At 42.2% G+C, this 144179-nt stretch overlaps 8 protein-coding genes and 1 long non-coding RNA gene across 21 annotated transcripts in view; 5 read left to right on the top strand and 4 right to left on the bottom strand.

Annotated features, from left to right (window-relative positions):
- Positions 1-5084: 5084 nt before the first annotated feature.
- Positions 5085-7086, bottom strand: tnf-alpha (tumour necrosis factor alpha-like; the record flags this gene model as incomplete). Its single annotated transcript, NM_001124357.1, is given in 4 exon segments — positions 5085-6023; positions 6420-6479; positions 6617-6665; positions 6755-7086. Coding segments are annotated over 4 exon segments (741 nt in total). The 5' UTR covers positions 6947-7086.
- A 13300-nt stretch (positions 7087-20386) lies between these two features.
- On the bottom strand, positions 20387-25513 carry lt-b2 (lymphotoxin beta 2; the record flags this gene model as incomplete). Its single annotated transcript, NM_001124425.1, is given in 5 exon segments — positions 20387-20941; positions 24616-24648; positions 24857-24892; positions 25207-25249; positions 25363-25513. Coding segments are annotated over 5 exon segments (612 nt in total). The 5' UTR covers positions 25486-25513.
- Positions 25514-30107: 4594 nt separating this feature from the next.
- Positions 30108-45145, bottom strand: LOC110488281. 7 transcript variants are annotated; one of them, XR_005036520.1, is made up of 8 exons: positions 44976-45145; positions 43538-43631; positions 43346-43447; positions 35046-35185; positions 34568-34638; positions 33735-33869; positions 33184-33216; positions 30108-31432 (listed from the first exon to the last, which is right to left on the bottom strand). It is a non-coding gene; the product is annotated as an uncharacterized LOC110488281 (long non-coding RNA). The 7 variants fall into 7 exon arrangements; XR_002468380.2 differs by lacking the exon at positions 30108-31432 and adding an exon at positions 32874-33070; XR_002468381.2 differs by having other exon boundaries at positions 33184-33869.
- A 2154-nt stretch (positions 45146-47299) lies between these two features.
- LOC110488264 (large proline-rich protein BAG6) lies at positions 47300-63186 on the top strand. 4 transcript variants are annotated; one of them, XM_021560421.2, is made up of 26 exons: positions 47300-47475; positions 48070-48302; positions 50376-50469; positions 50560-50677; positions 51064-51281; positions 51421-51492; positions 51630-51752; positions 51981-52159; positions 52447-52576; positions 52800-53000; positions 56254-56485; positions 56787-56843; positions 57287-57648; positions 57916-57988; positions 58160-58464; positions 58686-58977; positions 59163-59332; positions 59531-59584; positions 59735-59837; positions 59953-60077; positions 60267-60404; positions 60625-60672; positions 60778-60978; positions 61326-61433; positions 61719-61865; positions 62500-63186. In XM_021560421.2, exons 2-26 carry the CDS (start codon positions 48076-48078, stop codon positions 62593-62595), a joined length of 3873 nt encoding a protein of 1290 aa, XP_021416096.2. In that variant the 5' UTR covers positions 47300-47475; positions 48070-48075; the 3' UTR covers positions 62596-63186. The 4 variants fall into 4 exon arrangements, with proteins under 4 accessions (XP_021416096.2, XP_036802698.1, XP_021416104.2 ...); XM_036946803.1 differs by having other exon boundaries at positions 47304-47451; XM_021560429.2 differs by lacking the exon at positions 47300-47475 and having other exon boundaries at positions 56254-56353.
- Positions 63187-65540: 2354 nt separating this feature from the next.
- On the bottom strand, positions 65541-68722 carry LOC110488257 (tetraspanin-13). Its single transcript, XM_021560410.2, has 6 exons — positions 68509-68722; positions 67639-67806; positions 67132-67212; positions 66762-66875; positions 66532-66645; positions 65541-65757 (listed from the first exon to the last, which is right to left on the bottom strand). Exons 1-6 carry the CDS (start codon positions 68569-68571, stop codon positions 65683-65685), a joined length of 615 nt encoding a protein of 204 aa, XP_021416085.1. The 5' UTR covers positions 68572-68722; the 3' UTR covers positions 65541-65682.
- A 1121-nt stretch (positions 68723-69843) lies between these two features.
- On the top strand, positions 69844-77032 carry ankmy2a (ankyrin repeat and MYND domain containing 2a). The gene is made up of 10 exons (XM_021560399.2): positions 69844-70087; positions 70499-70563; positions 70919-71057; positions 71185-71283; positions 73308-73468; positions 73819-74033; positions 74344-74479; positions 75443-75571; positions 75757-75886; positions 76134-77032. The coding sequence occupies exons 1-10, from the start codon at positions 70021-70023 to the stop codon at positions 76286-76288; spliced, it is 1296 nt and encodes a 431-aa protein (XP_021416074.2). The 5' UTR covers positions 69844-70020; the 3' UTR covers positions 76289-77032.
- Positions 77033-80581: 3549 nt separating this feature from the next.
- On the top strand, positions 80582-83194 carry LOC110488240 (sclerostin domain-containing protein 1). The gene is made up of 2 exons (XM_021560389.2): positions 80582-80929; positions 82153-83194. Exons 1-2 carry the CDS (start codon positions 80680-80682, stop codon positions 82599-82601), a joined length of 699 nt encoding a protein of 232 aa, XP_021416064.2. The 5' UTR covers positions 80582-80679; the 3' UTR covers positions 82602-83194.
- A 684-nt stretch (positions 83195-83878) lies between these two features.
- crppa (CDP-L-ribitol pyrophosphorylase A) lies at positions 83879-116397 on the top strand. Of its 2 annotated transcripts, none has more exons than XM_021560368.2 (10): positions 83879-84303; positions 84794-85070; positions 85840-85989; positions 92596-92700; positions 93028-93073; positions 93758-93855; positions 96880-96957; positions 97164-97256; positions 99653-99790; positions 115185-116397. In XM_021560368.2, the coding sequence occupies exons 1-10, from the start codon at positions 84095-84097 to the stop codon at positions 115287-115289; spliced, it is 1299 nt and encodes a 432-aa protein (XP_021416043.2). In that variant the 5' UTR covers positions 83879-84094; the 3' UTR covers positions 115290-116397. The 2 variants fall into 2 exon arrangements, with proteins under 2 accessions (XP_021416043.2, XP_021416051.2); XM_021560376.2 differs by having other exon boundaries at positions 115144-116397.
- Positions 116398-134980: 18583 nt separating this feature from the next.
- The window catches only part of meox2a (mesenchyme homeobox 2a), a 13380-nt gene continuing 4181 nt past the window's right edge, over positions 134981-144179 (top strand). The window contains exons 1-3 of one of the 3 annotated variants that reach the window (XM_036946779.1): positions 134981-135282; positions 139015-139189; positions 139332-139897. In XM_036946779.1, coding sequence (XP_036802674.1) covers positions 139351-139897 — 547 coding nt within the window. In that variant the 5' untranslated portion in view covers positions 134981-135282; positions 139015-139189; positions 139332-139350. Of the gene's footprint in view, positions 135283-138527; positions 139898-144179 lie in introns of those variants that run through there. The other 2 variants (XM_021560355.2, XM_036946785.1) reach the window with 2 other exon arrangements.

Here is a 144179-nt window from a genome sequence, read left to right as displayed (position 1 = left end):
CCGTCCCTAAGTCACGCGTCGAGCTGCAGCGCTTTCTCGGCTTCGCGAACTTCTATCGTCGTTTCATCCGTAATTTCGGTCAGGTGGCAGCTCCTCTCACAGCCCTTACTTCTGTCAAGACGTGCTTTAAGTGGTCCGTTTCCGCCCAGGGAGCTTTTGATCTCCTCAAGAATCGTTTTACATCCGCTCCTATCCTTGTTACACCTGACGTCTCTAGACAGTTCGTTGTCGAGGTTGACGCGTCAGAGGTGGGCGTGGGAGCCATTCTTTCTCAGCGCTCCCTCTCTGACGACAAAGTCCACCCATGCGCGTATTTTTCTCATCGCCTGTCGCCGTCGGAACGTAACTATGATGTGGGTAACCGCGAACTGCTCGCCATCCGGTTAGCCCTAGGCGAATGGCGACAGTGGTTGGAGGGGGCGACCGTTCCTTTTGTCGTTTGGACTGACCATAGGAACCTTGAGTACATCCGTTCTGCCAAACGACTTAATGCGCGTCAGGCGCGTTGGGCGCTGTTTTTCGCTCGTTTCGAGTTCGTGATTTCTTATCGTCCGGGCTCTAAGAACACCAAGCCTGATGCTTTGTCTCGTCTCTTCAGTTCTTCAGTAGCCTCCACTGACCCCGAGGGGATTCTCCCTGAGGGGCGTGTTGTCGGGTTGACTGTCTGGGGAATTGAGAGGCAGGTAAAGCAAGCGCTCACTCACACTCCGTCGCCGCGCGCTTGTCCTAGGAACCTTCTTTTCGTTCCCGTTCCTACTCATCTGGCCGTTCTTCAGTGGGCTCACTCTGCCAAGTTAGCCGGCCACCCTGGCGTTCGGGGTACGCTTGCTTCCATTCGCCAGCGTTTTTGGTGGCCCACCCGGGAGCATGACACGCGTCGTTTCGTGGCTGCTTGTTCGGTCTGCGCGCAGACTAAGTCCGGTAACTCTCCTCCTGCCGGCCGTCTCAGGCCGCTTCCTATTCCCTCTCGACCGTGGTCTCACATCGCCTTAGATTTTGTCACCGGACTGCCTTCGTCAGCGGGGAAGACTGTTATTCTTACGGTTGTCGATAGGTTCTCTAAGGCGGCTCATTTCATTCCCCTTGCTAAGCTTCCTTCTGCTAAAGAGACGGCACAAATCATCATCGAGAATGTTTTCAGAATTCATGGCCTTCCGTCAGACGTCGTTTCGGACAGAGGTCCGCAATTCACGTCTCAATTTTGGAGGGAGTTTTGCCGTTTGATTGGGGCTTCCGTCAGTCTCTCTTCCGGCTTTCACCCCCAGTCTAACGGTCAAGCAGAACGGGCCAATCAGACTATTGGTCGCATCTTACGCAGTCTTTCTTTTCGCAACCCTGCGTCTTGGTCAGAACAGCTCCCCTGGGCAGAATACGCCCACAACTCGCTTCCTTCGTCTGCGACCGGGCTATCTCCTTTTCAGAGTAGCCTCGGGTACCAGCCTCCGCTGTTCTCATCTCAGTTCGCCGAGTCCAGCGTCCCCTCGGCTCAGGCTTTTGTCCAACGTTGCGAGCGCACCTGGAAGAGGGTCAGGTCTGCACTTTGCCGTTATAGGACGCAGACTGTGAGGGCTGCTAATAAGCGTAGAACTAAGAGTCCTAGATATTGTCGCGGTCAGAGAGTTTGGCTCTCCACTCAGAACCTTCCCCTTAAGACGGCTTCTCGCAAGTTGACCCCGCGGTTCATTGGTCCGTTCCGTATTTCTCGGGTCATTAATCCTGTCGCAGTTCGACTTCTTCTTCCGCGATACCTTCGTCGCGTCCACCCGGTCTTCCATGTCTCCTGCATCAAGCCCGTCCTTCGCGCCCCCGCTCGTCTCCCCCCCCCCCCCCCCCCATCCTTGTCGAGGGCGCACCCATCTACAGGGTCCGTAGAATTTTGGACATGCGTCCTCGGGGCCGTGGTCACCAGTACCTCGTAGATTGGGAGGGGTACGGTCCTGAGGAGAGGAGTTGGGTTCCCTCTCGGGACGTGCTGGACCGTGCGCTGATCGAGGATTTCCTCCGTTGCCGCCAGGTTTCCTCCTCGAGTGCGCCAGGAGGCGCTCGGTGAGTGGGGGGGTACTGTCATGTACTGTCATGTTGTGTCTTGTCTCTGTCCTTTCCCTTCACCCTGTCTCCCTCTGCTGGTCGTTGTTAGGTTACCTTTTCTCCCCCTCTTTCCCCCAGCTGTGCCTTGTCTCCTCCTAACCACCTCGTCACCCCTTTTCCCACCTGTTCCCTTTTTCCCTCTGATTAGGTCCCTATATCTCTCTCTGTTTCTGCTCCTGTCTTTGTCGGATTCTTGTTTGTTGTGTTTCATGCCTGAACCAGACTGTCGTCATGTTTGCTGTAACCTTGTCTTGTCCTGTCGGAATCTGCCGGTCCGTCTGAGCCTACCTATGTTTGGTAATTAAAGAAGCTCTGTTTAAGTTAATTCGCTTTTGGGTCCTCATTCACGCACCGTAACAGAAACTCCATCAGGTTCTGCAAAAGACCTGAGACTGGGACGGAGATTTGTCTTCCAACAAGACAATGATCCAAAACATAAAGCAAAATCTACAATGGAATGGTTCAAAAATAAACAACAGGTGTTAGAATGGCCAAGTCAAAGTCCAGACCTGAATCCAATCGAGAATCTGTGGAAAGAACTGAAAACTGCTGTTCACAAATGCTCTCCATCCAACCTCACTGAGCTCGAGCTGTTTTGCAAGGAGGAATGGGAAAAAATGTCAGTCTCTCGATGTGCAAAACTGATAGAGACATACCCCAAGGGACTTACAGCTGTAATCGCAGCAAAAGGTGGCGCTACAAAGTATTAACTTAAGGGGGCTGAATAATTTTGCACGCCCAATTTTTCAGTTTTTGATTTGTTAAAAAAGTTTGAAATATCCAATAAATGTCGTTCCACTTCATGATTGTGTCCCACTTGTTGTTGATTCTTCACAAAAAAATACAGTTTTATATCTTTATGTTTGAAGCTTGAAATGTGGCAAAAGGTCGCAAAGTTCAAGGGGGCCGAATACTTTCGCAAGGCACTGTATATGCTTCCAAACTTGATTGGTAAGATTGTGATTCCTATTTCATTACTATGTCACCCACCTGGCAGGTAATTTGTCATGGCATAGATATTTATGGAATATACATGTATGTCTGACAGATTTTGGTAATTTAATGGATCATTTTACATGTGACGGCTCACATGATGAAAGAATGTTTCGAAGTTGTGAAGAGTATGACAATTTCACTGAGAATCAACTCATCGGGATTGATCAGCAAGCCATGTGCATGTAGTTATTGTGCAAATTGTAGACAATTGTACTTACTCTGTTGCACACGTGTGCCAAAACACATGCAATTTGCTTAAATGAATAAGAAATTCAAATCTGGTGTAAACAAGAAACTAACTGTTCAGAGATTTGAACTTAATGTTTTGAAAAAAAGAATTCTCGTTTGAGAATTGAGCCAAAGCGATTGAGAAAAATTGCAATCTAGAATGAAAAGTAATTTCAGTCCCATTACTAAGAGCCTCTGTGTCAATCATACAATATGCTTCCACTTCATAATTTATTGACCGATTAACCAATGGGTATTGGTGTCATTTCTTATCAAAAGGCAATATGAACTCAAAGATTGAGATCGCAATATGAGCTGAAAGTGAAAGGCAGACACACATGTTACACAACAGCCAGCTGCAAAGGGTCATTGGATATGGCAATCTCATCTTGGGACAATAGTTGTATTATTTCATTTTTTTTTAACCTTTATTTAACTAGGCAGTTAAGTTAAGAAAAAATTATTATTTACAATGAGGCCCTACCCCGGCCAAACTCGGACGACGCTGGGCCAATTGTGCGCTGCCCAATGGGACTCCCAATCTACATCTTTCTTTCTTTCTCTCTGAGGAGGAGGACCTGAGCCCTAGGACCATGCCTCAGGACTACCTGGCTTGATGACTCCTTGCTGTCCCCAGTCCACCTGGCCGTGCTGCTGCTCCAGTTTCAGCTGTTCTGCCTAAAGCTATGGAACCCTGACCTGTTCACCAGACGTGCTACCTGTCCCAGACCTGCTGTTTTCAACTCTTTAGAGACAGCGGTTGAGAAACTTTGAATGATTGGCTATGAAAAGCCAACTGACTTTTACTCCTGAGGTGCTGACCTGTTGCACCCTCGACAACCACTGTGATTATTATTATTTGACCCTGCTGGTCATCTATGAACATTTGAACATCTTGGCCATGTTCTGTTATAATCTCCACCTGGCACAGCCAGAAGAGAACTGGCCACTCCTCGTTGCCTGGTTCCTCTCTAGGTTTCTTCCTAGGTTCTGGCCTTTCTAGGGAGTTTTTCCTAGCTACCGTGCTTCTACACCTGCATTGCTTGCTGTTTGGGGTTTTAGGCTGGGTTTCTGTACAGCACTTTGAGATATCAGCTGATGTAAGAAGGGCTTTATAAATCAATTTGATTTGATTTGATTTTGAATGTGATACAGACAGGATGTTTGTGGGACAAACACATTTTCTCATGCACATACAGTATTTCAGCTCAGATGTTTACAGCCCCATCCACCCACACACCTGACTGACTGAAAACCTATGATGCTTTCGAGGAGGAGGAAGAAAGTCAGTAGGGGAATCCCCAGGCATGGCATATGTGGGCCATCTCACCTGACACAGCAGGAGAAAAAAACACAAAAGGGAATTCCCCTTGTTTTCATCTGAAGTTATTGGGGAGGCACTTTGTTTCACAGTTTCTGGTGCAAAGCTGCTCAAGAACAGATGTAGGGCTTTAATTCAATCTGCATTGCAGAAGTTCAGCGTTACAGAGTGATTGAAATTTAACAGAGTGATTGGAATGTTCCCCCTTTAGCGGAGACTGCATTTACTGTAAACGCTGCAGATGTCGGGTCAGTCTGAAATGACCTTTACATGTCTATCGCAGAGTCTGTAACGCTTCAAATGTATAGAATGAATAGAGCCCTTAGTGTTCATTTACTGCTAAATTCAAAACCTATTTACCCTCAACCACATAAGACAGTTAGATATGTCCAGACCCCGCCCCCCCCCCCCCCATGCCCCTCCAAACTGTACAATTAAATATAATCAAACTTTGAGAAGATTTGGAATTTATTAGTTGATTCAAGCACTCTGAATATGTGACAAATAAAATACAACACAATCACATTTAAATAAACATTAGTACATCAGTACATTAAATAAAATAACTTAATATTGTAGTACTGTATTCTGATAGGCCTAGTATAGGCTACTGCTAGACTTATGTGAATCAAGATAACTTATACTACAGTACTCCACAGTAGCCTATTGTATTTTCAAATAAATAGTAAATATCCTGTTTTTTAAGTTAATATAAATAACCCGAAGTCATAATATTATTTGGTGCAAAATCTACAATAGAGAGAATGGACAATCATGTGTGGACAAACAATAATCATTTCTCAAACTGTTGCAGTTTACAAAAATAACCATTAAGATTAGACCAATCTCCTTTGAGATGGCTCAGTTACCATAAAATTGCAACACTAAAATAAGAGTTTTAACATAAAACTGTTTTAACAAATATTCATCTCTGGCCTGCCTCTCTCTCATCACAGTGCAAACACACCAAAGAAGTTCTTGCCCTGCTCAGGCTCCACGTCGGTCAGTCGATTGGTCTCAGTCCACAGTTTGTCCCCTTCATTCAGCTGAAACACCGCACCAAGGTAAACTGCATTGTACCAGCCTTCGCCAATTTTGGACTCAGCATCACCGTAGTTTTGTTGACAAACTGACCTTACCCCGCTAAGAAGATTAGCATTAACCCCGATGGAGTCCGAATAGCGCCAAATAATGTGACTCAGAGGAGTGGTATGCTCGCCCGGGCTATTGCACTTGACCCTAAACGAAGCCTGGCTGTAAACGAAGAAGAGCCCAGTGTGTGGGATGAGGATTTGGTTCCCCTGTAGCTCGAACCCGCCCTGGGAAAAAGCCTGGCCGTCATCCTTTCTCCACTGCACGGTGTCAGCGGAAAGATTAGGATTGTATTCACCTGGCAGTAGAAGGAAGAAAGGTTCATTGTTACAACTTTGAGGCCCCAGGATCCAACTGGTAGCTATTTCTTCTTACAAAGCTCTTATCAATTTGCTCTGGTGGCAACAAGAGACAAGCTAATGATTAAGCAACTTCTTTGCTTCCTTGTGTTATGGTTTCGTTTTTGTCAATGGGAATGTTTGAAAATAAATCCCAGGGCTTCTCCAATAGAAACACTTACTAGCCCACTAGACACCGTTTTAAACATTAAACCTTATTTTTGAATGGGGATGTTTAAAAAGAATCCCCTAGCTTCTACAATGGAAAGACACTAAGACATGCTAGCCCACGAGACATTTGCTAACCTTCAACAGACACAGTCAAGGCTGGCTGCAAAAGGCTATAGGTCACTCACCCTCTAAATGGATGGCTGCTTTTGCATTGCCGGCAATCTGCTTCAATGTATGGTGGGTATCTGAGGGAGAGAAACATATTAGCCATAAATAACACAAGCAAAAGCCATGACGTCGCCTACAACCGTAACCTTTGATTAAAGCAATTATAGTGAGAAGCAATTCAATGAAAAGGGGCATCTGTCAATCAAATAATCACCTTTTGCACCAATGAGTATCTCCAGTTGAGGCTCCATTTCATCCTGCATCTGTGAAATCAACAAAGAGGATGTTAGTTGGTTGCACGGTCCTCTACTTCAGAAATGTGGTAAATATTGGCCCCATTAGAGTGCCTTACCGTTGACGGTCTTCCATGCTGACACCAAGCAAAGAGTAGGGCTGCTGCCGCACATAGAACTGCTATTAAGAGGACCCCACACAGCCTCCATAGCCAACCTCTGGAGGCCTTTCCCTCAGCAACAGCTGTCACCGTTGTGTTGTACACAGGGCCCCTCTCCATGTCTTCAGGTGTCATCGCATACCCCTCCATACTGCTGTTGAACAAGGTTCAAACTCTTGGCTCTTGGTGGCAGTGAAAAAGTCTAGCGACTGAATATTTGCCCGAATATCTCCTAAATATCTTTTTTTGATTTGACAGAGTTGTAGCTTGATAGGTGTCCTGTGTTTTGCTCGTTTGTTAGAATGGACTTCTGCCAGAAGCCCTGTCGTTTTTATGCTCGGCCTGCTACTAGCACAAAAGGGGAAACTCCAGTGATGTCACCCAGTGAGTGGAGACATAGCAGAGTAGCAGCAGCAAACTGGCTGTGGAGAGATGGTTATGGTTCAAAGGAAAATAAAATCCACAGACCAGCTCCACCAAACTGGGATTCCAATGGGTAGGTGTGGTTGCAGGATGGGGTTAAGGCAAAACAGGACGTGCAACTTGAACGTGAATTACTTGTGCAACGATGTAGTTTTTTCTATTTGGTAACCAGAATGTACGGCAACTTCTCAGCTATATACTGAAACTGCATTTGCATAAAACAAGGAATTCTCAATAAGTCACCCGTATAATTATGTAATTACACAATGCGTTTGAATAAACTCCATGGTATCTTTGCTACTTAATGTAAAGTGTAGCAAAGCCACTTACAGTATCTTGACTTGAACTTTAGTTTGTGATTTCTATTCAGTCTCATTCACCAGCTGTTTGTAATACTATATGTCTAGTAATTGTCATACATTTCAAATAGTAAACAATTATGATATTTATTGATTACATAGAACTTGTTGCACTGAAGTTGTTAATAACTGGATGTAAATGAAATGCTTCTACAGCTACACAATCACAATACATTTGAGGGTATACAAGGATAGGCTCAGGAGAAACAATAAAGACTCACGCAAAACTTGTAAACATCCCTCTTTTTGTTTCGGAACTGGTTTCGTACATAACCCTTTCCAAACCCATAAACAGGTTTTTGACTTCTCTTTATTGACCCAATCTGGCTTCCTTATTTCGCTGCCCTCCCTGACTGGTTGAGCGAGTTCGGAGCAGAACGCGGATTATTTGTGGGATTTCCATCACCCATACACTACCTGATCTGAGTTTTGTTTGCATATTGTTTCATCTAATTTCTGTTTCTGTTAAATCAGTTATCAATTAGTGATGAAACAAGCACTATATACCTTCAAAACATGGTTAAAACGATAATTTTGATATCATATTTGGAACGTATTTGCATCCATAGCTCTGTCTAAGAATGTGAAAGTGGTTATACTTAAGTTTGAATTCTCTGTTGTTTCTTGCTTTCTTCTTTATTCATGTTTTATTGTTGTTGTAAGGGGTATTGAGGCTTTTGTTAAATGCACTTTAAATAAACTGTGATTTGATGATTTACATTTCGCCAGTCCCAGTCCTTGGCTGTCTACCAAAACAAGTAGCTGGGGTGACCAGACCGAGCCGCAGACTGCAGCTTCAATGTAGTGTATCAGGGCAATGTATCACCGCTGATAAAGGTAGCTTGGAGTATTGTCCCGTAACACTGTTTCACATGCACTGTGCCACTGTTTCCTTACGTATTCTTATGTGCAAATACAAGCAATATAGGTATGACCGTCAGGGAAGTATGGAGTATTTCACAATGTTTTATGTATAGTCATTCAGTCGTTATACTGATAAATCTCTCAGATTGATTGATTTATTCCTACGTTAGTGTGTAGCAATTTTTCCAAGACTATTACTACCTGCAAAATACACGCCAACCGCAAGATCTTGGAAAGAGCAGGGAAGCAATAGGTAAAACTTCAGCGGTGAGCTGAAATATAATACAGGAACCTCTCATACTGAATTCTATTGAGGATAGAAAGACCTTTTCATTGTGAGGAACTTAAGTATTGTGATAAAGGGAGGAAACATCTACCTGAGACTTCATATCGCAATGCCCTTCTTTCTGATGTGCCCTTGAGCATGAAATTGAACCCCAATTGCTCTGAATAAGCATGACTGAAATGTAAAAAGCCTTCCATCACCCTTTAAGTAATGATACATCTGGCCCTATATTGGATTCACCTATCTGTAACTGATAAGGTTCAAACCTGGGTCTCCCACCAGAACAGTGCATTAGCCTTACTAGTCTGGGCATTGGCTTGGGGTCACAGGGTTCAAGTCTCAGGCAAGTTTAGGTCTCATTAGGGCTCATCCTCCTGTTGACCTTATTCACAGAACCAACGGGATATTTCATGTCCAGCCAAGTTACCTCAGGGATTACTTCTAAAAACAGAGAAGCAGGCTTTTTCTAGGTTTTTGAACCAGGTACCTGTTTATGTTCTAAGAAGGTAGCGACACACCCTTAGAGGTGTAAGGTGGGTGATTCATTCTCCCATTGCCTGAAAGAGCAATTGGGTCATTGTTGGTATTACCTGTATATGACCTGAGGCTGTACATGACCTTTTACCTAGTTAATGTCTCCTTGCTGCCGCCCACAGGATAGTGTCCACTCCAGGCATATAGAGGTTTTCCTGTCCAGTGATCAATAGGTCTGTAAATTTGATGAATAGCTTATGTCACTGTTTGTCTCATGGACATCACCATTTCTTGTGCATTTGTAACTTGACATGGATTCATATACTAGAAATAGAGTATTGCTGACAGAAAATATATATTTCACTTCTGATCTTAATTTGAGATTGAACCTGAAGTTCTATTTGTGTGATCTCTCTCCCAGTTCCTACGCTCTTTGCCACCTGCTTCCACCTTCCTGATCAAGCAATTAGAAAAAAAAAATCCTAATTCTGAAAACATTTTTGTAGTCAAATGCAGATCATCTCATGAGGTAAGGAGAAAGAAAATAAATTGTGACCCACACACTCAAATATTCCAACATACTGTATAATGTGACCTTGTTGTATACACAAACAGTCAAGCACCCTGGCTAGCAGTTAGCACAGTACATTAAGTCGTTGTAGTGGATGATAGTGTCAGTGACTTGCAATCAAGGTAGGCAGGGTAGGTAGGGTAGGCAGGGTTGGCAGTTCTTTCTCTGTGATAATCTAATGAAAAAAAAAAAAGCTGCTATGAAAAGCACCCCAAAAAAATACAATGATATCAACAACAACAAAAATATATCTAATGTTTTTTCTCAATGATTCGGGTGGTTGTTATGCTCAAAATCTCAAAATGTGCTACAACTACATAAAAACATCAGGAAAGATGCTAGATTGTGCATGCCTTCCTTCCCATCCATTGAATTCCATTCAAATCGTTGACGAGCGCGGACGTTCTTGACTCCAGTCACTGTTGATGGACAGGCTCAGCATAGGCCTCGCTGGGTTTTTTTTCACCCCTTTTTCTCCCCAATTTCGTGATATCCAATTGGTTGTTCCAGTCTTGACCCATCGCTGCAACTCCTGTACGGGCTCGGGAGAGGCGAAGGTCGAGAGCCGTGCGTCCTCCGAAACACGATCTTGCCAAGCCGCACTTCTGGACACCCGGAAGCCAGCCGCACCAATGTGTCGGAGGAAACACCGTACAGCTGGCGACCATAGTCAGCGTGCATGCACCCAGCCCGCCACAAGGAGTAACTAGAGCGTGACGGGACAAGGACATCCCGGCAGGCCAAACCCTCTCTTAACCCGGACGACGCTGGGCCACTCATGGGGCACAATAGCCTATGTCACTCTGGTTGTTGGAGCCATCTTTTGTTTGGTGGACTTGGCCTTAATAAAGGTTTACTTGTGAGTAAATGTGGCTTTGATAATAGTGGCCTACCCAGCCACTGACCTCACCGCACGCCACTATACTGTGTCTCATGGTTCTCACATGATTGAAGGCTCATCATCTGTATTTTTCACGTAGTTCATTCATAGGATCTGTCTGTAGATAAATGAATGTTAGGTACTCGGAATGTAACTGTACTTAAGGATGAACTGGCTGAGAAAAGCAGGAAGTAGGTCCTGAAAACAGGAGATGAAATTAAAAATGCTCAGGAGGGAAACCACAACAGTAAGGAAGTGATAATCAACTATTGCTTTGATTCTTACGACAGAAGAAGCAAATATCCCTGTATTGCAGATCAGCAAGGACATCCCTTTATTTCATCACCAAAGCTGATTGAAAGGATTTCATCAAACAGGAGGGATGGAGGTAGATTTAGTTCATTTCAGACGATGGTGAGTATCCTCTTGCGCTTTAGAACATGGATGAAATGAGAGCTTTCCTAAAGGGAACATTTTGAATGTTGCCAGAACGCCCTGTAGAAAATGTTTGCATAAAGACCAGTAAGGGACTTAAAGACCAGTGTAGTGGCAGTAGTCCAGACGGGAGATGGCAAGTGCCTGGATTAGGACCTGCGCCGCTTCCTGCATGAGGTAGGGTCATACTCTACAGATGTTGTAGAGAATGAACTTGCAGGAGCGAGTCACTGCTTTGATGTTTGCAGAGAACGGCAGGGTTGTCCAGGGTCACGCCAAGGTTCTTTGCACTCTGTGAGAGGGACTCTGTGAATGTCCTCAGGACGTCCCTTGTTACCCGGGGTTACCGTATAGTCCAGGACAGGATTAAAATCTACACCGTTTCTAAGTGGCATACAGTAGAATAAACTGTACAAATGCCAAATCACTCTATACATGTACATTTGCCATTTTAATCATTTAGCAGACGCTCTTATCCCGAGCAATTTACAGTTAGTGTATTCATCTTCAAATACAGTAGCTAGTGGGAGAACCACATATCTCAGTCATAGTAAGTACATTTTTCCTCAGTGAAGTATCATTCAGCAAAGTCATTGATTGGAGGCAGGAAAAAGTCAAGTGGAAGTGTTACTGTAGTTCTGGGGGGGGGGGGGGGGGATTATTTAAGAGACTCTTTGAAGATGTAGGGTTTCAGTGGTTTTTGGAAGATGGGCAGGGATTCTGCTGTCCTAGCTTGAGGGGGAAACTGGTTCCACCATTGGGGTGCAAAGACAGAGAAGTGTTTGACTGGGCTGAGCTACCCTCCCGTAGGCCAAGAGACCAGAGGTGACAGAATGGAGTACTCAGGTTGGGGTGTAGGGTTTGAGCACAGCCTGAAAGTAGGGAGGGGCAGTTCCACTTGCTGCTCCGTAGGCAAGTACCGTGGTCTTGAAGTGGACGTGAGCTTCGACTGGAAGCCAGTGAAGTGTACGGATGAATGGGCTGACATGGGAGAACTTGGGAAGGTTGAACACCTGTGGAATTCTGGATAAGTTGCAGTAGTGTGATGGCACAAGTGATGAGCCCAGCCAATGGCAAGTGCCTGGATTAGTTCCTGCTCCGCTTCCTGTGTGAGGTAGCGTCATACTCTATGGATGTTGTAGAGAATGAACTTGCAGGAGCAAGTCACTGCTTTCATGTTTGCAGAGAACGACAGGGTTGTCCAGGGTCACGCCAAGGTTCTTTGCACTCTGAGGGAGAGACCGTGAAGTTGTCAACCGTGATGGAGAGGACCTGTAGCGGCCAGACCTTCCACCGGAGGAAGAGCAACTCCGTCTTGATGAGGTTGAGCTTGAGGTGGCGGGCCGACATCCAGGCTGAGATATCTGCCAGGCACGCAGAGATGTGTCTCTACACTTGGTTGTCAGAAGTGGGAGAAAAATAGTTGAGTGTCATCTGCATAGCAATGATAGGAGACAGTACGGTGCGTGGGTAAAATCACTGGGAAAGCCAAGCCAGAAAGAATTAACATATTACAACCTACGTGTTGTGATAATTGTGTTGTTTGCTCTGTAACCTGTTAGTTTATATACCTTGGGACCGTGATGTACAGTGCACTCAGAAAATATTCAGACACCTTGACTTTTTGCACGTGTTACAACCTTAATCTAAAATGGATTAAATCGTTTTACCCCCGTCATCAATCTACACACAATACCCCATAATGACAAAGCAAAAACAGGTTTTTCGAAAATGTTGCTAATTTATTACAAATAAAAAACTTATACTCAGTACTTTGTTGAAGCACCTTAGGCAGAGATAACTGCCTCGAGTCTTCTTGGGTATGACGCTACAAGCTTGGCACACCTGTATTTGGGGAGTTTCTCCCAATCTTCTCTGCAGATCCTCTCAAACTCTGTCAGGTTCGATGGGGAGGGTCGCTGCACAGCTATTTTCAGGTCTCTCCAGAGATGTTCGATCGGATTCAAGCCCCGGCTCTGGCTGGGCCACACAAGGACATTCAGAGACTTGTCCCGAAGCCACTCCTGCGTTGTCTTGGCTGTGTGCTTAGGGTCATTGTCCTGTTGGAAGGTGAACCTTCACCCCAGTCTGAGGTCCTGAGCGCACTGGAGCAGGTTTTCTTCAAGGATCTCTCTGTACTTGGCTCCGTTCATCTTACTCTTGATCCTGACTAGTCTCCCAGTCCCTGCCGCTGAAAAACATCCCCACAGCATGTTGCTGCCAATATCATAGTTCACCGTAGGGATGGTACGAGATAGTTAAATCCTGGTTTCATCAGACCAGAGAATCTTATTTCTCATGGTCTAAGAGTCCTTTGAGTGCCTTTTGGCAATTCCAAACGCCATGTGCCTTATACTGAGGAGTGGCTTCCATCTGGCCACACAAGGCCTGATTGGTGGAGTGCTGCAGAAATGGTTGTCCTTCTGAAGGTTCTCACATCTCCAAAAAGCAAGTCTGGAGCTCTGTCAGAGTGACCAAAGGCTCTTCTCCCGATTGCTCAGTTTGGCCGGGCGACCAGCTATAGGAAGAGTCTTGGTGGTTCCAAACTTCTTCCATTTAAGAATGATGAAGACACTGTGCTCTTGGGGACGTTCAAGGCTGCAAACGTTTTTTGGTACCCTCCCCTGTGCCTCGACACAATCCTGTCTCGGTGCTCTACAGACAATTCCTTCAACCTCATGTCAACTGTGGGACCTTATATAGACAGGTGTGTGCCTTTCCAAATCATGTTCAATCAATTAAATTTACCACAGGTGGACTCCAATCAAGTTGTAGAAACATCTCAAGGATGATCAATGGAAACAGGATGCACCAGAGCTCAATTTCGAGTCTCATAGCAAAGGGTCTGAATACTTATATAAATAAGGTATCTGTTTTTATTTTTATAAATATGCAAAAATGTCCAAAAACCTGTTTTCGCTTTGTCATTCTGGGGTGTTATGCATAGATTGATGAGGAAAGCAATTCATGTAATACATTTTAGACTAATGGGGAAATATGGAAGGGGTCTGAATACTTTCCGAATACACTATATAGGCCTAAGGACACGAAAATAAGAAGAAACAGTGGCAGAATAAATTCAACCGCACCTTTGTTTTAATCACAAAACCGGAGAACAACTTCTGTCTGGTGAAGTCCAGAAAGCATATGATGTGGCTGTCCATGGTCTGATGTCCTAACCGACTTGCCAAAACTATAGTTTGTTAACTAACAAGAAATTTGTGGCGTGGTTGAAAAACAAGTTTTAATGACTCCAACCTAAGTGTATGAGTAGACCTTACAGTGAAATGCTTACTTACAAGCCCCTAACCAACAATGCAGTTATAAAAAATACGGATAAGAATAAGAAAAAAAAGTAAGAAGTAATTAAAGAGCAGCAGTAAAATAACAATAGCGAGACTATATACAGGGGGGGGGGGGGGGGGTACCTGTACAGGATCAATGTGCGGTGGCACCGGTTAGTTGAGGTAATATGTACATACAGTGCCTTGCGAAAGTATTCGGCCCCCTTGAACTTTGCGACCTTTTGCCACATTTCAGGCTTCAAACATAAAGATATAAAACTGTATTTTTTTGTGAAGAATCAACAAGTGGGACACAATCATGAAGTGGAATGACATTTATTGGATATTTCAAACTTTTTTAACAAATCAAAAACTGAAAAATTGGGCGTGCAAAATTATATAAAATTATTCCCCTTAAGTTAATACTTTGTAGCGCCACCTTTTGCTGCGATTACAGCTGTAAGTCCCTTGGGGTATGTCTCTATCAGTTTTGCACATCGAGAGACTGAATTTTTTTCCCATTCCTCCTTGCAAAACAGCTCAAGCTCAGTGAGGTTGGATGGAGAGCATTTTGTGAACAGCAGTTTTCAGTTCTTTCCACAGATTCTCGATTGGATTCAGGTCTGGACTTTGACTTGGCCATTCTAACACCTGGATATGTTTATTTTTGAACCATTCCATTGTAGATTTTGCTTTATGTTTTGGATCATTGTCTTGTTGGAAGACAAATCTCCGTCCCAGTCTCAGGTCTTTTGCAGACTCCATCAGGTTTTCTTCCAGAATGGTCCTGTATTTGGCTCCATCCATCTTCCCATCAATTTTAACCATCTTCCCTGTCCCTGCTGAAGAAAAGCAGGCCCAAACCATGATGCTGCCACCACCATGTTTGACAGTGGGGATGGTGTGTTCAGGGTGATGAGCTGTGTTGCTTTTACGCCAAACATAACGTTTTGCATTGTTGCCAAAAAGGTGGCTTGTGGTAAACTTTAAACGACACTTTTTATGGATATCTTTAAGAAATGGCTTTCTTCTTGCCACTCTTCCATAAAGGCCAGATTTGTGCAATATACGACTGATTGTTGTCCTATGGACAGAGTCTCCCACCTCAGCTGTAGATCTCTGCAGTTCATCCAGAGTGATCATGGGCCTCTTGGCTGCATCTCTGATCAGTCTTCTCCTTGTATGAGCTGAAAGTTTAGAGGGACGGCCAGGTCTTGGTAGATTTGCAGTGGTCTGATACTCCTTCCATTTCAATATTATCGCTTGCACAGTGCTCCTTGGGATGTTTAAAGCTTGGGAAATCTTTTTGTATCCAAATCCGGCTTTAAACTTCTTCACCACAGTATCTCGGACCTGCCTGGTGTGTTCCTTGTTCTTCATGATGCTCTCTGCGCTTTTAACGGACCTCTGAGACTATCACAGTGCAGGTGCATTTATACAGAGACTTGATTACACACAGGTGGATTGTATTTATCATCATTAGTCATTTAGGTCAACATTGGATCATTCAGAGATCCTCACTGAACTTCTGGAGAGAGTTTGCTGCACTGAAAGGAAAGAGGCTGAATAATTTTGCTCGCCCAATTTTTCAGTTTTTGATTTGTTAAAAAAGTTTTAAATATCCAATAAATGTCGTTCCACTTCATGATTGTGTCCCACTTGTTGTTGATTCTTCACAAAAAAATACAGTTTTATATCTTTATGTTTGAAGCCTGAAATGTGGCAAAAGGTCGCAAAGTTCAAGGGGGCAGAATACTTTCGCAAGGCACTGTATATAGTTGAAGTCGGAAGTTTAGATACACTTAGGTTGGAGTCATTAAAACTCGTTTTTCAACCACTCCACCAATTTCTTGTCAACAAACTATAGTTTTGGCAAGTCGGTTAGGACATCTCCTTTGTGCATGACACAAGTCATTTTTCCAACAATTGTTTACAGACAGATTATTTCACTTACAATTCACTGTATCACAATTCCAGTGGGTCAGAAGTTTACATACACTAAATTGACTGTGCCTTTAAATAGCTTGGAAAATTCCAGAAAATTATGTCATGGTTTTAGAAGCTTCTGATAGGCTAATTGACATAATTTGAGTCAAGTGGATGAGTACCTGTGGATGTATTTCAAAACCTACCTTCAAACTCAGTGCCTCTTTGCTTGACATCATGGGAAAATCAAAAGAAATCAGCCAAGACCGCAGAAAAAAAATTGTAGACCTCCACAAGTCTGGTTCATCCTTGGGAGCAATTTCCAAATTCCTGAAGGTACCACGTTCATCTGTACAAACAATAGTACGCAAGTATAAACACCATGAGACAACGCAGCCGTCATACCGCTCAGGAAGGAGACGCTTTCTGTCTCCTAGAGATGAATGTACTTTGGTGCGAAAATTGCAAATCAATCCCAGAACAACAGCAAAGGACCTTGTGAAGATGCTGGAGGAAACAGGTACAAAATAATCTATATCCACAGTAAAAAATAGTCTTATATCGACATAACCTGAAAGGCCGCTCAGCAAGGAAGAAGCCCCTGATAAAAAAAACACCATAAAAAAGCCAGACTATGTTTTGCAACTGCACATGGGGACAAATATCGTACTTTTTGGAGAAATGTCCTCTGGTCTGATGAAACAAAAATAGAACTGTTTGGCCATAATGACCATCGTTATGTTTGGAGGAAAAAGGGGGAGGCTTGCAAGCCGACGAACACCATCCCAACCGTGAAGTATGGGGGTGGTAGCATCATGTTGGGGTGCTTTGCTGCAGGAGGGACTGGTGCACTTCACAAAATAGATGGCATCATGAGGACAGAAAATGATGTGGATATATTGAAGCAACATCTCAAGACAGCAGGAAATAAAAGCTGAAATAAATCATTCACTCTACTATTATTCTGACATTTCACATTCTTAATATAAAGTGATGATTCTAATTGACATAAGACAGGGAATTATTTACTAGGATTAAATGTCAGGAATTGTGAAAAACTGAGTTTAAATGTGTTTGGCTAAGGTATATGTAAACTTCCGACTTCAACTGTAGGTTGAGTTATTAAAGTGATGATAACAACAGAGAGAAGCAGCGGTGTAAAAGAGCGGGGCAATGCAAATAGTCGGGGTAGCCATTTGATTAGATGTTCAGGAGTCTTATGGCTTGGGGGTAGAAGCTGTTTAGAAGCCTCTTGGACCTAGACTTGGCGCACCGGTACTGCTTGCCGTGCGGTAGCAGAGAGAACAGTCTATGACTAGGGTGGCTGGAGTCTTTGAAAATGTTTAGGGCCTTCCTCTAACACCACCTGGTGTAGAGGTCCTGGATGGCAGGGAGCTTGGCCCCAGTGATGTACTGGGTCTTTCGCACTCTGTAGTGCCTTGCGGTCAGAGGCCGAGCAGTTGCCATACCAGGCAGTGATGCAACCAGTAAGGATGCTCTCGATGGTGCAGCTGTCGAACCTTTTGAGGATCTAAGGGCCCATGCCAAATCTTTTCAATCTTCTGAGGGGGAATAGGTTTTGTCATGCCCTCTTCACAACTGTCTTGGTGTGCTTGGACCATGTTAGTTTGTTGGTGATGTGGACACCAAGGAACTTGAAGCTCTCAACCTGCTCCACTACAGCCCCGTCGATGAGAATGGGGGTGCTCGGTCCTCTTTTTCCTGTAGTCCGCAATCATCTCCTTTGTCTTGATCACGTTGAGGGAGAGGTTGTTGTCCTGGCACCACACTGCAAGGTGACCTCCTCCCTATAGGCTGTCTCGTCGTTGTCGGTGATGAGGCCTACCACTGTTGTGTCATCGTCAAACTTAATGATGGTGTTGGAGTCGTGCCTGGCCGTGCAGTCATGAGTGAACAGGGAGTACAGGAGGGGGCCGAGCACGCACCCCTGAGGGGCCCTTGTGTTGAGGATCAGTGTGGCAGATGTGTTGTTACCTACCCTTACCACCTGGGGGAGGCCCATCAGGAAGTCCAGAATCCAGTTGCAGAGGGAGGTGTTTAGTCCCAGGGGCCTTCGCTTGTTGATGAGCTTTGAGGGCACTATGGTGTTGAACGCTGAGCTGTCGTCAATGAATAGCAACCTCACATAGGTGTTCCTTTTGTCCAGGTGGTAAAGGGCAGTGTGGAGTGCAATAGAGATTGCATCATCTGTGGATCTGTTGGGGCGGTATGCAAATTGGAGTAGGCCTAGGGTTTCTCGGATAATGGTGTTGATGTGAGCCATGACCAGTCTTTCCAAGCAGGGTAGCTTAGTGGTTAGAGCGTTGGACTAGTAACTGGAAGGTTGCAAGTTCAAACCCCCGAGCTGACAAGGTACAAATCTGTCATTCTGCCCCTGAACAGGCAGTTAACCCACTGTTCCTAGGCCGTCATTGAAAAAATAAGAATTTGTTCATGACTGACTTGCCTAGTTAAATAAAGGTCAAATAAAAAATACATAAAAAGCACTTGGCTACAGATGTGAGTGCTACGGGCCGGTAGTCATTTAGGCAGGTTACCTTAGTGTTCTTGGGCACAGGCACTATGGTTGTCTACTTAAAACATGTTGGTATTACAGACTCAGACAGGGAGAGGTTGAAAATGTCAGTGAAGACACTTGCCAGTTGGTCAGCGCATGCTCGCAGTACACATAATGGTAATCCGTCTGGCCCTGAGGCCTTGTGTGTGTGTTTGTGCAAGTAGAAAAAACATGTTGACACCCTACTTGTAGAGAAACGCCAATGGTATCCTTCTCTCTTTCATGTTGACGAAACAGTGTCACTCTCCCCATAGCTACATATTGACAGATCCTCTCCACGTCACTTGGTAGGAGCAGCCTGCCAGGTATTATGCAATCCTATAGTGTGCAGAGCCTGAGACGCCCAGCCCAGGCAGGGTTAAAGGAGGTTGAATACATTAGCGGATATGTGAATAAGTGTGTACAATTGCAGATCTCTGTGGAGAGACGACTAGAAGAATAGGAACTATGACTAATCTGAAACTGACAACTTTGTGGCTTCCTGTTTTGAGGGTTTTCAATTGCTAGTTCCTGTTTGATTCTCTTTGTACAATGAGCATCTAAAGTGTCAGTGCATTCCCACTGGGCACAGACTTCAGTTCAATGTTTAGTTTTTATTTACATTTGGTTGAGTTGTCAACTATCCTGAATTCAACGTGAAATCAACAAAACATTTCACCTTGTCATTTTATTTAGGTTAAAAGTTGGGTGATTTTTTTTTCTCCAAATCCAATCAGTTTTGTACTTTGATTAAACATCATCACATTGATTCAACCATGTTTATGCCCAGTTGGTTAGCTTTCGGCCAGTGATAACTCAGTACTGACGTGTGTTTCTGTTACATCAGTTTTCTAATGCTAATAGGTACAGGTATTTTCAGACCTAGTTTGCATGTCTCTGAATAAGCTGAGTCTGTGATAGTAGCAGAATCCATCACAAGAGTGACAGAGAAGGACATCTGCCTTTTCTCTGTAGTGCGGTAGCGCCACCATGTGGTAAGTGCTACCTCCCGTTTGGCTCAGTTGGTAGAGCATGGCGCTTGCATTAACAGGGTTGTGGGTTCAATTCGCACGGGGGACCAGTGGAGGAGAATGGGAGTTGAATGCTAAATTACATCAATGCTAAATTACATCAATATAAACAATGGATGTGAATAGTGGCATACTTAAACTGTAAGTAATTTTGGCATTTGATCTAGTAGAATTCACTCATCTTTCCAACTCTCGTGTTTGACAACAGCTGATTAGATCAATTGACGCGCTGTACCAAAATGAATAAACGGTGGGAGTCAAAGCAAGTCGCCCATTAGATGACGCATTCGGAGTACTATTTTAGAATTATTCTTTATTTATTTTTGCATACTATTTAGTACAGTTGTATGGGTATTCAGACACGACCACTGTATCCATATCAAATATATTTACCATCTATAATATCTAGCATCGACTAATTCACATCATGATAGATACCATTAATATCACAAGAAATCACACACACACACATACACACACAAATAGATAGTTTGACAAAGTATTCTGTTATCTCATTATGTAATCAAATCTGTTCAGCAAAACATACAATGCATAACAGTTACAGTTTCCACAAAATAAATTCAGTTTAGTAACTACCACACACTTTTTTAAAACTATGTTTTAACAGCTTTTTTTGGTTCAATCTTGAACTAAGTCTCAATACAAATGTCTGTTGGCTCAATATGGGGGGAGCTGATATGCCCCCCAGTGGGTATTCTCTACCCCATACCTAAAACTATTATTCTTGGATGTTATCTCAAGGCTGAGACTGTTACCTTGTTGGAGCTTAACCATCCTGGACATGAATACAGTTCCCTCTTTCTCTCCGTGATACACGGCTTCACTCAGTCTCCTTCGTTGGGTCTTATTCTGAATGCCATTTTTGAACAGAGTCACCTTCCTCTTCTCCTCTCCCCCGGTGTGCCTAGTGAAGGTGACTTGGACATAGATGTAGTAGAAGCCTTCAGATGTGATGTAGACAGAGTTGTCGCGGAGGACGAGGGAACAAGAGCCACAGACGGTGGCATCATGGTCATTCTCCCAAGATAATGTTCCTTCTCATGAGACAGAAGGAAAGAAAAGAAAAGAGAATAAAATAAAATATTAAAACGCTTTACATCATATCAATGGGTATGCATATCAACGTATGCGGACGCCTGCTCGTCGAACATCTCATTCCTAAATCATGGGCATTAATATGGAGTTGGTCCCCCCCTTTGCTGCTATAACAGCCTCCACTCTTCTGGGAAGGCTTTCCACTAGATGCTGGAACATTACTGCGGGGACTTGCTTCCAGTCAGCCACAAGAGCATTAGTGAGGTCTGGCACTGATGTTTGGCGATTAGACCTGGCTTGCAGTCGGCGTTTCAATTCATCCCAAAGGTGTTCGATGGGGTTGAGGTCAGGGCTCTGTGCATGCCAATCAAGTTCTTCCACACCAATCTCGACAAACCATTTCTGTATGGACCTCGCTTTGTGTACGTGGGCATTGTCATACTGAAACAGGCAGTTTGGAACTTGGAAGTGAGTGTTGCAACCAAGGACAGACAATTTTTACGCGCTACACGCTTCAGCACTCAGTGGTCCCGTTCTGTGAGCTTGTGAGGCCTACCACTTCGCGGCTGAACCGTTGTTGCTCCTAGACGTTTCCACTTCACAATAACAGCACTTACAGTTGATCGAGGCAGCTCTAGAAGGGCAGAAATGGAACTGACTTGTTGAAAAGGTGGCATCCTATGACGGTGCCATGTTGAAAGACACTGAGCTCTTCAGTAAGGCCATTCTACTGTCAATGTTTGACTATGGGAATTGCATGGCTGTGTGCTCTATTTTATACACCTGTCAGCAACGGTGTGGCTGAAATAGCCGAATCCATTCATTTTAAGGGGTGTCCATATACTTTTGAATATGTAGTGTATGTTTGTGCATATATTTTAACAGACAGGTGGCAAAATATTGAATAACTACACTTTCAATACCCCTTTAAAAACTCTGTATACAGTGCCTGCGGAAAGTACTCAGACCCCCTTGACTTTTCCACATTTTGTTACGTTACAGCCTTATTCTAAAATATATTTTTTTCCCCCTCAGCAAGATACACACAATACCCCATAATGACAAAGCAAAAACAGATATCTACAAACAGATACCTTATTTACATAAGTATTCAGACCCTTTGCTATGAGATTCAAAATTGAGCTCAGGTGTATCCTGATCCATTGATCATCCTTGAGATGTTTCTACAACTTGATTGGAGTCCACCTGTGGTAAATTAAATTGAATGGACATGATTTGGAAAGGCACACACCTGTCTATATAAGGTCCCACAGTTGAAAGTGCATGTCAGAGCAAAAACCAAGCCATGAGGTCAAACGAATTGTCCATAGCGCTCCGAGACAGGATTGTGTTGAGGCACATATCTGGGGAAGGGTACCAATGATTTTCTGCAGCATTGAAGGTCCAAAAGAACACTGTGGCTTCCCATCATACTTAAATGGAAGAAGTTTGGAACCACCAAGACTCTTCCTAGAGCTGGTCGCCCAGCCAAACTGAGCAATCAGAGGAGAAGGGCCTTGATCAGGGAGGTGACCAAGAACCCATTGGTCACTCTGACAGAGCTCTAGAGTTCCTCTGAGGAGATGGGAGAACCTTCCAGAAGGACAACCATCTCTGCAGCACTCCACCACATGACAGCCCGCTTGGAGTTTTCCAAAAGGCACCTAAAGATTCTCAGACCATGAGAAACAAGATTCTCTGGTCTGATGAAACCAAGATTGAACTCTTTGGCCTGAATTCCAAGCGTCACGTCTGGAGGAAACCTGGCACCATCCCTACGGTGAAGCATGGTGGTGGCAGCATCATGCTGTGGGGATGTGTTTCAGTGGCAGGAACTGGGAGACTAGTCAGGATCGAGGGAAAGATGAACGGTGCAAAGTACACAGAGATCCTTGATGAAAACCTGCTCCAGAGTGCTCAGGACCTCAGACTGGGGTGAAGGTTCACCTTCCAACAGGACAACGACCCTAAGCACACAACCAAGACAACGCAGGAGTGGCTTCGGGACAAGTCTCTGAATGTCCAGCCAGAGCCTGGACTTAAACCAGATCAAACATCTCTGGAGAGACCTGAAGATATCTGCAGCAATGCTCCCCATCCAACCTGACAGAGCTTGAGAGGAACTGCAGAGAAGAATGGGAGAAACTCCCCAAATACAGGTGTGCCAAGCTTATAGCGTCATACCCAAGAAGACTTGATGCTGTAATCACTGCCAAAGGTGCTTCAACAAAGTACTGAGTAAAGGGTACTGAATACTTATCTAAATGTGATGTTATTATTATTTCCCCAAATTTTTTTTGCTTTGTCATTATGGAGTATTGTGTGTTGATTGATGAGGGAATAAAACAATTGAATACATTTTTGAATAATGCTGTAACATAATAAAATGTGGAAAAACATCAAGGGGTCTGAATACTTTCCGAAGGCACTGTACGCTGCAAAATTATAATGTATTTTCACAGAGAGTAATTGTATCATTGTCTTGGGCTTAGTGCGTTGCCCGCATCTAAACAGTTACAGTAGATGGGTTGATTGCGGGTCTTGAACACCACTTCACAAAGGAGCAGACGGGGGGGGGGGGTTAATACACCTACCCTCACAATAGCTCAATGTTTAATGAATAGATTTTATATTTGCATAATGTTTTCAATACATATATATAATTTTCTGATGAATAAAGATACATAACATCTTGTTGATAAGAGACATACAGTTACGTTGGACTGTGTCGTAATATGTTCTGCTCATGGTTAGTAAGCATGTTATATATCTTGGCCCTTCCAGCCCTGCGGGAGGGCAGCTCCCGCTCAGCCCAGTCCAAGCTCTTCCCTGTCCTGGCACCCCAATGGTGGACCCAGCTTCCCCCTGAAGCTAGGACATCCTGCCCATCTTCTGAAAACATCTGAAACCCTACCTCTTCAAACAGTATCTTAAATAATCCTCCTCCAAACAGACAAATAATGGCGCAGTACAACAGTGATATGCAGAACGGCATCTCGGAACACACAACCCGTCGATCCCAGAGATGGGCTATTGCAGCAAACGACAACACCGGGTTCCACTCCTGTTAGCTAAAAACAAGAAGAAGTTGCTCCAGTGGGCACGCGATCACCACTTGACAATGAGGAGTGGAAAAACATTTTCTGGAACGTGAGAGCGAGTTCAGTTTAATTGAGTGGCCTGCGCATTCCCCAGACCTCAACCCAATAGAGCCGTGATCTCCGTGATGAGATGGAACGGGCTGTTGGCAGCATGAATGTACCACCATCCAATCTACAGCCACTGCGTGACAGACACCATTGCGTCAGCATGGACCAACATATCTGTGGAACGTTTCCGACACACCCCGAATAAGTCAGGCTGTTCTGGAGGCAAAGGGGGATCCGATCCGGTACTACATGGTGTACCTAATAAACTGACCGTTGAGTGTATAGAAATATTAGTTGTATCACAACCATTGTGTCAAATGTGTTAGATCAGTTGTACAACCTGAGTGTGTACAGGGCCCTAGTCTTGTTTAGTGTAACTGACAAGTTCAGACAGGCAGCAGAAGATCCAATGTTAACTCATGCATTCCATGAATTTAGGATGCAAAAAGGAAACTGCAACAAGCATGGAATGTTAGGCCCAAAAGTCCTTACCTATAAACTAGGAAAGGAAGTGTTTAGCTTACCCATGGTCAGCTGGATATAAGAGGGACGGGGAGCTGGAAAGCAACAAAAAAAAGCCCATTAATTTTCCTGTTTTGATCCATCTTGTAACATTTACGTGTTACTCTCTGCTTGTGCAATCTTATAATGTCATCTTTCTCCAGAAAATGCATCAATGATCTGAGTTATATTGCACACAGTGCAATGTTTAAACACTAGACATTCAGTGATAATCAGAAATGGAAATATCAATGCTTTACTTACCCTTTGATGAATTCAATTGAGCCAAAAAACTGCCATCTGCAAAAGATAAATAATATTTAAAGTCATTGTCCTATATATATATATATATATATATATATATATATAATTATTTTTATCCCAGCCCCTGTCCCCACCGGATTCTTTTTGACTTTTGATAGGCCGTCATTGTAAATAAGAATTTCATCTTAACGGACTTGCCTATTTAAATAAAGGTTAAATGAAAATAAATATACTGTTGTCGAATGTCTAATATGGGATAGGAATGATATTACAGTGCCTTGGTCAATATTATGACTTACAGAACAGAAAAAAACTATTAACGTCAGTATGTGTAACCCAGTACAACTTACTTATAGGGGGCTGGTTTTCCTCCTTTGATTCAGGTAAATGACTCTTGGAGAGAGAAATTACATAGTGACACCTTGAAATCATCATCAGTCTACCCTTATGTATCATCATCATCACCATATCAGAGTCTAGCTATCACTGATGATAATTGGACATACCTTGTCAGATGAGTTTATTTGCACTGTTGTGAGAACTGCGACCATAATCCCCATAGCGACTGTGAGAAACCCGCACCACACATGTAGCAGCAGGTATCTGGAGGTGTGCTGTTGGCTCTTCATCCTCTGGGAAACACACACGTACCACAAACCACTGAGAGCCGTCCCAATTCACTCCCTACCACTTCCCATCGGCCCTAATCCTTATCTAATCCAACGTTCGCAGATCTGAAGGGTCTAGAATAGATATAAAGCAGGCGGGTTGTAGATCTTCCACCATAGGCTACTGCTTGAGTCCGAGCACCTCAACATTAGGCTCCCTTCTGAATAACATTTTGTTTAGATTATACCCCACTCTGGGATTTCACCTACATAGATTATTCCCCTCTTGAACCCTATGTGCAGTGAGGTTTGCTACTTATATTGGCTCAAACAATAACATGTGATAAATGAACTCACTACCAGAGAAATACACTAAAATAATTTGTAGTAAACATGCAGAGAGTGGTATGTACTGTGTGACTGTGACAAGACATTACGGCTGTCACGCAGTGTACTCTGGTATGCTCAGTTGGCCATGAATGCATCAGTCACAGTGACTAAGAATAGTCAAGATAATAATAATAATTTTTTGGGGGTGCTTATATTTGTCCTGTTACACACTTGTACAAGATACAAGTAATTGTGAAGGTATGCATAGTGAGTGAGAGAATGATCTGTCAATGATCAATGTGACCGCATTACCTGTCATATGGTATAGGACATGAGACTGGGTCCATCATATTGCCTATCACAGTCTCATTATTGAAAATGCCACTAAATAGTCATACAACAACCACCGTTTTTGGACCAAATATGACTGTGGAGCCATTAGACTATTACTGTGTGATGATAAAATCGTTATCACCAAGTGATTTTACATTTGGTCACATTTTCCTCATCCAAACATCCTATAATTAAGTCTAAGATTAGGAATTTCACATAATGAGAAAGTATTGCAAATACAATGGTCCACTGTCCACAATTCTGTGTTACCACAATTTACATATACATCGTTAATAAATAAGTAGCTTTGATATGAATAAAATGAAACACATTGACCAGGATCTCAACTCACCTAGTGTGTCTTGTATTGTCCTTGTACAAACAAATCTGTCTGCTGCATACCATGCTGCATTTCAGAGACATGTTCTTTAGACAGGGTTTCCCCCCTTCCACAGGAGTTGAGGTTTGATGCGATGGACTTTTTTTTCTTCACTGTGAGTTGTGGTTGGAAAGAAAGGAGGGAGTGAAAGCAAAGCATCATGGACTAAAACAACCACCTCAAAGTCTAGGTTGACTGTGGTCACATTGAATTAGCAACTGATGATGTCATATTCTTCTATGAAAATGTATTTTAGCCTGGTCCAAGATCTGTTTATGGTTCTGCCTACTCCATTGTCAAGCCAGGCAGAAGTTGCCAAAGAGCAGTAACAGATTGTCACAAAGGCTATGATTTATTTGATTTCCCCACTGTGTTGAGAACGTGTTTTTTTTTTATGTCAACAAAAAAATGAATTTAAACAATCAATAAAAGCAGGTATTTGATCCATTATTTTATGTAATACTGTAGATAGTGTTGTAAAGTAACTTTCTGACAGCACCCTTTTTGATAGCAACAAAACCTGTCATCCATATTGGCCAATTGTAGAAGTGCTCAGAAAGTGACTTTTTAGACCTGAATGCGAAAACATTAAATAGATAAAAGGTGAATGTTATTATTAAAAGGTGAATTTATTAAATAGATAAAAGTTGACATATTTTTTTTATACCCCACCATACCATGAGGCATCCATGTCTTCATCACTGGAAACGACAAATGGTTGAGACTGATATCATTTAAAAGCTTACAAACAGGGCTGTCAGCCTATTCAATCATTTCTTGTCATTTTCTAACCGTATATGTCAATTATCTAAAAACGTGTAAACTCAGATTTTTTATTCATATTCAGATAGATTATGTAAAATAGGGTCTAAACTACAACCTGAGGTTCTTGTGTTGTGCCCACCATCGGTTGAGACACAACATGCTCTTGAATACAGGGTGGGTGTCATGTTTTGGCTGATAAATGTACTAAAATGGGAATAAAATTACATTTTCAACTTTCAAATGGTGCAAAAAGATAGTCGAAAGTCCACACATCAGAGAATTAAAATTGTATTTGTCACATGCGCCGAATACAACTGTTGTAGAACTTACAGTGAAATGCTTAATTACAAGCCCTTAACCAACATTGCAGTTAAGAAAAATACCTAAAAATGTTTTTATAAAAGTAACAAATAATTAAAGAGCAGCAGTAAAATAACAATAGAGAGGCTATATACAGGGGGTACCGGTACAGAGTCAATGTGCGGGAGAACCGGTTAGTCGAGGTAATATGTACATGTAGGTAGAGTTATTAAAGTAGATAGTAACAGAGAGTAGCAGCAGTGTAAAAAGGGGGGGGGGGGGCAATGCAACCATTTGATTAGATGTTCAGGAGTCTTTTTGGCCTATGACTAGGGTGGCTGGAGTCTTTGACAATTTTTAGGGCCTTCCTCTGACACTGCCTGGTATAGAGGTCCTGGATGGCAGGAAGCTTTTCCCCAGTGATGTACTGGGCCGTACACACTACCCTCTGTAGTGCCTTACAGTCGGAGGCCGAGCAGTTGCCAGACCAGGCAGTGATGCTCTTGATGGTGCAGCTGTAGAACCTTGAGGATCTGAGGATCCATGCCAAATCTTTTCAGACTCCTGAGGGGGAATAGGTTTTGTCGTGCCCTCTTCACGACTGTATTGTTGTGCTTGGACCACGTTAGTTTGTTGGTGATGTGGACACCAAGGAACTTGAAGCTCTCAACCTGCCCCACTACAGCTCCATAAATGAGAATGGTGGCGTGCTTGGTTCTCCTTTTTCTTGTAGTCCACAATCATCTCCTTTGTCTTGAATGGGAATATGTTTTTTAAATGATACTGTCAATCTTCCATAGGAAACCTATTGAAATCATAGAACATATAATATATATAATATAATAAAAATGTAAGTTTACATTCAACAGGTGGACCAGTGACTATCTTTGTAGTAGTAATTAGAAGTAAAAATGTCAATTCAATTAAAATGTCAATGGTGTACCAGCTAAATTGCAGTTGTCTGAAGGGATATGTCCATTCTATGAATAATATTTCTATGATTGAAATGACACCCACCCTGTATTCAAGAGCATGTTGTGTCTCAACGGATGGCGAGCGCAACACAAGAACCTCAAACGTTTTGAGTTTGAATGCAGAAACTCAGATTTTTTTCCCCCATAAATTGTAGTTTAGACCCTATTTTACATGATCTATATTTTCCGGTGATGAAGACATGGATGTTTCATGGTATGGTGACATACATGCATGAACATTTTTGTTGAAATCAAAAGGGATGCTGTCAAAAAGTGACTGAATTAAAATGGATTTACCCCAAGAAAAATACTTTGAAGCACTACTGTTTTTTGCAGTGGGCTAAATCAGGGTCACAGAGTGTTCTTGGTAGTCTTAAACAAATCTACTTTGAAACCAAAGCATACACCTCACACACATTGGTTATGGTCTTTAAAAAGAAAAAGACACCTGCACCATGTCAGATCTGGTTTAAATGTATTCAATTTTGAGTTTGCATCCCAATATTACACTTTCTATACATCACAGAAGAGTGAAAAATAACAAAACCATTTGACATGGAAACATCAGGTTTTCAGCAGTTTTTTTATTTTTATAATGTTGATCACTTTACCATTTCAAAATGTTAACACTTTTACTCCACTACATTCCTAAAGAAAATATGTACTTTTTACACCCATACATTTTCCCTGACACCCAAAAGTACATTTCGGATGCGGAACAGGAAAGGAACGATTGGAGCAATTACAGAGCGATTTCAATGACAACAGAAACTATATTTGAATTCAACATTTTTAAAATTTGCATTAAGATACTGAATTCAAATGCAATATTTTTACATTTGTAATGCACACATTTAATCATAGAATTAATCAATTTAACTTGTATTTCATGATATGAAAAAGTAATTGAATGAATATTGCATTCAGATTTAAAATTATATTACAACTTAATTGAATATTCAAATTCAATATTTATATATTCTGTTTCAATGTGGTGGATATTGCATTCATTGTCTGCATATCACGTTTGCAAACTATCAAATTTACCATAGCTTCACATATTCAACATGTCAAATGCATTTAGAATCAGTTTTAAAATTCAGTTCTCTTTCACATTTACTTGAGTCATTTTCTATTAAGGTATCTTTACTTTTATTCAAGTATGACAGTACAGACAAAGAGAAGGTGACAGAACCACTATCATCCCTGTGGCAAGGAACTATAGGCTAGTAAGGCTACAGATGAGTCAGGCACAACATTGACAGATGTGGGTGGCATGTGATTTCCCACACATATTTATAGGTCAGTGTCAGTGGGTTCCACAGGTACAAAAACATGACAGGGAGTTTTCTTCATGGTTTCATAAACCAGCTGGCAGCCACAGTGACTCAATCTGACTTTACATACATAGGGCATGGAAATAGCCAGGGTCATGCCCTGATCTGTTTCACCGGTCCTTGTGCTGGTCTCCACCCCCTCCAGATGTCGCCCATCTTCCCCATTATCCCCTGGGTACTTATACCTGTGTTCTCTGTTTGTCTGCTGCCAGGTCGTCTTGTTTGTCAAGTGAACCAGCGTTTTGTTTCTCAGCTCCTGCTTTTCCCCAGTCTCTTTTCTCACCCTCCTGGTTTTGACCATTGCCTGTCCTGACTCTGAGCCCGTCTGCCTGCCCCTTACCCTGAGCCTGCCTGCCGTCCTGTACCTTGGCTCCCACTCTGGATTATCGACCCGTGCCTGCCTTGACCTGTCATTAAACATGGTTACTTCACACAGTCTGCACTTAGGTCTTACTTTGGTTCCTGATACATAGGGTATGCAAATAGCCATAGGGTATGGAAATGCAGATGTGTGAAGTTGAACACTGTTGATTTCATAAACAGGACTGAAAGTAACTTTTAGAAAGTGGAGAGAGCGAAAGTGAGAGTGAGAGAAGGAGAGAGCGTTTGTTGGTAGATTTCTATGTAACTTTCCTGCTCTTGGTTTCTTGCTCCATGGGGCATCCCCAATCAACCTGTGCTTTTCTTGACATGCCACAGACGGTTTAGGTGCTTACCCAATGCAGGCAAAGTTCTCAGACAAGGCCTTCAATCATGTTAGCCTTTAAGTCTTTTCCCCATCTTCCTGAAATGCAGAAGTTCAGGCACTGCTGTTGTTGAAAGCAGAAACCTTCTGGCATCAATCTAATCAGGTTCTGTTCAGTTTCTATTCTGTTTCTGTTCTGTTTTAGATCATTGATCAGTTTCTGTCCAGTTTTAGATCATTGATCAGTTTCTGTCTAGTTTTAGATCATTGATGTCAATCTGTACAGCATCGTAGAATGTGTTCGGCTCAATATTGGTATATACACCAGCGGTCACCATTCCTGGTCAGGGAGAACTAAAGGGTGTTTCTGCCCAGCATTACCATCTGATTAGTGTTTCACTAGTGAACTGCTCATCAATATAATTAGTGAACTGCTCAACAACAATCAGCTGTGTTAGAGGTGGGCTGGAAGAACCATTGTTTGACAGTACTGAAATATTATGCAGGGGAGTTTGACTGCCTATTCTTGGGCTTAACAAGATATGTTTTCATATACTGTAAATGGCATTGGTATTTGAGAAACTATACTGAAATGAAGAGGAACACACTGGGAATAGAATCTCAGCCGTACTGTGACTATATTAACTTATTGAAACAAGTCCTACTGAGACTGAAATATGTCCTGCTGAGATTGAGGCTGTCCTATTATGGACATCGTACAGGTGAGAGAAAGGTAAGAATCTCAAGTCATTCTGACAGAGACAGGAAGTAAATTCTTACTCTGTACTTTCTGTCGGTCAACAAGTTGTTTCATGCCAAAGTGCATCTGGGAAGTCAAGTGTCTTCATGTTGGTGCGTCACAAGTCTTTGAAAGTGCGTAAATCAGAGAGGGGGAGGGAGAGAGACAAGGATTTCATCATGGTTTCAGGATATTTTCTGACATTCATATTAGCCCCGGGCATAGTTGAAACACAGAGGTACTTGAATGGTGACATTGTTAGCTACATGTTGACTTTGTCTAATTCAGCCATCGATTGTCTCCCGTCACTGGTAGCAACCCCTGGTACGTCAATCATTTCTAACCAGGGCCCTTATTCATAAAGCTTCTCAGAGTAGAAGTGCTGATAGGATCAGGTTCCCTCTCTATGTAATCTTATTCATTATCTGAAAGGCGAAACTGATCCTAGATCAGCACTCCTGCTCTGCTTTATGAATACGAGTCCAGAGCTACAGCATAGGATTCAAATGGTTACATAAGCAAAAGGACACCACTGTTGTTTGACCTTTCCTTGAGGCTACAAGTAAAAACCCACATCACCTGATGTCAAATATATTGACTGGACATTGTGCTTTGTTACTGATGACAGTGCAGATGAAAGTCTCGCTATTTTACATCAATCAATGGCGTTGACATAATGTTGAGAAACTATTAACTCAAAGAATTCTCTATTTCAATGCCCTCTTATATAGGAAAAGGTTTATTACCAATGTAGTGTATACTGTAGGTGTTTTTATAGGACCAGACATGGGAGTCTGGTCTCAAATGTTATTGTATTTAAGCCATAGAAATGACATGTACAATGTATCCAATGCACCCCAAATCCCTAGTCTACCCCTTCATATACCCATATTTTCTTGATTTCGAACTGCAAGTCAAAGAAATAACCGTACAAGAAATAAAAGGACAGGTGAAAGCAAATTTCACAGTTTCTGCTTTCAGTCACCCTGTGTATTATTACATTAGAGCTAATGAAGAAGAGAACTGTGGATGACCACTCTAGTTGTGAACGACAGTGTGCTCTGAGCCTCTGCTCTGTCAGCAGCATCATGGGAATTTCCCCTGCATTGTAAGTGTAACTACGTGGGAGGCTACTCCCCCGGTAAACTAGCCCTGGATTATTTTCTAAATTGATGAATGGTATTTAGATAGAGGGCAGCGGAGGGGAGGACTGCTCATAATAATGGCTGGAATGGAGTCAATGGTGTTTCATACCATTCCATTGACTCCATTCCAGACATTATTATGAGCCATCCTCCACTCAGCAGCCTCCACTGATGGAGTTAGGCAAAAAGAGTGGAACAATGCAGTTCAGTGAACCATGACAGTTAAGTCATCCCTCACAAAAAGAGAAATGCGTGAAATTGAAATATTTGCCTGGAAATAGGCCCTTCTTCGAAAACTTGATAACTGTGTGCCATGTCACTGCAAGTTTAAATGAGCGATGGAAAATGCTGAGACGTCTACGCCTGGGTCATTAGTGCTATTCTAAACATTCTGAGACTTTGGAATAGACTTGGAGTAGCTGTTCTTTTTTTTCTGTTTATTTGTTTTTACTATTACACATGGGACATGAGAGGAGAGTTCTTCATTTGAATTAGTTCCACGTTTCTGAGTTAGATCAAAGTTAGAGTGGGCAATACGCTAATAATAAACTCTCAAAAGGAAACCTATTTCGATGCATAGCATGATCTTGATGGAAGACTCCAACACATAGCAGGCAGCCTGTAATAGATTGTGGCGATGGATGAGCAAATGTAATCTAATAACCACAAAATGGAAGAGCAGTAGTGATAAGTGCATAAACATAAAAGTGAATGAATAATTTAGATTCTTACCTCAGTGCTACGCCTTGTTTAAATGACAAAGCTCTGAAAGAAACATACACACACACACACACATATATAAATAAAACAGTTCAATGAGACATATGCTATTTTAGATATTAGAAAATATATATTTCTCTGGTGGTCCAAGTCCATTTGTTCTATAGTGAGGTTAGATTATGTACCAAAACCACAAACCTTTCTCTTGAGGGAGATGGACAAATCTGTCCATGTTTTTACAAGCCGTTTGGGTCCGAAACGCCTTCACCACTTTATTATCCAATAAGGCACTGTCACTATTTTCATTGAGGACCACAGTGCAAACATGCAAATATTCTTTGCATCTCTAAGCACATTAACCCTTTGGGCAGCTATACCATGTCCTTGTTATACAATTTAAAACACATCAAATGTAATATGTACATTGTATGCATGCAATAATTAATTAAACAGCAATGTGATGTATTAATAATAGTATGTATCTCAATTCTTAGATTCTCAGCTTTGCTTCGATTCCTGCTATTCCATCACAGTATGGAATCATTGATGACTCCTTTGCTGACCGTAAAGAATGAATCTGTTGAGGGTGTTGTGTGTCTCTAGTGGATCCAAGTGACGCTCCATCTCCTGCAGCAGGATACACTGGTTGCAGTTCAGCCACTCTCCACTCCACACTAGAGTTTGCAGCTCAGGCCTGCCTGTGTCAAACCAACAGGGAATTAATTATTCAATGGGCTAACATAATTTTGCTCAAGTTTTGTTCACACATACAGTGAGCTCCAAAAGTATTGGGACAGTGGAATTTTTTGTTGTTGTTTTGGCTGTGTATGAAGTGCAGACTGCCAGCTTTAATTTGAGGGCATTTTGATTCATATCGGGTTAACCGTTTAGAAAGTACAGCACTTTTTGAGTGAGTGAGAAAGTTTGTTAAGCCTCTATCATACACCCCCCAAAAACGCTAACCTCTCCTGACATTGTAATGGTGAGAGGTTATCATGTTTTGGGGGTATGATATTTGCGTGTCTAACTTTGGGACCAAATACTAAACTTTTGCACTACTTCAATACACATAAGTGAATTTGTCCCAATACTTTTGGTCCCCTAAAATGGGGGAACGATGTACAAAATGTGCTGTAATTTCTAAACGGTTCACACGATATGGATCAAAATACCCTCAAATTAAAGCTGACAGTCTGCACTCACTTTAACTTCAGTCATTGTATCATTTAAAATCCAAAGTGCTGGAGTACAGAGACAAAACAACTAAACAACTGTCACTGTCCCAATGCTTTTTCTATGGGCCGAGATACTCATTGGCCCATTCAAAGTCTGAGATAAGAAAAGAAAACTCAAATTAAAAGTTACACCTAAGTTAGTGGGAGTGGTTGTGAGTTACCCTGTGATGTCAAATAATCTTTTCCAGACTGAATAGTATAGGTCCAGTTTTTCATAACGCAACGACCACCCCTAAAATGGAAAGATATGTGCATTATCACACAGACAGCTTCTACTGTAATTTTGTAAACAACACTGACGTTCTCCTATACTTTGAAAATGTTAGTCAGGGTAGAATACTCCACAAGCATTGCAACGCCATATACGGTGTAATTAAGCCTGTTGAACTGTGTACAACTGGGTCAAATCTGGGTCAGAAACAGACCAAGGACGTGTTCCAAATAATCCCTCTCTTCTACCATTTCTCATTACTGTTAAAAGAAACTCCCTTTAGCCCATGCATATCCAAATCCAATGCTTTTATATTCCTGGGGAGTAGTGAACAAGTGCACACTTCAGGAAGGAGAGATTATTGGGACATTCCCCAAGTGGGCTTCTCTGCCAGTATGATTGTGTGTCAGCTATCCCTGGTCTCTTACACGCGCATGGCTCCGGTCAACAGTAGTGCCTTTTCAGAGGTCTCATTCAGGTGAAACACAGTGCTGTCCATCTGTCTGAACATCTGCACATCCGACTCCTTCACACCAGCCGCTGCAATGAAGTACCATTTGCCAAGATACTGTGAGTGAGAGAGCGAGAGAGCGAGAGAGCGAGAGAGAGAGAAAGGAAGGAAGAAAAGAGAGAAGGGCAGAATTATAGGAAAGAAAACATCTATTTTAAGACATTACTGACAAAAAAATGACCACCAGAGTGAGAAAACAGTGGGTGGGGAAAGTGTACGATGACAAGGGAAAGGCCAAGGCGATAAATGTGAAATAATTCAAAAACTACATCTGAAACTGAGAAACCATTTGTTGAGGTGCTGTCCATATCCAGCCATTACAGAAAAAAGAAATTAATTGTGAAATCATGTGGATTTTCTGTAAACCATATACTGTATGCTTGTAAGACTCCAATTACAACACTTTCAAGTCAAACCACATATGGTGGGAAGTCTGTACAGCAAACTGCATTTTGTATGATGTTTGCAGGGCTCACTTGTAAAAGTGACTCATTGTCTGTTTTTACTCAAAGTTGACTCCTTGTACAGTGGGGCAAAAAAAGTATTTAGTCAGCCACCAATTGTGCAAGTTCTCCCACTTAAAAAGATGAGAGGCTTGTAATTTTCATCATAGGTACACTTCAACTATGACAGACAAAATGAGAAAAAAAATGAGAAAAAAAAATCCAGAAAATCACATTGTAGGATTTTTAATGAATTTATTTGCAAATTATGGTGGAAAATAAGTATTTGGTCAATAACCAAAGTTTCTCAATACTTTGTTATATACCCTTCGTTGGCAATGACAGAGGTCAAACGTTTTCTGTAAGTCTTCACAAGGTTTTCACACACTGTTGCTGGTATTTTGGCCCATTCCTCCATGCAGATCTCCTCTAGAGCAGTGATGTTTTTGGGCTGTTGCTGGGCAACACGGACTTTCAACTCCCTCCAAAGATTTTCTATGGGGTTGAGATCTGGAGACTGGCTATGCCACTCCAGGACCTTGAAATGCTTCTTACGAAGCCACTGCTTCGTTGCCCGGGCGGTGTGTTTGGGATCATTGTCATGCTGAAAGACCCAGCCACGTTTCATCTTCAATGCCCTTGCTGATGGAAGGAGGTTTTCACTCAAATCTCACGATACATGGCCCCATTCATTCTTTCCTTTACACGGATCAGTCGTCCTGGTCCCTTTGCAGAAAAACAGCCCCAAAGCATGATGTTTCCACCCCCATGCTTCACAGTAGATATGGTGTTCTTTGGATGCAACTCAGCATTCTTTGTCCTCAAAACACGACGAGTTGAGTTTTTACCAAATAGTTCTATTTTGGTTTCATCTGACCATATGACATTCTCCCAATCTTCTTCTGGATCATCCAAATGCTCTCTAGCAAACTTCAGACGGGCCTGGACATGTACTGGCTTAAGCAGGGGGACACGTCTGGCACTGCAAGATTTGAGTCCCTGACGGCGTAGTGCGTTACTGATGGTAGGCTTTGTTACTTTGGTCCCAGCTCTCTGCAGGTCATTCACTAGGTCCCCCCATGTGGTTCTGGGATTTTTGCTCACCGTTCTCGTGATCATTTTGACCCCACGGGGTGAGATCTTGCGTGGAGCCCCAGATCGAGGGAGATTATCAGTGGTCTTGTATGTCTTCCATTTCCTAATAATTGCTCCCACAGTTGATTTCTTCAAACCAAGCTGCTTACCTATTGCAGATTTAGTCTTCCCAGCCCGGTGCAGGTCTACAATTTTGTTTCTGGTGTCCTTTGACAGCTCTTTGGTCTTGGCCATAGTGGAGTTTGGAGTGTGACTGTTTAAGGTTGTGGACAGGTGTCTTTTATACTGATAACAAGTTCAAACAGGTTCCATTAATACAGGTAACGAGTGGAGGACAGAGGAGCATCTTAAAGAAGAAGTTACAGGTCTGTGAGAGCCAGAAATCTTGCTTGTTTGTAGGTGACCAAATACTTATTTTCCACCATAATTTGCAAATAAATTCATAAAAAAATCCTACAATGTGATTTTCTGGATTTTTTTTCTCATTTTGTCTGTCATAGTTGAAGTGTACCTATGAAAAAAATTACAGGCCTCTCATCTTTTTAAGTGGGAGAACTTGCACAATTGGTGGCTGACTAAATACTTTTTTGCCCCACTGTATGTGTGTGTAACCCAATGACTCCCTTTAAAGATTAAGGTTAAATATAATAAAACTTAATTAGCAGTCACATATTTTTTGTAAATAAATTAAAGACCAAAATAATATTTTGAGAGTCATCGTGAAGGGCTCATGAGGTTTTGATATATCATCGCTTGTGCATAGTAACCTAATTAATAGGTCAATAGTACTAAAAACAGATATTGCATCTGCATCTCTCTCTTACCTGTCGGGTATTGAGACTGCTTGTAGATAGGAAGACTGGTTGGGAGCAGGGGGTGAAGAGCTGACCCAACTACCCATTCACAAAGAGCAAGAATGAATACACTTCCTTGGCCTCTAACATACCTGAACTACTTCAAATCAACTTGTGGCCTAAAAGAAACCTGGTAATTGAGTGCTTTTTCTAGGCTTGATCTTTCTGTGTCCGGACTGAGCTTTAAACGTTTTAGGATTGTGGTAATCATAAACCACTTTTTTGTTAGCACAACTTTCCACCATCCCACATAGTCCAAAGGCCCACATACCAAAACGGTTTTGTACCATGGTTTATGAAGCGGGACCGAATAATGTCAATATTATTACCTTTTTTATTATTACCTTTTACCCAATTTTAGGAAATAGGCCTGCTTCTACACCTATTCTCCTCACCCTCCATCATCCCCCATGTTGGTGGATGGGTTTCAATATGACTGTCATTTCTGCAGTCTACACTGGTAATGCACATCCCACAGGTTCTTGTTTTGTAAGACAGTATCACAGCGCTAGAGTAACTACCAAGCAGTGTCAATGTAATGAATTATCCTTGTTGTAAGCATTAGGGCCAGGAGTTTTCCTGAATATGTGAGCCTGAACAGGAAAAACCCCTGGCACAATACCACACGCAAACTCAACTTTTTGAGTGTTTCATGGGTAGACCTTCATAGGATGTCCTTGTTTTCTGATTTGTGAATGACAATATTGTGCATATTCATTTGACTCGTGTTAACGTTTTGAGGAGAACAAAGAGAACACTGCTTCCAATTGGTATAGTCGGATCAACTTTTCAGGGGTTGTTTGTCTCTTAATGGAATATGCCTGACATTATTTAATTATCTCTCTCTATACATACCAGCAACGTCACACCGATAAAGTTCCAAATTTAATGCTGAAAAGCACATCTGATCATTAGGCACAAACTGGTTGAATCAACATTGTTTCAACGTAACTTGTCAATGTAATCGTGACGTGGAACCTATGTGGAAAATACATTAGATATGAAAAAAAGTAATCAAGCTTAAACGGTTGTTTTGAGGGTGAAATTTCAACCACCGGATGATGTTATCATGGTCACTGTAGTGTTATGCTTTATGAGAAGAATCTTGAGGTGAATATCCCTTTGGTTGACTTTAATGAAACAATAAGTAACGTAACACAGGAGACTGTCTTCAATGTTACGACGGATGCACGCGGACCGACTTGCCCAATCACCTTTAATATGACGTCATGACCTGTGCCATGCACTATAATAAAATAGTTCCAATACAACACATCACCCTTTCAAGACATATGTTTCTAAAATGTCAACACAACACAATGTTTATAGTTCATCACTCTGTAATTAACTTGCCTCAACATATGAATTCATAAACAAACTTTTCTGTCTTTAAAGTTCAACAACTCATGAAACATCAACTCATTTTCTGTCTTTAACATTCCATAAAAACAGTTGTTGTTTCTTCAACACTAACTATATATTACCCTACGGTGAGCTGGGTGGACTGCCAGTCACATTCATAGCTGCAGTGGGGTTCTTCTGTCACATTATGCAGGCTGTGCGTTATGCTCTCCATATCTGTCTGGTGGTAAGTCCTGTGTACAGGAGTCTTTGGTTCTGTGACAGGAGGTGGGCATCTGGAATAGGTAAGTGCAACTCCGTGTCACACTCTGGGTGTTCCTCTCCACCCTTTTGACAAGTCTCTGAAGCACTGCGGAGAGGTTTCAGGTGGCGTGGATTCCTGCGCAGCACTCCCGTATCTGTCGGGACCATGTATGACCTGGGTGTGTCACACTGTTGGAAGCACTGAAGCAGTCGAATTGACAATTGTTTAATATTCCAACAGGGGCAGGCAAAAGACAGGTCAAGGCAGGCAGGGGCCAGTAAACCAGAGGTGGGGCAACGGTACTGGACAGCAGGCAGGCACAGGGTAGGCAGAGGTCAACAATGCAGAGGTGGGACAAAGGTACAGGTCGGCAGGCAGGCTCAGGGGCAGGCAGAGTGGTCAGACAGGCTGGCTCAGAGTCAAGACAGGCAAGGGTCAAAACCAGGAGGGCGAGAAAAAGAGACTGGGAAAAGCAGGAGCTGACAACAAAAACACACTGATTGACTTGACAAACAAGACAAACTGGCAACAGACAAACAGAGAACACAGGTATAAATACACAGGGGATAATGGGGAAGATGGGCGACACCTGGAGGGGGAGTGGAGACAAGCACAAAGACAGGTGAAACAGATCAGGGTGTGACAGTGCTGGAGTTCTGGAAGGGTTCTGACTTTATACCTGTTGTTGTAGACACGCATGAAGCTCTGCTTTGCTCTATAGGTCGACACGTCTCACCTGCTGGAGGTCTGGCCACGCTGGTTGTAGGTTAACCTCCAGGGTGGGGACTGTGGTGCGGAGCTGTGCTGGGCTGTGGTGTTGCTCTGTAGGTCATGAGCGCTAGGAATGGGTCAGCCTGTTTCAGGATCCCTTTGGCTGTCTGCACTGCTCTCTCTGCTTCACCATTTGCTTGGGCTTGGTGGTTGGTGGTAATGTGTTTGAAATCCTAGTCCTCAGAGAATTGCATGAAAGCTCTAGCTGAGAACTGTGGAGCAATGTCTGTAATTATAATATTTGGGCATCCTAAACAGGCGAAGATGTTCTTCAGTTTAGCTCTTGTAGTTTCTCCTGACACGTCTTTGAGGTAAGATATTTCTAGATACATCTAGAAAAATACTCCACAACTACCAAGTAGTTTTGCTTGTTGAGCTCACATATGTCAGCTGCTACTCTTTCCCATGGGCGACGGGAGTGGAGTGGTGATCAGAGGCTCCCTCCTCTGAGTAGGTTTGAACTCGTGGCAGTCTTTGCATGTACTGACTATTTCCTGACCATTTCCAGTTTTTACTTATTCAAGGCCACCACACACTACCTCTAGCTCGCTCCCGGCACTTCACAATGCCCTGATGGCTGTTGAGTATGTGCTTTAACATTTCAGTTCCCATATTTTGTGGTACTACTATTCTATCTCCATACAACATTAGTCCTTGTGTCATTGAGAGGTTCTGTCGGGGGGTGTAGTAGGCTTGCACCTTGTCTGGCACTTTGGCTGCATACTTAGGCCATCCTGTTGTCACATAGTGTTTCACCATCTGCAGCTCTGCATCTTGTTACTTCTTGACGACGTCCAGCTTGTTGGTTGAGATAGGCCATGCTGTATGAACTGCATCCTTATGAACTGCATCCTTATAGGCCTCGATTTCACTGGTCAGCCCTGCGATATCTTGTGTAACGGCTGACTGGGGATGTCTGGAAAGGGTGTATGCTGTTACTTTAACTTTAAATGTCTTATGTAGGTTAATCATAATAGGTGTTTATGTTCACGATAGCATGCATAAAATAGCATTCACAATTGCAGTAATAATCAGTGTAACATCTCAAACGGAATTGATCACTTGCCCCATGTCTTTTTTAATGTAATCTAAACTGCAATCCCAGGTCATTTGGTTCTGCTATTAGATGAAACACAGTGATAACACAATCTGTTGTATAAATAAACAACATTTCTGACATTGTATTCCCATTTGAACTTTGCTGTGCTTTTAAAACCTGCTAGATGGTTAGGGGACCTGCATGGTTCTGGTACCGACCGACCTTTTCGCTTATAAATTGATCTGTGGATACCGTAGATCGAAAATGGCTTCCACTGAGCAACAGCCCTGGTTCACACCAACACATTAGTATTACTGAGCCTCTGCTCATCAACTCCTGGCTGAACACCACATCACAGCAACTGAGCCACGGACAAAGCACATGCCTGCAATCATTACATGCAACCAACATCCTAGCGCAGCAGGAGAAAATGATTTCATCACAGTAACGCATTCAGAGATTGAATTATTTTACATCAATGGCTATAAATCGAAGGCTTTAAACAAAAAAAACTATTTTCGGTCATATATGGAGAATATTAATATGTTATGAAAGGTAAGTTCCTAACGAGTTCAGGAAGCCGAGCTAAAGCTCTGTGAGACGTTCACAGTGATTGGGGCAGATGTTTTGATCAAGAGAGACCTTCAGAAAACATGCCCATTTTCTCTAACACTAAACATACAAATATGCATTTCACAGTTAAAAGGAAGGTGAAATCTTAGTAATTTTATTATGCTATATTTATAAAGCATATAAGTCATTTCAAGCTATATTCATGCAGTTTTGTTGAGTAAGAAATACATCAAAAAATATTTTATTTTTATCATATTTGTACTGTGTACTTGAGCTTGTGTTCTCAAAAGTGACGACACCTCAACAACTTATGATATTTTTTTTACCAGAAAGGTGGAATTTTAACCTTTTTTTTGATTATACAGTATTACTAGTTATTGTTTATGGCCCAGTCATGATGAATAATTACTTTTGGGGGTTAAGTCATGGGTGACAACTAAACCAATAATCTGACATCGTTTTCAAAATGGAATTAGGCTGTGCTCTTCAAATGGTTGAAAGCATAGTGATAACATATTGGAAATTCAACTAACCTTTGGCTGTCTTTTTGAGTGAGTGAATATAGGTCGTAATCTCATTGATCAACATCTCAACCAAATATTACCCAAGTTGAATTTTCTTTTATTTATCCATTATTTCACTAGGTAAGTTGACTGAGAACACATTCTCATTTACATCAACGACCTGGGGAATAGTTACAGGGGAGAGGAGGGGGATGAATGAGCCAATTGTAAACTGGGGATTATTAGGTGCCCGTGATGGTTTGAGGGCCAGATTGGGAATTTAGCCAGGACGCCAGGGTTAACATCCCTAATCTTACGATAAGTGCCATGGGATCTTTAATGACCTCAGAGAGCCAGAACAACCGTTTAACATCCCATCCGAAAGACAGCACCCTACACAGGGCAGTGTCCCCAATCTCTGCCCTGGGGCATTGGGATATTTTTTAGAGTGTGCCTCCTACTGGCCTCCCAACACCAGCAGCATCTGGTCTCCCATCCAGGGACCGACTAGGACCAACCCTGCTTAGCTTCAGAAGCAAGCCAGCAAGGTGGTATGCTGCTGGCTATACCACGTGGTGTGCCCAGTGGGTAGGCTAAATGTGGTGTGCCCAGTGGGTAGGCTAAATGCTTAAATAATGATGCCCATACCATCATACGATGACAAAATCATACAAAAGTATTCACTGAAAGCCATGAGGTCATCTTTTTCCATGTTAGAAGAGGAAAATGACACATCTTGTAAAATTATACAACAATATCACTAGAGGCTGCTGAGGGGAGGACGGCTCATAATAATGGCTGGAATGTAGTGAATGGAATGGCATCAAACACATGGAAAACATGTGTTTGATGTGTCGATACCATTCCATTGATTCCATTCCAACCTTTACTATGAGCACGTCCACCCCAATTAAGGTGCCAAGGGCCGCCGGTGAACCATATATTATATTCTGTTGCTCATTGATTACGGTGTATTTAGAGGACACTGGTGCTTCATCAATCTATCTGGTGATGTGCAAAGCAGCCAAACGGCTTACAGCAATTACATGATGGATACTCAAGTTCTGATGGTGTGCAGTTGTATAATAGGCTTACATCTGTGCATTACTGGCCTTGAAAGTCATGGAATAAGGGAATAGGAGAGTTATTCTATAGATCACATATAGACAAAGATATCTGACTGTTTGCTGCGTTTCTGTTCTGTGTTGACAGATGCTTCGCTGCAGCTGTGTGCTGCTCCAGATAAAACTGTCTGGACTAATTTCATGTTTATTAGCATGTGGCCGTTTTGTATTGATTCCAGGAAACTCCACAGACACACAGCATTACTCACTGTACTGTCAGGGTCCTCTCATCCTGCAGAACTCGGCCCTGGTAGATCAGCCTGTTTGTCCACTGAAGTGGCAATGTGCTCCTTGAACTCTTTCACTGTCAACTGAGAAAAAGACACCGGTGTGAGGATTAGGCCTATATCCAGTATATGTAAGGCTACTGTAAAAGCGCTCCGTTGGATATGAGAACCTACCTGTCCGCCTATAGTGTAACTTCGACTCTGGGAGTCCAAAGTTTTGACAGTCACCTCTATATCAGCACCTGGTTCCTCCATGGTTATGTTTACCCTGTGTGTCAAGTAACAGAGGCAATAGAATAGAGTATCAAATCAATGCTGTCATGGATAGCATTATGTAAGGGTTAATCAATGAGGGGCTAAGCGCTAGCAGAACTAATCTTCCACAGAGTTGGGCATAGAGTCCTGAGCTGCGAACTGACCAAATTCACATAGAAATGTGAGTTATAGATCTGTTGTTCTCATTGAAAGCAAGTGTATGTGGTAATAATAATTTACTATTGTTATATAAATATTCATACACATAGCTCATATAAACAAAGACATTCCGTCGTAAGAACACATACACCCAGCCATAAGACTGACCCCCTCTTCCTTATATAAACACACATCTCATCTCCCTCTAACTGGCCGGTCCCAAGAGCAAAGAACTTTTGCTGTGCACCAATGGGGCCCGCTCTGGCTAGAGCAAGGCCCGCCTCCAACCCTCGGACCAGTCAAGAAGACCGAAACGACAAGACTCCACCTACTTTATTCTATGTATAAAAATGTATGTAACCATTGTATAGGCCTCTTTTTCACCTGGCTCCTTGCCGAGTTATGTGAACTAGGTCCGTGCACGTAAAACTGCGGGACAAGATATCTCTGACTCATTAAAACTGTCTTTCGTTACAACTGAAATCCACTCTGTCCAGCGTCCGTGATTTGGTCTCAACTCTCCAGTATTTGAACACTAACACTATATTGCTGTAGTAGTTGCCTTGGCAACCAAACCAACAGAGTTACTAGTTAAGCTAACCAAGCCATCAGGCCGAAATTGCTAGTATGAAAATTCGAATTCAATAATGTTTTCAATTCGACATTTGCTATCAAAAATCAGCTCAAAAACGTAGAAAATGTAAGAACGAACTATAAGCCATTGAATTCTACCATGCTGATGTACCCGTGCATTATATAAAATGCTCTTGAAGCCAATCATAAACGAATATAAGACAATATCCTTGTTATAATGTGGCTAATATAACTTTAATTGGGTAGTTAGCTAGCTACTGCCTAAACAAAGATACTATGTGGTCTAACGTTAACGTTCATGGAAGCTGCCACAGCTATCTAGCGAAAATAGCTAGCTAGCTGAATGGCTAACATCCATGCCTTGAAGCAAACACGGTCAAACAACAACTTTTCATGTCAGCGTTCTCTTGATAGAAATCAATTTTAATTGTAGATGGAACTTATACAATAGTAATGGTCCAATCAATTTCACACGAATATTGACAAAATACGACAGTGAAACTTGTAGCTAGGTATCTCACAGCTACGTTAGCTTTTAGCTAACGTTACCATTAGCTGTATGAAGTTAGCGAACTATCTACCGACCACCTAGCTAGTTACTTACTTAATTACTTTATCGCTCCTATCTGTGAAGTTAAATCTTCCGATTTCACCAGTGTTTACCGATTATTCAGTGTGGCATTTAAAGCTAACTAGTTCCTCCTATGATGATAGCAACTGCGGTTCAAGTAACGTGACATACGATTAGCTACCAGAACAGCTGTGACGTTTCAAACATACAGTAACAAATGGGACGTGCTCATCAAGTCAGTTCAACTTGTTTAGTTTATATCTGCTAAATGGATCTGCTAGCCAGATAGATTATATCCCCAGTACAGTAACAGTAGTAGATGAAGGTAAAGTGTGGATGTTTTTGTTAAACCAGGCCTGTATGAAATTAGGGGAAACCAAGAGGTCCAAGACCTCATTAACAAAGTGAGACATGATTTCCTCTTTCTTTACAAGGCATCCCATCAAAGTGAACAGGGCTTCCAGTTCCAACAAAGGCCTGAGACCGCTGGGATTATCAATTCACAGCTATGTAGTGATTGAGAGAGGAAGAAGAGCCTGAGTGGGGCTTGGAACAGCAATTATATATTCATATTACTGGAAGTTGACAGTATAATAAAAGGGAAACAGAGGAAGAAGAGCCCGAGTGGGGCGTGAACCAGCAATCCTATGTTCATATTACTGGAAGGTGACAGTATAATAAAAGGGAAACAAAGTGCTCCTTTTTACCTTTGTTTGAGTCTTGTTTGTTGTTTGAGAAATGCAAGATACGTATGGGGTTGAAAAGCAGAAAGATGTGCCTGTCCTAAACAAAATACTATGCAAACAAAAATAGAATCTGTAATATTTTGTTTAACCTTTATTTAACTAGGCAAGTCAGTTAAGAACAAATTCTTATTTTCAATGACGGCCTAGGAACAGTGGGTTAACTGCCTGTTCAGGGGCAGAACGACAGATTTGTACCTTGTCAGCTCGGGGGTTTGAACTTGCAACCTTCCGGTCCAACGCTCTAACCACTAGGCTACCCTGCCGCCCCTGGATGACTACCAGGAACTAGTTTAGAGAACTGAAATTGGGACTTGAACAGTGGCTCCTACAGCACAGGTGGGCATCTAATAGACACTGCCACAAAAACCAGCTCTGTGCAGAACCATACATTTAAAAACATCCTTGTGCATCCAGAGATCAGAGCTGCAATAGGGCAGGCCACAAAAAGCCTGGGCCTCTGGGCAGAGGCAGTTCAACATACACAGGGGGTCAAAACCTGGGGTGTATTCATTAAACATGTTCTTTTTCAAAACGTTATACAACAAACGTTTATTCGAAACAAAAAACGAGTTTCTATTGGACAGATTCTGGTATGTCCCGTCCCGTTTCGTTTGCTTCCGTTGTGTTCTTCAACGGTAAACCGTTTCCGTTGCAAGACGTAATGAATACACCCCTACTGCTCAGGGAAATCGGAAAAGACATGAATGAAGTCACTTTGGACTTGGACTGAAATGCACCCTTCCATTTGTTTGTTTTCCTCTGGATTTGGAGAGTAGCCTAGCCAGGAGCCCAACCTGATGTAACGTTAATGGATTCCAGTCTACTTGGAGAGTGAACTGATCAGAACATAGATATAGCCTAAACATAAGGTGGATGTAATATGGTAAACTACCTTGGTGGGTCTGTGACTGGAACCCGCTCCTCCTGTCTTTCTTCCTCGGACTCTTCGGTGTCGTAATCTCTTCTCCTCCTCCTCGGTGGCAGTGGCGGATTTAGGGCGGCATCATGCCGGGGGCGGCATGGGACGCATGCAAAATCTTTATATATATATATTCCGAATGGTGACATTTGCGTGATCGGTTTTCTATCGCTCATTTGCACGTAATGTCAACGATCTGTCCCCGTGTGGGATTGTTGGTCAATTAACCTTGTCGGAGTAGGCGACCTGATTCTAGTTTGTGAGCTACCCAGGCTACTGCGTGTTTTTTGTTAGCAATAGGGTAATAGTGTAATAATACTATTCTTTTTTATTCGTATTTATTTTATTTATATTTGTCACTTTTTAATCTAGCTTTAAATAGTTAGGAAGTTAATTAACTAAAGAGACATTTTGCAGAAAGCCACCTTTTCAGACTCATAACCCAGTTTACATTTCCAAATAATTTGATGTTATTCAGAAAAGCAGGGGGGAAACACTTGAAAAGGAGTGCAGTGCATCTACTCAAAATGTTTCAGGTCTTCCTTGGCTTGTATCCTTTCACCTGCACCAAAGTGGCTGTTTGACAACAACACCAAAAAATTGTCAGAGGAGGGTGCAACCAATTAGCCACCAATCACCCCATTAAAAGGTATAAAAAATCTTACCAATCACACCATTCATTTGGTGTATGTGTTACCTTTGAATAGTGATTCTGTACCACACGTACTGTGCGCAACCGTTTCAATGGTGAGTTTAACAGAGACTGAGTGAGTATGTTCACCATAGAAGCCAACCACAAAACCTTTCCTGGGAGTTATTAGTGTCAAAGTCCTGGGTTTCGTGGGTAATTGTCTTTGAGCTTTTGATCGTGAGTGTACCGTGTAATTACAGACAAGGAAAGTTATTCTACAACTTCATTATGGCATTGGCAAGTATAGTTCTTATAAAAGCATGCTTTAATTATATATTGGAGAGCTGTTTAGACCCTGATTTTTCAGAGTTTCATAGTCTGAGCTAGCTAATATAGTTAGTATCACCTAAAGAATGTTAGTTACTGTAGCTAGCTAGAAAAATATTAGCTAGCTATCCTCATCACGTTGTAGCTACATGTCATTCTTTGTTACCATTCTAGTCTGTTCCCACTCAATGACTTCTTCCATCACTCAAGGTATGTATAAGGGCACAAGCGAGACCCAAATGCTGACACAGGAGGCAGATGGTAGCGCTCCGATATTTATTATAACAAAGGGAGTAGGCAAAAACTGGAATATCAATGCGCTCACACTCAATACAGTTATCTCACACCTGGCTCCTGTTATCTAACAAAATACCGTTTGTCCTCGCAACACTACGTTCTGAATGTGCCCCCACAACTCATTGCACAGTTCCTGTCTTCATGTTATTCTGTATTTTTCCATCATGAGAAAGGCCCATGGCCCTGAAACTGTAACAATGTCTCAAGTCAGCTATGTTGCATCCAGTGGGGAGAACTGAGGTCAACCTACCTCCGCCCCATCTCCTACTTCTGAGTGGAAGACCATCCCAAGCAGTAGCCTGCCTAGCTCACAAACTAGAATCAGGGCGCCTATGCCTAAATCCGCCACTGCCACCGAGGAGGAGGAGAAGAGATTCCGACACTGACGAGTCCGAGGAAGAAAGACAGGAGGCGCGGGTTCCAGTCACAGACCCACCAAGGTAGTCTACCATAGTCTATCCACCTTATGTTTAGGCTATATCTATGTTCTGATCAGTTCACTCTCCAAGGAGACTGGAATCCATTAACCGTTACATCAGGTTGGGCTCCTGGCTAGGCTACTCTGTGCTGTAGGAGCCACTGTTCAAGTCCCAATTTCAGTTCTCTAAACTAGTTCCTGGTAGTCATCCACCATATTACATACTAGAAAATGCTCCAGTGGTTAGTCTCTTGATTATAGTTTCTGTTCAATTAGGAGAAGAAGCCAGTATTATTAACATGCACACAGCAACAGGCTCTTCTCCCAGAAGTGTACCATGCCTATTTTGGCTTTAGCCAAAACATGCAAACTCAGACAGCATTTATTTCATCAGCAGATTCTATTTTTGTTTGCATAGTATACCTTTTTTTTGTATAGGACGGGCACATCTTTCTGCTTTTCAACCCCTACTTATCTTGTATTTATCAAACAACAAACGAGACTCAAACAAAGGTAAAAAGGAGCACTTTGTTTCCCTTTTATTATACTGTCAACTTCCAGTAATATGAATATATATATATATATATAATTGCTGTTCCAAGCCCCACTCAGGCTCTTCTTCCTCAATCACTACATAGCTGTGAATTGATAATCCCAGCGGTCTCAGGCCTTTGTTGGAACTGGAAGCCCTGTTCACTTTGATGGGATGCCTTGTAAAGAAAGAGGAAATCATGTCTCACTTTGTTAATGAGGTCTTGGACCTCTTGGTTTCCCCTAATTTCATACAGGCCTGGTTTAACAAAAACATCCACACTTTACCTTCATCTACTACTGTTACTGTACTGGGGATATTATCTATCTGGCTAGCAGATCCATTTAGCAGATATAAGCTAAACAAGTTGAACTGACTTGATGAGCACGTCCCATTTGTTACTGTATGTTTGAAACGTCACAGCTGTTCTGGTAGCTAATCATATGTTACGTTACTTGAACCGCAGTTGCTATCATCATAGGAGGAACTAGTTAGCTTTACATGCCACACTGAATAATCGGTGAAGAATTGGCAAACATTCAGTTGAAATCGAAATATTTAATTTCACAGATAGGAGCTATCAAGTAAGTAAATAACTAGCTAGCTAACGTTGGCTGATTTCATACAGCTAATGGTAACGTTAGCTCAAGGCTGGCTCGCTAACTGCTGGCTAAAAGCTAACGTAGATGTGAGATACCTAGCTACACGTTTCACTGTCGTTTTTTGTCAATATTCGTGAGAAATTGATTGGACCATCACATTTGTATAAGTTCCATCTACAGTTAATATCAAGAGAACGCGGACGTAAATGTTTTGTTTGACCGTGTTTGCTTCAAGGCAAGGATGTTAGCCATTCAGCTAGCTAGCCATTTTAGCTAGATAACGCTCATGGAAGCTGCCATAGTTAACGTTAGACCACACAGTATCTTTGTTTAGGCAGTAGCTAGCTAACGTTAAAGTTAGCTAGGTAATTGCCCAATTGAAATTATATTAGCCACATTATACCATGGATATTGTTGAATACTCGTTTCTGATTGGCTTCAAGAGCATTCTAGGCCGTACACTATTCCCTATAACGCACGGTACATCAGCATGGTAGAATGGTAGCTGATTTTTGATAGCAAAAGTCGAATTGAAAACATTTAATTCGATTTTCATAATAGCAATTTAGGACTGATGGCTTGGTTAGCTTAACTAGTAACTCTGTTGGTTTGGTTACCACGGCAACTACTACAGCAATATAGTACATTTGCTTGCTACTTCAGTGGATGTGGAACACATTTCTACCTGCAAATTAACACATTTCTAGCGGCAAATGTGTTAAAGGTGCACTATGCAGAAATCACTGTGCCATTTCCTGTTTGCTAAAATTCTAATAGTTTGCCTAATTTAAGTTTAATGATGAAACCGTTGAGAATCATTCTCTCATCTAAACTGCTGTGAAAGATATTTTCCATAACCAAGCATATTGTATTTCCCTCATTGATTAACCCTTACATAATGCTATTCATGACAGCATTGATATGATACTTTATTCTATTGCCTCTGTTACTTGACACACAGGGTAAGCGTAACCATGGAGGAACCAGGTGCTGATATAGAGGTGACTGTCAAAACTTTGGACTCCCAGAGCCGAAGTTACACTGTAGGCGGACAGGTAGGTTCTCATATCCAACAGAGCGCTTTTACAGTAGCCTTACATATACTGGATATAGGCCTAATCCTCACACCGGTGTCTTTTTCTCAGTTGACAGTGAAAGAGTTCAAGGAGCACATTGCCACTTCAGTTGGGATTCCTGTGGACAAACAGAGGCTGATCTACCAGGGCCGAGTCCTGCAGGATGAGAGGACCCTGACAGAGTACAGTGAGTAATGCTGTCTGTGGAGTTGCCTGGAACCAATAGAAAACGGCCATATGCTAATAAACAGAAAATTAGTCCAGACAATTATCTGGAGCAGCACACAGCTGCAGTGATGCATCTGTCAACACAGAACAGAAACGCAGCAAACAGTCATATCTTTGTCTATATGTGATCTATAGAATAAGTCTTATTCACTTGTTCCATGACTTTCAAGGCCAGTAATGCACAGATATTATACAACTGCACACCATCAGAACTTGAGTATCCATCATGTAATTGCTGTAAGCCGTTTGGCTGCTTTGCACATCACCTGATAGATTGATGAAGCACCAGTGTCCTCTAACATGAATAGAGATGATATTCCTTGCTCTCTGTTTCCTCTGTCTCAGACGTCGATGGAAAAGTCATCCACCTGGTGGAGCGGGCCCCCCCTCAGCCCTCCCAGCCAGGCTCGGGGTCAGGGGGAGCGGAGGCCGGAGCGCCGCCCTCTTCTACCACCTCCCAGGGAACGTCCCAAGTGCCCCCACACGACCGCAACGCCAACAGCTATGTCATGCTGGGGACCTTCAACCTCCCCGTTAACGTCATGGACCCTCAGCAGATCCAGGTACAGCTTTTTTTTGTGTGTGTGTTACCCCTTTTTGGATCAAATTTGTCTTGGTTCTATGGTTTATAATGATATCCTGAGCGCCTGGTGTGGATCAGCACTGATATCTAGCCTGTACTGTCTACTACACTCTTACTAGATGTCAGTCCAGCAAATGATGTCAGGTTTGGGTGAGAATGCTAGGAATGCCAGAGTCAGCACCAGCACCGGGGTAAGAAATCAAATATATGATTTATAACAGATAAAATCCATAAATGAGGATGTATACTATCAATTTCTATATATACACACACAATGCTATGAACAAACATGTTGAGTAGCTGTCAACTAATACTCTTGCTGTCACAGAGCAATGGGTCCATGAATGTGCACATTGATATGGACCAATCGGTGCAGAGTGAGCCCAGGCTGAGACTGCTATTGGCTGAGAACCTGCTGAGGGACACCACTGCTCTCATCGAGAGGATGGAGGTGAGGTGTTAAGTTATAAACATTAGAACAACTAGGAATAACCACAGCACAGACCTATTTTTAATGAATACACTGGCTCAAACGTGAAACATAAGTATTTGGAGAAACTGTTACTTGAAGATATTCTTGGCAGTCTCAGGAAGCAGGTCTATTTGAGTTCGAAGTAATTCAATTAAGATGACTGAGCAACGTCCTCCCCTTGCCTGCTACCTTGTTGCTCAATCTCAGGATCAACCAAGCGGAACCTCAACCCAACCGGATTCTGCTGCTGCACCTCCTCCCTCTTCCTCCTCCTCCACTCCCTCTCCCTCCACCCAGCCCATGGACACATCTCCACCTTCATCTACTCCCCCTCCATCCTTCTCTTCCTCCACTCAAACAGAGGGAGCTGCCCAAGCTGGACCCAAGTAAGACATTATTGCTAACTATCGCTGTCCTGCATGTTTTTTGTTGTTGCTCTATACTGAATAAAAAGGATGCTGGATTAATTCAAAAGTTAGCAAACTGGACATTTTAATGTGAATTAAGAAGAATAGGGCTTAATCCAGAACTTGAGACCTGCATGCAAAATGTTCACTTTCGCACAGAATCTCCCATTGACATCAGCACATGAGGCTTGACTTTAGACATCGTGGTTGTTATTAGAAGACCTGTGATGCATGTAAGGATAACTCATCCCCTCTCCCCTTGACAGTCACCCCAGCCCAGCAGAGCTGGTAGAGATGCTGTCAGAGCTGAGGAGGGTGGAGGAGAGGCTTCAGCCATTCGTCCAGAGAACACACACTATCCTAGAGTCTGCTACCACTGCAGAATACGCCAACACCGTAAGCTTTTCACCACTGCATTCCTCATAACTTAGTGCTTTGTGGTTAGGTACAATTCACATGCACTGATCAGACATAGAAAGTAATGAGCGTTTGCTGTTTTGCCTTGTATTGTAGTTGGACTCTTACAATACTTGTCACTTTCCCCACATGACTACCTGAAAAAAATATCAAAACACACATTCTCAGAAAATGGCTTGAGCCCTTTTCTTGTCACACACAGGAAAGAGAGGAGGATCAGCGGATTCTCAACCTGGTGGGGGAGGCCCTCCGTCTCCTGGGCAATGCCCTGGTTGCCCTTAGTGACCTGCGCTGCAACCTGTTGAGTCCCGCCCCACGCCACTTACACGTGATCCGGCCAATGTCTCACTACACCTCCCCAGTGTCCATGCCTGGAGCCGTGCACCATCACATCCCACTACATGTTAGTTGGCGTTGTATCCCATTGTCAAACTTGTTTTGTTGTGACCTGGCAGACACTTACACCTATTACATTATTTCTGTCTTATGTACATTACCGGTCAAATGTTTTAGAACACCTACTCATTCAAGGGATTTTCTTTATTTTTAACATTGTAGAATAATAGTGAAGACATCAACTCTGAAATAACACACATGGAATCATGTGGTAACCAAACATCCTTCACCCTCCTTAATTTTGGGGCGGCAGGGTAGCCTAGTGGTTAGTGTTGGACTAGTAACCGAAAGGTTGCAAGTTCAAATCCCCGAGCTGACAAGGTTCACATCTGTCGTTCTGCCCCTGAACAGGCAGTTAGGCCGTCATTGAAAATAAGAATTTGCTCTTAACTGACTTGCCTAGTTAAATAAAGGTAAAATAAAAAACTCTGCAGCCCGACTCATCTCAAACCATCTCTATTTGGTTGAGGTCGGGGGATTGTGGAGGCCAGGTCATCTGATACAGCACTCATCACTCTCCCTCTTGGTAAAGTAGCCTTTACACAGCCTGGAGGTGTGTTGGGTCATTGTCCTGTTGAAAAACAAATTATAAATCCACTTAGCCCAAACCAGATGGGATGGTGTATCGCTGCAGAATGCTGTGGTAGCCATGCTGGTTAAGTGTGCCTTGAATTCTAAATAAATCACAGACAGTGTCACCAGCAAAGAACCCCCACACCATAACACCTCCTCCATGCTTTACGGTGGGAAATACACATGCGGAGATCATCCGTTCACCCACACCGCGTCTCACAAAGACACCGCGTTTGGAACCAAAAATCTCAAATTTGGACTCCAGACCAAAGGACACATTTCCAACAAATGAATGTCCATCGCTCATGTTTCTTGGCCCAAGCAAGTCTCTTCTTATTATTATTGGTGTCCTTTAGTAGTGGTTTCTTTGCAGGCCTCCTCTGATCAGTTGATGTTGAGATGTGTCTGTTACTTGAACTCTGAAGCATTTATTTGGGCTGCAATTTCTAAAGCTGGTAAATCTAATGAACTTATTCTCTGCAGAGGTAACTCTGGGTCTTCCTTTCCTGTGGCGGTCCTCATGAGAGCCCGTTTCATCAGTGTTTGATGGTTTTTGCGACTGCACTTGAAGAAACTTTAAAAGTTCTTGACATTTTCCGTATTGACTGACCGTCATGTCTTAAAGTAATGATGGACGGTCGTTTTTCTGTGCTTATTTGAGCTGTTCTGTCCATAACATGAACTTTGTCTTTTACCAAATAGGGCTATCTTCTGTATACCACCCCTACCTTGTCACCACACAACTGATTGGCTCAAATGCATTCAGAAGGCAGGAAATCCCACAAATTAACTTAACAAGGCACACCTGTTAATTGAAATGCATTCCAGGTGACTACCTCATGAAGCTGGTTGGGAGAATGCCAAGTGTGTGCAAAGCTGTCATCAAGGCAAAGGGTGGAAACTTTGAAGAAACCCAAATATTAAATGTATTTTGGTTACTACATAATTCCATGTGTTATTTCATAGTTTTGATGTCTTCACTATTATTCTACAATGTCAAATTGTACAAATAAAGACCCTTGAATGAGTAGGTGTTCAAAATCTTCTGTATTTAGTTACAGTTGGAGGTTTACATACACTTAGGTTGGAGTCATTAACTCGTTTTTCAACCACTCCACCAAATTCTTGTTAACAAACTATAGTTTTGGCAAGTCGGTTAGGACATCTACTTTGTGCATGACACAAGTAATTTTTCCAACAATTGTTTGCAGACAGATTATTTCACTGTATCACAATTCCAGTGGGTCAGAAGTTTACATATACTAAGTTGAGTGTGCCTTTTAAACAACTTGGACAATTCCAGAAAATATCATGGCTTTAGAAGCTTCTGATAGGCTAATTGACATCATTTGAGTCAATTGGAGGTATACCTGTGGATGTATTTCAAGGCCTACCTTCAAACTCAGTGCCTCTTTGCTTGACATCATGGGGAAATCAACCAAGACTTCAGAAAATAAACATTTGTAAACCACAAGACTGGTTCATCCTTGGGAGCGATTTCCAAACGCCTGAAGGTACCACGTTCATCAATAGTACACACGTCGAAACATGCGACCGCGCAGGAGTCATACTGCTCAGGAAGGAGACGCGTTCTGTCTCCTAGAGATGAACGTACTTTGGTGCGAAAAGTGCAAATCAATCCCAGAACAACAGCAAAGGTGAAGATGCTGGAGGAAACCGATACAAAAGTATCTATATCCACAGTAAAACGAGTCCTATAACGACATAACCTGAAAGGCCGCTCAGCAAGGAAGAGGCCGCTCAGCAAGGAAGAAGCCACTGCTCCAAAACCGCCCAAAAAAGCCACTGCAACTGCACATGGGGACAAAGATTGTACTTTTTTGATAAATGTCCTCTGGTCTGATGAAACAAAAATGGAACTGTTTGGCCATAATGACCATCGTTATGTTTGGAGGAAAAAGGGGGAGCCGAAGAACACCATCCCAACCGTGAAGCACGGAAGTGACGGCATCATGTTGTGGGGTTGCTTTGCTGCAGGAGGGACTGGTGCACTTCACAAAATAGATGGCATCATGAGGAAGGACAATTATGTGGATATATTCAAGCAACATCTCAAGACATTAGTCAGGAAGTTAAAGCTTGGTCGCAAATGGGTCTTCCAAATGGACAATGACCCCAAGCATACTTCCAAAGTTGTGGAAAAATGGCTGAAGGACAACAAAGTCAAGGTCTTGGAGTGGCCTTCACAAAGCCCTGGACAGAACTAAAAAAGCATGTGTGAGCAAGGCCGCCTACAAACCTGACTCAGTTACACCAGCTCTGTCAGGGGAATGGGCCAAAATTCACCCAACTTATTGTGGGAAGCTTGTGGAAGGCTACCCAAAAGTTTGACCCAAGTTAAACATTTTAAAGGCAATGGTTCCAAATACTAATTGAGTGTATGTGAACTTCTGACCCACTGGGAATGTGATGAAAGAAATAAAAGCTGAAATAAATCATAACTCTCTACTATTATTCTGACATTTCACATTCTTAAAATAAAGTGGTGATCCTAACTGACCTAAGACAGGGAATTTTTACTAGGATTAAATGTCAGGAATTGTGAAAGACTGAGTTTAAATGTATTTGGATAAGGTGTATGTAAACTTTGGTTAGTTTTAACTTTATTTGATATCGTTTGCCAATGGAACACAGTACTTCAATGACATTTTGAAACTCATCTGCAGATGAACCTGGGAGCCACGGTCACAATGGCGTCCAATGGCAGACCAGCTACAGACGGACAGGCCCAGCCCAGTCAGACCCCCGGCCAGTCGGACCAGCCAGGTCAGGGACAGACTTCCCCCTCACAGCCTCCCCCGTCCAATCAGCAGGCTGGACAGGGACAGCCCGGCCCCCGGGTCATCAGGATCAGCCACCAGACAATGCCGGTGGTCATGATGCAGATGAACACGGACGGTGTGTTGTCCCCTACCCGCCACTGATTGAATGCTTTACCACAACATGTCCATCCGTTTCTCGTCCACAAATGGCCCATTGGAAGTGAATAACTCTACCATTGCATTTATTCCCTATTGCCAAATGGTGTTTTCTGAGAGAAAGTTTTCTTTCTTTGACTGAAAGTCAGGTCCCTGTACTGCTCAAATCGATAGGTCTCGTTCAATTTTGGGTGTTATTTTTTAAGTGTTTGTTAAACCATAGTGTCCATTTGTTTTTACACACGGTTTACAGTTCAAACATTGTCTGTGTGTGTTTACAGACTCTGGTGTTCCTCAGGCAGCTGGACAGCCAAATGTTGCAGGAATGGGTCAGCCAGGTGAGTGTTGGTAACACTTCATGATGATGTTTTAGTACCTCTGGTTGTATCTCCGAATAACTGCGGACTAGAGTTTTTATTTATTTATTTTATTTTACCTTTATTTAACCAGGTAGGCAAGTTGAGAACAAGTTCTCATTTACAATTGCGACCTGGCCAAGATAAAGCAAAGCAGTTCGACAGATACAACACAGAGTTACACATGGAGTAAAACAAACATACAGTCAATAATAAAGTATAAACAAGTCTATATACAATGTGAGCAAATGAGGTGAGAAGGGAGGTAAAGGCAAAAAAGGCCTTGGTGGCAAGGTAAATACAATATAGCAAGTAAAACACTGGAATGGTAGTTTTGCAATGGAAAGAGTAAAGCCCCGTAAACCAGAGATCCTGAATCCAATATTCAAGGCACAAAGAAACCTTTTCTTATACTCTCTCCCCAGGCTTCCAGATGCCTCCCGGTGTTCAGATGAATCCAGACTTCATGCAGTCCATCGTGCAGCAGATCGCCCAGTACACAGAGGCTGTAGCTGCTGCCACCGGGGGCGCCATCCCTGGCCAACCCCCCCAGCCTACCCCCCCAGGCTCCACTGCTACCTCTTCCACAACCACCACCGGCCCTAACACCCCCACTACCACCCCCACAGCCCCCCCTCCGCCTTCTCCCGGGGCCCCCCAGGCCAGGGTGGTGTTCACCCGGCCCGCCTTTGCTCCCAGGATCCCTCCACCCGTCTTTGGCACCCGGGGGGCCACCATCAACCTGAGGACTAGTGTGCCGCCCATGATGGGTCAGCAACCAGGACAGGTGAGCATGTTTGTTATAGGGGGTTTGGTGCCCTATGGGTTTAGTGCAGGACTGAGATTAATGTCTTGTAGATTTCAGTCAAGTTTTGACAAGAAGTTGTCAGACTTGGAATTTCAGCAGGAGGCATTCGTGTTTGCTAGTCGTTGTGGGCATTTCCATCGAGAGTACCAATTGTCTTAAGCTGTAGTGCTCTGAAATCTTAATGACATCGCCATGTTTGCATTATATGCTAACGTTAACTGTTGACCTATGACCTCTCCCCCACAGCCCTTCCCTCCTGCTGCCCTCAATCAGATGATCAGTGGACTGGTGGGGCAACTCCTGATACCTGGACAGATGGGTATACACCCCACCTTTCAAACATCTTATTTGTATTTATTTTTTTTTAGGGGGGGGGGGGGGGGGGGGTTTGCATAGTTACCAATCACACTAAAAGTGAATCCTCTGTTTGAAGTGTTAAGTGTACTGTTAGCCAACTCTAATTTTGTTCCTTTCTTCCTTTCCCCCCCAGCTGGTCAAACAGCCACCTCCTCTGCTTCTCATACCTTCTCCTCATCCTCCTCCAACTCTTCTTCTTCCTCCTCATCCTCCTCTGGCCCTATCCCCGCTCCTGCTCCTGCCCCTGGCACCACTGTTCCCCCAGGCCAGCCCGGAGCCATCCCCACCATGCCCCAGGGAGCTCCCCCTGACCTGGCCCAGCTCCTGGGCTCTCTCCTGGGGACCGCAGGGGCAGTTCCTGGGGCCATGGGACCCTCCATCACTGTGACTATGCCTGGAGTGCCTGCCTTCGTCCAAGGAGTGTCTGACTTCATGCAGGTCAGTGTCTGGATCGGAGTTTGTTCCAAGGGTATTCTGTGGATTAGGACATATAGAGCAGTAGAGCCTGTTACAACAGAATGGTTGAAACCAAGATTACATCACCCCCCAGTTAACTGACGTGTTAGTTGTAAGAATACCTTAATGGCATCTTAACAACATATCTTTCATATGATACATTTTTATTTTCTCCCTGTCCATCATCTCGCTCTCCATCTCAGGCCTCCGGACCAGTCTTCCCACCACCCCCCAACGGTGCCCCCCAGCCCCCTGCCTCTGGCACCCCCCCCCCTCCACCCGGGACCACCCCTAACCCTCCCACGGGGGACGGTGCCGGGGCCCAGGGAGAGGCCCTGAATCCGGAGTTGTTCACTGGGATTGTACAGGGGGTCCTGTCCACCATGATGGGCTCCCTGGGCTCTCCCCAGAGCAACACTGAGAGCATCGCCCAGTTCATCCAGAGGCTCTCTGAGACCAGCAACATCTTCACACCCGGCACAGGGGACGCCATGGGTAAGAGTTTCTGTCTTGTGTGCTTTCTTTTTTCTCTCTGTCCCTTTTTCTTGAACCTTGCTCTCTCTTCCTGTTTCTGTCTATGAAGTGTAATCTCTTTCTCCCACGTTCCCTCTTTTTCTCCCATGCTCTCTCTCTTCCTCAAATGTTTTTGTTCCATGTCCACAGTTGTCTCTCTCCCTCAGGTTTCTTTGGAGACCTACTGACCCTGGTGTGTCAGAACTTCTCCATGGTGGACCTGGTCTTGCTGCTCCACGGCCAGAACCAGCCCCTGGGTCGCATCCAGACCCAGCTGTCTCAGTTCTTCACCCAGCACTATCTCAACGGGAGCGAGCCCACCGACCACAACATTGCTGTGAGTGGGCCACCGTCTATATAACCGCCTCTGTCTGGGATGTTACTGTCACCGTTCATTACTGTCACGCGTCAATTACTGTCACCTGTCATTAGTGTCACTGCACATGGGGCTACACAAGCTACTTGATGAGTCTCATTATCTCTCCCCCTTTCTCTCTTTGGTTATTTTTCTTTGTTATTTTCACTGTGATCATAGGCTGCTGCTGATGGTCTCATCAATGAACTTGAGGAGTACATTACCGAGAGCTTTGTAAGTACCATAGTTCACTTACGCTGCCCCCTTTTATAGTCCGTGGTCTTCAAATTGCTCAATAATACCAGTCACTTAAATTCTCCCCGTGGCCAGTTGGTCAGAGGTGAATCAGTTGCTCACATTTCTCTCTTTGTCTTGGTCCTTCAGTCTTCAGTGGCAGTGTTGGAGGGTGTCAACGTCACTCAGACCAACCTGTCCTTCTTCAGACATCAGTTAACGCGTATCGCCACACACATACTCCGCTGCACAGGTAACATTCTGTCTTCATTGTGCCAAATTATTTTACTTGACGCAATTCATCTGACCTGGCCTATGAATGTCTGTGCTTTTGTCACTTATTGCTGGGGTTTTTTCACCTCCTGCAGACAACACGTTTGGGCCGCAGCTGCTGCAGATGTGCAACCAGGGGCTGTTTGAGTGTCTGGCCCTTAACCTGTACTGTCTGAGAGGAGAGCAGAGTGCCCTCACTTCTGTCATCAACCACCGCATAGTCAGTACATGCACGCACACACACACAATGTTCCTTATGATATGATATACAACCTCCCACTCCATGTCTCTCCTCCTTCCATCCAGGTTCTCTCTGTCTGTCAGATGATTTATAATACTCCTTCTATAGATTTGAAAAAAAGAGCTAAATGGAGGTGAAATAGGTGTGTTGACCCCTCTCCTGTTACAGAGGACGTTGTCGGCTGACATGAACCCCAGCCTGGTGAACTGGCTGACCAGTATGCTGACCATGAGGCTCCAGGTCATCCTGGAGCACATCCCCGTCACAGAGGACCAGATACTACATTATGCCGTCCACACACAGCAGGTAATTAACACACACACCATCTCGCAAACAGATCATAGTGTTAAAAAAAATAATAATTAAGCACACTGTTAGTGTTCTAGAAGGCTCATTTACTGGACTACTATCTAACAATGCACGTGGATACCATCATTTCCTAATCAACTGTCAGTTACGATAGCTGTCATAGATTCCATTACCTCATTCCATTCAAGCAATATATGTTAAATGGTTTCTTTTCAAGGGGGAGGCCTCTAATGCACAGGAGCCTCAACGTGCCCAGATCATGGAGGTAAGGTTTTAAAATGTATTTGTAAAATTAATTATATTGTCCTCTATACCTTGGTGTGTTGTTTCTTACCATAACTCTCTTTTCTCTATCGCCATCCCACCTTAGATGGAGGCCACCCACTCCCCAGCCCCGGCCACCACAGCTGAGGAAGCCATGGCGTCGTCACAGGAGACTAGGGCAGAACCCAGGGAAACTGGAGCCACCGGAGGGGCTGCGCCATTGGGTGGTGCCATGGCAGCAGCTGAAGCCAGCGGGAGGGAGGAGCCTGGTAGAGAGACTGAGGCCTGGACTGCTGCCGTCCCTGCTGTAAGAACACTGTTCAGCTCTCTCCCACTACTTGTCCAATCTTTCTCTCGTCCACTTTAGTTTCTTTGCCATTCTCTGTCTTCCACTCTGTCCACATGCTGTTTACTCTTTTTTTTTTTTACATACAGGCTTCTAGTTGAATTTATACTGAATTTTTGCAAAACTGTCATTGACTTGTAGTTTGGATACTTGGAGAAAGGAAATTATCCAGCAATGGAAGTGTTTCGCCTAATCAGATCTGCATCCAAACCCATTCAAGTCTTAAAATCCAGTGTGCAGTTATATGGCTCTCGAGTGAGTTTAATTGTCTGTCTGTTATTCTGATCATGTCCGTCACTGTGTGATAGGAGTGGGTACCCATCATCAGACATGACCTGATCACCCAGAGGAAGATGAAGGCCCAGCCTCCCATGTCTGACGCCTATTTACATGGGATGCCTGCCAAACGCAGGAAGGTAAATAGATGCCCTGTGAATGAAACTAACTTATGTGCAAATGACAAGCCCTGATCTCACAGGTCTTCCGTTATAGGAGGCATCCTGCAAGCTTTGTTGGCAGAATGCTTCCAGGCTGTATTTGTAGTTGACCCTCCATGGCTAAAATATGGGAGACTTGCTATATCAGGACTAACATAAACTCTGATCATTGTAGTATCAGCATGCTATGTTCAACATTGAGTGCAAGGGCTTATTGTTGCACTAAAAGTTGGATTAGCGTATGACCAGGGTGTGTGTTTTCAGACCGGACAAGGGGACGGCGCTCTTCTCTCCCTCTCCGACGCCGTTAGCAGGGCGGCCAGGACGGCCGGAGTCAGGCCAGTCACTTCCCCAGACAACCTGCAGGAGGAGCTTGACAGCCCTGAGCTCCAAGAGGCCTATGCAGAGCAGGTACAGTCCTCCCCCAACACTCACTGACAGAAAAACAAGCTGTTTCATTCCATGGCTTCGCTTATTAATATTAGATGTCACACATAACAGTTAAATGCAGTGGTGGAAAAGGTACCAAAAAGTACCCATTTTCTAGTCAAGATAACTTAATAGAAAATGACTCAAGTGAAAGTCACCCATTAAAATACTTAAGTAAAAGTCTTTGTTTTTAAATATAAATTCCTTATATATTTGGCAAACCAGACGGCACTATGTGTTTGTTTTTCATTTGCGGATAGCCAGGGGCACTCTCCAACACCCAGACATAATTTACAAACAAAGCATGTGTTTAGTGAGTCCACCAGATCAGAGGCAATAGAGTTGACCAGAGATGTTCTCTTGATAAGTGTGCGAATTGGACAATTTCTGTCCTGCTAAGCATTCAAAATCGAATGAGTACTTTTTGGTGTCAGGGAAAATGTATGGAGTAAAAAGTACATTATTTTCTTTAGGAATGTAGTGAAGTAGTTTGCTTTACTATTTATATTGAAGTGTTTTGCACCACTGTGATTTTCAATATTGAACAATGATAGCTGATGCATTTTATATATTGAACCACCTTTTTTGTAATTGCCACCTTTGTCCTCTGTATCAGGTGAAGAAAGACATAAAGAAGCGAGTGAGAGAGGACCCGGACTTCAGCTCTCAGCAGTTCCCCAACACACACAGAGCTTTTTCATCCGACTCATAACCCAAACACAACTTGTTTTGCAACCCGATTCAATTTTAACATAACCAACCTGTATACATCATCACCATCCTTCAGTTTTACTTTTGGATTGCTCAGTATCACAACTGAATGCAGTTAAACCTACCATTTTTTGTTGTATCATAGACACCTTGCATCTCCTTTTGACTAATTTACTGATTTTATTTTTCCAGCGCCTGTTTTTTCCCCACCCTCCCCATGATGGACACACCTGATTTGACAAGTTTGTTTGGACTTTATTTTATGGATGACTTTTACCGTAACATCTGCAATGCTCCGTTTTGTTTAGCATTACCATGTCAATATTATCGTGCCTATACATCTAACCTGTTTTGTGTTTTTCATTAGCTTCCCTGAAAATAGAAATGGCTTATTTCAAGAGTATGCTTTCATGGGATGAAAGTAAATGCTGTTTTGGTACATGAATGTAAGTGTGCTGAATAAATTACTTGGTACACAATGTTGTTTAATGGTGCTTGTGGAGAAACAATAAGTACCGGCCTTTCAGTTGTCTAGGCCAGTTATCAACATTTTATTTTTTACATTACCCTAATAAAAACAGTTCTGTAAGAATGAGGTTTGTGCAATGGGCCTAATACATTATCACAGCATATTGGCTATATTGAACCTTTATTTTAACTAGGCGTGAGTTAAGAACAAATTCTTATTTTACAGTGACAGCCTACCCCAGCCAAACCCTCCCCTAACCCAGATGTCCCTCCCCTCCCCTGACAATATTGTTCTTAGAACAGATATTTAATTTAAGCTTTGAATACAAAATAGATCACCCATAGATTGGTGTAGCATTTGGAAGGCACCGCTGGGCATAAATTGAAATAATTTGCAAGTCATTTTTTAAAATTTTACTGGACTGATTGTACCTGCGTCTGATGGTCATGGTGCTTTCAAGAGACATGGGAACTTGGGAAAAAACTAGGTCAAATCATGACGCCAGTGATCTTCAGGTCGGAGGTCTAGAAAGATGTCAGTTTCTAAATTGGGATTCAGAGTTGGATGGCCGTTCAAAACGATCTTTCCCAGTCGGATCTATCCCCCCCCCCGGACATTTACGAGTAGTTTTGAACACGGCATTCATCTCAGCTGAAGTAGAGCGTAGCAGACGGTGCTCCACTCACTGTCCTTGCGCTCTCCTTTTCTTCCGGTGAGACTGACCCGAGGGGACACCGTTTTCCACCTGACGGCGAAACTAGAGTCCCACCACATCTAACTCGTTCACAAATTCGTGTTGTTCCTATGACCGGAGAAAGTTAAATATTTATAAATATTAAAAATAGACGACCTGCTAATAATAAAAACGCAGGGCTGTCGATCCACTTGGCTACTCATTCATCACAGCGGGAGTGAGAGCATGGAGAAGCGCGTTTCGTTTTGCAAAGGTTGAATAAAGATTGTTGACATTGCCGAATCAAAAATGTCACATTAATTCAGTCATAAAACAGCAGATATTTGCTGTATTCTTTGACAGTCTCTGTAGTCATGGTTTTAAACGTTAAATCTTACGTCGGCTAGTATTAAACTGTCGTTGAAGCGCTATAAACGCCGTGATTTGAGCTATCCGATTGGCCAGCCCAATCGGAGAGCTGGCACCAGATCTCCCGGTCAGGTGGAGTTTCTCTTTTTAGACAAATGAAAACGGTTCGAAATGGGAACACTTTGCCTCCCGGTGCGCAGGGCTTCTGAAAAAGTGCACATACCGCCAACATCACAACACAAAAAAAACTAAAAGGAACACAAGCCATCATCACAGCTTTTATAGTTGGCTTTTCTACAGAAATGTTTGATCAACTATGAATGCCTTGAAGATCGACAGGTTGGTGACCAACGGTCATTTGCATGGTGAAACATGTTACCACTGACAGCTTGTGGCACTATACACTAGCAACACATTACCATCACAGAACAGCTCACATTTGTTCCACATGTGCTAAGTTGATCATTCAAATATAAAAAGCCAGTTTGTTTAACTTTAACATTGTGTTAAGACTGATTTAGGTATGGTGATGCCTTCATGAACAGGTTGGGCAGCCTATAGAAGAACGAAAGGGAATACACAGTTGGGTCCTTGTTCCTATCCTGTTTGGAAGGCAGGAATGTAGCCTTAGGCGTAACTAACACAGCACCGAGTTACCTATTTTTACTTGGTCATAAGACTGCATTGCAACTCACTGTGCTCTGTATCTAATGTAGATCTCAGGGAGGGAGGGGGTTGGCCAAATTAGGAAAGGTAAGTCTCTAAGCAAACCCTAATGTTCGCTGGAGAACAGTTAAACTGTGATTTGGAGGAAGAAATGAAGTCACACTACACCAGTGCCAGTGAAGAAATCACAGCTGTAAACTTTCTTCCTGAATCTAATTTTGAGAATTATATTTTTGGTTGTGACATTGAGTGATAGCCTACACCAGATGTTTAGAAATAGGTTGTAATATGAACTGATACCAAATCAGTTTGTGTAATGCTTGAAGCTTTCAGATGAATAGGACAATATAGCTTAACTGTTTAGAAATTAAGTCAAAAAAAGCTTAATGTCTGGATTAGTACATCTCCTGTGTAGTGATCGACTATTTAAAACTTTAGTAGGGCTGAATCTGAAAAAAAGGCTGAATCTGTTGGCATCCGTGTGACATCTAATACACTGCAACAAAGAGAGCACTGTGTAGGTACCCAAAGAAAGCCAGGTTTGAAACTGGGAATCCACAGACAGCTTACCAGGAAACATTGCTCTCTGCCTTTACCCTATGTCTGTGCTCTGTTTGCATAAGGTGTATGACATTTGCTCACGACTCCGATCAGTGACCTCAGTCTGATTAAACCTTAAAGTAACTGCTCTCAATTTCAGTGTCCATCACTCAAGATTCAAATTGATTGGAATTGTTTCACAAACTTTGTCAAAAAACAGCCAGTAGTATTAGATATATCAACGCATAGTTATATTATCACAGCAATGAAAATATCCAAATAGGAAACATATAATAATCATAAGATAAAAGTCACACAGGATCTAAATACAAATGCATGACAGTGCAAAGTTGAGTTTATGAACAAGCTAGTTATAGAAATGCACCAGAGTTTGGACGGGAATCCTTCTGATTTCTGTATCTGTGCGTTAGCCACACTCCCAGGATCTGAAATTAGATGGGGGAAGAAAAAAAAAATAGCTGAATATGTGATTCAATTAATACTAAAGCACAATATACACTGTGTACAAAACATTAGAACACCTTCCTAGTATCTGTGTTGCATTTCCTTTTGCCCTCAAAAGGGAGGGAGTTAGGGAATGAACTTTACAAGGTGTGACGTGTTCCACAGGGATGCTGGCCCATGTTGACGACAATGTGTCAAGTTGACTGGATGTCCTGGTGGACCATTCTTGATACCCATGGGAAAGTGTTGAGCATGAAAACACCAGCAGCATTGCAGTTCTTGACACACTCAAACTGGTGAGCCTGGCACCCTGTTGAAATCTTGTCTTGCCCATTCTCCCTCTGAATGGCACACATACACAATTCATGTATCAAGACTTGAAATCCTCCTTTAACCTGGCTCCTCCCTGTCATCTACACTGATTGAAGTGGATTTAACAAGTGACATCAATAAGGCATCATAGTGTTCACCTGGTCAGTCTCATGGAAAGGGCAGGTGTTCTTAATGTTTTGTACACTCAGTTGAGATCAATCGATTTAGAATCATTGAATTCATTCCTGAAGTCAAAATCAAAAGTCTAAAATGTAGAGTGTGTTGATGACATAATATAAAAATGCAGACAGTAAAAGTCCCCACTACAAAGTGTTCCGTTTTCAGTTCCAATTACATAGGAATCCCACAGCCTTTTACTCTGTTACACAGCAAATTCCACCCATTGCCAGTGCATTGCTATGAGGCTACAGCAGGTTGCTAACCTCTGTGAAGCTGAAGAAGCATCCAATCCCACCCACAAAGCGTAAAACCTCCTCAGCATGACTTTGGATGATTGGACCACAAGGGTTGCAGGATAATGGGTTGGAGAAACAGTCCTGTAGTGTGAGGAAGCAAGTAGACAGGACAAAATTTAAGTAATGTGTCCATCACTCAAGATACTATCTGACAAACATGTTGCTGGTTTTTACTGCTAACAAGCTAGCGTCTTTACCGCGTCACAGGTGCCATTATAGTTCGGATGGAAGAAGCCACAGCAGTTTAAACTTTTCTCCACATCCTTCTGAGTGGCCTCGGACTTGTTCCAGCCCACCTCTAGGAGTTCTTTCTACAGCGGGGGAAATGGATGAAGCGGTGCAGGGAGATGAGGCTCTGGTCACAGAATTCAATCAGCATGTCATCAACCAGAGTGCTTCTTTGAGATCAACTGGAAATCATTCACACTTTCCATTTATGTTGTGCATTAGCCATTTGTCAACTAGCTAATACAGGACATAGAAGGAAAGTATGAATGATTTCCAGTATTTATTTAAGGTGTTCTACAGATTAAGTGGTCATGAGTCACATCATACATTGTCACGTACCTGCTGCTCTTTATTGATAGCCAGACATGCGGCAGACACTGACAGCTGAACCATGAACACCAGGAACAGGATAATCATGTACTGAGGCCAACTAAGGAAGCTCACATGTGACAACCAACTAGGCAACACTAGGCTGTGTATTTGAAAGAGAATTGTTCATAAAGTGAGAAAATAGCAGTTAAGTGTAGTCTGGATAGAGCAGTTAAAAACACATTGCGACTAAGATCCTCTAGTATACAACAGTCCTCTGTGTTTGTTATCAATATGTCTTGTACTGTAGTAGTTTGTATTCACTTGACTATGTAATGATATGTGGCATGAATAAAACACATTACAATTACACCCAACCCTGTGCAATCATATCACATCATGGGGATGAAAGGTGAACATATCTAGGATCAGCTTCCCTTCCCCCAATCCTAACCATTAGTTGGAAAAATGCAAAAAAAACATGACCCAAGTTCTGTGTCTAGGGGCAACTTCACCCTACTCCTGATTGAAGGATACAAAGAACAGCAGGACCTGGTGGTGCTTCAGGGCACCACAGAGGCCCACGAAGGCCACAAATAACAGGAAGATGCCCACACCAATGATTCCAGCCACCACCCGAAAACTTGAGACCAGGCCAAACCATTTCCCCCAAGCAGCTACTCCAATCAGCAGCAAGCTCACCATCTGAAGACCAAGCACAATACAACGTCATGACAGAAATCCACTGGGAACGGAAAAGCACTCAAAAAGGACACTTGATGCTGATTTCTTTGATGTGGGCAAAGTAAACACCATCTCATATTCAGGCTACCACCTTCAGACTGATTAAAGTCTGTTTAGACAGATGTTTATATGAAATAAATACATAGAATACAAGACATTTACAAAGTATCACATTGAGTATTTTGATTATATATATATTAAATTGCAAGAATTGTATGACGATAATGTATCACACTTTACAGATATGGTTTAGACAAGTGGTTCCCAACCTTTTTCGGTTACTGTACCACCAACAAAATGTTGTTCTGCCCCGTGTAACCCTGAAGTAATCCCATAAATACATTTTCCCAGTAGGTTTATGGTATCATGAGGCTTCTTAAGTACCCCCAGTGGATCGGCCAAGTACCCCTGGTTGGGAACCAACACTGTCGACTTTGCATTAACTGAGAGACATTTGTGCAACTGTTTGGAATGTAGCCTACTATCATTTTGATTGGTGTCACAACGACTTAAAATTTGCCCGACAGCCTTCTTGCCCTGGCTATATTATTCTTGGCTAGAATCATGTTGGCTTTTGCACTTATTATTATTATTGCACTCATTAAAAGCCTATCATCAAAAACAATACGGTCGCATATGGAAACATCTGTGCGTGGTACTTACAACATAAAGTATGTTCAGAGCGCATAGGGAATTCTTCGTGCAAACAAATCCTCCGCAAACCATTGTCGATATTCGTTTTTTATCCTCTCGAACAAAGCAATTCTCAGACTCAAACGTCTCCGAGTTGAAAAGTAGTTAAGTCTTATCATAGAATGACAAACAGTGCCTGTGGCGTTTTACAGGTGGGTAGGATTGCAAGGAGGGCCCAGTCCAGGGAAATAGCTTTTCAACTTACCTGATTGGTCGTCTTGAAATTATGACTTCACATATGCAAATATTGCAAAAACAATTGCATGACGGCTGAGCCAAGTGATTACCAAGGTGCAATTTTAATCCCCAGATACTGTGTATGTTTATGTATTTATAATTTATTTAACTAGGCAAGTCAGCTAAAAACAAATTATTATTTACAATGACGGTCTACCCGGGTCAAACCCTGATCCGGACGACACTGGGGCAATTGTGCGCCGCCCAATGGGACTCCCAAACGCGGCCGGTTGTAATACAGCCTGGAATCGAATCAGGGTCTGTATTGACGTCTCTAGCACTGAGTGCCTTAGGCCGCTGCGCCACTAGGGAGGTTAACTTGGACTAGACTGCAATGTAAGACATTTCACATTAAATATTCCCGAACGAAAAATAGAGTGCAGTATGCTGCAAATACTGCATCCAAAAACTTTACTGCAATAATTTTGCAGTGTAACTGCAGTTAGAGTGCAGTTCAACTAGTTATTCTGCAATTACTGCTTCAAAATACCACGGTGGACTGCAGTTACTGCACTTTTACTGCAGTTTCAAAACTGCAATCTTTTTTGTAGGGGTTTAACCTACAGTGATGAGGAAAATTACTTTTGAAACAATGGGAGCATATAATGACTGGTTATGACACTAATGTATCTCTAACCTTTATCTTTTAATTTGGACATTGATAAACAACACTATTGCTTTTCAATAAAACACATTATTTATTATTCAAGTTATGAAAGTGTGCTAGTGCTTATGGACAAATGTGATGAATTATACCCCACTAAAACATATTGAAGCACACCGACGGCTAGAGCAACAATCTATCAAATGTGTACAGTCTACGCTTCAACAAATCAATAATTAACTTTCTAAACTTCTGTGGAATTGCTAACAAATGTTGAAAAAGGGGGGAGAATGGGCTTTGAAAGCAGTTCGTATTATGCTAAATAATTAAGGTGTTGCAATTTTGTATACTACAATAATATCTGTGCATATTATTTCCTTTCTGTGTTAATGTCTTCAACGGAAGAGAAACATTTGAATGAGTTAATATGAATTTCAATGCCCACCCCTGTACTGTAGAACGTGGTATAGTCTGACCACTAGTTTAACCCCAACAGCCAGCTAGCAAGACTCGCAAGCTTCAGAATGAAAACCAAACGTCGTGATAGTCTATAATTTAGTGTCACTCACAATTATCCATATTTGTCTAATTTCATTCACTGATTTTTTAATTATTTTTTTTTACACACAATTCTAGCCAAGATGTCAGCTCCGAAGAAGGGAGATCTATCTTCCACCGAGAGGGAATTATTCGTAGTTATTGCTGCAGGTAAAGCTTCTTTACTTTAATGCTAATGCTAGCTAGCTAGACAATACGCTTGCTACTGTAGTCTATATAATATATCTGAGATTGCTGTACCATTTTTCATTTAGCTAGTACGTAATGTGGGTTGCATTATGTTTCTAATGATGGTGGCTATATGGCTAACTTGATAGCTCAATCCAGCAAGTTGCATTGGAAGGAAACTTGCTAACTACTGTAGCTAGCTAGCCAAGCTAATACTACAGATAGTTATAACTCTGACAACGTTAGTACTGTACTAGAGGTTATGTTAGCTAGCTAGCCAGTTCATGAAATAGCTGAAACAGTTTTCTAGACAAGACAACTGTTGGTTGTTTCAAGCCTTGGTTAGCTTGAGGCAGTGTTCATGGCTTTCAATGCATTGATGCTTTTTCTCAGGAAATGTTCAAGAAGCCTCAAGATTATTGGGTTGCAAGGATGTCAGAGTCAACTGTTTGGATGAGGTAAAGGCAGAAATGGGTTCGATTTTTTTCAACGATATTCTGTTATAACATTCGTTTTTAAGTTATTGATTTATGCTCTTCATAATTTGCCAGCAAACTGGACAGTAAGGAAATGACAGGCAGCATGTCTCTTTTTGTTTGATAACATTGCCTATATCTTCTCAAGAGGCAGGCAGTGCAGTACAGGCACTCCACAGTTTAATCTCATTGTCCTGTATTGTGCATTCTACAATGTTGTACAATGGAAAATATCTCTGCTTAGATTTAATTCCGCATCAATTGTCTGTAATAGGCTACTTAAATGATGCCTATATTTACAATATACACTACTGACAGTTCTGTTTCTCCTCCTCAGAATGGGATGACTCCCCTCATGCACGCTGCATACAAGGGCAAGGCGGACATGTGCAAGCTGCTACTGCAACACGGGGCAGATGTGAACTGTAATGAACACGAGCATGGCTACACGGCACTGATGTTCGCTGGGCTATCAGGTAGACACATTTTCTCAAAGTTTGTATCGCTGAGAAAGGATATCCCTGTGTAGATCAGGGTGCACCATGGTGAATTCGTTGATTTGACTGTGTGCGTTAACTCTTTTCTCCCCGCCTTGCCATATAGGTAAGACTGATATCACCTGGATGATGTTAGATGCAGGAGCGGAGACCGATGTGGTCAACTCCGTCGGGCGAACAGCATCTCAGATGGCTGCGTTTGTCGGTATGTACAGTAAGGATTTTACACATAATAAAAAATCGAATCACATTTTATTGGTCACATACACATGGTTAGCAGATGTTAATGCGAGTGTAGCGAAATGCTTGTGCTTCTAGTTCCGACAGTGCAGTAATATCTAACAAGTAATCTAACAATTTCACAACAACTACCTTATACACACAAGTGTAAAGGAATTAATAAGAATATGTACATGTAAATATATGGATGAGCGATGGCCGTGTGGCATAGGCAAGATGCAGTAGATGGTATAGAGTACTGTAGATACCCTACATTACTCATCTCATATGTATGTAAACATGATATAAAGTGGCATTGTTTAAAGTGACTAGTGATAATGTATTGCATCCAATTTTTTATTATTAAAGTAGCTAGAGATTTGAGTCAGTATGTTGGCAGTAGCCACTCAATGCTAGTGATGGCTGTCTAACAGTCTGATGGGCTTGAGATAGAAGCTGTTTTTCAGTCTCTCGGTCCTAGCTTTGATGCACCTGTACTGACCTCGCCTTCTGGATGATAGCGGGGTGAACAGGCAGTGGCTCGGGTGGTTGTTGTCCTTGATGATCTTTATGGCCTTCCTGTGACATCGGGTGGTGTAGGTGTGCTGGAGGGCAGGTAGTTTGCCCCCGGCAATGCGTTGTGCAGACCTCACTACCCTCTGGAGAGCCTTACGGTTGTGGGCGGAGCAGTTGTCGTACCAGGCGGTGATGCTCTCGATTATGCATCTGTAAAAGTTTGAGTGTTTTTGGTGACAAGTCAAATTTCTTCATCCTCCTGAGGTTAAAGAAGCACTGTTGCGCATTCTTCACCACGGTGTCTGTGTGGATGGACCATTTCAGTTTGTCCGTGATGTGTACACTTTCCACCTTCTCCACTACTGTCCTGTCGATGTGGATAGGGGGGTGCTCCTGTTGTTTCCTGAAGTTTCCGAGGCGTCTCACTCACCTCCTCCCTATAGGCCGTCTCGTCATTGTTAGTAATCAAGCCTACCACTGTAGTATCATCTGCAAACTTGTTGATTGAGTTGGAGGCATGCATGGCCACACAGTCATGGGTGAACAGGGAGTACAGGAGAGGGCTGAGAACGCACCCTTGTGGGGCCCCAGTGTTGAGGATCAGCGGGGGGCGGCCCGTCAGAAAGTCCAGGACCCAGTTGCACAGGGCGGGGTCGAGACCCAGGTTACTATGGTACTATGGTGTTAAATGCTGAGCTGAGCTGTAATCGATGAAAAGCATTCTTACATAGGTATTCCTCTTGTCCAGATGGGTTAGTGCAGTGTGATTGCGTTGTCTGTGGACCTATTGGGGCGGTAAGCAAATTGGAGTGGGTCTAGGGTGTCAGGTAGGGTGGAAGGGATATGATCCTTGACTAGTCTCTCGAAACACTTCATGATGACGGAAGTGAGTGCTACGGGGCAATAGTTGTTTAGCTCAGTTACCCCATCTTTCTTGGGAACAGGAACAGTGGTGGCCCTCTTGAAGCATGTGGGAACAGCAGACTGGGATAGAGATTGATTGAATATGTCTGTAAACACACCAGCCAGCTGGTCTGCGCATGCTCTGAGGATGCGGCTAGGGATGCCGTCTGGGCCGGCAGCCTTGCGAGGGTTAACACGTTTAAATGTTTTCCTCACGTTGGCTGTGGTGAAGGAGAGCTCGCAGGTTTTGGTTGTGTGTCTTGTCAGTGGCACTGTATTGTCCTCAAAGCGAGCAAAGAAGTTGTTTAGTTTGTCTGGGAGCAAGACGTCGGTGTCCGCGACGGGGCTGGTTTTCTTTTTGTAATCCGTGATTGACTGTAGACCTTGCCACATACGGACACCGATGGAAATGTTTTTGATGTCTGTGGCGTATAATAAACTAGAATGACTCTGTATTGGCATTGCCCCCCTTTATTCTGATTGTGTTCATTAGGGCACATTCTGTTTGGAGCCTTATGAATGCAACCTCTGTCACAGTGAGACTTCGGTACTTGTTTCTCACCCAGGTGTATCTCCTCTCCCTCTCCCCAGGGCAACACGACTGTGTGACGGTGATCAACAACTTCTTCTCGCGGGCCAAGCTGGAGTATTACACCAAACGCCAGGGGCTGGAGAAGGAGCCCAAGCTGCCCCCCAAACTGGCAGGTCCCCTCCACAAGATCATCATGAGCACCAACCTCAACCCCGTCAAGGTAAAATACCATCACTGCTGTCTCTGGGCCACATTATGGAATAGTGGTTTTGGAGTGAGATATTAAGTGATGCATAAAAGCAATGTGTACACCGGACCACTCAAGACCAGCAAGGATATCAGGGGGAAAAAAGAAAGCAGACCTTTTCTGTGGGAGATCTGTAAAAGATAAAACACAAAGACCACCAATATAACCCTATCTGGGCATTATGTCACCTTTTATAAAGCATATATTTTTGGGGAATAGTGGTTTATGTGGCAGTTGGCAATGCATCCTACATAGGGAGCTGTTATGTCATCCTTTATAGTGTATGAGACACCACCCCCCCCTTCTCTCTTTGTCTCTCCCAGATGGTGCTTCTGGTGAAGGAGAACCCGGTGCTGGCCGAGGCAGGGGCCCTGGAGAAGTGCCGGCGGGTGATGGAGCTGATCTGTGAGAAGTGTGTGAAGCAGCAGGACATGAATGAGGTGCTGGCCATGAAGATGCACTACATTAGCTGTGTGCTGCAGAAGTGTGCCTCCTTCCTCAAGGAGCACGACGACAAGCTGGAAGGACTCATCAAGAGGTGGGCGAGGGTTTTGGACTATATGGGCTGGTTTCCCGGACATGCATAGAGTATACACATATGAACATGTAAATGCATATGAGGCCGGTTTCCCGGACACTGTTATTACTATTTATTTTTTTATTAAACTGGACGGACAGAGGATGTCAATGGAAAAAGTTGGAAAGATGAGGAAGAAATTGGTATGAAATGCGTATCTGACTGCACTGATGATGTGTAGAAATACTCTGACATACTAAATATTTTTGATTATTATATATACTGTATTGCAATGTATATCACCCCAGATGTCATTGCTGTCCCCATGCAGCTTGTTGAAGGGACGGGACAGTGACGGCTTTCCGCTGTTCCAGGAGAAGTTCATCAGAGAGTGCATCCGCAAGTTCCCCTACCGCGACGCCACACTGCTGCAGCAGCTGGTACGAAGTATCGCTCCCGTGGAGATCGTGAGTTCATCAGTCATCAATCAAATTGATTTATGAAGCCCCTTTTCCATTAGTAGTTGTCACAAAGGGCTTTTACATTCTCTCTCTCTCTCTATCTCGTGTGATGTCTGTGTATTTAGTAATGACTCATTTTGCAACGTCAGTTTGAGTGAAGCGCCACTCGTAATAGTTTCCTGTTGTGGGCTTAATAACCTTTTTAAGCTTTTATACTGTTAGGCCCGGTTTCCCGGACAATGATTAAGCTTAGTCATGGGCTAAAAAGCATGCTCAATGGGAATTCCCATGTTAAAATAGCTTTTTTAGTTTATGACTAGGCTTAATCTTTGACCCTTATTGTCATTTTCAATTGTTTGTACTGTACATCTTGTGTATATGTAACAGTATAACTATAGACCGTCCCCTCGCCCATACCCGGGCGCGAACCAGGGACCCTGTGCACAAATCAACAACAGTCACCCACGAAGCATCGTTACCCATCACGCCACAAAAGCTGCGGCCCTTGCAGAGCAAGGGGAACCACTACTTCAAGGTCTCAGAGCAAGTGACGTCACCGATTGAAACGCTATTTAGCGCGCACCACCGCTAACTAAGCTAGCCGTTTCACATCCGTAACACTCACCCCCCTTTTGACATCCTCCTTTTCCGCAGCAACCAGTGATCCGGGTCACGGCACCAATGTAACAGTATAACTTTAGACCGTCCCCTCGCCCATACCCGGGCGCGAACCAGGGACCCTCTGCACACATCAACAACAGTCACCCACGAAGCATCGTTACCCATCACTCCACAAAAGCCACGGCCCTTGCAGAGCAAGGGGAACTACTACTTCAAGGTCTCAGAGCAAGTGACGTCACCGATTGAAACGCTATTTAGCGCGCACCACCGCTAACTAAGCTAGCCGTTTCACATCCGTTACATATATTTAGAATTTTCTTTCCCATTTCCCTTTTCTGTCCTGGTCAGGGTAACGATCCGACAGCCATCTCAGTTTTGACCCAGGCTATAACAGGACAGGTGGGCTTCATGGACGCAGAGTTCTGTACCACCTGTGGGGAGAAGGGAGCAGAGAAGAGATGCTCCATCTGTAAAATGGTAGGCACAATGCGCATTTCTACAGTATCTTATATCAATACAATCAAATGCTATATTCATATATCCACTGTCCTCATTCATAGACCTGCAATAGCAATGGCCAATCTGTCATTATGTATCCTTGCATCCGACGTATGGGCCTCTATTCTTCCACCAACACGTCCAACGCTTTTGTGTTCCTATAGGTGATATACTGTGCCCCAGCCTGCCAGAAAATGCACTGGTTCACTCATAAGAAGGTCTGCAAGCAGCTTCAGGAGCAGAGAGAAAAGCACGAGGCAGAGTCAGCCAAGCTGATGGAGCGACAGAGGAAAGGTATTGAAGAAATATTATTGGGCTGTACATTTTCATGTCACCTTGTTTATTAATGTGTATATGTCTCATTGTAATTTTAACTGACCAAGGATTACATTAAACACCTACTGTACATTGGTTACGAAAGGATTCTTGGTTTTGAATAGGACGCCTCCGCTTCAAACGTGGTAGTTAGCTTGAATAGTCTTTCCATTGCGTTGTGTTACAAGGCATCATGCTAACAGTGGGCTCCTTATGTGTTTCTCAGAGCAGAGCCAGGTGGTAGAGTCGGCGACAGGCTCCATGCAGGACCTCTCAGTGGGACCCAATGAAGACTCTCCGTCTTCCCCGTCCCCCTCTGACAACCAAGCAGACCCCCCTCCCCCCAGCCCTGTCTCCACCACTCCAGACACAGAGAACTGAAGGGGGGGCCTGTAAGTGACGTCCCACACAGGTGCACAATGCCTATACACCCTGCTGTCTCCCCTACTCCAGGTCTACACTGTTGTCCTAGAAGGTCTAAGGGAGGCCTGCCGTGTAAGGCCCAACAGTTAACCTGGGGATGAAGTAAGCAGGAGTTTCACATAAGCTTAAGGCCTAAACCCATGGGAAAGGATCCCTTATTTATTGATGATCTGACATGGTTTTCCATCAACGCAACATTATTGCACACAATGGAAGAAGGGTTAGGGTCACGAGTGTCTATGCTTTTTTAAATTTTTTTTAATATATATATATATATATATATAATGTTTTTGTTTTTTCATCATTCAATGTTAAATGTCTTTGTAGACTAATATAATTATGTCGATGGTTTTTGTTCAAGAATAATGGAAAGGGCTTCAGGGAGTGTGATGTAAAGAAGTAGTAGTAGATTTAATTGCTATTCTATTTGTTCATGTCCTTATAAAACAAATACTTCTGTGTCTAGTCATTTCCCTAGTTAATAGATAAAGGACATTGTTTCCAAACATACAGGAAAGTGGCTTGAATTGGTCAAGAACAACATTATTTTGAAGTGACTATAACCTCCTGAAAAAGCAACTTGGCAAATCCCTCTAACAATGTTGCTGTTTTGTTGAATACTGATGTTTCAAAGATGTCAAATGTCTGATTGTAATACAACAGAATAAACACCGCAGTACTGTCTATGTGCTTTTGATCGTATGACAAGAGTAGACTCGCCTGGGCATCAGTCTGTTTGTATCAGTGATCATGCCAATCTCTTGCCACTCCTTGACATGCCAAACACTGTTTCGTATGACACTGCGTTGACATGATAGCACAAACAGATCTGGGATCAGGCTAAGACTCCATACATATATATATACATACATATAAATAGACATTGAAAATATTCAATACTTTAGGAGTCCTACATACAATTGTAACATTGTAGAATCTGTATCATGAGAGAGTCACCCATATCCCTTATTTGTGACTTACTTCAAATGTTGTCTTGAGCCATAGTGACCTGTAAGTCAGATGAAAATTATCAAATTGACTGCATATTATCTAAATTTTCAAGTCTAATATATTCAAAAACCTGGTGAATTGCAATATAAGGTGAATGCTCGTCTCCTTTGGTACAGTACTATGTTTTACCTTGAGCAAGGTGTCATCCCTCCCCATAGATGCCAGTCTCTACTGGCAGAAGTCTCTGCCCACCTGCCAAATGTCATTGACTGGGGGACACAATGGCGTTCTATACTAAACGGCTGTAATGAACTGTTCCTCTCCTGCTTCACCTCTGTCAACCGGGCATCACTTTAGGTTCAACAAGGATCCCAGACTTGACACAGCAATGTGTTGTAACAGTTTCTCTAGTAAGTTGCTTATTTTCCAATTTTTGGAATATGATTTCAATATTTGTTGATATACCTCTTCTATCCAATAACTGCACTGACGGCAAGTTATGGACCACATATTGACAATATCCGGTCTGTTGTGAGTAGCGATTCAGGAAAAAAGCAAAAAAACATAGATCCACAACAAGACAAACTCACACAGAGAACATGCAATGTTATAGCATATGCTTAGGAAAATACAGATTGTAATATTTACCTGAAATATATATTTTATTGTTTTGGAGATAAAGTTTGGTCATGTAACAGTTGAGGGAATGGTAGACGAGTTCGTTAATTTGAAACATTTACAGAGCATTATGAAGTGGATATGGGGAAATGATATTTTTCCTTTCTTGGCTATTCTGACATGATATGCCGAGTGTTTGAGTGTCACACATTCCCACATTTTAATATAACTGTATTACAGTATCATTATCTGTTTGTGATGTTGGCTACAGTATCTTGTTGTTATTCAGCCATAAGTATCTCAGCATGGAGAACCTTGACAAGCCTGGAATATTGACAAGTATAATATGATTTAGTTAATTTGCAAAAAAGCATTTTATGTAACATATTACTGGCATATACTGACATGATTGATATTTTCCAACAAATTATAATTGACAGGTCACATCACAGCCACAGCCTTGCAATGAATAGTGCCTCATTTGACATTCTCAAGTTATAGATTCCATAGCTAGAAGTTATGATAAGACTACTATTTGGCAAGGTAAAGTTGACAGACATCAATGCCCCTCCTGATTCCATACTTCGGGAGAGCATCATCAATGTCCTGTAAGTATATGCAGTACAGTTCTAAATATCATTACATCTTCAAAATATTTTAGCAATCTTTTAGGTAAGATAAATTAAGTATAGTAATTCAGACACACCTCCATGTCTATCACCCTATGAAGGACAAACCAAACCTGACCAACCGCCCTACTACAGTAGGTCTACCTGCAACCAGGAAACCCCTGTTTTAATTTTGAATCATAACAATCAAAGAAAGCTGTTCTCTTGTTCATCCTCAGATTGCACAGGTTTCAGAAATGTATTTATTGTATTTCCCATGCTATTTGTTTTTTGGGGGGTACAGGAAGCAATAATATATATATTTTGTTATGTGAGGCTAAATGATAACATTCATCATATGACATTATTAATCACGCTGCGATTCAATTCCTTCAACAATGGCAACAACTGGTCAGTAGATGGCATACTATCTCTACCCAGTGTATTGACTGTAGGGTGACAAAGGTTCAGAATGACAGGTTTTCCCTATATCGCATGCATTTATTTCATTACATTATCGTGGGCCTGTTATTGAACTGTGGCTCAAGTTCACAATTCTATTCTTCACAGTTCATTGGGATATTTCACAATTTTGACATAATTAATATCAATAATAATACACAATTGGGAAAATGAAATCAGTACCTTGAATCTGGTGGCTAAAGGCAACTCGAGAACAGCTCTGTCTAGAATAAGATACAAATCCATTGTCTGCATTTATAGACTGGGCTTCCTTGGGGATTCATAGTGAATTCTACACACCCATGAACTTTTATTTCTTGGCTTTGTTCCCATGTTATGCATTCCTTTTGTCCCTCTCTAGTCCCCCCGCCCCCCCTCCTATTACCACATGAGGGTCCTTCCTGCTAATACACACACTCCTGACATGTTAATAACTCACTCTGTGTGTGTGTGTGTGTGTGTGTGTGTATGTGTGCTTGTTTGTGCATGCAGGACTGTGTGTGGGATTGTGTGCCTGTCCCTTTACTTCCCACAGGATTCTGTCACCTGATCTACTCCTATATGTCACCGTCTCCATGGTCTGGACACATACAGACGGTGCTATCTCAGCTTTCTGCTCCTTTAGATGGGAGAAACATGACAGTGGCATATCATACGAACTTCTGCATCATTCACCCCATCACCTAAAGGACTGTAGATGGGAAAGCCATCCATGTATTACTAGTCTCCTGGGATAAAATGGTGGTATTGTCTTTATTTTGTGGTCGGAAGTGAGGTAGGTGAAATACCTATTTAGTGAAATATGCCTTGTATGTAAGTAAAAAGAGACAAGGCCATCAGTTACAAAACCAACAATAGTATAAAAATATATTATGGCTTCACCTTTACATGTATTCAGGCAGATATGATATCACAAGATACAGTACATCTGATTTGCTTTCAATGCTTTGTGGTATTCTACACAGGAGGAAGGAGGCCCCTACATTTAAGGTTCATATGATAATGACACTGAACGAAAGTGTATCAGATTTCCTTCACATGAGCAACAATTAGTGTCTATGTGTGACACTTCTTTTCAAATCTGGAAGACAAGGCTGAAGTGAATGCTCCCACAGAAGTAATTATATCTCTCCTTGCCATGAGTGGCACACACACAAAGACTCCAGTTAGTCTAGGCACTCCAATCATTAGGTGTAAAAATGACAGGGGATTGAGAGATCGAGAGGAAGAGAACGACAGAGACCGAAAGCAAATTACACAGACCATATCCTCTTTCATTTTTTAATTAAGAGAGTAGATGAGACTGCATGTCAGAACATGGACGATGATTAAATGAGGGAATATAAAAAATAACATTTAACAGAAGGACATATTATTGCAGAGTGCAAAAGTGGAGGCTCTTCTAATATTTTGAATAGATTAAATGTGATGAATAGATTGCGATCTGAAGAAGCACAAATGACGCAATAGCTCTAAATCCCATCAATTGGAGAGACAGGAACAGGATCACTCCAGATGTTGTACAGGCACTGGCTCTGTAGCGCACAGACAAATGGGCGTGGTTATCCAGTTACGCCCAGCCTTCAGTCAAGAGACCCCATGATGTGCACCTGAGCGGTTGCCAAAACAAGACTCGGACAGGCCTATATAAAAACAAGCTCAGAACGTAGTATCTCTGCCGCAGACATCAGAGGCACAGAATCAATTTACATGACACGGGATCTGCTTATTCCCTACCTCCCCAGAAGCAATATGCACTTGAGCGCATGCAAGTCGTGCCACCTGCTATTCTTGTTTTGTATTCTTGTGAGGAGTTGCCAGGCGTTCAAGAATGATGCTACGGAGATCCTATACTCGCACGTGGGTACTCCTGTGCAGGATGCCCCGAGCAATGTCTCTTTAAATCGGGCAAGAAACGGCGGGAGAGGCGCGGGAAATACTGCTGGGAACGATAGAGTTGGTGAGTATTGTCCAGTTTTCTTTCTCAAAACAATGCGAAGTTGTGCTGAGTTTGAGTTTAACTATTTTCCTTGGTTTTTAACTTTGTAAAAGTTTTTTAAAACTACAAGACAAGTGCATAGACATATTTATTCCAGCACAAGCAGGTTTATAGAGGCTTCTACAATTAGGTTGTTGAGATTGGGTTCTCTAAATGATAAATTATAATATACTACAGTCTTAATGTAAAAAATATAACTGCTAAAACTTCAACCAGCTGTTTTATTTATATATATATATATATATATATATATATATATATATATATATATATATATATATATATATATATATATATATATATATATATATTTATATTAAGTTTTAGCAGTTATATTTTTTACATTAAGACTGTAGTATATTATATATATATATATATTACAATAGGCATGGATATATAATTACAATAGGATATGATCAGCAGCTAAGTAGTGACAGTATCAGATGCCCCCACTGAGTGAGACCAGGCAAAGCTTGGCACTATGATCTTCAATACACACACACACACACACACACACACACACACACACTCCTGGCAGGCGTCCAAGCAGGGCAGTAGAGATGAGTCACCCAGGGCAGCCAGGCTAGTGTTTGGGGAGTGATCGTGTGTCAGCGCCACTGAATGGAGGTGTGTTCCTATACACAGGAAGTCTGTGATTCTGGCGCTCTTTGACTTAAGCTTTCTAAGGACCCCAAGTATGAAGGAGAGAAAGGGAGCCTCTCCTCTCTTCATTCATCAAACTCTGTCATAGAGAAGGGGGCACATTGTCACAGAGGTGTATGGCAGTCTGTGAATGGTGCCCTGGCTTGGATTACAGGGTGAGTGAGGAGCTGTAGCCTGGAGCAGAACAGTGCTGGTTGCCCGCTGATAATCCTATAAGAAAGCCAGGTCCATTGACATAGCTCAGAACACTAAAGCCCTTCCTCTCATGCAAGAGCAATGCACCATTTCCTCTCTACAAGCCAGTAATCGGTATAGGCTTATAGTCTGTGCCAAAAACCTCAAAATTAACCAAATAGACGGCTGTGTTTGTAAAGTTTTCTGATCGAAAACCCTTTATGTTTGCTGCAGTAGAATTTTAAAGTGAAACCAAATAGTTTGGGGCCACAAAATGACATTTTAATCTTCACTAGATGTTCAAAGTTGTTTGATTCTCATCGTTTTTCTGTTTCTCTCTTTCACAGACCAGAGAAGCCAAGTTGGTTGTAGAGAGCTGAGGTCCACCAAGTACATCTCTGATGGCCAATGCACAAGCATCAACCCCATAAAGGAGCTAGTATGTGCTGGTGAGTGCCTCCCCGCTCAGATGCTCCCCAACTGGATCGGCGGCGGCTACGGCAGAAAGTTCTGGAGTCGGAGGAACAGTCAGGACTGGCGCTGCGTCAACGACAAGACGCGCACCCAACGCATCCAGCTGCAGTGTCAGGACGGCAGCACAAGAACGTACAAAATCACTGTGGTCACCTCGTGCAAGTGTAAGAGGTACTCCCGGCAACACAACGAGTCGAGCCATATGAAGTTTGAGGAGCCTGCCTTGCCTCAGCCCCAGCATCTCCACAAGCACAAAGCCAAAGCCAAAAGGAGGCTAGGGAAGATCAAGCTAAATGAGAATTGGCATGAAGCAGAGCCCTAAGGCAGGACTGCAGAATGCCTCAGTGACTGTGGTCTTGGATTATCTTTTATTGGGACTGGCTTGTTATGAGGAGGACCACTGAAAGTGACTTTGTAAAAGCGAATGGCATTGGTTGCTTGCTACATCTGAGGACCAATGAGCACCATTGACTCATTAGCTAATAAGATGAAATGAACCTAAATGGGGTCATCATGACCAATAGAACTGTCTGGAACTTTAAGATAATTCGCATCATTCAAGTTCTTGTATGACAATGTAAACCTGCTCTTCACTCCCTTATACAAACACAGTTTTACAGCCAATATAATGTAAAAAAGTAAGCTCTGCATGAAAAGGGGTTTCCCATCACAAAAGCACCACAAATACACAATGTAAATATGTGTACATATATAGTATGATATCACATGTCCTCTGAAGTATGGTAACATATGTATAAACGTTTTCTATAAGATGTATATGATGTAATATATATGTTGTATTGCTATTCATTTGATAAACCTTTTTAACATGCATCGCACACATTTAGCAAGAAGCTGTCATTGCTCATATTTTCATTTGAAAAAAAAAAGAATAAATGTTAAAAAAAATGTCACCTTATTGTATGTTGATTCTTACATTAGAGATCTAATTTGCCACTTTTTCCCCCCTGCAATTATTTTATGGCCTAAGGGCCGTTTTCAAGTTCTTATTTCATTGATGTAAATCCATGTTCGGTGGTAGGCTACTTACACATAGTAATTTAGTTTTAATCATAACTTGGGTGGCAGCGCATGTCGACCACCTACAACTATGTAGGCCTACCCCCAAATTGTTCTATGGACCATTAGATAGTATTTCAGTGTTGAAGCATGTAGGTCAAGTCATCCCATATAGTATAAACCTACACACAATTATCTCACACTAGTTATACTTCTGCACCAGATCAAGCAAGCTTGAATAAATAAATTAATATAGCAGGTAGCCTGGCGGTGAAGAGCGTTGGGCCAGTAACTGAAATGTTGCTGGTTCGAAACCCTGAGCCGACTAGGTGAAAAATCTGTCATTGTGCCCTTGGGGAATACACTTAACCCTAATTGCTCTGAATAAGAGCATCTGCTAAATGACCTAAATGTATGCAAAATTGCATCAAGCAGTCATAATGAAAAAGGCATGAAAGCATGCAGGATTAGCAAAATTGTCACAAATAACCACAAATACATAGATCTGATAGGGGATATTAAAATCTTGGGACATCAGCAAAGACCCCACAGATAACATCAGTGACGTAGAGCTGGTATGGGGCTTCCTTGACAGCGCGCATGTGCAGCACTGTGGCTACAATGTAGCAGGATACAAATCGAATCAATCACTGGTCTACGCGACTCCGCCCATAAAGGAATGAATGAAACTGTATATGGGGATACCGATAGGACGTATTCGTGACCTCAGATGTTAGTCCGTTTTAACTTCAAATCACTCAATTGCCCTGAAGCACGTAAAAGGATACGGGCGACATGGACAGGCCTGTTGAACCAGGACATTTCTCAGCATGCGAAGCCCGGTTGGACAAGCACATTGCGGGACGTTGCAGCGTGGATTTCCCGGTAGCTGTGGTTCTTCCAGCCGGTGGCAGTGGAGAAAGAACCGGGCTACTGACACCCAAACAGTTCTGCACGTTTCTCAACAGACCTCTGATAAGCTACACAATTCAAACTTTCGAGAGGTAACACTTGACGTGTCGAATGTTTGCATGCAAAAACACATGTCCCGTTTGGACGTTTGGAATACTGTAGTTTTATGGCCCTGCCCCTTAATCTTGTCACTGCGCAAGAGAGTAGCCACATGTAAACAAACCATTTCACTGGGGGTTTTAAGCTCTTTTATGTTATCGTTGAATAAATGTATGGTTTTGTAATGTCTCATTACATTTAATAGATCTTTACTGAATCCATCAGGTCACACATTACACTTTTGAGTCTTTCTACAAATTCCAACAACGTCCAAAATACCCTACTTGTTCTTGATACTGCCAGGTATTTTTGTTTCATACTGTGGAATTCTGTTGAAATAATGTATGCAAATAATTGCACCCAAATGTGTTATGCATGGTAATATAACAAGTAATGAAACAAATATATTCAACAAGAATGACATGTTCTAACCACAATGTGAAAGCTGTTGACTTATGACTATACACACTGTTTCTTTGACAGAGTGCCATGGATCCAAAGCATCGTTGTGGTGGTTGCCAAGGAGAGCTTAGATTTGATGATGGACATTATCCATCGCTTCCACCACAGAAATGTCCTAGTGGTACATGGTGGATCTACTCGCCACAGATCTATCTTTAATGGGGTCCGAGCCCTCAGTGAGGGAGAGGGTGGTACGGACCGCGTCAAACCAAAGGTGGTCATCATCCATGATGCAGTGCGGCCCTTTGTGGAAGAGGACTTCCTCCTCAAGATAACAATGGCTGCCAAAGAACAAGGGGTTTGTACATATTCAAAGTCCTCTATCTCTTCCTACGCAACACAGTCAGTGGAGCTCAGACGGAGCGATTCATTGCTCTCGACTGTAGCCATGTATACCTACTGTAAGCCATGACAAATTAAAACCACATTGGCTGATATTAGTGGCTAAGAAAGACATTGATATGTTTAGATGGTGATTTATATTTTAGTAGCTGTGACATGATATTGTTGAAGGCTGGTCACAAAAGTGAGAAGTGTGAGCAGGAGCTCTTTGACATTAGTGTGTGTGTGTGTGTGTGTGTGCGCGTGTGTGTAACTCTCAAAGCCTGCAGTCTGGTCTTCATTAACTTGCCAGTATCCCCGATCATGATAAAATGTCAGTCTCCTCCGAAGAGCATGAGATTCATTTTGATTTTAATAACATGTGTAACACACATAACACATGTTTGCTTTCATTCTATTTACTAGTCATTTTGCCCCCCCCCTTATCTCATTGACCATACTTGTTCTTGGCACAATGGGGATTTTCATCCTCAATCATGTCATGGTCACAAGAAAATACTATCTCAGGAATGTTGCTTATGAAGAACTTCAATTGTACAGGAAAAGCATTGTGTGCACAAGCTGTTGTTTAGCTGGGATTTATTGTTGTTATCCAGCCATGGTTAGAACAAGTGTGGTAAGCCTCAAGACACAATAGGATCGGAACCATTTGATACATTTTGGATTGATGTGTGCATTTGCCATAAGGAAGAAAGACATATTCCGCTCCATTTATTATTTTGCAGGCTGCTGGGGCTATCCGACCTCTGGTTTCCACAGTGATTGCTACCACATTGGAGGGCTACCTGGACCATTCTCTGGAGAGAGCCATGTACAGAGCCAGTGAGATGCCCCAGGGATTCATCTATGATGTCATCTACCAGGCTTATCAGAGGGTAGGTACTTCTAGGCACTAGGCAGTTATTGTACACAAAACATCACGTATCGTCTATCCAAGGTCTAGTTAATAAAAACTGGTTGCCTGGTTTTGGGGCTATGTAAAAAAAATACATACCCCCGTGAACCCAGCCTGATCTCGCGATAACTCAATTAAACAGAACGTGAGTGCACCGGTTGACCTGGTTAAAAATGACTGTTTACTGTGTACATTTGAATTAGGGATGTGACTGATAAAACAACAAACTATTGAATGATTTTCTTAAATAGAAATATGCCACCAAGGATGCACCTTGAAACAAAGTTCAAACCTTGTACAGTATTTAGTTCTCATGTTTACATAATGTTTTTGTGAAGTTTCTTCACCTCTGGTCAGGGAAATTGAGAACCTTGGATGTCTGCAAAACCTTTTTCCATGTCGATCACTAGTCATGTCCTGCAGGTTTTGAATGTTCCCTCTCAATGTCAAATAATTGCTTTAAAAGGTCCCTCGAATCCCATAAAATGACCGTCAGAGAGATTTATGCTTGAGAAATAATTAACCCCAGCAATGCGACTAGATGACAAAAGACTTTATGATTCTCATACATCACACTCAAGTCTTTACAGTCGTCCATTGTTCACCAGATGTGCTGGAAGCTGCAGGGTTTCAAGCTGAAGAGTTTGTGGTGTGGGTGCCATCATTTTCACTGTGGCGTGAATATGTCTGGGAAAGAAATGACACATTAATATACTCTGGCACTGTGCAGCATATCACTCTGTCGAACAAAAGAAAAATACTTCTTCGCTTTGGTAAAGGTAACGTAAAAATAACATTGAAGTAACGTGGTTACTACAGGTCTAACAGTCTGTGATTCATTTATTTTTTAATTAACATGTGAGATGATTTTAACGTCCCAGAATACTTGCAAAATAATAAGGGACATTTTCACCTTTGGGTGATATCTCATTAAAACTTGAACAAGATTTTTTTCACAACATTTAATCATAGGTTCCTTTGGAGGAAGGTTTGTTGACATATATTAAACTTTTTTATTTTCAAGCATATTTCAAAAATAATTAATTGAAGTTGGAATATTTTGAATTTTGGCCTTACCCAGGCCTCCTTTAAGATTCCATAGTGATTCACCTGAAAGTGCTACAAAACATTGGTGTTATATGAAGCTTTACAGCTTGCTCTGCACTATGAGTAGTATTTTGATTTCAATAACAATAACAATGATTAATGAATATGTAAAAATATAAACATGAACAGTGTTTGGATTCGTTACTTGGAAAAGCAATCAATTACCTATTACTCAGCTTTTTTTAACTGCTGTCCATTCAGCACGAAGCTACACTGTAGGCCAATCAGATGAGCGAAGGTGTAGATTTTCCTTTGGTACTTTTTGCCGTTGTTTGGTCGATTTCATTAGACTTAAATACTGTAGGTCCTTGATGATAAGTAATCCCTTTGATTATATGCCTTTTATTTCAATGTATTATTATGTGCAGGATTGACCTGACATAGTTTGCATTCGCGCTGCGGTCAGTTAATGCGGGGTTATTGGAACTTTGAGGTCGGCATTTGAGGTCGGCCTCGTTGTGACTTGATAGCCTACATATTAAAGACATTTAAAAAAAGGCTATGTACTGTTACATTTATCAAGACATCATTTCGTTGTGATAAAATACACTTTTTTCCATTTTGAATTGCATTTGTCAGATGTCGATTGTTTATATGGAAATTATGTTGGAACATATTAAATATTTATGTTTTATATTTTATCATAATGAGTCAAAATGTCTATTTCACACATTTTTAGTGGAACCATACGATATAAGGTGAGTAATGGTTAAATGGAACACAGAGAAAAGTGACTTAAGCTTTCTAATAGATATCCTAATCAACAATCAATACCTGTGTGTTAGTGAGGAAGTCGGAAGTTTACATACACTTTAGCCAAATACATTTAAACCCAGTTTTTCAACAATTCCTGACATTTATTCCTAGTAAAAAAATCCCTGTCTTTGGTCAGTTAGGATCACCACTTTATTTTATGAATGGGAAATGTCAGAATAATAGTAGAGAGAATTATTTATTTCAGCTTTTATTTCCTTCATCACATTCCCAGTGGGTCAGAAGTTTACATATACTCAATTAGTTTTTGGTACCACTGCCTTTTAAATTGTTTAACTTGTGTCAAACATTTCGGGTAGCCTTCCACAAGCTTCCCACAATAAGTTGGGTGAATTTTGGCCCATTCCCCTGACAGAGCTGGTGTAACTGAGTCAGGTTTGTAGGCCTCCTTGCCTACAAAAGAGGCCTTCAGTTCTGCCCCCAATTTGTCTATAGGATTGAGGTCAGGGCTTTGTGATGGCCACTCCAATACCTTGACTTTGTTGTCCTTAAGCCATTTTGCCACAACTTTGGAAGTGTGCTTGGGGTCATTGTTCATTTGGAAGACCCATTTGCGACCAAGCTTTAACTTCCGGACTGATGTCTTGAGATGTTGCTTCAATATATCCACATAATTTTCCTCCCTCATGATGCCATCTATTTTGTGAAGTGTACCAGTCCCTCCTGCAGCAAAGCACCCCCACAACATGATGCTGCCACCCCCAAGTTTCACAGTTGTGATGGTGTTCTTCGGCTTGCAAGCCTCCCCCTTTTTCCTCCAAACATAAGGATGGACATTATGGCCAAACAGTTCTATTTTTGTTTCATCAGACCAGAGGACATTTCTCTAAAAAGTACAGTCTTTGTCCCCATGTGCAGTTGCAGACCGTAGTCTGTTTTTTTTATGGTGGTTTTGGAGCAGTGGCTTCCTCCTGGCTGTCGATATAGGACTCGTTTTACTGTGGATATAGATACTTTTGTACCTGTTTCCTCCAGCATCTTCACAAGGTCATTTGCTGATGTTCTGGGATTGATTTGCACTTTTCACACCAAAGTACGTTCATCAATGCCTTGCAAAGAAGGGCACCTATTAAAAGACAAAAAGCAGACATTGAATATCTCTTTGAGCATGGTGAAGTTATTAATTACACCTTGGATGGTGTATCAATTCACCCAGTCACTACACAGATACAGGCATCCTTTTAGCTCAGTTGCCGGAGAGGAAGGAAACCACTCTGGGATTTCAACATGAGGCCAATAATGACTTTAAAACAGTTAGAGTTTAATGGCTGTGATAGGAGAACTGAGGATGGATCAACAACATTCTTCATTCAAAGACTCGATCATGGACACTCTTACTGACAGTTGTGGCTGCTTTGCGTGATGTATTGTTGTCTCTACCCTCTTGCCTTTGTGCTGTTGTCTGTACCCAATAATGTTTGTACCCTGTTTTGTGCTGCTACCATGTTGTGCTGCTGCCATGTTGTGTTGCTACCATGCTGTGTTGTCATGTGTTGTTGCCATGCTATGTTGTCTTAGGTCTCTCTCTTTATGTAGTGTTGTGGTGTCTCTCTTGTCATGATGTGTGTTTTGTCCTATGTATATATTTTTGTTTTATCCCAGCCACTGTCCCCACGGGAGGACTTTTGCTTTTTGGTAGGCCGTCATCGTAAATAAGAATTTGTTCTTAACTGACTTGCCTAGTTAAATACGTAAAGCATTTAATAATAATAATTGTAGTTAATCCACAATACTAACCTTATTGACAGAGTGAAAACGAGGAAGCCTCTACCAAATACAAAACATGCATCCTATTTACAACTAGGCACTAAAGTAATACTGCAAAAATGTGCCAAAGCAAATCACTTTTTATCCTGAAATACAACATGTTATGTTTGGGGCAAATCCAATACAACACATTACCGAGTACCTCTTTTCCATATTTTTTAGCGTAGTGGTGGCTGCATCATGTTATGGGTATGCTTGTAATCTGTAAAGACTGAGGAGTTTTCAGGTAAAAAAAGAGAAACGGAATGGAGCTCAGCACAGGCAAAAACCTGGTTCAGTATGCTTTCCACCAGACACTGGGAGATAAATTCACCTTTCAGCAGGATAATAACCTAAAACACAAGGCCAAAAGCTACGCTGGAGTTGCTTACCAAGAAGACAGTAAATGGTCTTGAGTGGCCGAGTTACAGTTTTGATTTAAATCTGCTTGAAAATATATGGCAAGACTTAAATGGTTGTCTAGCAATGATCATCAACCAATTTGACAGAGCTTGAAGAATTTTGATAAGAATAATGGGCAAATGTTGAACAACCCAGGTGTTGAAAGCTCTTAGAGACTTAGGCAGAAAGACTCACAGCTGTAATCAATGCCAAATGGGATTCTAATGTGTTGACTCAGGGTGTAGAATACTTCAAGATATATTAGTGTTTTTCTTTTTTTCTTTTACAAATGGTAGAATATTTCTTCCACTTTGACATTGCAGAGTATTTTGTGTGGATTATTAATGTTCCACAAAAATACCTAAAGAGTGTTTTAATACATTTAATTTGTATGAATAATTTATGTTTATCACAAATATATATTTTTTTACTCATGTATATATTATTTACTCTCTCAATTATCCTCCTTTACAATAAATAATTAACTGTCCCACTTTGCCAATCAAGGTGGCCCAATTTGCCAGTATTGGATGCGTTACTTGAAAAAGTAACTTATAGTATTACAATATTTTAACACAGTAACTTGTTATATTACTGATACAAGTAATGCGTTAGTGTAATGCGATACTTTTGTAACACATTACCCCAACACATCATTTTTTTTTGATTTGCTACATTTTTCCTATTTCTGAACATAATATACTCCACAGGCATTTCAAAGTTCCAGAGTGGGATCTCTTCTACTGTTTGCGTTATGATCCAATTTGTAAGCATTACAAACAGTGAATGTGAAAATCGATTCAAAACAGTTGCCCTCTGCTGGTGATTTGCAGGATGTGCAATGATACAAGTAAAAGGATGGTTGTGATTGGTTACATTGCCTACTATGACAATTTCTCTGTATACAATTGTCCATAACATCAAAACTAGCAGAGATCCCACTTTGGAACTTTGATATGCCTGTAGAGTATATTATGTTCAACAATATATTGAAACATTTGTCAAATCAAAAATGATAGATTCTCTATATTCATGTTTCCATTTTTAAATATTCATTAATGTAAGAAAATCATTATTCAAATCAAATTATTAGTCATATTACAGAACCAGCGGCAAAGCTTCAAATGAAACACATTTTTCTTTGTAGCACCTACAGATGAAACATTATGCTTGGGTAAGGCCAAAATGTCACATGTTCCAACTTCAATTAATTATTTCTCAATTGTGCTTGAAGATACAAAGATCAACAACCCTTCCTCCAAAGAACCCTTCTATGGATTAAATGTTGTGAAAATCCTTCCAATATTCTTTTCTTCTTCTAGATTTGTGAGGAATCAGCCCTTTGACCAAAACCATAAACGTGTGGATTCTTATCTTAAAACACAGGCTTAGAACGTTTATGTTGTAATAATTTCTGTCCATCACAAATCCGTCACTGCAAAAATTCACCATATTTATTTTTCAAACAGCCCAGATACTTCAGAGCTCTGCTATTTCAACCTTGGCTCGATTTAGATGGTGATGCAGATACCAGTGTTTTGAAGGACGTAGGAAGACTTGACTAAGAGCCGAAGTATGGGTCTAATTGGAGCCCCATTTGTCTGCAGTTATTTTGGTTCCTGGCACATACACATTTTAGATTTCCAGGGAGCCCTGTTGGTTTTGGCTTTAACTCTCTCTGAAAATGAGAGCAGGATGCAAGAGAAGCAGAGTGTCAAGGCCAGTCAAGTAGCATTTCACCGAAAATGAAGGCAAATTTGTAGTGATGTAAGTGTATTTGTGAAAATGAGAGGCTCTGGCACGATGGGGAGTGCCCCACCCCCTCTCCACTTGTGTCCATCAAAGTTGGGAAAGTGTAAGGTGTCTGTCAAATTAGCACTGTAGGACATATTTTCCCCAAAACCTGCGTGAGCCTCACATTTGTAGTTTGACATGCATTGAGCCTGGCAGAACTCTGGGCTGAAAAGACAAAGGGGAGACACTCTATCCTGTCCCCAGTGCACGCCTTTGTACCGGGAGAAAATGCTACAGGTTCAATTACCACAGGACGCAGTCATATTTCTCCTGTAATTTCTCCTTCAGTTCCAGGGTCCTGAGAAAAATAATCCTGATAAAATATTGCCCGCATATTATCTCAGGTAGCATGAGTTACTTTGATTTAGACTTTGTAGTCCACCACAATATCTTAAAAGGCATGAGCTCATTGCTTATATCAAATGTTCAATGCAATGCGATCTACAGCAACGGCAATCTGATTCCAATGTGTTCTCACTGCACTCGGCCAAAGTGTTAGGAACTCAACTCTCCTCTGATTTGGGGTGGCAGGTAGCCTAGTGGTTAAGAGCGTTGGGCCAATAACCAAAACGTCACTAGTTAGAATTCCCGAGCCAACTAGGTGAAATATCTGTTTAGATGTAACTATGGTCGATGTGAGTTTGTGACCTATCCCTTGTTTGTCCCCAGAAGACTTGCTCAACTCTGTTTATGAAATGGGGAACTAACTCAGTTTGTTATGCATCGTCAACAATCCCACGTTTCTTGTGTCCTGTCCTCATAGTGCAGTGAGTCGGACTTTGAGTTTGGCACCGAGTGCCTTCATCTGGCTCTGCAGTACTGTGGCACCAATGCCAAGCTCATCGAGGGCCCGCCAACCCTGTGGAAGGTGAGCCAGCCTGGGACACTAACTCAGTTTGGGACAATGCCTTTAAGTCTAAATTAGGCCGTTGTCTTAGCTCTGCTTGTATGCTTATTACTAGTTTGTTATACAGGGACAAGTACAGATTTGAATTCATACATTGTGTATTGTATGTAATATTATTTGATATGATGACTGAAAGTAAAGGGTTTTTATGGTTTTGATAGCATTTAACTAAGCCAGTAATGGGGTAAGGCCTATGAACCTAAATATATTTTCACAAAAATGAACATAGCTTTTTAGAGCAGGTGTGATGCTAAAATGTTGTTAAACTAAGTTGTATTTGTCCTGTAGGTGACCTACAAACGAGATCTGGCTGCAGCAGAGTCCGTTGTCAAAGGTATGTGACTGTATCTGTATATATTTTCATACACAACTTCTACTGTTAAGTGCAATATTTACATGATCGTCGTTTACTTCCGACAGAAAAACCACATACTTTATAGACCTAATGTACGTTAGCACTATTTTCTGTACAACAGTTTTTTTTTGTCCTGTGTTAGACAATGCCAGTTTAGAATGGAATTGAGTGATGTCGACGAGAAATAGAATAGTCTTTTATTGTTCTCCCAGGAAGATATTCTATGAAGTCTTGTTTAGGTTTGTCAGAAAGTAAGGGAGGGTGTTTGCAGCCTGTGATGTGAACGGCATCCATACAAGTCAGGGCACGGTAGAGCCATCGTGGTCTCTACACAGTCAGGGAAACATTCATAAAGTCATCAGTCCTACTCTTTACCTCTGTATGCACCTGGGACGACCAACTGGATTATGACATATTGAGCATAGTAATTATACCAAGAGAGCTTTGTGTGTGAATGAATTCATTGTTAGTGTGTGTTGGGAGCGTATGCAAGAATACATCTTCGTGTGTGTATGTCTTTGGCACATCACTTCCCCACGTAAATCAAGTTGGATCCCGAGTGGTGACGATTTAAATGAATTATCACAATGTTTAAAGATTATTATCATTGCTAAGTAACGTAGATTTGGAGCAAAAGTGGTCAAAGTACACTTTCTTTTTCAGAGACTCTCTCCCAGTCGGCCTGTGTTGTCACAGGTGGCTCTGCACAGGCTACAGAGCTGGCCAACGCTCTGCAGAGGAGCATGAGCGCTTTGGACATGGTATGGTGATGATTATGATGATGATGATGATGATGATTATGATTACAATTACAATGTTTGTGAGATTTTTACATTCGATCATCACATTGATGTTTCTTCCACCCTTCCGACAACCCCCCTCTCCCAGACCATGTGAGCTCCGCTTGGGTGGGCCCTGGTTAGACTTGCCATCTGCTGTTAGACGTATATTGGAGCTTGTCTGAAGGCTTCCACACCCTCCTCCCTCCATCCCCCCTCTGCCTCTCCACCTCCCGGCGCAACGGAAAGCAGATGGTAGTCATGTAGTTCATGCCATGGGAATTATCAGATTAATTGAGTGCTCAGCGATGACTCTTCACTACTGCCCTTCGCCCGTCATGTTGACTGGCTCCCTATTTCCCCATACTGTCCCTGTAAGACATGTCTCCCATTAATTCTCAGTCATGGTGAAGGGGTCACAGGTTGCCATATCGTCCCCACAAATCACATTGCACTTCTCCATTCTCATACGTTTTAAAACAGACACCCCCGGCCTCCCACCGTACCGTCCTCACATTGCCACCGAGAGTCTCTTCCTTCCTACGTATATCGGAAAGTGTGTATACATCCTCCCTCAGTAGTTGATAACAGAGGGGGGAAATGCATGGCAGGTGAAATGTTTTGGTGATACAGGGAAAGCACAGACAGCTCATCCTCCTGTGAAGCAGTGCCAAGCTCTTCATCAGGCAGTACGTGTCAAACAGGCAGCGGATCTAGCTGTCGTGGTGCATGGCAGACCCCTGAGATGTACTGTATGGGATCCTAGGAACCGAAGACTTTGGCTTTGATTGGAACCATCGTTCCCTGCACTCGGGTGGCCGGTAGGGTTGTGTTGTGGTGCACGCGTGTCTGGGACCAGATACATCCTTCCCAGGGGTTCGAGGGAGATGAAAGGAGAGAAAATGGAGGAGGCAGAATTAGCTTTGTGATCAATGCCGTTAATGAATCTAATACAGGGGATAAGGGAGGTAGAGCCTGAACTGTCCTGGAGCTTGGAGGCGAGCAGACAGTGTGTGTGTGCAGGTGGAGGATTTTGCAGCGTGTGTGTTATTGTGGGTAGAATATGATTAGGGGATTCTCCTAGCATGATGAATATGGATGTGATCCCATAATCATAGTGGAAGATACAAAATATACATTAAATTGTTTTAATATGTAATATATTATAAACAATGTTCTCGTTAGCACTTTTAATTCTTGTTCTGTACATGTTGGTCAAATAAAATGTTGTTTTTTTTAGGTTTATAAAAGTATTTTCCTCAATAACCCCAGATCACTTGTCCTTTAAAAGACATTCCCAGACGTTATTCAAGCAAAAAGCTTTTATTAAGTTCATTATTCTTTTGATTAATAAGTAAACCTATTAGTGTCACATTTATTTCAGTCTCCTGAGACTAAGGAATTGGAATTTAACCACTAAAACATAATTCTGACAATGCATTAGAGCTGCAACTGAAACATCTGCCTCTTTTTTTTTAATTTTTTTTTTTTAAATTTAGGCTCGGAGTCAATTTGTGTCGGAGCCCAATCTAATAGACATTAATGTCATGATAGGAAGGGAGGATCTGATGAAGGGAGAACACCTCCATCACCTCCTTATCTCTAACATTTTGAGCTTAGTATATGATAGTATTTCATATTCACTCAAGATTAAATACAATCTTGGAGAACATGAATTATATCACTCCTTTTTCCAAAATATGAACCTTGACCTAGTAGATATTTAGTCATGGACACAGCCAGATAGAGGAACAGCTTGGGCTGGACCGGGACAAAGCTCACTGAACTACACTTTCAGCACTATATTCAAATCTTGTCTATCCTTTCTCTTTGTCTGAGTTTCTCAGCATTTCAAACAAGCAGCTCATAGTTTGAAAAAGTAATAGGTAACACTTTATTTTATAACCTTATAGGACTTGCTATTTATATGGTTTTACTAGGAAACAATGTGGTAACATCTTACCACTTTCTGAATTGAAACTGGCAGCCTGGAACTTGATTTCTGCCTCGGTCACGGACTCTCTGGTGTGTCCTGTAGTTGGTCCTTGACCTCCTGTCTCTTGAACAAACATCCCATTCCAGAATTTCATGCCCAACTAACCTTGTTTAAATCATGTCAGAAAATGTAATCTTGCAAATCTACATTTCTGACTGATGGTTTTCCCTCCGAACCCACAGGCGACTTATCTTTCTGGACCAAATAACCCTCCACATGTTTCCCGTAACCATTTAGATTTCCAACTGTCATTGTTATTCTAAACGGTTCAAATTGTACAAGTCCCAGTCAGTGACAAACACAGAGCGTGGATGTTTGTTTCTGTGTTTATTTCCACTTGTGTATGAAATGTTAGACAGGACCAGGGAAGAATTACTGGGAAGACAGAAGAGATAGACATGAAATGGACACACAGCTTCATTCTATTTGTATTCAAGGGCTAAATTTATTGAAATATACTCAGCTAAAATGTGGTTACAATTGCAGTGAACAAAAAATGCTTTTATTATTTTGTACTGCACTGAATTTTGATTTGATTTACAGTGTAATGAAATTGAACTTGGCTCGTCCACAATTCTCTCTCCAGGCTTCTTTGTACCCTTTATCATTCTGCCAGCTCAGAGAGACAACGAGATCCCAGCAGTGGTTCCCTGTCTCTTTCATTTGTTCTAATGAGCCATCCAGCCTTGGAGAGAATTTAGCTTAAGATCAATGGTGTTCAACTCTAGTCCTGGAGCTACGTAATGCATGCTGGTTTTGTCCTTGCTTTCTAATCAGGGACTCATTTATTATTGGGTAACCAGGTGTGTGGACTGAGACTTTCTGGCTGAAATTAATTGATTAAGTGCCAGGGAGAAATTAATACCAGCATGGAAATCCCTCCGGGACTGTAGTTGAGCTCCCCTACATTCCAATGGAATTTAACAGCATTAACTAACATCATTATTTGGGTTTATTTCACTTTTTAATGTAGTATTTCTGTAAAATGTTTCTTTGTGTCTTTCTTCAAGGAGGTGGATGTGATCTCAGACTTGATGGGAGACGATGCCAAATCTCTGTCAAAAGAGTGGAACTTTATTCGAGTTTCTGTAAGTTCACACTTCAGGAGTTTACGAAAACATAATATAACTAAGCCTGTTTCAAAATGATGGATATCGTTTGTTATTCCTGTTATGTTTGTTATTACCACGTTGGAAATGGAAGGTTATGCACGTAAAAACAATTTCTGTTCAGATAGCCAACTCAACAATTTTCCGCTCTTTTCTGACACTTGCTTTTCATTTTTTATCCATAGGTCAACAGTTCTTGCTTTTCTGAAGTTGGAAAAATGCTGAGTGCATTGGAGGAGGCAGACCGAGCACTCCTGCATCCAGTGGTCATTATTTGGGTGAGTTCACATGGGGATGTATGTGTAAATAGAGCCTCATATGAATTGAGTTGCCTTACCAACACTCGTTCTGGTACTGGAAATTAGACTGTCTTCAGTCCTCTATGCTTGGGGCTCTTTACCCCTTACTGATCACTTTGCTTTATGGTGAGTTGGCCATGTTGCTTTAAGGATGGACTGTACGCTTGCGAAGGCCAAGAAACGCTCTGATGTTTGAATATCCCAGTAGCAATCGCACACATTCAGAACAAGGTGAGTTAGCAGTGTTAACAGAGAACATTGTGTATATGGGTGTTGTCTGTGCTTAGTGGACTTAGTGGACGTTTATCATGTCTCATTCAGGTTTCCCACACTGTGAATGAACTTTCGCTGGGTGTTTTCTAAAGCACACGTCTGGTCCAGGCAGGCTCTAGTTTCCTCAAGGTACATGTACTACATGGCCAGGCAACCATTTTCCGCTTGTAAAAAGGTTCACTTTGCAGTCTACCTCTGGTCCCTCCGACAAAACTATGTTGCTGTTTAGAAACCCTATACCCCCCCCCCCTGAGAGCACTTCACTCCTTTCACTTACCGTTTGGCTCGTTTCAGATGTCAATATCAACCACAGAGCAACATTAACTCTTGACAGCCCAAGTAGAACCCCCCCCCCACCCCCCCCCTGCAAATTTATCTATTTGGAACCCAAAATAAACATTTACGTTATGAAGGTCCTGTTTACTTTTTGTGATTTTTACCTTTTCACCCCGGCAACAGCACAACTGCCAAAACAAAGTGAGGAGAAAAAGGTGCACTGGGCTTGGGGAAGTTGCATTCTGGAATTTTCTCTAAGCGAGTTTTTACGTCTTCAAAACAACTCGGTTTTAATCATTGCAAATGTCATACAGGATAACTTGATTAAACCGCCTGCCTTGATTTGTGTTGCAAGGCCTTGTTAGGTCTTCAGTGAAACTCTGTGCACGCAAGTGTACACACACACACACACACACACACACACACACACACACACACAGCTCCAATCCAGTGGTGTGGAGCTAGGTTCCAGGCTGCATTAGGGTGGGAGCAACACTCTCCACCACACCAGAGTAAATGCATCTGTGTCTGAGCTTTCCCCACAGCTCTTACTGTGGACCAGATGCCCTTTTCACAGGTAGAGAACCCTAGGACCCCCCCACATCCAGCACTTTATTAAAATACATTTACTCCCGGCCTAAGTTGATTTCATGGCAGTTTAAGGATGTCCTACATTAAACATCAGCATAATGGGAAGGCTTAATTCCAAACAGAGTTAGTGAGGTGGGAGGCTGAATTCAAAACAAGAGTTGGCTCACCGAGCGATCTCAGAATTTCCCCGTCTTAAGCGAGGACGCAAAATCAACAGTGAGGGATATCTGAGTGGCGTTCGATGGCACATGTTGTTCTTTCTTGAGGACTTAGTCCAGCGTTTCCCAAACTCGGTTCTCGAGATCCCAAGGGGTGCATATTTTGTTTATACCCTAACAATAAAAATCTGATTTCAAATGATCAAAAGTTGATGATTAGTTAATTATTTGAAATAGCTGTGTAGTGCTAGGGCAAAAAAACAAAACGTGCACCTCTTGGGGCCCTGAGGACTGAGGTTTAGGGAACCTTGGCTTAGTCTGTAGCATTAAACAATGACCTGGCAATCAGAGTGCGAGATAATCGAGTTTCACAGAGTGCACGGCAATTGATTTAGTATGTGCCTGGTAATGATCTCGTCTAGACTTAAGCCAAACTGGCACCTTCTGCAGCAAAACAAATCAATAATATCACTTATTTGAATTGGAACAGATGTTGATAGATGACAAGTGACTTACTTTACTTATTCAAGAAATACTTGACTTAGTCATATAATGATGTATAATAGAAGGTTTATAACAGATGCATTAACACATTTGACATTGAGCTTTCAACACACATCCTGTATATGAAGACATAAATGGAGTGAATTCACCCTGTCGAGCCGTCAGTCAACAGCCCAATTAGAAATCTTAAGTTTTGCAGCAGCAGTGTAGATGCTTTCACATCCCATTCATGACACACTAAGTGACTCATCTGTGCTGGTTAATGCTGTCTTAAGATGGGCCCATCTATCTACATTAACACCGTGAGGCCTTTCCACCTGAACCAGAGGCATTACTACCTCCCAGAGCCCTATCCGACGTGCGTTTACCCCGAATACCACAACACACTCCTCCAACATCCCTCCCAAACTAGGACCTTAAATAAACATGCTTGTTCATTCGCAGCACGTCTTTCTTAGGAGTGTTTTGAACAATGTGCTTTAATTGATCCAAAGGTTTAATCATTCTCTAAGTCTCTGTAAGAGAGTGTCGTTATGCATGTCTGACTGGGTGTGGCGTGGCTTCTTTTGATAGGTTTATTTGAACGTGTCGGAGGACGGTTTGTCCGCCAGCGAGCCGATGGGAGGAGAGCCGGCGGCCATGATGGAGCTCGCCACAGGAGCCAAGCTCGGAAATATTTTAGTCTATGGCATCCAGCTTCATCACTCAAAGGTATGCCCCCTTGTTTTGTTATTGTTTTTCAATTTTCCTGGTCTTACATCCTGCTCAAATGGATTTAGAGCCCCCCCTGGAATGCTTGTTTCAAAAAAGCCTAACATAACACAATGAGAACTGTGTAGGTCCTTGTTCCAGAGTCTTGCCTCCTCGTGCATTTGGACTTGAGGCTAATTATTCTGTCTGTGTTAGATGTTGGATGTGTGTGTTTGTTCTTGTGCTTACTTGTGTGGAATATAACCTTTTAACCTTTCCATCCAGACAGATATTCTGTTTTGTTTTTAATAAAAGAAACATGCAAGGGATAAAGATGTCCTCCAAGTGTGAAAAAGCCATGCTACACTTACACACACATTGGTTCAAGTGTTTTCCCTACTGCATACATACCTCAGCTGTGTCTCATGGGAAGGCTCTGCTCTGGATGGTGTTTGAGGTTCCCCATTGGCCTGTCAAAAGTTCACTGGAGTTGTCAGGGTTGATGTGGTTGACCTGAAATGTGTTTCTGTCGGAATTTACATGATTATATGAACGTGAAACACTCCTAACATGGGATTAGAGATGGCGGGATATGTGTTACTGAAGCAATTGGATTACTGCTGGCTTGTGGCTACGTTGCGCTCACCCACAACAGTACGTCGCAACAGCTGGAAAGGATACAGAAAAGCCAGATGTTCTCACAATAGAAAAGCCCCCCCCCTCCAAAAAAACCAACAACAATACAAATAATTATATAATAGTTGCAATCTTGTTTGTGCAACAATTTATATACATGCCAGTGAGCTTCGTGTTTGTTATAGATTGAGCTATTTGGACAAATGACAGCTTCAATTTCCTGGCAGCAATAACACATCGCAAACCAATGGCAGTACCTCACTGTTCAGGGCAGATCGAGAGAGGTTTCAGCCATCTCTTTTGATTTTAGCCGTGTCAGCATTAGCTAGGAGGGATTCAACCTGAGTAATGGAGTGAAGATGGATTTCCATTTTTTTTTGGAGTGTCGACAACATGCGGCGGCCGGTCTTTGACGTCAACGTGTCATCTTATTAAAACAAGGTGCTTTGCATTCTTTACGGGGAAGCGTGTGATGCACCTACTTCACATGCGAGTTTGATTGCGCTATCAGTTGTTTCTGTCTTTGGTCTGCGATTCCCAGCATGCCAGAGTCTTCCACTGACCTATGGAGAGTGATGCTCTTAATTAGTCATTCCTGTTCCAGTTTTATGAGAAAATGCTTATCGTTATCAGATAGTGGAACACCGACTAAGACCTTGCATAAATCACTGTGATATGTTTTCTGTTATATTGAGGATAATTCTTCCCAGATGGGCTTATTCATACTTGTCAAAAAGGGTTGCCAATACTCCCTATTTCAGTCCACCTGGCCTCCAGATATGTACAAATATATCTATGTTACTGCACATCTCCAACTTAAACTCATTGCTTCTGTGTTATTTCATTTTCATATCACCCAAAGGGCTGGACAGTATTTAATGAATTGTAATTTAATACAATATCCCAAATGTACTTAAGGCCCTGTTCAATCAGACATTGTAACTCCGTGACTGGGAAACCTAACCAAGATTGCATGTAGAGTTCCTATACTGTACATTACATAGAGCAAACCTTACGTTACCATTGTGTGAAAACAAATTGACATGTATTGATCTATGACTGTTAGCCAAGCACTCACTGACACATTCACACTGTAATTATAACAAAAATTGAAAGTCAGTGATTGTTTTGTTGTGTGTTTTTCTCTCTAAACGAAATGTTAAATAGCAATGTTGTTTTTGGTGTTCTTGAATTCCCCTGTTTAGAGATGGAATTCTTTAGTTAGTCATGTAGAGGGATTCTTGTTGTAAGAACCCGATAAGGATCAGTAAACCTACTCTCTGTATTTGCCAGTCTCAAATATCATATTGAAAACAGTCGTTCTTATGGTTGGAGACTCGCCTGATTTCCCCTTTGACATTTGTAAGGATAGATTTTGTCATGTTTAATTTCCTCGTATGCCAAGACATTTGGCCATTCTATGGGACTGCTGCAATAATTCCACTGTGGAGAACGCGGGGTGAAATGTCACCCAAGAATCTAATCGAATGTGATGAGATTTGTTATTTTAAACCTTCACTGACTGGAATGAAACACATTATCTTGCTTATAATATACACTATTGGTCAAAAGTTTTAGAACACCTACTCATTCAAAGGTTTTTATTTTTAATATTTTCTACATGGTAGAATAATAGTGAAGACATTAAAACTATGAAATAACACATGGAATCATGTAGTAACCAAAGAAGTTTTAAACAGATTCTTCAAATAACCACCCTTAGCCTTGATGACAGCTTTGCAGACTCTTGGCATTCTCTCAACACGCTTCACCTGGAATACTTTTCCAACAGTCTTCAAGGAGTTCCCACATATGCTGAGCACTTGTTGGCTGCTTTTCCTTCACTCTGCGGTCCGACTCATCCCAAACCATCCCAATTTTGTTGAGGTCGGGAATTAGTGGAGGCCAGGTCATCTCCATCACTCTCCTTGGTAAAATAGCCCTTACACAGTCTGGAGGTGTGTTGGGTCATTGTCCTTTTGAAAAACAGATGATAGTCCCACTATGCCCTAACAAGATGGGATGGTGTATCGCTGCAAAATGCTGTGGTAGCCATGCTGGTTAAGTGTGCCTTTTAATTCTAAATAAATCAGACGGTGTCACCAGCAAAGCACTCCCACACCATCTCACCTCCTCCTCCATGCTTTATGGTTTGAAATACACATGCGGAGATCATCCGTTCACCCACACAGTGTCTCGCAAAGACACGGCGGTTGGAACCAAAAATCTCAAATTTGGACTCCAGACCAAAGAACAAATTTCCACCGATCAAATGTCCATTGCTCGTACTTCGTGGCCCAAGCAAGTCTCTTCTTATTATTAGTGTCCTTTATTAATGGTTTCTTTGCAGCAATCGGCCACGAAGGCCTGATTCACAGTCTCCTCTGAACAGTTGATGTGTCTGTTACTTGAACTCTGTGAAGCATTTATTTGGGCTGCAATTTCTGAGGCTGGTAACTCTAATGAACTTATTCTCTGCAGAAGAGGTAACTCTTGAGTCTTTCTTTCCTGTGACGGTCCTCATGAGAGCCATTTTCATCATAGCGCTTGATGGTTTTTGCGACTTGAAGAAACTTTCAAAGTTCTTGAAATTTTCGGTTTTGACTGACCTTCATATCTTAAAGTGATGGACTGTCGTTTCTCTTTGCTTATTTGCGCTGGAATTGGTATTTTACCAAATAGGGCTATCTTCTGTATACCCCCCCCCCCCCCCCCCCACCTTGTCAGAACACAATTGATTGGCTGAAATGCATTAAGAAGGAAAGAAATTCCACAAATTAACTTTTAAGAAGGCACACCTGTTAATTGAAATGCATTCCAGGTGACTACTCATGAAGCTGGTTAAGAGAATGCCAAGAGTGTGCACAGCTGTCACCAAGGCAAAGAAGAATCTCAAATATGAAATATATTTTGATTTGTTTACTGCATTATTCCATATGTGTTATTTCACAGTTTTGATGCTTTCACTATTATTCAACAATGTATAAAATAGTACAAAAATTAAGAAAAATCCTTAAATGAGTAGGTGTTCTAAAACTTTTGACCGGTAGTGTAGATCCCCTACTGCAGCAAGAGAAAGTTGCAAGTGAAATTACCTGATGGTGTCTGGTGATAGTGGAGTACATTTTCACTATTGCTTCATTGTATACTCTGCAACCTGAATGCCATGTAGTATATTTATCAGGACCGGTAATGGAGTGTTTTAACTGATATCTTATTGGGAGACAATGTTTTGTTGCATTAGGAGACTATGTCTTTGATATTACATGCGGGGTCCCGCAGGGATCTATTGTTGACCCCTTGCGCTTCTTCATATCCCCCCAAAACTAAATGTTCTTGTTGTTTCTCTGTTTTTGCTCAGTATTGACTTTGTCCTTAGAGAGGAGGAGAAGGAGAAATATAATGTAGTCTACGTCTGAGGTAATGTGACCCCAAAATTACCTGCTTAACAGCATACAGCTCTTGTTCCCCCCTAAGTGTTTTCACACTTGGTGTTAAATGAATGGTTGTTCTCAACCACAGTAAGTAGGGATAGAGAAGAACAATAATGGAGATAATTGAAATGCTTCTGTTATGTATCATACTGGGGGAATACAAGACACACCCTGAAGTCAGTACAGGATAATGGAGAACTGAATGTCTGGGGTTGAGTTATATTTATCTACAGTAGAATGGATTGCCACAGTACACTTTTGCACATATTAATGGCAATTTTAGTAGTATTTTAGCTTTAAAGATGAATAAATGTGTGCCATTTTAAGTGTATAAAAATTATGAATTTCTTCATCCCCAACTCATTGGCATTCAGAAAATGTATTTTGGAGCCAAAGTTGATCTACTTAAAGGAGCCATGACTGTGGTTTCATGTTATTCAAGGCAACACCCACAGCTGGAACGCAGCATGGCTGAACCATTCCTATGTTTACCTAAGGTAAAGATTTCTCCCAAGCTGAACAAATGGAGTCATGGACAATGAACTGCCGCCTTTGTGGAAAGATCTGTGATCAAAGCCCCTCCACAGACCTGTTGCGATGGTGTTATTCTACCTGACCAAAGATGCACACCTGACATGTGTGCCATGATGTGTGAACACTGAACACTCAGACCATTTAAGCCGTTGGCTGAAGTTGTCGTGGTGAGAGTTGGGAGACGCTCTAGTGCAGTAAACCGATCTGACGGTGTGAAAACTGATCGTATCCCCTATCAATGGCTGCCGCGGCGATAGGAAGTGTCACCGGATCCCCCCCAGCGCAGGGTCTTGGAAAACTGTCACCGCATGAAAAGAGGGTTGTCACAGTGATATATGGGCGCTCTAATCCCCGCAGTGAGAGCCCTGATGTTTACCCGCCCCGCGTTTCCTTCTCAAAGATCCCTGACCAGGATTACCTTGAACCTGAGAAGAGATTAGCCCCTGGAAAAGAAGAGAAAAATAAAGAGAAAAGCGAGAGAAAGAAAAAAGGAAAGGCTTTATAGGTCTATTCTCTTCCCTGTTTAGGTCCACCGTCCGCATGGCAGGCAGGCGAAACTGTACACCCTTCTCATAATCATACCTGGACGTGCACCCTCACCGATGTCACAGGGGATCATGGGACGACCACCGCCACTGTGGTTTCGGGCACGCTCCCAATCACCCTCAACCACAGCTCAACAATTCTCCTGGGCTAAGATGCCACGTGTATTTGTGGTAACTGAGATGGGTTATAGATCTTGAGTAGCACCCTTCAAGAGTACTTTCATATGGGTGGCAGGTAGCCTAGCGGTTGGAGAATTGGGCTAGTAACCAAAAGGTTGCTTGTTTGAGTCCTCGATCCGATAAGGTGAAAAATCTGTCGATCTGTCCATGAGCAAGGCACTTAATTGCTTAATACCCTAATTGCTCCAGGGTCGTCATGAATAATGGCTGAACCCTGGCCGTGACCCCAGTCTACGAGGGTGTCTAAGGAGGAGTTGGGATATGCAAAAAACACATTTCCATTTCAAACCTCACACTGGTACAGGTTACCTACTTGTACATACAATGAAACAGGACAAATGTAAGCACTATTTTATCTTTGTTAGAGAAGGACCTACACTGACACGGTGAGAATGCAAGGAATGAGGTAAACTGTAATTTAAAACAGTAATTCAAATACATATAGTTAGTTCGCTCTGTTGATTTGAAATCTGTCTTGTACCAGGGTTTGGAAAAAGTGTACTGTATAATTTGAGGCACTGCATAGGAAAAGTGCACGGCTGAATGAACCATAGATAAAGTGAATCAAGTGCTTGCAAAAACTCAACCCCAATGTGAAAACTGTTTTGCGTCACTCCAATAACATATCCGACAGCGCTGACAGATTTGGCCAGTCTTCTGTAGATCTTCTAATGGTTAGCATCAGATTTATGTTCCAATATGCAGCCACTCATTCACACAGTATTTTCCCCTGTCATAAGCCTAATTTGTTCTCTTTTGTTTTCTCATAATGATGTCTGTAACTGTTATTGTGGATCCCTGGGGAAACCAAGATAAGAACCCCCCTGGGTGAGTCTCCAATGGCACTCTTTCCTCTATATAGTGCACCAGTGCCCATAGGGCCTTGGGAAGATGTGGACCCAGGAGACTTGCAGGATATCAAGCTTGATCTTTTGTGCCCAGAGTGCGCCAGATGTGTGTTGGTATGTGTGAAACTCAACCGCAGGAGTTTGGCTAGGGAGGACTTAGACATACCAAAAGCACTGTTTACTCAGCTTTGATTTGGGCGATTTTTAAATAGACCAGCAATGGGTTTTCTCAGTGATAGGACTTGACTTAGATGTCCCAATCGGGGAAACGGCATTCCAACTACGGGAACTATTACAAACAAAAGGATATGTTCTTTTATAGTGGATTAATACATTCCAGGTCTCTCTAAATTAGTTTGTAAACATATACTCAGGCAAAGAACGTCAAAGTGTATTCATATGTGAATTTACTTTACCACTAGCTTTGTGCGCTGTGACCACCCACAGTATTGACCACCCACAGTATTGACCACCCACAGTATTGACCACCCACAGTATTGGCGGATAGAGTTAACACGTCTTTATAATGTTGTGTGAGAGAGATGGCACTGGAAGGATTACACTTTTGCTTTGCATGTTCCTTTTTAAGGCTTCTTTGAGAAGTGTTCACCTTTCAGATGTGTGCTTGTGTCTTCATTGGGGGCAAGACCTCACTGTGATATGGTATTGTGTGTTTTGGGCAGTGGAAAATCCTCACAGTAATCCTTGAATGTGATTACAATGTTAGAACATCTTACCTACAGATACTGTATCTTTGAAGGTGATGAGAATGGAGTCCAATTCCAAACGTTTAGATTTGATTGAAATCAGTGATGCGTCTGTCTCAAACACCTATTGTTTTTTTTTTTTTTTGTGAAGTGTTTTGATATCAATTTCACGGCCCATTGCCTGCCCACTCAGTCTCACACTCATCATCTGGTAGGCCGCACGGCCTGCACATCCCCTCGTTGTTTAGTCTGTGAGATGCCGTTGTTTTGACAGAAATATAGAAACACATTGTTGCACCGGTGTTTGTATGCCTGGCTTATGGGAGATATGTCTGCGATTACATTCTACCTCCGTGTTTGGAGTGGAAGTGAGGACGCTAAGCCGTGACCAGGATGTACTGGGTTTAAGTCCAGGGTGTGTCATGTCTGGGATGTCTGGGGTGTCAGTGAGCAAAATACCAGTACCTGTATTTGACCTAAGATGTCCTACGATACAGACCGTGTCATGTTTATCTGTAATATGGGGACTTTCTACTATCATAACCAAATGAGGTGTGTGTGTCTGTGTATGTATGTGGGTGGGTGGGTGGGTGTTTGTGTGGGTGGAGGTTGGTATGTCCCAGTGCATACATCCTCCCCATGTCTTCATGCCTCTATAACTGAAGAGTCATTGTCCTGGTTACTGTTTAGAGGTATGTCTGCCGGTGGGCCAAATTCAAGTCATCACTCACTCACTCGAGCTTGTTGAAATAACACAGCATTCATTCTGAAAAGACCCTATGGAAACACAGACTTCCTTTTTCTTTTCTTTGCTGAAATGCTCTGTGTCCCATTTTGACTGGGTTTGTTGTTTGGTTAGTCAAAGGGAAGTCTATACATACCGTGGTTGTCAGAATATTTTGGAAACCCCTTTTCAAAGTGAGTTTTCTCGCTGTACTGTGAGCAGCTTGTGCAACAGCAATTGTTGTGTCAGTGGGGTCTAAGAAGCAGCTATGTATCAATGCAAGTGCGGTTTTCCTTGTCTGGAAAGTCTGAGGAGACTCGCAAAAGTTCCACACAAGTGGTGGAGGATAAACATCGACGCACTTAAGAATTCTCATACAGTGCGTGTCGTTTTCAAATGAAGTGCAGCAGACGTTCTGGTACCTTGCCACATTCAACGCCTCACCCTAAAATCATTGACCAGCGGGCTGTCACATTTCTTGACCTCCAGACCCTTTGGCCTGAATCACTAATCCCAAGTCAATGGTTTAACTGTTGAGTTGGATCCTCCTAATTTAGCATGGCCCAAGCAGTAGCCTGGTAGGCTGTACTTTGGATGAAATTACTCCAAATCTTGGGTGTTAGGTTTGGGCTCATATCAAGTCTCTGAACCAGACATTAACCAGACCTGCTATCCCCCTCTGTCTGTTTAGCCCCTAGCTATCGCCTCCCCATAGAATTAGAGGGGAGGGGGGTGGTGGGTCCTCAATACCAAGAAAAGGACATGCTGTCAGAAGGATGAAACACAATCCTTTTAAACCAAAGGGGGGGGGGGGGGTGTGTGTGTGTGTGTGTGCGCGCGTCCCCAGTCATATTGTACCAACGGGACTCACCTCATAGGTCATTTGGGGAGAGCTTCTTATACAACTTTTTCTTATTTTAGCCTACTATTTTAGACGATAATAAACAAGAAGCAAATGTTTCAGCGTTTTTAGCAAGGCGGATCTGCTCATGGAAGAGTTTGAAACAGCCCACAGAAACTGATACTGCCCTCGTGGCTAACGGTACAACAAGCAAAGAAGAACATTACAATGCGCCCCAAACATTTTGTCATGCAGTATGTCTCAACAGGCCGTTCTGGACGATTTCTTCGTAGGGTAGTGTGATTCTAACAACTCTTTCCAGGACACTTGGCCCGGCGCTACTGAAAGTGTTTCCATGAGCTGTTTTTACTGAGGACTCCAGCTCCATTGGCAATCCATGAAGGGAACTGAAGTGGGAGCCCTCGGTAGCTAGTCCCCGGGGCTTGAGATCTCAAAATGACAGAGGCGTGCAAATTGTCACTGTTAAAACTCCTAATTGCTAAAACCCAAAGCTTCAAAGAGCCTCTTCATGTGTGGCGGTGGACTGCTATACACAGCTCTGCTTCCATGATGGAAAGGTTGATCCCATCTGTGGCATTTTTAAAAGTGAAGTTAGCTAGTACTCAAAGGATTGCTTATTGTGTGGTCTGCTGATGTTTTCTCCTCTTTCAAAGAGGCATAGTCTTACTCCTGTCAAAATCCTCCTCTTAAACAGTACGTAAAAATAGATTCCGTAATGATTTGTAGTTCCATTCTGTAAACGTGTGGTTTCAGTTTGGAATAACAAGGCTAGTGTGTGTGTGTGTGTGTGTGTCCGTGCTCACGAGAGAGCATTTGTGTTTATCCAATATGTCACTAACTTTTGATACCTATTCTAAGTAAATTTGTCGATGCCCTTTTAAGTGAACATGTCCATGTAGAAGGAACAGGTATTAGGTATTAAAATATGAGGTGTGGATGATTTGCTGTAGAGGAGTAACTTTTATATGAGTGTAAATGTATGCTCTGCTCTTGGGTTACATATGGCATGTTTAACTTGTGACACTTCCTACTAATATGTACAAATGATGGACTTTTGTCAGGGAGATTTTCTATGTGAAAGTCCATGGCAGACTGTCATGATAAAGTGGAAAGTGAGGTTACCCCATGTGTAATATCGGTGAAATATATTCTATTTATATTCCGTTATCAAAGTGCTCTGTGGTTTTAGTCTAATGCTGCATATGTCAAGCTCATTTGGGTTAATTTCGTATTCCCTAGGTTAATATGAAATGTCCCAAAAAATGGACCTACCCTTGTTGTGAGAGCACTAGGTCTCAGATACATGTGTTGGGACTTTTCATTGTATCCCACAACACAGGTGGGCACTATACCTAGTGTGTATACGTATTTATTGGTACACATATTTAGATCAGGCATTTGAGAAGCATCGATTACAGTGCAATCATTACTTGTATACTGTTTCAGCCAATCAGCATCCAGAATCCAAAGTACCTGTTTTATAATACTTACTTCTTCTCCAAGTCAGGTGTCTTTCTATTCCACATGTCTCAGCATTTCTCTATGCCTCAGAGATACTGGAGGCCCATTTGTGTGTGGTGTTGCACCCCAACCAACTGTTTTCCCCATCCATATTAAACCTCTGGAAGACATGGTGAGACTGAGAGCCAATGGAAAACCACCTCGGCCCTGGAGGACATTTTATTGGGTCTGACTAGATGGTGCTAGAGACATGGAGAAATGACCCCCCCCCCCCCCCGTTTCAGATTCCCTCTCTCTCAGCAAGTGAATCAAATCAAATGTTATTTGTCACATGCTTCGTAAACAATAGGTGTAGACTAACAGTAAAATGCTTACTTACAGGCCCTATAGTGACACGAGGAATAAATACACAGTGAATAACAATTACGAGTAAAAATAACATGGCTATATACAGGGAGTGGAAAATACCATGACTATATACAGGGACCTGTTGAGTGTGCGTGTGTGACTTGAGTGCATGTGTTCTTAACAATGGGCCAGATAGGGCCTCATTAGTGAGAGGAGTTTATGCATCCTGGAGTGCCAGCAGTGGAAAGAAGCGAAGAGGGGAGCACTGAACAGACAGACACTCTGCCAATGACAGGAAAGTTTAGTGGGTGAGCTAGGGTCAGGAGAGGTACCCGCCATGTCTGTCAGGCCCATCCAGAGTAATTTGAGTGAGCTGCCATTATTTATGACTCGGTTTCCTCTTTCTGTCATCGGATAGGCCTACATTTCAATCTGAAACCAGTTATACAGTGCATTCAGAAAGTATTTAGACCACTTCACTTTTTCCACATTTTGTAACGTTACAGCCTTATTCTAAAATGGATTAAACTGTTTTTTCCCCTCATCAATCTACACAGAATACCCCACAAGGACAAAGCAAAAACAGTTAAAAATAAAATTGTATTACAAATAAAAAACTGATCACATTTAAATAGGTATTCAGACCCTTTACTCTGTTGAAGCACTTTTGGCAGTGATTTCAACCTTGAGTCTTGGGTATGTCGCTAGAAGCTTGACACACCTGTATTTGGGGAGTTTCTCCCATTCTTCTCCATAGATCCTCTCAAGCTCTGTCAGGTTGGATGGGGAGCGTCGCTGCACAGCTATTTTCCGGTCTCTTCAGAGATGTTCGATCGGGTTCAAGTCCAGGCTCTTGCTTGGCCGCTCAAGGACATTCAGAAACTTGTCCCGAAGCCGCTCACGCATTGTCTTGGCTGTGTGCTTAGGGTTGTTGTCATGTTGGAAGGTGAACCTTCACCCCAGTCTGAGGTCCTGAGTCCTCTGGAGCAGGTTTGCATCAAGGATCTCTGTCTACTCTTTCACTCGTTCCTGACTAGTCTTCCAGTCCCTACTGCTGAAAAACATCCCCACAGCATGATGCTGCCACCACCATGCTTCACCGTAGAGATGGTGCCAGGTTTCCTCCAGACGTGACGCTTGGCATTCAGGCCAAAGAGTTCAATCTTGGTTTCATCAGACCAGAGAATCTTTTTTTCCCATGATTTGAGAGTCCGTTAGGTGCCTTTTGGCAATCTCCAAGCGGGCTGTTGTGCCTTTTACTGAGGAGTGGCTTTCGTCTGGCCACTCTACCATAGGCCTGATTGGTGGAGTGCTGCAGAGATGATTGTCCTTCTGGAAGGTTCTCCCATCTCCACAGAGGATCTCTGTCAGAGTGACCATCGGGTACTTAGTCACCTCCCTGACCAGGCCTTTCTCCCCCAATTGCTCAAGTTGGCAACAGCCAGCGACAGTTGTCTGCTCAAAGCTGTAGTGACTTCAAAGGGATTCAATTCTTGCTCATGTACTAGAGAGTGACTAGTTGATTTAATAATGCGTTGTTATGAAGTATTTCCCAAGTGGAAAAATTTAACACAAAGGTTTAGACAGGGCTTTAAATGTTAATCCTCCTTGGTGATCTCCAGTTGCTTTCTCTTGATTCCTCTCTTTTTTTTGTATTCCTTTCTTTTTTTATTTTCCAGCAGTTAGACTTGTCATGCTGCGCCTATAACCAAACAGACCTTGTTAAGGGGAGTGATCATTAGCTTGGTGGTTAGGGCTGGGATTGTAGCTGTCGCAAATGAGCCCATGACATGACACTATACGCTTAATGCTTTCCCGGACTTTCCCTTAGACAATGCACTTGGGTGGTAAATAATGGACTAATTAGCATTTATCATACTCATAGTCCACTAATGCCTCAAACACATGGAACATTCTGGAATCGATTCTGTGTGATGAACTGATAGCCATGGCCTTTATCAATAAGCTATTTTTCTGAATTAGATTGAAGACCGAGAGAGAGAGAAAATAATGTATTAGTGATTTACTTATGGTGCAAATAAAGGGGAAGAGTTGCAATCAGGTTTCCTAGAATGCTTTGATTTCTTGCAAAGCTTTGGCTCCCAATCGCTGACAAACTAACGTGTATTTCTCTTATGGTGGAATATCCAGTCAACGTTGGGGTAAAAAAGTACATTTGCTGCCATACTCTGTTGACTGCTCACAGATGTATTGGCCCCCATCCTCATTGCCCAACCTGGTCTCAGAGCATTTCTTCTTATTCTGTATGTAAATCTAAGACACTCCATTTAGTATGTTATGTTTCGTATGTATTAATTGGTGGATGTCCATCATCCATTTCGTATGTTATGAATTACAATTCGTATTATATATATTACGTGTTTGCTAAACGTACAATAGGTTACGAATTTGCAAAATGTATGATATGTTACGAATTCTAACTAGGTGGCTACTGTAGCTAGCTGGCTAACTTTAGATGGGTTAGGGTTAAGTTTAGGAGTTAGGTTAAAGGGTTAGGGGAAGGGTTAAAGGAGTTAAGGTTAGGGGAAGAATTTGCTAAAATTATTAGGGGAAGGGTTAGCTAACATGCTAATTAGTTGCTAAGTAGCTAAAATTGTCCGTGACGAGATTCGAACTCGTGACCATTGGGTTGCTAGACGTTCGCGTTATATCACCCCCATCCTCCCAGACCAACCACCCTACTTTAGTTTTGACCTTAATTAAGTAACCATCTGTCTTATGTAGCCATACCAAACCAAACATATCTTACTAATTGAGTCCAACGGAATTACGTTTACTATGTTACGTCTAGTCTTTGAAACCAGGCTGCATTGCCAAGTACAAGTAATTAAAGGGATACATCAGGATTTTGGCAATGAAGCCCTTTATATACTTCCCCAGAGTCAGATGAACTCATGGATACCATTTTTATATCTGTGTGCAGTTTGATGCAAACTGCTAGCAAGCTAATAGATACCATAGACCTCCAGTCATTGCGCTAACGCTAGTTAGCTTTCTCTCGCAAAATTGTCTCCAACTTCCTTCATACTGAATGCAGAGACATAAAAATGGTGTCCATGAGTACATCCACCAACAATCTGTTGTTCTGCCCCTGAACAAGGCAGTTAACCCACTGTTCCTAGGCCGTCATTGTAAATAAGAATTTGTTCTTAACTGACTTGCCTAGTTAAATAAAGGTAAAAATCTTACTGGGGAAGTAGATAAAGTGCTTAATTGCCAAAATCCCGAAGTATTCCTTTAAATAAAATAGCAATGACTTTGGTACATCTTAAAGAAAAGCAGGAGAGCCTCATTTTTTTTCATTCCCTGCGCTTTTCTGATTTCTTAAAACCATGGCCAAATGTAAACAGAAAAACATATTAGGCGAACACAGGAAAAGCTGAAATGAAATACTCCTGGAACCTGCTCAAACCTACCATATTTTGACTCCATTATGCTTTAATCAATAGATCATTGCTGATCCGTCTAGCAGCAGTTGTAGCCTCGGAACCCCTTTTGGTGTGGAAAATGCTTGTCATCTGACTCCCCAACACTGGTTCTGATTAGGGAGTTATTCCAGGAGTTCTGGATCCCAGTGCTCAGTCACATTAACCACGGCCAGGCCTGATTCACCGCTCTGAGCACTCTCATACCTCACCACGTACATTCGCCTGCACCCCTACACGTCTTTTAGGTCTGGTCACTGATAACGTTTCATCTGAATAATACCCAGGAAGGGCTGAATTAGAAATGTTTCTTATTACAATTTTACACCTATGAAATCAAACAACATTCCAATTACACATCATTCCACTGGGAGAGGAGTGCAGAATCTAACTCCTTGTGACTCTGAGTCTGTCCTAAAATGGACACCGTAGCAATAGATTAAGCACTATAGGTTCACAAACGAGTAGTCACTAACAATCATTCAAATAAATTCAAACGTGAAATTCAAACGTGAAGTAGTAAGTATTTTAATGAAATCTCATTTCATCACAGTTTCCAATGCTTTGTGACTAGGATGATATTCAAACCCACGAGGTCCAATGTGAAATTGACCAGGCTGAATAGAGTAGAGTACATGCCAAGAGATCCCCCTCAGATCTCAGATCAGTGGTGGAACAGGACGGCAGCGCCATAGTTCTCTAAAACACTGCTGGGTCTGAAATACAGAAACTAGACTTATCCCAACGTTGAGGCCTCATCAAGCAACTACTAACCCCAACCGGGAGTCACTCACTGATGTCCGGAATGGAGAAGGGAGTGAAAGACGATTACGAAAGGCATTCGCAGGCAGCCTGAAAAAAACACAAGGCACAGAGGAATCACGAAAGCAAATGACCACAACATTAGAGAGTCTGCCTTTTTAAAAGCAGTGGGACCCTAGTCGGTTAGATCAGACACACACATTCTGTCTGTAGTTGAGCGTGTGGTTTGCTGCAGATCTGTCCAATATCATGCACTGTAAACTGTAAAGAATGCCCTCGCCTGGGCTTACGAGTGCAACGGGACCTGTAATTCAGAAAAGCACTTTTGAAAAACAAAAAAGTCATAGAGGTTTAATTTTGAAGTGCTCTCTTTTCAAATTGCTTCCGTCTGTTGATTGAACTCGCTATCGAATCACATGTGGGCAACAATCATTTCCCCACCCACCCTGCAAATGGGAATTCTTAACAAAATTTGATTTAGGAGAATTCAAATGTTTGTTTGGCCAATGTTATGGACATGCGGTAGGCATTACAACACCGGAGAATGTGCTTTTCCAGGGAGGAATCCTCCTAAGAGACAATGGACTCGACATGGGACGTCCTGTGTAAGTCGTGGTATCTGTCAATCACAAGGCTTCTGGTGTGATCCCAGCAGGTTGTGTGTGTCTGAACACCCATGGGTATACTTGGTGGATTGTACTGTTTTTGTCTGTTCTAAAGGAGCTCAAAGAGCTGTGTATTGTATTTGAACAGTCAAACTTGTGGAGGAGATCCTCCACACTGTGATTGGTTTGATAGATCAGGATATGCAGCAGCACATTCTGTCTGTCTGTGGATCAGATTATGCAGACGATCCAAACATCATCTCTTTGTGTCTTTGCACTCAGGATCCTCACAGTGTCTCTCTGTCTGTATGTGGATGCTGCAGGAAGCTACACTTTGGGGGCGGTCAGTGGAGAAGGTGGCCCAGATGTCATGTGCTCTGATCCGGGACAGAAGCCCTGCCCTTACAGGACAGCTGCTCCAGGCGTGAGCCAACCCGGAAGAGCAGATCACTTTGTACAGCCTCGCCTCAGACCACCTTTATCACTACCCACCTACGGATTGGCCACAGGGTGTGTGTTTGAGAAACACTCCAAGCCTTCAAACTCTGTATGTCGTGAACTGCACTAGAAAAAGGAACAGTGTGATGGATAGGGAAGAGTTTAACATGAGACAGGGGTGTGTATGGAGACAGTTCGCTATGCAAGTGTGTGTGACTGTCTATAGCCCTATGGTCTGAGACTTCAAACAGTACTGTGTTTCATTCACATGAATAAATACTACAGTTTACTATAGAATACTACAGTACTTACTATATAATTGTGTAGTAAACTCTATAATATACTACACACTGTAGTATCCTTCGATCATGTGTAGTCCTTACTATAGAATGCTGTAGTATGCAGTAGAATACTATAGTAAATACTACAGTAATGTCAGCAAAAACACTATATTAAATACTACAATATTTAATTGGCATATACCGTGACCATTACCCTCCCCCATATCCCAATTTGTGCCACCTATAATTGTGTGTCCCTACAGGTTATAGAAAAGAGCAGAAGCTCTGAACTATCCGTTCAGACCCCAGTCCTACCTACCTACAGGCTATGGAAAATTAGCTCTCTTAGTGTTTCCCCAATAGATAAAGGAAAAAAGCCTCCACTTCTATGTTAAAGATAATAAAACAAGAATACTATAGTAAATACTACAGTAATGTCTGCAAAAACACTACAGTAAATACTATTGTAAAGTACAGTCTGCAAAAACACTACAGTAAATACTACAATCTTCAAAAACACTTGCATTAATTACTATAGTATATACTACACTTTTTCTTTTATGACGGTCTTTATACTATAGTTAACTGTAAATGCTACAGGTTACTATAGTAAACACAGTCTGCAAAAACACTACACTTAATACTATAGTATATATACCATAGCATACTATAGTTTTTTAAAATGTGGGATGGTCTCTAGATCACTGGATAAAGGTGCTGCTGAATGGAGGAGAGGAGTTGACATCTACTGTATACATGTGTGATTTTTGTACTGCCATGTTTGAGTGGAGGTATAAAATGTTTGCTTTCATTAAAATGACTTTTCTTTTCATTTTAGCCATCACATAAATTGTCTTCGTATAATCAAAACAATGTCCACACCATTGAGGGTTCGCAGACCACCTCGGACATCTCACTCTCTCTTTGGTTTCATTACTGCATTGACCATTTTGTAGAGAATCTTCCCTATGGCATTATAATGACACAACCCCTACGGTTATATATTCCATTCAAATGGACACAGTAGCACAGACCTTACATCAGTCTTTCTGATAAATATACAGAACATGAAAGGGACGAGTGTAATTGCTTTGTCTGAGACCCCACACATCAGTTGAGCTCATAATGAAGCAGCTTAGTCCAATTGAAGCTCCAGCTTCCTCACAGTAATTCCCTGGAGCTGCATGGACTAATCATACACAGTAAGAGGGAGCCCAAGGCAATAGTCTATCATCCTACTGTAAGTCTTTAAGTGAGGCATAGTACAAAGGTATACAGAACCCAGGTTAGTAGTGTAACATTGTTTATCCCTCCTCTGTCAGCCATCACTCACACCTGTGTGTGTGTGCGCGTGTGTGTGGAAGTGTACAAACGTGTAGGCTACATTAGGTGTGTGCTTGTGAAAGTGTGTGTGTTGTAAGTGTGCTTGTGATTACATGTGTGTTTGTGAAAGAGAGAGAATCCAAGAGAGAGAACAAGGATTCCCTCAGGTTAGTGTTTTTCTCACAGGAGTGGAAGAAAGTCTCAACATCAATGGACTTTTTGCTCTTGATCCCTTAACATTCCACAGCAGACCGTACCGAGGTGGAGAGCGATTGGTTTTGTTGTTTCTTTGTATACGTCGTTTACACTTCCAGAGCGGATCCGATATCCAACATTTTACATCCTCCAAAATGTAGTGGAATTCCCACTGTTGAAGGAAGCTGCCTCAGGGAGAGTCAGGATCACTCCACTGCATGCTTCCAGACATGAGAGGGAATGTCTTAAAACATTTGTTTACCTTGTTTCAGTTTTCAGAGGGAAGGTTTTATCATAATATGAGATGACATGTTTTGGTGTTCAAACATTTTCTGCATGTGATTTGCACATCTTTCAGTTCATCAGTTGATTGTCTGAGGACTAGGCACAGATCAGAAAATCAGAGTGTACTCGGATTTACATTATCGTTCATCTCTGACAATATAGGGACACCTGGTGGATAATCATGGTACAGCAGGAGCTCTTTAGAGTTGTAGTTTATTCATTCTCCACAAGGGACTCTCATTGAGCTCACTTCCATGGTGGTATTTGCTGTATCACAGCGTTTCCCAACCCTGGTCCTTGAATACCCCTAACAGTACACATTTTCATTGTAGCCCTGGACAAACGCACCTCATTCAACTCATTAAGGCTTGATGATTAGTTGACAAGTTGAATCAAGTTGAATCAGGTGTGCTTCTCCAGGATTACAATAAAAATGTGTACTGCTCTCATCGCGCTCTAGTGCCTCCTTGTGGTGAGACGGGCGCCTGCAGCCTGACTTCGGTTGTCAGTTGAACAGTGTTTCATCCGACACATTGGTGCAGCTGGCTTCCGGGTTAAGCGAACAGGTGTTAAGAAGCGCGTCTTGGTGGGTCATGTTTCGGGGGACGCATGACTCGACATTCGCCTCTTCTGAGCCCATTGGGGAGTTGCATTGACGATACAAGCTCGTAATCACAAAAGTGGGGAGAAAAAGGGGATTAAAATTAAATAATAAGAAGTGTACTGTTGGGGGTACTGGAGGAACAGGGTTGGTAGCACACCATGATATGCAGAGTCACAATACATTTAGTGTAAAAACAGTTGTTCAGGCAATAAACATATTTGTATTTTATAAAAGTGTGATCACTGATCTTTATCTCTTTTGTTTGTTAAAAAAAATGTTATTTGGTAACCAGTGTTTCTGATCTAGACACCTTGGCTTACCCTCTCCTCCTTTAGCCTCATGGTTCCAGTCTCAGGGTTGGGGAGTAACGGATTAGGCCTAATGAAATCCATAGGCCTAATGGACACATGTTCATACCTGTACACTTTTGATAGACTTAAAGGGGCAATATGTAGTTGCTACATCTATTTTTGGACTTATAAATTATATATACAGTACCAGTCAAAAGTTTGGACACAGCTAATCATTCAAGGGTTTTTATTTTTTTTACTGTTTTCTACATTGTAGAATAATAGTGAAGACATCAAAACTATGAAATAACACACAAGGAATCATGTAGTAACCAAAAAAGTGTTAAACAGTGTTATATTTTAGATTCTTCAAGGTAGCCACCCTTTGCCCTACTGAAAGCTTTGCACACTTGGCAAAGCATGCCATTCAATGAATGCAGCATTTATTTTTCAACTCGTATCAATGAGCCCAATCAGTACTCCATGACAACAAAATCATAAACAACAGAGTAGGGCTGGCTAATAAGTCCTTACTTTTGGGGTCATGCTCAGGTAAAACAATTAGGCTAATCTATATACTTATTTCCAAGTCCTATTCTTGTAGATCAGGGGTATAACATTTATTGGAATGACTGGAATTCTGATAGACTTTGGTTTTTAAGGTAAAGATATAATTTAGTGGTATTATTATATGTAGTAGAAAGGTTAGGTTAGAAGAAGCCTACATAACCAACCCATAGAGTAAAATGTAACATCCACATATGGCCAGCTATGTACTTTAACATTGATTTATCCTGCAATAGATGTCTTTCAATTGGTAACATACATTTTTGCCTTCTTCTAATGCCTCTTAAGGGAAAGTAAAAGTAACAGAATGTAATCAGATTATGCTACTGAGTTAGGGTAATCCAAAAGTTACGTTACTGATTACAATTTTGGACAAGTAACTTGGAGCTGTAACGGATTACGTTTAGAAAGTAACCTACGCAACCCTGCTCATGGTCTACCAGAGTGCGTCTGACTGAAATCACTGTCATAGACATTTGTTATGTCTGAGCAGACCTAGTTTAACTCTAGACAGATATGGAGACCATGCCACCACATCGCAGAGCTAGGCTGATTTTTCACTGTTATTCACTGTTTTACAGAGCTGAATAGGCGAGCAAACACAGTTCCAACTAAATGGGGGTCTGTAGATCTGCCAGGCCCAGACAGTCAGTCATCACCCTCACCAGACAGGTTTGATTATGGCCTTGGTGCTTCCCAGGAGGCCCCGAGGCGTGTGCTCGCGCGTGTGTGCGTGTGAGAAAGAGTGTGTGCGTGTTAGTGTTTCCTCTAAACTTGGATCACTACTTGGATCACTTAGTTTAGGAACTCTGGGCCAAAGGGTCCCTTAGAACACAAAGCAGCAGAGAATACACCCACAGACTAGAAAACCGTTCTTCCTGGATACTGAAAAACAAATATATCAAGGGTCAAAAAGGCAGTCAAAGCGAAGAGGATACCGTATACAGACGGGATGCACAGGTCAGGGCGTGGAGGAGATATGGTGCCAAGTACAACAGTGTTATTTACAGTCAGGAGGGGAGGTATTTAGCAAACTGAACCCAGGTCAGGGTGTGTAGGAGATATAGTGCTAAGTACAACAGTGTTATTGACAGTCCTGAGGTGAGGTATTTAGTGAGCTGAACACAGGTCAGTTCTGTTGAGTGCCTCTTGTGATGTCATTACAATTCTAGATCCTCACTCAAGCTATTATGAGAGGCACAAAGCATAGCTTTGCTGAACAATCTGAATTGAAAATATATATTAAGAAAATGTACTAGGTCTGTATTAGCGGACCAATTTAACCATCGGGAGCACTGTCAAGAATACACCAAGGTTAAGAATTCACCAAGGTTCAGCATTTTTGCATACGTCAATACTGCCATCTAGTGGAGTGAAGTGTGAATTATAATCGAGGAGATTGAGGTAGTTTATCCGAACTTGTTATAATTAGAGCAATCACCAGCGCTTGGGCCAACCAATCCAAACAGTATCTGTCTTCATTCAGCACCAGTGCATGGTTGTCTCAGGGTCGGTTTTATACACACAATGACCACAGTTATGGGATCAACTATATTGGGGTATACAAGACTGACGCGGAGGGTTACATTTGCCAGTATACAACACATTCATCAAAATCAACCAGATAAAGGAGAAAATGATTGAGGTGAGATGAAAGTGAAATGAGTGTGGGGAAGGACTATAAACTGAGTACTGATGATGTAAATGGTTAACACAAAGAGCAGACAGAGTAACATAACTTACAGTGGGTAAAATGCTCCACTTTTGTCTTATGCTCATTTGCACCTTGAGAGAATATATTGAACATAGATGTAAGAAGAGATACAGAGAATCTCGCCGTGAGGGAGACACTCACACACACTACATCTGGAATGTAGACATTCACACCCTATGGACCATTACCTTTTACTCAAACAGCCATGTGTTTTACAGCTACACACACATTTACAAATATTGCACCTTCCTCCAATACCTCCTCAAAACGCTCCTTTCCACTTCTCACGTCTCCAAATTCTGTTGGTAACACTCCTTTGTCTCACCCCTCTCTCTGTTGCTCTCTAAATAAATGTTGAATAATATTTTTCTTCAGGGATTTTTCTGTCCCTTTTAAAGCATTGTCTTTTCTTTCTTTCCTTCCTTCCTTCACTCCTTCCAGCCCTCACTCCCTCCATCCCTCACTCCCCCATCCCTCACTCCCTCCCTCCATCTCTCACTCCCTCCATCCTACACTCCCTGACTCACTCTCTCCCTCACTCACTCCCTCCAATCCCTCACTCACTCCCTCCTTCCCTCACTCCCTCCTTCCCTCCATCCCTCACTCTCCCTTATGTCCTATATGGTCTCTGCTTTTCACCACATAAATTTGTTCCACATTCTCTCTCGCAGAGCTGTCACTGGTCCACACATGCAGTGAGCTTTATAGATGAGAATCAGCAGGGTATCATCTCTCTGATGGGTTCCTATGAAACTGGAGGAAACAGAGACTCAGGCAGATGGTGTTAAAGTACTGTCTGACATCAGCCCCATTCCTGGCCTGTCCCATTCCCCACTGTGCTCAACACACATGGCCTTGGGTAGGTCCAGGAGTTTCACCTGACCACATGACATGACCAGGAAATATTCTTGGCCCTAGTTATAGCCTGGCCTCAGTGGAGGCTGCTGAAGGGAGGACAGCTCAAAATAATGGCTGGAATGGAGTGAATGGAATAGCATCAAACACATGGAAACCATTTGTTTGATGTATTTGATACCATTACACCTACTCGGCTCCAGCCATTACCACGTGCCACCAACCTCCTGTGCCTGGCCTGCATGTCCCATCTCTCACTGTGTTCAATTCACATGGCCATGTGTGTAAAGCCAGGTGTGAACTGACAAGGAAAGATTCTGGGCCCCAGTTACAGCCTAAACCAGTGTTTCCCAGACTTCTCCTTGAGTACCCAGAGGCATTTATTCCAGCAAAAGCACACCCGATTCAAATAGTCAACTAACCATCAAGCCCATCATTAGCTGAATCAGGTGTGCTATTGCTGGACTACATCAAACATGTGGAACCAGCTTGGTGTACAGTACTCGAGGAGAGGTTTTGGAAACAAACCTGATCCAAGCACATCCAAAAGACTCCATCAGCAGTAACGAGGTCCAAATCCAGCCGACATAGCAGCCCCATGCCGAGATCCTAGGGTGGGCTTGGTTAAGTAGAACGAAGTGGTCTAAATTGGGCTCGGTGATTATCCGTCATTACGATTACCTCTGCAGGCCGGCCCTATCGCTCATCATGGCTGATTATTTGTATTTGGAAGGGTAGAAGTGCTCTGTCGTAGGTGGAGAGTGCGAGTCGTGTGTGGAGGGGGATGTGGTGATGAACTTTACAAATGGGGATGTCCCTCTTATGTAAACTAAACAGCTGAGAAACCAAACAGAGGGAAGAGGTCTAGGAGTTAGACTGGGATTAGGATGGAGCTCTACAGTTAACTCACTCATGTGTGCTGTGTGTCATGGACTCCAGACTAAACCACTCAGTTACAAATGGTCTTGCTGTAACTGCTATTCGTACATATGGGGTAGTAGGAGGGTCTAAATGGACTGAATGTCTGGTAAAGTACATCACTTAGAAACAATTACATTTTTTACTGAATCCCATTTTGATGTGCGGTCTGATCTGTGCAATGATTTGTGTGTGTGTGTGGGGGGGGGAGACAGAAAGAGAGAGCAGGGATGGAGAGAGAGAGAAAGGGAGAGCGGGGACGGAGAGAGAGAGAAAGGGAGAGCTGTTAGTTGGAAGCAGCTGTGCACCTGGCACTGGTTTTACCTGTGAGCTTTCTTTCACGGCAGGAGCTCCATCGCTCTGACGGCCATGTTGCAAATCTGTATGCAATATAGAGGATGGAATATCAACATATTTCAGGGAATCTTCCCTCCTCCTTTAAGGAAGCAGTCATCTTTGTTTCTTTCCTCCTCAACTCCTTGGATGCCTCTCAACCAAGGACACCTTCAGTGAGAGTCGAGTTAACACACACACACACACACACACACACACACACACACACACCTATGCAAACTCCCAGTCACACTTTTAATTCCCATTGGTACAGAACTGAGAACATTAGAGAAGAATGTGCCTCCAGGGCCTGAGCATATTCCCGATTGCAGTGCTGTGAAATTGTAACCTCTGTAACCATTTCCCAGACGAAACCCCCAAGCCTAAAGCGACACACTTTGTTATCATATCATAGCATCGTGACTTGCATTATGTTTTGGGAAGAAATGACTAATAACACACAGTTTCAGCCATCCATCCAGCCACCCCGCTGTGCAGCGGGACGTCTTTGGAGAGCTCCTCTCTCAGTGGTCTACATGGAAAACGCTCTCCCTTTGGCAGCTCCCAGCGTCTCCCCGAAATGATTTACGACTCTGAGTCAGTCATACTGTTCACTTCCTGTTCACTTCCTCCGAGGGAAGTCTCCAGACGTCCCATTTAGATAGACAGCTCTGGGGTGGGATTGAATGTATGCCTTGTTGGTTTCATGTATCTCACTGCGTGAATGTTTTGTATCGTTTAAACCCACAATAGTTTACTAATGAATCAACTTCAAGCAGTTGATGAGCCATTGGTATTTATTATATTTTCTATTTAGCTTTTGGATAATGTATTTGAGCAATTGTTTTTATATATTGTAGAGCCATGACTTCTCATGCTTGTTCTAGGAGCTTGGCCACTGTTATATACAATGTATCATTCCATAATGCCACCATGTTGTTTTCCTTGCTGAGTAGACAACTTCAGATAATTCCATAACTTGGCGCAAGACGAGAGTTCCAGTGGCTGTACTTCAGAGACTCGCATCCAGGCCGACAGCCTCATTCCTCCTCTTTCCCTTATTCTTTACAAATGAAGTCTGGGCCTCTTGAGTAGCAGCGCCATGCTCGGGTGACATTTATTGATCTGCAACAGTCCCTGCGCTTCTAATTGGCTGTTTTGGAGTTGACCCGGGTGGTGATGGTTCTCTCAGCTGCGGCCCAAATGTCTTCCTGGCCACAGCAGCGCAGCCTGTGGTGCTTCTGGTCGGGTGTGCACTTTTCATAGAACCTGGGCCGTAAATCTCAATTGCTCTCGCACTTTTAACATCTCCATTACCCTGGCTGTTTTGTCAGCACACCATTGGGTGTAACAGAATCCTGTCTAACCGACATTTAAGTCATTTCCTACCCTTAAGTCCAGATATTATGGTGCCGCGGCCGGCAAAGGTACTGTAGCGGGTTGGCGGATTGAGAGATGGAGCCCAGGCAGCAGAATGGCAAAATGGGGACCCGGTTATAATCTAATTAAAGGGAGAGAGAGGGAAAGAGGCCCCAGAGGCACACAGGCCTGGCCAGCGCCAGGAGTGTTCCCCCAAACTGCACCGCAAAATACAATGTGGTAATGTCTCAAGGCCTAACTCTTCCGGAGAAGAGAAAAAAAGGACCCTTTCCTGCTGCAGACGCTGACGGCCACATCCCAAGCTCTGACATCAGAGAGGGAGCGAGAGAGAGAGGGAAAGAGAGAGAGAGAGAGAGAGATGGAAGAGAGACAGAGGGAGAGAGAGAGAGTGAAAGAGGGAGAGAGAAAAAGAAGGGCAGAAAGAGAGGCAGAGGGACCAGATATGATTTATGCCCTGCTGTGCAGACACCGAGATAAATCTGGGGACTTACACAGACAGGCAGGCCATAAAGAACAGGATCAGCCCAGACGCTTTCCTTTTTTAAACCCCAAATGAGCTAACTTCTCCTCCCTCGACGTCAAAGCTAATGGTTTTGTTTTATGTCACTACAGGCCTTTTATGATATTGTTTCCATTCTGAGGGGTGGGGGGAGGACTTACTCTATAGTTGGATGATATATGGGGCTCCTTTCTCTCCTGGAGCTCATCTGGGGAGCTCCACAGTTAATTATTAGGCCTGCCGTCGTGAGCACTTTGTTAACCGTGTGTGGGCAGGCTTGTTAAAAGTGCTACTAATTTGAGGGGTAGAAGTTATAGAAGGTATCGCCTCACGCCCCTCTTTGCCATCAGATTACTTTAGCCACGGGTTAGATGTCAGTCGCCACTCACACATGCACGCACGCACGCATGTTCACATGCACGTGTGCACACATGCTAAGACACACACACACTTGCATGCAGGTCTGCATGCACACACAGGGACTTCCAGGTGGCAAAGGGCTATGATACACTTCACTCATTCAGTTCACGCCGAGATCAATTTCACTGAGGCGATTCCACTTGCACGTGTCTGGTGTGCACCTTTTACAAGGGAGAGAGATCAGTTTCAGTCACTGCTAGAAACGGCAGCTTCCTCCCCTCTCCTCTTAGTGAACCTGGTGTTGACTGTTAAAATGACCGTGAACTGTGACCTTTGATAGCTGCTGCGAACGCACGGGTTCAGACCAGGAACCACTTTACAAGCGCACATTTCATCAATTGAAAAGTGCCTGTTGTTTTCTATGTGTACATTGAATTTCAATTCAAGAGGTGAACTGACTGAATTAGAAATGGAATGGACCCCATCCCTGCATAAATAAGCGTAAATGTCCATTGAAAATGACTCATTTGTGAAGTAAGGTATCAACAAAGCCTTTCAGTACACACAGAGGGTGGCCTGTGAGACTCCCTCTCCAGTTGACCCAAACCTCGCCTCCTCCTCACCATTCCTACATTTCTGACTAATTTCCCCCCATGTGATTAAAGCCACCAGATGCTCTGGCGAAACTCGTAAATGACCAAACCCATAAACTCACAGCTCTATTTCTCCAACAGCTCTTTCTTGTGGAGAGCGCCAAGAATGTCAGCCGGCATCTCCCTTCAGCACGAGATGCCACAAGTACGAATTTTGAACAAAGTGTTTACAGTGGAATGCTACGCTGATGTGATCGAGATGTATTACCTGTTTACTCTACCAGCGCTGCTGGAGCATTTGTTAGTCAGATTTCTGATCATGTTGATTATCACGCGCCACCACAAAATGGGAGCCCACATGTAAACACGCCACATACACGCTGGATCAGGGTGTGTGTGTAAACGCCTGTGTGTGGGGGGGGGTTGTGTGTGTGTACCAGTCTCTGTGTGAAAACCAGAGTTTGTGTGTGTGTGTGTGTGTGTGTGTGTGTGTGTGTGTGTGTGTGTGTGTGTGTGTGTGAAAGTCTGTGTGTTTGCATGTGCGAGTCTGTGTGTATATTCCAGCCTGTTTGCCTGCTGTGTGTTCTAACTCCAGCCTTCTGTGTAGTGTAATTAGCACGTAGTAATCAGCTCTATAAAAGGTCAATCTGGTTTAAGGTAAACAGAAGGGGGTTGTATGATACAGTCGATTAAGAAAGAAAATGGTGCTTGGTGCAGTGTTTGATCAGCAGGCCCTCAGCAGAACATAGTTATTTACACGGCTTACCACAACTATGGCAGTGTCGCTCAGTGTTAGGCATTCTAATGCCAGGCCATCTTTTAATAGGGTTTATTTATCGAGGAGAAAGGGAAATGATGTGTTGATTGCTGAACAACAAGACTGATGTGATTGAACATGAGTGATGTGTGAGAATGTTCCTGTAAATGTTTGGTGTTCTTTCATCTTGAATTGAGAGATGTGTGTTACCTCAATAACTGCGCTGGGGTATATTGTACCTGTGGGAAAAGTAGTTCCATGTCTGTCAAACGTGTTTCGAGGATTTCAAAGCTTTTTTAAAAATTCCATAAATATACAATGTATACGTTGTATAAACAAATATATTCAAATTATGCTGAAGTTGAAGTTAAAGCAGTTACTTACTATAAGTGACATTGAGACAGTATGTATAAAAGCCGTATAGGCCTAAAGGAGCTAACAAGTGTAGGGGGACAGATATAAACATTACAACCCACAGTCCATCGTTATGCTGGCCAACAGTGATGACTGAATAGGGGGGATTTTATCACACTTGATCTGTGACTTCTCTGGCAATGCATGGTGCTTTGGTGCATCAGTGTGGGTCATTCAGTGTCAACAACTATCATTCGTAAACTTAAAGAGCTGGGGGAGACACTGAGGAAGCACTGAGTCAAAACTAGTCGAAGGAGAGGAGTTTATTTCTTCAAAGAGGTGTGAGGAATTTGTTAAGACAATGTGTGATTCAGGAACAGTCAGCGACAGGGCCGGCTCTAGGCATAAGCAACATATGCCGTCGCCTAGGGACCCCGGCCGTTACAGGGCCCCTGACTCAACTGACAGCTAGAATTGTAGTGGCGAAAGAAACGCACACCTATTTAGACGAGGTGCTGGCTAGCGGGGAAGAACGCTTGAAAAAGAAAAGGAGAGCCACACACTCTAGGAACTCAGATGCAATAACCAATGTTTTGACAGACAAGCTGTCTTCATCAGGGTACAGAATCGTAGAACACACGAAGTGCAAGTTCAAAATTTGCTTGTGCATCAGCGGTTTTTCTTCAGTTTTTTTCAGTCATTAGTCTCAGCGGGACGTCAATAACCTAATGTTCCAGTTTTCAGGGGAAATGGAAGAGAGGGCCTGAGTGAGAGTGACTAACAAAATCAACGGGGGCCCCCCTAGAGGTCAGGGCCCCTTGGCACGTGCCCGGTCGTATTCGGCCATGATTACTATAACGTTTTTTCACATTAAAAAGGCGTGACTCCATCTTAACTCCTCCTCCGCATTTACTGGATTGGTTGAACAGTGCAGAAGAGAACCTTCCCGACAGTTAAAAGAATTCTCGTCAAGACCATACATAATGTAGGGGATCTAGTTTCAGGCATTTATTTTACCCCTGCTACGTTACGTTAGTCCGTCACTGGCAGTCACTCAATTAGCCATGTTAGCAAACAATTTTTAGTTTGGTAAGTTAGTCTAGCCAGTTAGTCTAGCTCTAGCCAGTTATCTAAACTTGTTGCAATCATAGCCGAATACCGCCCGGGCATGCAGGGCACGTGTCCAGGGCCACTGATCTCCAGGGGACCCTACTCTCACTCAGATATCATTAACATGGCATACGCAAGTCATGGCAAAATGTGTAGAACTGCAGAAAACTTGCTTTAAAATGGCAAAAATGTCTCACTGCCTTCCCGGCAAAATGTGTAGAATTGCTGGAAATGAACTTGAAAACTAAATGTTATCTCGCCTCAGTCAAGAAGGGGGCAGCAAAAACAATATTGCCCGCTTGGTGGGGGATTTCTCACTTAGGGCCCCCAAAAGGCTAGAGCCAACCCTGGTATGGGAAATACTAACCCAAAAAGTTTAAAAAACATTAAACATTTTCACATTTATGAACTAAGTGTTTTAATTCATTGTTTACAGTATGAATGATTGATTTACCATTGTTTTCTAATAGCCCCATACAAACAATTCTAGGAGAACTAATGTGGATATTAATTCATAGATAAAACAAAACCATGTAGGCTACAATGTTTTTACATTTTGGAGAGAAGAAACACACTTTTAAAAGAATAGTATCAAATCCTATACTGTCCCATCCCACGCTTCTTCCTGAGTGAAGTTGTTCTGTCCTCTCTCCCAGATTGACAACATCCCTATTGTTCCCTATTGGATGACTAATAGCTGCAACTTTCACGCCACAGGGAGTTTTCAATTCCTTCTTGAGTCTGTAAAACTCCCCCACTCATCTTCTTTAAATCTGCACACCCTCTCTTTCTGTTCCAGCTTCATACATCCTGCACTTCCCATCTCTCTTTACTTTTTTTTTCTCTCTCTCTCTCTCTCTCTCTCTCTCTCTCGCTCTCTCTCTCTCTCGCTCTCGCTCTCAATTTTCCATCACAGTGTTGCTGTGACATTTGTTCCTTTGCAGGTCCCCCTCAGTGCTTCTGTTTGGGCAGATGGATTATTGGTCACAGGAAGTCCCTCCCCCCTCCTCCTCTGTCTTATAATGAAGCCCTAGGGAGGTCTGGAAAGCCCTGGAACTGATGCAGTTCTCCTTCCTGTACTGACCCCCTCCTCCCCTTCACTCTTCAGTCCCAACGAGCTAGCCCGATTAAACCCCCAACCTCCCTCCCAGCTCCTGCACACTGCACTGTCACCCGACGACCAGAAACAAGAGATAGAATATAGGGCCATATCTTACTATACGTTTCTCTTCAACAGATGTCATTTGATTTTACATGTTGAAGGATATGTAGGAATTTGTATTTAATGTTCAACTAATACATAAAGAGTAAAACATGTTTTATTTCCAGGGTTATTTAAGCTACTGAATGATCTAAATTTCTCAGATAGACGCAGGACAATAATGTATTTTCTCATACCAAATCACAAAACAATAAAACATCAGAGACTTTTACAATCTGAGACTGTTTTGGACGATTTCCAAACGAGCCTCCATAACACCACCTACACAAGGGCTGCCCAACCTTCTTCCTGGAGATATACTGGCCTGTAGGTTTTCAGTCCAACCCTAATTTAGCATATCTGATTCAGCTAGTTAAAGTCTGGTTGAGCAGGTAATTAGTAGAATCAGGTGTGTTAAATTAGGGATGGACTGAAAACCCACAGGACGGTAGATCTCCAGGAAGAGGGTTAGACTGTAAAACCCACAGGACGGTAGATCTCCAGGAAGAGGGTTAGACTGTAAAACCCACAGGACGGTAGATCTCCAGGAAGAGGTTTGGTCAGTTCTGACCTATACTGTCTAAGCCAGTGGTCCTCAAGCCTCTGCTTGGGGACCCCCCTGACGTATCGCAATTTTGTTGCAACTCTGAATTAGCTCACTTGATTCACCTATTCAAGAGATTCATGTTTGTTGACAAGTTGAGTCAGGTGTGCTAACTGGGGGGTACCCGGTCGGAGGTCCCCGAGAAGAGGTTTGAGAACCACTGCTCTAAGCCCTCACTATCAGAGTTAGGAGCGATTTCATTTCAGACACCCTTACAGTATGTCTCAATATCCTCCTATTGTCCCAGACGGCTGGTCTTCGTCATCTCCACACCATGTGGACTCAGTAAACGGGTGAAACCAGCTACTAGATGCTCCTGATTGGGAAGACATGGGATTGTTCTGGAGGGAAGAAGGGAAATGCTTGGGAACTCCACTTCCCAGCGTGAGATGAGACAGAGAAGATAATGGCTCCCCGGGGACCAGCCAATGACCTCACTGAGTGCAAAATATGCAGAGGCCACAGAGTTCCTATTGGGCCGCTGCTAAATCTGACTGACACCGGGCAGCAATAACCCTTGACTTCAGATCTGCTCTGCACACGCTAATAATAGATGAATAAAATGTCCAAAAAAATATGTCTGACCTTCAAAAAAAATTGACTTGGCAAAATCTGAATATGTCAAAATATGGACATTTAACCATTGTAATTATGTCACTTTCAGCGTCACAGGTGACATACTATGGTTAATACAGTATGTCAACATTCTGACATATTTCTAATGACAACCTGTAGTTGTAGCCATTCTTTTCAAATGTTTTGGAGTCTGATTAGGGATGGGTAAAAAAAAAACGTTGATACTTTCCCATCTGGTACATTATACAGTATATGATAATTACCATAAATAAAACTATAATGATGATTGTGATTACCATTTCTGATTGCTATTAGTATCGTATTCCTCTCCAGATGCTTGTGTAATGGAAGTGAGATCAGCATAACCCCATCGGCTCCCGAGGTCAAGTATGCGTTAGCATTACTCATAGCTATAGGCCAGTTGGGATCACTTGAAGCGTGACTGTAGCTATATTCCTCCCCCCCTCTCACACCTTCCCTCGCTTCAACACTTACCAGTAGAGGTCAGCGTTCACATAGCATCGCATACCTCTCCACCATGAGAGGGTTGAGAGTTCTAGGTCATTGTGTTGTTTAAACCACTTGGAAACATCACCGATCACAAACAATTCAATAGATTTGATAGTTTGATTGGACCTGCCACTGACAGGGTGGTATGGCATGGCAATGGACTGAGAACAGATCAATGGTGGAGACTGGAGAGCTAGAATAAGGTGCTAGGTCTTGCTAATGAAGTTCTACAAACACTTTGACACGTTGTGTGTTAGTCAGAGCTTTGAGTCTGTGACTAGCGGGAGAATCTAGCGCTCTGGGAATATGCCAGAGACCCCCAGGAACCTAAAGAGAGAATGAAGCAGTTAAATCACAAAACGTTGACTTCACTCTTCTGAATTATTTGTTTTGTTGGAACAGCATGTTGTACTGGACGATCAGAGCGATGCTGAATGCTGTTTTCAAGCTGCTGGAGTGAATGAGATTTGTGGGGGTCAGGAACAAATTGTGAAACAAGCCAAGGGTGAGGCAATCACAAAAACACTAAGGCCTAATGGCACCGAAGGCATCATTCACAGATTGGAGTCTGGATCAACTCAATGCCTTCTGGCACCCATTCACATCTGAAGTATGAAGCCTTCTAGGACTCACTAAGTGTGTGTGTGTGTGTGTGTGGGGTGGGGGGGGGGGGGGGGGGGGGGGGACACATGGTGGAGGGCATTTACAAATGTAGCTAAGAGGAAAGAGGCTTAGCGCTGTAGTAATGCATATGGAACCCGCCAACCTGGGACTTTGGGTTTTGCTGGTTGCACCAGGTCCAGATCTCAATGGAGTTTTAGTGGGTGACCCTGAGCTGTTTGAGGTGTGGTCTGCCTGGTGCTAGGCTCTGCTCAGTGTCACACGAGTCTGCAGCCGTGCAGCCAGCCGGGCTCTGTCGCCCTGCTCTGAGAACCTAGCAGGACCCTCACGCTATCCACAGCTCCAAGCAGCACCATAGATGGTGATGTCACCCCTGCTGTCTATAATTGTTAAATCGCTAGAAAAATGGCCACCTCACTATTATTGCTTTCATTTCTCTGTAGTACGGGGATATAGGCATGAATCTGAATTTGTTAGCTGGATTTGATTTTAGATGTTAATTATAGCCTCTGAAAAACTAGATTAATTCAACTATAACCAGGATCTCTAGCAGAGAGAGAGGTTAAGCTGCAATGAATTTGTATAAAAACCAAAAAACATTAGAAGATTTGTTGGATTTTTATTAAGCGATCGTTATCTTGGTGGCAGGTTTAAAAAATCATAGTCATCATAGTTATCATTCAGTTTCTAACAGGATATGAGATGAAATGTATTTACACAATGTAATCAAAAGTAATAAAAACAAAGCTATGTTACATTTCATTATATTTTATCCGGAGCGACCTTCATTCAGTATTCATTCATATTTACAGTATGCGAGATATTACCTTTACTATGCAAGGTCATTCAGTAATAAACATTAGCTTTATTGTACAGTACTTACTCAAAAGAGAAAATATACAGCATATTCAAGTGCAACCAACATCCCACAAAATGAAACAAGACCATTGCAATCCTACTCAACATAACAACTTACACCGAGTGTACAAAACATTAGAACTGCAACGCTGCTGGGTTTTTCAACGCTCAACATTTCCCCGTGGTGTCAAGAATGGTCCACCATCCAAAGGACACCCAGATAACTTTACATAACTGTGGGAAGCATTGGAGTCAACATGGGCCAGCATCCCTGTGGAACGCTTTCGACACCTTGTAGAGTCCAGGCCTCGACGAATTGAGGCTGTTCTGAGGGAAAAAAGGGGATGCAAATCAATATTTTGGAAAGTGTTACTAATGTTTTGTACACTCAATGTACGCTTGAAAACAACCGCAGCTGAAAATACTGCATAAATAAGTTCATAAATAATCATGTAAAAAAAGTCTAACTCTATATTTATAAGGCATAGATGACAAGATAGGTTTTTGACTTGGTTGGGTTTGAATTAACTGAGACCTCTTTTTACTTTTATAGATCTCCACTCAAATGCTGAGTGTAAAAAGACAACAGTTAGTGCCTCACAGCCCCATATATCAAGTACATCGTTTTCACGTCCACATGTATTTTACTGACAACGGTCATAAATCTAAGCTGAAATTCAAAGTAAAACAAGCAGCGATTAACATTTCCATGCCACAGTCACCGGGACTGTCCACACACAATCATTTAAACATTTAAACAGGACTAGCCTTTAAATGGCTAACTTTATTGTGAGGATTTTTTTTTACAGTCAAGAAATGCATGCATTTCATTTGTACTTTCAATTATCTTGTCTTTGGGTTTTTAGAAACAATCTATATAAAACATATGTATAGTATAGCTTAATTATGTTAATTATATAGCTTAAATATTTGACTAACAGTTGTTTTGTGAAGTAGGATATGAAAAAGCTTGGTGTATAAATACTACAGCAGAGACCACGTGAAAAACAAGATGCATCATTGAGATTAAAATTATATTAAGTTGGATTCAAACAATTTTACCAACCAAATATTGTTGTCTTTTATAGCTGTCGAATAATTGATTAAATTAAGTAATTAACAACCTTGTTAATATTCAATTAGCCTATGGACATTAAAGAATCATCATAATTATAATTATATCCATATAATAATTATGGCTGTGTATAAATTGCAGTCCCTCCTAATCCGTTCTTAAATAGGGATGACAAATCAGGTTTGAAAAATCATAATAAGTGATTTTCACATTAAAACGTATCCAACTTGCCACGAATGAGAAAACAACTATCAGTATACACCCTTTATAGTTCTCTCCCTATATTTATATTCATGTATTCATTTGGGATGTATTGGATTACTGTTTGTTGTATTAACAAACATGCAAGTGTGAGCCTGCTTGTGCTTAATGCTTCATATTCCAAGGTTTAAACCAGATTACATATGTGTATATTTATGCATCCTGATTGAAAGTCTTTAGACTGTATTATCAAAAACTCGTTGTCTTTCAGAAATACTCAGGCCCTTTTGACAGTGATCATGGACACTTCTTAAAGTGCATACTATATTATATTCTTGTGGAGTTAAACTTCAAGGCTTTCTGACTAAAGCATAACATTAAAACTCAGGCAGGTAATCAAGTGAAAAGAAAGAGCTCGTGGTGATAGCCAGGCCTCAGTTACACATTAGATTTGTAATGTTAAGCACCAAACGCATAACTCTTCCTTCAATCAAGTACATTTCATTAGAAATATTCAGTTAGTATGGTCAGTTATACCCAAGCACTAAATTGCCACATCAATTTGTAGTATGTAAGACAAAACAGACACCAAAAAAACTGCAAAAAAACTTGACAAAAGCTTTTTTTTTTTGTACATTTCTTCTACTGATTAGATTTTGGGGACCCATCAGATCTACAGTCAGACCAAGGACTTCATTTTATTTTTCTGCTAAAGATAAGAATGTACTTTGTTAACCCCCCCCCCCCCCTCAAAATTGATTGTGTAACAGTTTTCCTCCTCTTCTGAGGAGGAGTATGAAGGATCGGATCAATATGCAGCGTGGTACGTGTCCATGTTAATATTTATTTAAACTGAACACTAAATAAAATAACAAGAGAACGAGCAAAAACGAAACAGTTCTGTCTGGTGCAGACACAGAGACAGAAAACATAGAATGCCCACCCCAACTAACGCCCTGACCAAACTAAAATAGAGACATAAAAAAGTAATTAAGGTCAGGACGTGACAGATTGCACCAGCCAATACATACAACACCAATAACTGCACAATTAATACACACAGACTGAAAGCACTATACTATAATTTCGCAGTGTTTTTTTGTTTGTTACACATCATCCTCTATGTCTATAGCCACATTGGTCTGAAGTATTGGGCCTGTCTGACTGACTGACAGGGACAGGTTGGATGAGTAGCAGCAGGTCTCTATCTAATGTCTACAGCACTGTGCCATCCTGGTCTTGCTCTATCTGCCCGTCACGGCTAAAGCCTCATCAAACACGTTCCAAATTGGAGCCATTCCCCCAGCTTAAACTGTATCACTGACCCGGGGCTCCTAGTCACAGCAGAAAATCTGGGGATTGCCCCATCGCCCCTCTACCATCCCCACCTGTAGGGGGTTTTGACTCATATCACGGCGGCTCGAGCAACACACCACACGAGGGGCAACAGGAGTAGGATTCACTGAGACACTCTCACCACAGGGTACTAATGCTGCGAACAGAATGTCCAGAGAGTGAAACCACATGTGTATTAATACCAGAAGAAAAGCTGAATAAACATCTAGCTTTCCTATCCTGCTAATAGCCTTAATTTGAAAGGTAAACAGTAGAAGGTTCAAGCTCACCTAAGGAGTTTGTAGACACGGTGCTGCTCACTTCGAAAGGCACGGTAGGAATGGGAAGAACTATAGCGCCCAAGTTACTGCCTCCTCGCTATCTGCTAAAGTCATTTTCTTTCAAAGTGTAATTAATTTCCTTTCTCAGGCAGGCCTGCATACATGTGGCGCAGCTGGCTGTAGTAGCATAGTCTCTGAAGCCCTGGTGTGTGTAATACTGACCATGATGCCGAAGCAATAAGCATTAGCCGTACATCAGGTGAACACATGCAGTTATTGGAATATCTTGTTTGATCGAAAAAGGTTGGATTGTTTTATTTTGCTAATTTAATTGTCTAATGCCATTTGGTCTGTAAATGTGTAATTTGTAAATTCATTAGCCACTTATAATTTCTAATTCTAGCTGTACGATTTGAATAAACGTATCTGTATGTTGAATATAACGGTATAATGTTTTGTGTGTACGCAAAGAATTGTTTCCAATTTTGCACACAGAAATTCAGAAGTTGAACAGCAATTTGTTTACAATATCAAAATCAGACTTAAATCTGATTGTAGGCTTATTTGTGTTTTATCACCCCTTCCTGCTACTAAATGTAAATCATCAATGATTGGATTCAGGTTTCATCCTATACAATTTAATCTATTTAGATGTGCATATGTTAGATACAACCAACTATTGTAGAGCTAAACAAGTTATGTATATATCTGATTATGACAAACTTGATATTTTTAATTATTTCAATCTGTCTCACTGAAATAGGAAATAAGATAAGATAAAAACCTTCTCCTCTAGTTATTTTCATGCTACATTAACTCCTACTGGTTACATTGCACTCTATAGTATGTAGTAGTATCATCCTTTTATTTTTTTTATTTTACTCTGGCAAGTCAGTTAAGAACAAATTCTTATTTTCAATGATGGCCTAGGAACAGTGGGTTAACTGCCTGTTCAGGGGCAGAACGACAGATTTGTACCTTGTCAGCTCTGGGATTTAAACTTGCAACCTTCCGTTTACTAGCCCAACGCTCTAACCACTAGGCTACCCTGCCACCCCTCTCTGTAAAGATAATATAGTATCTTTATATTTAGCTATTATAGAAAAGTTTGTTTATATATATATATATATATATATATATATATATATATATATATATATATATATACACACTTTATGTATATATATATATATATATATATATATATATATATTTATATATATAAAAACTTTATATATATATATATATATATATATATATATATATATATATATATATATATATATATATATATATATATATATATATATATATATATAGTACCAGTCAAAAGTTTGAACACACATACTCGTTCAAGGGTTTTTCTTTATTTTTACTATTTTCTACATTGTAGAATAATAGTGAAGACCTCAAAACTAGGAAATAGCACATACATCATGTAGTAACCAAAAAAGTGTTCAACAAATCAAAATATATTTTATATTTGAGATTCTTCAAAGTAACCATCCTTTGCCTTGATGACAGCTTTGCACAATCTGTGCATTCTCTCAGCCAGCTTCATGAGGTAGTCAAATCAAATGTATTTATATAGCCTTTCGTACATCAGCTGATATCTCAAAGTGCTGTACAGAAACCCAGCCTAAAACCCCAAACAGCAAGCAATGCAGGTATAGAAGCACAGTGGCTAGGAAAAACTCCCTGGAAAGGCCAAAACCTAGGAAGAAACCTAGAGAGGAACCAGGCTATGTGGGGTGGCCAGTCCTCTTCTGGCTGTGCCAGGTGGAGATTATAACAGAACATAGCCAAGATGTTCAAATGTTCATAAATGACCAGCATGGTCAAATAATAATAATCACAGGCAGAACAGTTGAAACTGGAGCAGCAGCACAGCCAGGTGGACTGGGGACAGCAAGGAGTCATCATGCCAGGTAGTCCTGAAGCATGGTCCTAGGGCTCAGGTCCTCCGAGAGAGAGAAAGAAAGAGAGAAAGAGAGAATTCGAGAGAGCATACTTAAATTCACACAGGACACCGGATAGGACAGGAGAAGTACTCCAAATATAACAAACTGACCCTAGCCCCCCGACTCATGAACTACTGCAGCATAAATACTGGAGGCTGAGACAGGAGGGGTCAGGAGACACTGTGGCCCCATCCGATGATACCGCCGGACAGGGCCAAACAGGAAGGATATAACCTCACCTGGAATACTTTTCCAACATTCTTGAAAGAGTTCCCACATATGCTGAGCAGTAGTTGGCTGCTTTTCCTTCACTCTGCGGTCCAACTCATACCAAACCATCTCAATTTGGTTGATTATGGAGGTCGGTTGATTATGGATGCCAGGTCATCTGATGCAGCAGTCCATCACTCTCCTTTTTGGTCAAATAGCCCTTACACAGCCTGGAGGTGTGTTTTGGGTCATTGTCCTGTTGAAAAATAAATTATAGTCCCACTAAGCACAAACCAGATCGGATGGCGTATCGCTGCAGAATTCTGTGGTAGCCATGCTGGTTAAGTGTGCCTTGAATTCTAAATAAATCACTGACAGTGTCACCAGCAAAGCACCCCCACATCATCACACCTCCTCCTCCATGCTTCACGGTGGGAACCACACATGCGGAGATCATCTGTTAACCTACTTTGCATCTCATAAAGACACGACGGTTGGAACCAGAAATTGACTCATCAGACCAAAGGACAGATTTCCACCGGTCTAATGTCCATTGCTCGTGTTTCTTGGCCCAAGCAAGTCTCTTCTTCTTATTGGTGTCCTTTAGTAGTGTTTTTTTTTTTAGCAATTCAACCATGATGGCCTGATTCACACAGTCTCCTCTGAACAGTTGATGTTGAGATGTGTCTGTTACTTGAACTCTGTGAAGCATTTATTTGGTCTGAAATTTCTGAGACTGGTAACTCTAATGGACTTATCCTTTACAGCAGAGGTAACTCTGGGTCTTCCTTTCCTGTGGCGGTCCTCATGAGAGCCAGTTTCATCATAGCGCTTGATGGTTTTTGCGACTGCACTTGAAAAACGTTCAAAGTTCTTGAAATTTTCCAGATTGACTGACCTTCATGTCTTAAAGTGATGATAGACTGTCCTTTCTCTTTGTTTATTTGAGCTGTTCTTGCCATAATATGGACTTGGACTTTTAGAAAATAGTGCTATCTTCTGTCTACCACCCCTACCTTTTCACAACACCGATTGTCACAACTGATTCGCTCAAACACAATAAGAAGGAAAGAAATTCCACAAATTTACTTTTAACAAGGCACACCTGTTAAAGTGACTACCTCATGAAGCTGGTTGAGAAAATGCCAAGAGTGCCCAAAGCTGTCATCAAGTCAAAGATAATGTATATTTTGATTTGTTTAACACTTTTTTGGTTACTACTTGATTCTATATGTGTAATTTCATAGTTTTGATGTCTTCAGTATTCTTCTACAATGTAGAAAATAGTAAAAATAAAGAAAAACCCTTGAATGATGAGTAGGTGTGTCCAAACTTTTGACTGGTACTGTATGGTAAGGCATTTTTTTGGTGTTTACAAACTTACCCATACAGAGGTACAGTATACTAGTATGAGATAGCATTGGAAAGGAAGCAAAGCAACACGTGCTTCAACATAACTAACCTCACAACGATATCAACAAAGGTAAGACAATACATGATGAGCTATCCCTTGACACCAACCCCCTATCTCATGTCTGTTGAGGTGCAAATGGTTCAACCCTGACACATAACACCATCATCATCTCAAACATTATGGACTATTTTCTAATAAGAAAAGGGGCCACTAGAAGTTAAGATAGCCAAAGTCGAAAAATAAATGGCCTTCTTTCCTGAGACACCAGCCATTTTAATAGTGCTGATTTATTGTGCCATGTTTTTGGGAGGGCGATCATATGCATGTGGTCAGTAGTACGCAGTCTGTGACCCAGCCTCCCTCTCACGTTACAGCCTATTTATAACGTTCCCTCAGCCAGCTCCTCTCTTACTGCAGTTCCTTGGAACCACCTTTCTCTCCACTCCACAGGTCTCCAGTCTCCTCTCCTGTCATCTGAGAATCTCTCCGGCAGCTTATCTAGGGTTCACTGTTTATCCTGCGCAGCCTGGCAACTGTCCGCATGCCCAGGATTATTACTGGAGCCCCCTTTCAACACACACACAACTTTTTTTTATCGAACTCTTATCAAGGAGACAAATTTGGGGTAAGCTAAGGAAAGAGCACAAGTAGTGGATTTTGGATATTCTGTCTTTTGTTTGACCCCTTTTTTTAAACTTAGTTGGCTTACTTTTTTGTTACCTTTCATTTTTTGTCCCCCTCTCCCTCCCGTCCTTATCTTTCTGTAGGGCTGTGTGTTTGCATGCAATGGATCACACACTCTTTGGCTGCCTCCGCAGCCCCCATGCCACTGTGCAGGCCCTGCACCCTGCCTTCACCCAGTCTCCGCTGACTCTCCACGGACGCACGGACCACGTCTCCTACCCTGACCTGGCCTCTTCCACTGCCACCTCCTCTCCTTCGGCCTGCATCATCTCTGGCTATCCCGGTGACGAGGGCCTGTTCGGTGGGCATCACCATCACCACCGCGGGCATCACCCGGCACAGCAACAGCAGCATCACCCGCCTCAGCACCAGGCCGGCTGGCACATTCCACAGATGCCCTCTCCTGGCAGTGCGAACTCCCGCCACAACCTCTGCCATCCCCACCCCCACTCTCACTTGACCCAGGATAGTGCCCTCGCACCCCCAGACCTAGGCACCCCTGGCAGGAACAGTCTCTGTACCAGCACCCCCAACCTGGGCAGCAGCACCCCCACGGGGGCCAACTGTGTGCCTGCAGACTTTGGAAGACAGACACTGTCACCTGCTGAGGCAGAGAAGAGAAATGGCAAGAGGAAAAGTGACAGCTCAGGTAAGATGAGTGGAAAGATCGACTTTTGGGTTGACATTTATTTTTATCTGTCTTCTTCCTTCTTCTTTGGGCTGCATGTAGAAATGGGTTGAGTATAATGTTACACAAAGTAAGTGGGAAACTAAAGCTACACATCTTTATCTTATTAATAAATTGTCATACAGTTGAAATACAAAAAATACACTTGCAGTGCATTTATTCAACACGGGTATAATTTAACTGTACCTTAACGTAATGTTTTGAAAAGAGATTAAGAGTTTAATTTTGGTGTGGTTTCAAGAACGACATCATCACTCATACTTCTAAGGCTTTCCGTGGAGACGGAGTGGTGGAGTTTTATGCTTCACTGACAGAAAATGTGGTATAATATTGTTTGAAAAGAGGTTTGTGAATGTTGGCTGACATGAACATCGGCAATTACAGTATGTTGACTAACGGGGAGATCAAAGTCCAGACGATAACTGTGTGGGCATTAGACTTGTGCCATGTTTTGGTCTAAATCCCATCTGTTTCATTTCAACGCATTTTAGGTGGCAGAAAATAAGGCTGACTGGAAAATATGAATGTCATGGATTGTAAAAGACTACACCAGTGCTTCGAATGACACTAAACACCCGAGAGGATTTAGGCTTCTCTTGCTGTGGAGTGCGCTTAGTTCCAGGATTATTGTTGATGCAGTCATTTTAATAAAAGAGACTGAGAAGTTGAATCAATAAATATATTCAATTAAAAAATGTGAGTTACAGTAGCATTATGTTAAACAGTTTAGTAGTTTAGTAGATTTACAGTTTAGTAGATTTGTTGTAATGTTAATAGTCTTTAAACAAAACATTTTATTTAAAAAAAACATACCTTTCAAACGTCCAAAGAAACCTACTCTCTATTTCCTACAAGTTTGTTCAATGGTCCTAAAAAAATGTATGAAGTGTACAACCAACCATGAACATTTTTACTGCTAATGTTTTCGTGCTTCACTAAAAAAAACATTTACTACACCTAATTTCTGTCAATAAAATTAAGATCACATTGTCAATCACTGTGGAGCAGTTATTAATATGCAACATAAAAAAAAGGTTTTGCCAGAATTTCAAGAACACACGTGTAGAGTAATTTATGGTCTAATTGAAAATGTGCATTTTGCATTGATAAGGTTTGGAATAATGACTTACTTACCTCAAGTAGATACTGTACAGGCGTGACTTGTGACCTTGGATTTCATCGTCATTGAGATTTTCTGCGTTTGTGAAAAGGACCATGAACTTTATACACAGAAAATATAGAAATATCGACAAAATATAAACAATACAAATATGGTCATTTATTACGTTAAGTTAACTGGAACATACATTTCTACATTATTACATAGCCTAGCAGTGTCTTTATAACTCTGAATATACCAATATCTCTTTAATATATCAACTTTTTACTATTCAACCTTTTAATCGATATGAAGCACTTTGTAGGTGTTAAAGCGTTTTTTTAAAGGGAAGATTTTGTTGTCAACGTTTTAGTAGGAACTGATGAGTTTTCCATGGAAAGTGTATCTGCCGTCCTACCTGAAATGTCATCCTGCAGAACTGGGCCTAGACCTCTGTCTGTTTAAACACCCTCAGTGTGGGTCACCTGGCTGTGGTTCTGTACACACCACTTGAACACTTGGTTGATATTTTCCCTATGTGGTTAGTGCCCTGTTTCGCTTGACTCACACAGGATACTGTTGGCCACTTCAGTCATGGATCCCTTCTGACACATGACTCATTCTAACAGATGATGGAACATTTTCACAAAATCACAGGGACTTACTAGTTAAGTGTGCAATTAAATGTGCATTCTTTCTGTTTGAAATTAATGGACAGTATAGAGACAGAGGGCATATAAAATAGAGGTTTATTACAACCCTATTTTAAAAAATAGTTACCAAAATAAGAACTCATGGTATTTGGATGTAGAGGAATATCAAAAAGATGCATAGAAATTATTAACACACCTGACTTATAGAATCGTTCAGATGTTGGGAATGTTATTTTGTATTATTATACAAATCCTTGTACAAGTAGCAGCACCACGCTGGAATTGCCAGAAAAACGACACACAGTTACTAAGCTAAGAGAGCGCAACTTCGAAGGCAGTCACTACTATTTATAACACTGCTCTTGTTTTGACCATACTAACCTCTCCTATATTCATACATTTAGAACTCCATCCTCTATTTCCTGTTCTCCTTGGTCAAATCATTTGGAAACTAACACTTGGCCCTCAAGCTCCGTTTCAATTCCCTACTTCCAATGGTTATTGCAGCCTCATTACGTGGGCCTTACATTCTCTTCACGCTAACACCAATCATGCTGATTATTGAGCGTAGTTAGCTTATCCAATCAGCTGTCCAAATAACACTGTGTTGCCAATTCGATGAGAAAGCCCTGATTTGGTTTCACCATCTGGATTGAAACCTGAGTAAAATCCGCCTGTGAAACTTTACATTGGATACGAAAACAATAATAAAACACTTGAACCCAGATTTCCATGCAGAACACTCTCCTGGTCAAGAAACACAAATCATTTTGTGTGATTTTTTTCCTAAAGGTGGACTGCAGGGTATACACTGTCATGTGACGAGTGGTCCAGCTGGTATTTGGGTGTCTGGTTTCTGTGAAACCTGCTAATTCTAAGGGTTCCAGCTGGAGGGAATATGGCCGTGCCGTTTGGTGTAACCTGGGCTGGCCGATCGGGTATACTGGAGCTCTGAGGGAGCGAGGGGTCAACCTGGCAGATTTGAAAGTTTGGGAACACTTTAGCCTGCAGGTATAGTGCTTTATACATTATGTCATGCACATGTACATACTGTCTTACAATAAGTCCTATAATGTTATGTGTCACAATGTCTCAACATTTTTACTGACTCAACAACTGCTGGTTTTTAGTCAGGATCATTATATAATTATATGACATTGGTAGCGGGTCATCATACAGAAGAATGGAAAGTTACACAGAAAGTTCAAACAGAAAGTCTCATGTCAAGTCTCCTACTGTGTATTATAACTGAATTATAAGGCAGTATACATGTCGGCTTTAAGTAAAGTGTAACCAAAACTTCTTACGAAAGTGTTAAGATTTTAAACATGCAGTAATAGTAAATGCTTGTATCCTATTTTGTTATTGTGGAGTGTATTTTTGAGTGCTGCTGTAGCAAGTGATGCTCAGGGACTAACTCAGGCATGGCTTTGCGATTCTCGGTATTACCGCTGAGGCTATTTTGGTAGATCTAGCATTACAATATTCTACGTCACAATGGAATTGTGTTTGCCGTAGATGAGATTCCTCAACCAAATCTACAAAATGACTGGCCAATGAACTGAAAATGTAACACTGAAAGGAATGAAAAGCATCATCATTTCATTTTGCAGTCTCTCTGTCAGAAACGTTGGCAGGGACACTAACATTATTTTTTAAAGGGTTCCCTGATCTGGCTTCAGACCATTTGGGAGCCCTAAAACTACCCAGTGTCTGGGCTCTGTATTTTCCTCCCATTATTCCCTTTTGTGTGGAGAGATGAAGGTTCCAGCAAGGACCTAATTGCTGTGGTGTAGTGGCTGTGTCGTAAAACCTTGGGACTCTTTTTAAATCGGCTTTGCGCTGGTCTCCAGCAGCTGGCCATGTTATTCTTTATTCTTACACAATGTCTGTGTTTACCAGAGAGTAAATACATCTAAGAGGTATGTTTGAATGAGGCCCGCTCTCTGGCACACCGACAGTGAAATTACCCTGGTGAAATTACAGACATGTGGAGATGGAAGGTTACCAGCTATAGGACATTTGCTATTCACCATACAATGACACACAGAATTTCAGCTACTTTACCACACTGTAAGAAAAGTCTTATCATTTATGTGGGAATAACTAGACAATGTATTTGCAGTGTATTCCTGTCTTGGATGCCAGTTACGCAGTATGACATATCACCATGTGCTTGGAATTTTCCTTTCCTTTCCCCCCCCCCCCACAATATCAATGATGAATGGCTTTTTGCAAACACAAGTTGTGTAACTTTCCATTCTTCTATATTTTCTATGACACAAAAAGAGATGGGCAATGGATTTCTTTAAAGAAGAGTGAGAAAAAGAGAAAGAAAATATTTTTTCTGTGAGAAAATATTTTGAAAGAGACACTTTTTCAGTAAGAACTTCAAGAAGTGTCTCAGAGTGTCTCCTGTGACGTGGCGGAGTGAGTGACTCCCATGACTGGTGGTGTATCTGGCCTGGTCCTGGCCTGTAAACTCCCAGCC

This window comes from Oncorhynchus mykiss, chromosome 2 (genome assembly GCF_013265735.2).
Source record: "Oncorhynchus mykiss isolate Arlee chromosome 2, USDA_OmykA_1.1, whole genome shotgun sequence".
NCBI lineage: Eukaryota > Metazoa > Chordata > Actinopteri > Salmoniformes > Salmonidae > Oncorhynchus > Oncorhynchus mykiss.
This window is presented reverse-complemented; position numbering and strand designations above follow the sequence as displayed.

What these genes read in the sequence shown, in the direction of transcription:
- LOC110488264 (XM_021560421.2), top strand. Translation starts at nt 48,076, where the DNA reads ATGTTGCATCCAGTGGGGAGAACTGAGGTCAACCTACCTCCGCCCCAT. An exon ending in GAGGACCCTGACAGAGTACA is followed by an intron (nt 50,678 to 51,063) that starts GTGAGTAATGCT and finishes CCTCTGTCTCAG; the next exon opens with ACGTCGATGGAAAAGTCATC. An exon ending in CTCTCATCGAGAGGATGGAG is followed by an intron (nt 51,753 to 51,980) that starts GTGAGGTGTTAA and finishes GCTCAATCTCAG; the next exon opens with GATCAACCAAGCGGAACCTC.
- LOC110488257 (XM_021560410.2), bottom strand. Translation starts at nt 68,571, where the DNA reads ATGGTTTGCGGAGGATTTGTTTGCACGAAGAATTCCCTATGCGCTCTG. An exon ending in ATAATGGCACCTGTGACGCG is followed by an intron (nt 66,646 to 66,761) that starts GTAAAGACGCTA and finishes CTCACACTACAG; the next exon opens with GACTGTTTCTCCAACCCATT. An exon ending in GCTTCTTCAGCTTCACAGAG is followed by an intron (nt 65,758 to 66,531) that starts GTTAGCAACCTG and finishes ATCTAATTTCAG; the next exon opens with ATCCTGGGAGTGTGGCTAAC.
- ankmy2a (XM_021560399.2), top strand. Translation starts at nt 70,021, where the DNA reads ATGTCAGCTCCGAAGAAGGGAGATCTATCTTCCACCGAGAGGGAATTA. An exon ending in CCAACCTCAACCCCGTCAAG is followed by an intron (nt 73,469 to 73,818) that starts GTAAAATACCAT and finishes TGTCTCTCCCAG; the next exon opens with ATGGTGCTTCTGGTGAAGGA. An exon ending in GATGCTCCATCTGTAAAATG is followed by an intron (nt 75,572 to 75,756) that starts GTAGGCACAATG and finishes GTGTTCCTATAG; the next exon opens with GTGATATACTGTGCCCCAGC.
- LOC110488240 (XM_021560389.2), top strand. Translation starts at nt 80,680, where the DNA reads ATGACACGGGATCTGCTTATTCCCTACCTCCCCAGAAGCAATATGCAC. An exon ending in TGCTGGGAACGATAGAGTTG is followed by an intron (nt 80,930 to 82,152) that starts GTGAGTATTGTC and finishes TCTCTTTCACAG; the next exon opens with ACCAGAGAAGCCAAGTTGGT.
- crppa (XM_021560368.2), top strand. Translation starts at nt 84,095, where the DNA reads ATGGACAGGCCTGTTGAACCAGGACATTTCTCAGCATGCGAAGCCCGG. An exon ending in GCCCGCCAACCCTGTGGAAG is followed by an intron (nt 92,701 to 93,027) that starts GTGAGCCAGCCT and finishes TTTGTCCTGTAG; the next exon opens with GTGACCTACAAACGAGATCT. An exon ending in TCCAGCTTCATCACTCAAAG is followed by an intron (nt 99,791 to 115,184) that starts GTATGCCCCCTT and finishes TGGATGCTGCAG; the next exon opens with GAAGCTACACTTTGGGGGCG.